At 37.4% G+C, this 144,179-nt stretch overlaps 8 protein-coding genes across 8 annotated transcripts; 3 read left to right on the top strand and 5 right to left on the bottom strand.

The window, feature by feature from the left end:
- Positions 1-31,355: 31,355 nt before the first annotated feature.
- LOC146165024 (uncharacterized) lies at positions 31,356-33,992 on the top strand. The gene is made up of 4 exons (XM_083381884.1): positions 31,356-31,484; positions 32,829-32,888; positions 33,527-33,688; positions 33,867-33,992. The coding sequence occupies exons 1-4, from the start codon at positions 31,440-31,442 to the stop codon at positions 33,897-33,899; spliced, it is 300 nt and encodes a 99-aa protein (XP_083238010.1). The 5' UTR covers positions 31,356-31,439; the 3' UTR covers positions 33,900-33,992.
- Positions 33,993-47,882: 13,890 nt separating this feature from the next.
- Positions 47,883-54,811, bottom strand: LOC146165023 (casein kinase I). Its single transcript, XM_083383208.1, has 3 exons — positions 51,925-54,811; positions 50,552-50,650; positions 47,883-49,317 (listed from the first exon to the last, which is right to left on the bottom strand). The coding sequence occupies exons 1-3, from the start codon at positions 52,660-52,662 to the stop codon at positions 49,114-49,116; spliced, it is 1,041 nt and encodes a 346-aa protein (XP_083239334.1). The 5' UTR covers positions 52,663-54,811; the 3' UTR covers positions 47,883-49,113.
- An 8,666-nt stretch (positions 54,812-63,477) lies between these two features.
- On the top strand, positions 63,478-81,380 carry LOC146165022 (solute carrier organic anion transporter family member 1C1-like). Its single transcript, XM_083380912.1, has 13 exons — positions 63,478-63,738; positions 64,605-64,759; positions 66,501-66,659; positions 67,182-67,372; positions 72,522-72,620; positions 73,643-73,791; positions 74,756-74,844; positions 75,496-75,662; positions 76,067-76,265; positions 77,286-77,451; positions 78,794-78,957; positions 80,139-80,298; positions 81,067-81,380. Exons 1-13 carry the CDS (start codon positions 63,664-63,666, stop codon positions 81,289-81,291), a joined length of 1,998 nt encoding a protein of 665 aa, XP_083237038.1. The 5' UTR covers positions 63,478-63,663; the 3' UTR covers positions 81,292-81,380.
- Positions 81,381-83,081: 1,701 nt separating this feature from the next.
- On the bottom strand, positions 83,082-92,087 carry LOC146165021 (uncharacterized). Its single transcript, XM_083382119.1, has 7 exons — positions 90,753-92,087; positions 89,966-90,224; positions 88,446-88,539; positions 87,675-87,799; positions 87,002-87,130; positions 85,474-85,663; positions 83,082-84,609 (listed from the first exon to the last, which is right to left on the bottom strand). Exons 1-7 carry the CDS (start codon positions 90,916-90,918, stop codon positions 83,803-83,805), a joined length of 1,770 nt encoding a protein of 589 aa, XP_083238245.1. The 5' UTR covers positions 90,919-92,087; the 3' UTR covers positions 83,082-83,802.
- A 1,817-nt stretch (positions 92,088-93,904) lies between these two features.
- LOC146165020 (nucleoporin NDC1-like) lies at positions 93,905-105,369 on the top strand. Its single transcript, XM_083382274.1, has 16 exons — positions 93,905-94,043; positions 94,111-94,231; positions 95,212-95,313; positions 95,985-96,165; positions 96,949-97,072; positions 97,137-97,288; positions 97,560-97,692; positions 98,087-98,179; positions 99,827-100,013; positions 100,665-100,745; positions 101,274-101,368; positions 102,281-102,394; positions 102,538-102,597; positions 103,533-103,640; positions 104,246-104,410; positions 104,989-105,369. The coding sequence occupies exons 1-16, from the start codon at positions 94,017-94,019 to the stop codon at positions 105,190-105,192; spliced, it is 1,947 nt and encodes a 648-aa protein (XP_083238400.1). The 5' UTR covers positions 93,905-94,016; the 3' UTR covers positions 105,193-105,369.
- Positions 105,370-106,098: 729 nt separating this feature from the next.
- Positions 106,099-113,546, bottom strand: LOC146165019 (uncharacterized). Its single transcript, XM_083380911.1, has 14 exons — positions 113,534-113,546; positions 113,234-113,381; positions 112,755-112,821; positions 112,249-112,394; positions 111,432-111,581; positions 110,961-111,144; positions 110,438-110,673; positions 109,825-109,979; positions 109,639-109,736; positions 109,236-109,429; positions 108,728-108,905; positions 108,220-108,365; positions 107,734-107,847; positions 106,099-107,162 (listed from the first exon to the last, which is right to left on the bottom strand). Exons 1-14 carry the CDS (start codon positions 113,544-113,546, stop codon positions 106,232-106,234), a joined length of 2,760 nt encoding a protein of 919 aa, XP_083237037.1. The 3' UTR covers positions 106,099-106,231.
- A 5,190-nt stretch (positions 113,547-118,736) lies between these two features.
- Positions 118,737-130,550, bottom strand: LOC146165018 (solute carrier organic anion transporter family member 3A1-like). Its single transcript, XM_083380909.1, has 12 exons — positions 130,402-130,550; positions 128,942-129,100; positions 127,684-127,871; positions 126,344-126,442; positions 125,636-125,784; positions 124,492-124,580; positions 123,895-124,061; positions 123,054-123,252; positions 122,253-122,388; positions 120,972-121,135; positions 120,088-120,247; positions 118,737-118,961 (listed from the first exon to the last, which is right to left on the bottom strand). The coding sequence occupies exons 1-12, from the start codon at positions 130,437-130,439 to the stop codon at positions 118,737-118,739; spliced, it is 1,773 nt and encodes a 590-aa protein (XP_083237035.1). The 5' UTR covers positions 130,440-130,550.
- A 10,084-nt stretch (positions 130,551-140,634) lies between these two features.
- LOC146165017 (uncharacterized) lies at positions 140,635-141,613 on the bottom strand. Its single transcript, XM_083380908.1, has one exon. It carries the CDS (start codon positions 141,595-141,597, stop codon positions 140,635-140,637), a length of 963 nt encoding a protein of 320 aa, XP_083237034.1. The 5' UTR covers positions 141,598-141,613.
- Between the last annotated feature and the right edge of the window lie 2,566 nt (positions 141,614-144,179).

Below are 144,179 nucleotides of genomic sequence, written 5' to 3'. Positions count from 1 at the left end.
TATTTGATGGGTATCTCGTTAGTTTTTTTTTGAACTCTGCATATTATTATTTTTTTGTGTGTATTGTTTAGCTGAAAATCTATTTTAATAATAATAACGTTTCAGTAAAATAACTACAATCTTTAGCAAAGAAAAAAATAATGAATAGTTAATTAGTATGTTTTTTCAAGATGTTTTTTCTAGCATTTGGTCTAGTAACTATGCCTGTTCAAAAACGGTAGCATTGCAAATCAAACTCCCCCTTTAAAATATCTTAAACAATCCTTTTTGCAAAGTTATAGCAACAGATTTTGACGATCTTGATTACATTTGTTTCGATTTATTTTCTTATTTTAATGTTTTCTTTTGTTTATATGCATTTTCCCTCATTCGAAATTTTCCCTCATTTTTAACATCATTCGAAGTGTGCAGAAGTGAAAACTTTTAATTTGACAAACAAGGAATATGCTTGCTTTTCTGTTTATAACTGCTGGACGTTTCAAGACAAATCTAGTAGCACATTTGCGAAATGAAAAACATTTTTACAATTATTTGAAATACAGGACAGGCTTATTTTTATTCTAGACGAAACGATGGGATCGCATTGCGTAATTCAAAAGAAAATGTTATGCACACATAGTATTAAACCTATGAATCTGCTGAGCTAGGCCACAAATCACGTCATGCCCTTCACCTTTTACGATTGATATACAGATGTCAGCAAAGCGAATTACCCATATGATGCTCCAACCACTACATTTTCTCAGTGACAGATGATTAGTTCACGTAATGTTTTCGAGCGCACCTGGTAATTTCATATAAATAGACTTGTAATGAAATCGTGGGTGAAACATACGTTTGTTAGGGAGAATTTACCAGTAGTGTATGACAAGTGTGGCTACTTAATTACTTTCCGAAACATTTAGCGCATTTGACTGACGAGACTTCAAACCTAAACACACCATAAAAGTTGTAGGGATTTTCATTATTTGTAATTCCCAGATCTCATAATTTTAGGATTTTATCAGCAAATATTCTTGAATTAAATGCTCAGTGTTGTAATGACAAAAGTCAATGACTTGACTTCAATGCACTTCACTCACTGTTTTTAAATGACTTGACTTGACGTAAGTCTTATTGAAAAAATGACTTGACTTGACTTAAGTCTTTTAGAAAAATGACTTGACTTGACGCAAGTATTACAAAAAAATGACATGGGTTAAAATTAGGTGTTTTTATTAAACGGTTTGTTGTAAAATTTTGTTATATATGTAAGAGTTTTTTAATTAAAACAATTTGTTTTGCTATATGTTGCGTTTTTGTTATTTTTTATTTAAGTTATTGCTCGTAATCGAGCAAGTTTATCAATGTTAGTAGTTTGAAGTTTAATTTTTATGACAAGCACTTGATAAAAATTGACTGGGACTTGAATTGACTAGGACTTAAGTTATTTTACAAATGACTTGTTTACAACACTGTGAATGTTATCCACCAAAATCGTGGTATAAAGTCCATTTTAACAAGTTAGCTATATTCTCGATTCACTCCGCCTGTTAGATATTCCGCTTCCCAGAAGTCAAGGTCGTAATTAGTTGTATACGACAGGAGGCTAAATCTATTTGATTAACCCCATAATTGTCGGTTGTCCGGTTGACTCAACACAGTTGCTTACCGGCCACATGAAACGAACGTTAATCCAGAAAGAGTAATAGGAAAGGCACGATCTCCGCCACCGACATGTGTGGCCGGACAAATGCACATCACAACCGGCAATTAGTAGCCTATGTACTGCAAAGGCAAAGATGCGATATCGCAAGTAGTCAACGGCAATCTCACTTAGAAGTATCCGTAAAGGGTGAAGTTATCCAACACGGTCATGAACAGCGTTCTAGTAAAGATAAATTACTGCTGGTACGACGTACCACCAAGATTCTTAACTTAGAGGTGCAGACATTTGATCATTAATTAGAGTTTTTTTTTTTGATAATCCATTTTGCATTTCGTTCAAAAACGTGATTTGTATAAAGTTTCTTCGCAAACAAATATCGAAAAAAGAATTAACCCACTCAAAAAAGTAAGATCTTTTTAGTTCAAAGTTATAAAAGTAGGACCAATTCAGGCAAAAGTAAGAACATATTAGTTGTTTCACACTATTGTTTTTCTCGTTTAGAAAGACACCATGTCACCCCAAAGTGGTTACGTACGTAACAAACAGTCTCCTTATAGGCATTTTTAAAACATAAACGGTACAGGTGAGGTACAAAATCAGCCTCATTAAAAAAATCTATTTAACGTTATGATAAACAAATTGAAAGAAAGTTATCAGAGTTGATGTGAGTCCGTTCGAAACGTTTACTTTATTTAAAAATCGGAAAAAAAGAAAAGAAAGTCAAGATTAAGATTATTGGGCTCTGAAATATGAAAAAAACAACTTTCTTATTTCAAGCCTTTCTTTTTTTCAAGCCTTTGCTTTTTTTTTAACACTTTTTTTTAACAGGAAAACAAATTTCATCATAGCGCATTCGCGGGTCTCCAAAGGGAGGCGGAAATCGGTGCTTCGTTGCTTGCTTCACAACTCCGGTCACAGACGTACACAAGCACACAAAGATGGACGCACCTCGATTTGTAATCTCCTATAACGGCCCGGTGTAATTGCCGCCCTTTGATATACACACAGCTAAAGAGAAGTTTAAAGCGACGGACTAAGACCTCGGCGAGCGGTTTCTGGCCAAATTGGATGTTGCCTGGCTTTAATGCGCTCAACCGCAAACGGTGGCTGACACTGCGAGGCGCTGACGTTCAGATTAAGCTGCCAAAGACATGCTTGTCGGAACAGAACGCGTCCATCGTCGGCCGATTAGCTCAGACGCAATGCAAAGAAGACTTTTTCGCGTTTCTGCAGGAAAGTTAATTTCTGTGTGAAGGGATTGGAAGGGGGCTTGGCTTGTTTCAGGGCATGTGGAGATAAAATCAAGCGTGTTTAATTTTTTTGACAACCCAATTTTGCACATGATTTATCAGCACTCGCGCCTTCTCCCAAAATATACGTTACCTGGTGGTAAATGCCATGTGCATTCATGCGGTTAAGAAGATCTGCATTATGCATTCAGGATCACAGTTTAAATATGCATAGATAAGAATACATAAACTGTTGCTTCCAAGCAGCTCCTCTGGTAATTGTAACTGTTAACCAACGTTTTGGAAACCTGTCCAAGTTGCCTTCTTCAGGGTGAATGACACCGAACGCCGTAATGCAATGTTTTGAAAAACAGGGCTTTTACAAATACTAAAAGAGCTGTTTTTTATAAATAGATAACAATGCATAATAGATGAGAGCAACTGTTTACACTCCAACAAAATGTTTCATATTTATTATTAGAGTAACGTTAGTTGTTTTATGATGCTAAATTTAACTTCTAGGATAACGGTTTACTTTTGGAATTCTAATTTTCCCAGAGTTAAGAGGTTGAGAAACTCTTACACGCCAAAATCCCATTGACCAGATGAGCAATCAGGCCTACCCTATATATTATCAAACATTTGGGTCGAGAGCCGGGAAAACGCTTTACTGCGGTAAGAATTCCATTTCACTGGCAGTGATTCTAAGGATTGTCGTCAGCAGGTTAAGTGGGCTACGCGCGAATCTACTCGACTGGTTAGTTTGCCTAACTCGAACCGAAGCAAAACAACACGAGAAACGCGTTAAAACGCCAGTTAGGATTTTCGCCGACAAAAACTCTGCTATAGCCAACTTCGGGGTTCTTTTGCAAAGCAAACAGCCCTTTACTTAGGGAAGACGGCGCTTTGAAGAGGCGACCTGCTGTTATTTCTAGCTGTTCCGTAGCGGACTGCTGCTGCGAAGAAAAACTAGGCTAAACTGCTGAAACCAAACACCAAGCAAGGGTCGGAGTTTGCAAAGCCTTCTTTGCCGCCAAGCGTGAAGTTTGACGAGGCATACGAGCAAACCTATATATAGATGAATATACGCACCTCCGAAGGAGCTTAAAATGTATACAGCACATGTCGCTCAAGTCAAAGGCTTCTCATCCAAAGTCCTTGCCCCCCTTGAATAGCCAAGGAGGCGGTTTATGTAAGGGGTACGGTCAGCTCGCCGCATAACTCTGTCGGAAAATTGTTACCCTCAATTTTCACTATATTAAGTTTATCCAGTTTTACTTAAACTTGTGTTTTACTTGGGATTATGACATTATAAACCTTCCTTGTGTTATCCGTGATATGTATTTCTGAACAATTTTAGTCCACTCTACCAGTAGAAACTAAGGATGTCTGATACTTTTTTTCCAATACTGATGCCCGATATTCTAGTCAAAAGTATGGGCGATCCTATCTTAAACCAAATGACGTCATTACTGTGCTCAAACAACAAAACAAATGAAATCAATTAAAGGCAAACTTCCTCAGGTTAGTAGGCCAACAATTGCTTTCGCGTTAAAGAAGTTTATTTATGTTCAGTCGTTAACCAATTTATTTTACATCACTTTTAAAGGTAGAATCACAAATCTTGGATGAAATTTCTATACTAATTTGGTATCAGAGGAGTACCGATACTAACACATGACATCGGGTATTGGACCCGACCTGATATTATCGGGCATCCCTAGCAATAATAATAACTATATGCAATAAAATTTATATGACTGTGATTTTTTCAATTATTTAAATACCATTGCTTTTAATATGAGTCGTCTGTCCATCAGTCTATTTATTTTTCACCTTTTCTAGTTATATGAAACACATTTTATGAAACACACAGAAACACATTAATCTCAGCTATAGCTACTTTATGGATGAGCGGGGGGCAAGTGTGTAAAGATTCTATCGTAAGGTGTCAAACACCATGGAAGGTTAAATACCACTGCCTATAAATCTACTGTACAGTACATATAATATACGCAGAATTCAAGGCGCTTTAAAGGTATACGGCGCCTGTCAATCAAAAATCGCTGCCGTGACGAGCCTCGTGTTCAAGCGAGGCGCTGTGACCTTTAAGAGTGACCTTGGGCCTTCCACTCCCGCGCAAAACACAAAAAGGCGCCAAGCCGAAAACGCGCGCGATCTAGATGGTTCCGCCTCAATGAGAACGCGACAAATCCATCAGCCCTCCTGTTTTTTCACTTTCACCCCTCCCCCATCGCTTTCACCCACAAAGTGGGTCCCTAGGGGTCGCAGGGAGTTCAAGATGCTTTTGCACCGAGCCCGCACCGCGACACGTAGTTTTGTTTGGGAGGCTTTCACATCCGCACACAAGTCAATAAACAGTCTTTTGAATCTTGGCCGGATAATCACTCTATGCAATCTGGCACAGTGGAATGTTGAAACCGACAGGCCTTCGTCGTACGTTTCGTAAAATGCAGTGCTGCTTTAACTGGGATTTTGCGCCATTTAAATATACTGTGTGTGCTTATTTGGCACCATCATTGCCTGTTTTTGTATTGCTTAGGCCCTGATTTTGTAAATGGACCTTTAGCCTAAAACAGTGGTTCACAACCGTTTTATTTCTAATGATCAAGGGAGCCGAGAGGTATTTTGAAATGTTTAGAATCTTATATATGCCTAATTGGTGTGCATTTTTCAAATCTTTGTGTATAGAATTAAAGTACTTAAATCAAATTACAATTTCCTAAATTACGTAGAGTTACGTATGTTGTTGCAGTTATGTTTGGTGTGACATTATTGTGAAACACTTAACGAAAGTTATAGTTGGGGTGCCGCAAATTTCTGCGGGGTGCCGCAGGCCATCGGATGCTCTTCGCGCAATAAAAATGAATTAGCAATGACATCTTTGCAACACAATCGTCCAATAACCTACTGTAAATTCTGTGTTCAATTTCAGTCTCGCATTTTTTAAGTTTTCATTTTTGTATATATAATTTTCATCTTTAAAATAAATGAAAAATTAAAATTGGAATATCGAAAGGAATCTATTTACTTTTACGAGAGAAGAAGTCCCGTACGACCAAGCTGAGATTTGTTTTCTTTTCCGGCCCTTATCTTTACGAGGTTGAGCAAAACGCGGTCCCGGGTTCTTTTCAGCACCCGCTTATCAGCAAAGGCAATTTGCACGCCGAACGGTTTCTGACGCGTGTCTGTCATCGCCTATGGAGGCTGCCCAAAAAAAGCGATTAGGGCTTCTCACTTTGCCCCCGCACTTCCTATACGTTCATACCTTCGCGTGCCAAAAATCACTTTGAAAGTGCGCCGGACTAAATCGAGCAGGAAAAAGCCTTGCCAAATTAAGCGTTACAGCTCATACCTCTAACTTAGTGTCGAAATTTCTGACTTGGTAAACCCCTTCCTTTTTAATAGAGTGAATATATTGATGCTGCCAGGCATTGATTTGATTTTATAGTTTAATTTATAGGCATAGACAACTCTAGAATGAATCGCAAATTTTTCCTGGAAGAACAATTTTAGAAATTCAGTGAGTGGTTTGCTACATTCAAAATTATCCAAAAAATTATCATGTTACCGGATCCTTATATTTTTTTCTTTTAATTTAAAAAAAAATGGGGGGATGGGGCAAAACCAAGCTTTCATTGTTAAATACTTGTGAACTTTAATTGCAATATTGTAGTAAAATTAAATTCAAAGAAGGCCTAAATATAAAGTGTTACATCCAATAACTATTCTTTTATTTAAAAACATTGGGTAACTTTAAGGGGTACTTGGAGGGAAAGCTTTAAACGACGGGGTTCGCTTCTAATTAAAAAAAGGCGGCAGAACAAAAAGCTATTCAAATCAAATCAGCACTCATATAATTTACTTACTGCACGCGATCTGTCATATAATTATTATGATTAAAACTTAATAAGAATCAGATAATTGGTGCCAGATAATTTATTTTTGGGTAAACACATAAAAAACGCAGACCCCGCATAAATCATTCAAGCGCTGTTTGCAATCTTTGAATATTACCTTCCAAACTTTGAAAACAAAAATCTTAACGTATCTGACGCGTATAGTGTCGGGCAGTGAAAAAAATATGTGTTGTATTCCCTATGGTTGTGCTTGGAGCATCACTGTTAGGGACCGATTGGAAATGGGCCTTGTCGTATTTCGAGTGGTCAACACTTGGAAAAGTAAACCGCGAGACAAGGAATTCAACAAATCCCCGAAAGCACCCACTTGCACCAATTTATATTCGTGTATGTACACAAGATGGGGTTGCTCGCTTAGCTGGAGTGGCCAGTGAAATGGCGACTTGGACATGTTAGTGCTTTCAAGTGCCGGTTGTTTCAGGGTTCGCAATGCTTGGATGGTTGAAACTTTAAGTGTCCCGCCCCCAAACCGAAAGTGCCCTCTCAAAGGTTGTTAAGATATTATCTATAAGCGTATTACGGCAATAAGCGCTGAAGTATATGTCGATGGTTTAAGGCTGGCAGGTTCTAGAGAAATAGCGGGAGTTTATTAATCGACATAAGTGGAAAGGAACATCAAAGCCTTATTTTGTTTATAGTAATAGTTTTGTTTAATTACTCAGAGTAAAAAAAAAATAACATCAATAATAAATCCGAGTAAAATTTTACCAAAAAAAGCCTTACGATATAGTTGCGGTCTCTCGATAAACCGACAAGAGTTCACTTTCGTCGTTAAGAAAATATATTTGATTTATAAATCGTGCAAATTGGACCGCATACCCCTTTTTGTTAATATTCTTCCTCCTTGAAAGTGTTTTAAATCTCATTTGTTTAGACATTAAAGTTTATCTTTTAAGAATAAGAAGCGACATCGAGGAATAAAATAGCACCAAAAGGTCAAAATCGTGAATTTTGTCATAACGGCTACAAATACCATAAAAATGACATTTTTAGGTACACTATATGCACGGATCTGTTGTGCATAGCTTAAAAAGTAATATTCTATCCAGAATTTTACATTGAATAATGACGTCTTTTGGATGAAAAATATCGGGTATCAGTTACGGAATCAAATACCCAGTACCGGACATCCCTATTCATTTTTAATTGGTTAAAAATCATAACAACCTAAATAGCCTAAATAGCTCAGAAAACTATAACATTCCGATTTGTGATGCTTGTTGCCAATCAATCGTCAATTATCGTTAGCTGCCGTGACAACAGAGAAAAATCCGCACCCATACATCACGCGATTGACAAGCAACGGTATAACCTTACTCGCAAAAAGGATGCCGCTACTCGACTTTGCCAAAGTTGGCTGGGCATGTCTTTCGGCACTTGTCGGACCGGATAAACATCAGTCGGCAAACATAGGGGACTACGCCAGGGGTGTCAGAGGGTGGGGGAATAACTAGCAGAAAACCTTGTAAAAAAGCTAATTTTATTATCAGTTTTTTTTCAAATCCTTAGTAAATTTAGGAATGTGTAAAATTGTTAATAATATGATTTTCTTTTTGAGGTTTATATAATTAAAATTAAACAAACACGGTAAATGTTTGATAAATAGGTATTGTGTATACAGCTAAGAATCTTAGAGGCGAAAACAGCTTTATTAAATATCTAAATTTTATCAATTTTTTTTTAAAGTGCATCAAGGACATCTATACAACGGAAAAAGGATTAAAACTAAAACATTAGTATTGAAGATTAAATACTTGAAGTTAGATGTATGTTAATCTGATTAAAATTAGGAAATACCTCCGTTTTTTTGTGGTAAACTTTCTTTTTAACCCTGACAGCCGAGGTTTAAGGTGTAGACAACCGTGGTGTACGTTCGTTTGTCAACGCGAAGCTTATTAGCGTTTGTACCCCGCGACTGGGGTAACGTGATACCCCCGAAGACCCCCACCCCCAAACATCCCTGGGCGCGCAAATCTCTGTTGTTCTAGCTTTACACAGTAATTGCTGGTGGAATTAACGCGTTCGAAAGAAGCTGTTATTGCATCTTTCTGGCAAAGATAAACGAATTTTTCGCAAAAAAATTCAAAATAATTTTTTTAACAAGGATTTTTTTAAACCCAGCAGCATTTAAAGTAGAGTGCGTAAAATGGTTTTATATAATTATTATGTTTCGTGTTTGTTCTCATACAAGAAAGCATAAGCTGTTTAAAAGGTACCTCAAAGACCTCAATACAAGTCCCACACACTTGTTTTGCATATTCAAAGTATATCAATGTGTTATGCTCAGTCTGGTTAAATTTCGATATAAATTAGGTCACTTGAAATAGAGTTTTGTTAAAAAAGTCTTGTCATGCAAAACTAATCACTTCGGCTGATTGAAATTTACCATTTACACCAAGAGGTTTTCACTTTAGAGAAAATCAATTGGATCTAATTAATACAGATATTGCGTACTGTACATGTTGGTTTAATAAATTAAGTCTCAACTCTATGTTGCCACCATGTGTGTAAATAATTTTAAAACAGTGTCCGCTGGAGTACTTCGCGGCGCAATTTTTTCCCTCTTTTGTACCGTTCCATTTCATGTTTTACATAAAAAACTTGCGACCAGTTTGTAAGTTTTTATACTGATAAACTTCTTGGAAAAATTGTATGCATGTTTTGATTTGTAAAACTTTCTCGAACTGGTTTCAAACCGAACTTAATCAAGCGTTAAAAAATCTATTTATTTTTATAATGAATGCTACATAGAATACTATTACTGTAACGCAAATTTATATCGTTTGCTTTGTTTAAATACACCTCGCCTCTGACCTTTTTAATTTCTGTTTGCTTTCCACTTTGATTTCACTTATGATCACTAATTGCTTTAATACCAAGGGAGTTATTTTGTTTTCGCAAGTGCTGAATCAAAAATCTCAGGCTGTCGACTTTTTGGTGTTTAGGGATACAGTCGGTTTCTAGGATCTAGCGTTCGCGCTAGCCGCATTGCTAAAGATTGAGCTTAGAGTTGGCCTTCGGGTAACACGGCTATTCTGTCAATAAAGATTATTATTAAAATTGAGTACGGCATTCGGTCAGTGACGATTGTTAGGCAGGAAACGTAATTTTTGACATAATTTTAGACTTTTGGGCAAATGGATTAACTTTAGTCATTTGGCCAAGACTTTGGTTAAAATAAATTATTTTCATTAGGCAATTATTTATAAAATTGGGCTATTTATCTTAATCTTGGCACATAAACAATTTGCTTGCTATATGTCGCGTTTGAGTTATGCTCATAATTACGAAGGAGTTTGCCAGTTTTAATAGTTTAAACTTTTAATTTTATGACAAGGGCTTGACTTGAAGTTGAGTTGCTCTAACTATGGCTTGACTTGATAACCGACGACTTGGACTGGGACTGGACTTGTTATTTATTCAAAAGACTTGACTGGGACTTCAGTCATTTTCAAATGACTATAAAACACTGGCACTACATCAGAAAGGCGTCTTACATTGTATGTAATACTATACTCATTTGAAGCAATCTAGCTATCACAATAAGTTTATCAGCTATCACAAAACACTCGGGATCTCAATTGAATTTACTAAAAAAGGAAAAGCGTCAGCAAGCAAGCCGGATTTTCACAGTGAACGCAAGAGTCGAAAAACGAAATCGAAAAGTGGTGGGAAATTCGCAAACCGGCAGTAAATTGCAAAAAATCAAATTGCTACAAATCAACGCCGATCTGAATATGACAATAATCAAATGAGGGCAGCAGTGCTATAAGAAATATCGCGACATGTGGCAACTTTAACATTTCGAAGCGATTTTTAGGAAATCGGGTTGAACTTGCAAATCAGTTGGCGACTGAAAAACCATGCAATTGAAATTGCACCGATAGAAAACTAAACAGAAGTACTACATAACGTTAAGCATACAGCAAAACTTGCATTAAAGCAGCAATTCTTAAACTAGGGTCCGTGGAGTAGTTTTAGGAGGTTTATAAAGGCCCAGTTAAAATTCGAATGTACTATTTGAAAATGTAATCCATTTTTGACATGATCTAAGTTTAATAGAGAAAAAAACGCTTTGTCGCCTTATCCTTGAATATATTTAGACTTTATTTTTTATTTTTTCAAGTCTACATGTTTTATGACCTGGTCTCTGAACAATTTCATGTCGAACATGAGATAAGAACACCTGCAACACAAGTTACTAAATTTGAAACAACTGGCAGAGGGTACTTGAAAAACAAAAAAATGGGAAAGAAATTTCGCTGCCAAAAGACATTTCTGAGACGGGAAAATTTGCTTAGCGGTGCGTATCGTCAAACTATAACCCTGAAACGCAAAAGCAGTAGCGAAAAAAATCGACAAAAGTCATCCCCAAATCAGCTTAATTAAACTCTTGTCAGCGTCGTTTGTTCGTTGTTCCTTGCGTACCTCAAGCCACTCTATTGTCTTTCTCATCTTGGGGCCGTTGTGAAAGGCCTCGATTTGGGGGGTCAACGGGTGGGGGCCGGGGTTGGCGGACCCGGTGGCTCCCAACCAGCTGTGGAGGGCGCCGTGGGCCAGCGAGGGGCGACAGGAACTGAGGTTGATGACGGTGGCGGCGGTGGCGCATTGGACGATCATTGGAGCTGGAAATAAAAATCGGTAATTTAAGGATTAGAAAAACGGAACAAGAAAAAAAAAAAAAAAAAAAAAAAAAAAAAAGATTCTTATCCTGGAGGATTTTAAAACAATCTGACAAGAAATGCGACTATTTTTCCAAATTACACACGATTGTGATATGGTTATGCACAAAAAATAGGGGATCGCATAGGTTTTCAAAAACTTGAAAGGGGGTCGCGAAAACAAAACGGTTGAGAACCACTGCCGTAGTGAGATATTTTTCGTTTAAATATTTGAAAATCGACTAAAAAAATATATTTGAAATAGACTTGGTAATGAACAAAAAACAAAACAAAATGTTCAACAGGGATGTCCGGTAGTAGGCATTTTATTCCGATAACCGATATTTTGGCAAAAGTATCGCCGATCCGATACCAAATGACGTCATTACTATAGTGAAATAGGCAAAATTTGTCGAAGTTAAACGTGCAAATGTCGTGTTTTTCGGGTTGCTGACAACAAATTGCTTTAGAGCTTGGAAACTCAGTTACTTTAATTTTTAACATTTTATTTTTTTTAAATTTAACATTTTGAAGTGGAAATGGGCCAGTTATATCGTAAATTATGGCTGCAATACTTGGATACCGATATTCTCTTAATATTATCGGACGACTACAGATTCTAAAACTTGGCATCGGGTATCGGCTTTGAACCGATATTATCGACAACCACAATGGCTAATATTAATATACAAAACAAGACTCAGCATAGCAAATATTTTTCAACTTTTTGATTGAAACTGGAATAAACCACGATAAAGATTAGCATGACGAAAGATTGCGGTAAAATTTAAACACGAATGTTTGAAAATAGCGGGACGCTCCATATTACGCCATAAACGCTTACTCTGTTTATACTATGGATGTCCGATAATATCGGATCGGAGCCGATACCCGATATCAAGTGGCAGTATCGGTACACGTCCGATACTAGGGTGGTATCGGTAGTTGTCCGATACTAGGGTGGTATCAGTGCAAATTCGATCCCAAACTAACATAGGAATTTCAGCCATGATTTGCAAAACCAATGCAGCGAGTCAAACTTATATCTATCGAAAATTATACTTGGGGGTGACTAAACTTCTTAACCTTGAAGCAAATTTGGCCAAATAACCTGGAAAAAAGAAGGCTTTGAATGTTTCAATTTACCTATTTTGCTTGTTGGAACATAGCAACGTTATTTGGTATCGTTTGCGACGATACCTTTTGTCCAAAATATCGGGTATCAGTATCGGAATAAAATATCAAGTATCGGAGATCCCAATATGCCGAGATCCTACCGTTGTGAAAGTTGTGCGTAAAGTTTGCGAGCAGAGCGCAGATCGTCTCGAAGTAGGACCTCGCTTCTGCGTGTGTGTTGTGGCTGGGATGCCACAGACGTTGCTTGGTGACCTTTGCCAGCAGCACCACAGTGAGGCACTTGAGCACAGCGATCATACAAGCGTCTGAAACTATACAGCGAGAAAAATCAAATGATGATGGTGCTGTAGATCCCCTTCAATATGAAGTTGCTTGTACTAATAGAATGTAGCAAGCGTTGGCGTCATGGTTGTTTCTCGACTCGCTCCTAGGGTAATCTTATCTTTAAGTAATTTACGAATTTTTTTGATGAAATGTAGATGATACAAAAAATTCCAATGGTCTGCACTAGCGGTGGTAACACATTGAGTTTGAATTTAACAAGTTCTAACATTTAAACTTTAAAATGTCCTATTATTTAAATTTAAGACATTTAAAACCAGTGGTTCTGAGCCTTTTGTTGCTAGCGGCACCCCTCAGAAATATTAAATAGATTGCGGCACTCCTACAAGATTTTACCGTAGGTAATTCACTTCAAGGTCACAATATAGAACTGGAACAACACACATCAACTCTACACAACGTAGGAAGTTGTAATTGGATTTATTCCACTCTAATCTTACACAAAAAGTTGTAAGCCTTAAGCAAAAATCAGATTCTTAAAGATTCTCACATACGGCACCCTTGGACATTAGAAATGGCAGCCCAGGGTGCCGCGGCACCCCGGGTAAGAACAACTCTGCCTTAAATGTTACTTTTATCAACCCACCTTCTTTGCTTTCTTCATCCTGTTTGAGCACTAGGTGTCGTGACCAGGAATTGAGCAGGGGCCACAGGTACTTGTCAATCAGCTGAAAAAATATGAATTACTAAAGATGACAAAAACACAAATCTTGAAGTGTAGCATATATTTAAAATTGTTTTCTATTTCTAATTCTTTTATATCAGGGGTTCATAAACTGGGGTCCATGGACCCTTTGGGGGTCTGTGAACTAGTTTTAGGGGGGCCATGAAGTGTTAGTGTATATTTAAAAAGTAATCTATTTTTTTTTAATTTCAAATAAAAATAAAACATTTTTGAGCTGAATGTATTTGGGCTCCATTTCACTTTCATTTATTTCCTACAGTGGCCACGTGAAGCAAATAAAAATGTTAGGGGTCCGGGGTAAAAAAAGAATAACAACCCCCGTTTGAACCCAGTTAGCATTATCTTAGCACGATTTATTTTGATTAATTTTGCCTGTTTGGTCATAGTAGTGACATAATTTGGTATTGGACAGGCGAGACTTGCCTAAAAATCAGAAACAAAACACAAAGTACCAGACATCCTCAATCCCAAGCCAAACCCACGAGTCACTCACCCTAGCCGAATTGACGATACCTTTTAATATGGATATCGGACTAGTTTCATGACTTAACCTTTTCTGGCCCCTAGCCTTAACCAAACCTTACATGCGATACGACCTTATATATTTCAATAAAATAGGCTCCGTTCGTTTCAAGGAGATTAAGGCTATAAGCGAAGGATTTATTTTTTATTAAAACTTTACCAATAAGTTTACCAACAAAAAACGTTTATCGAAGGGTGGTGGAAGTCACCTACCCTGACCGAAATCACTTTAACAGATTGGTGATACCTTGCTCATAATATCGATTCTGGAATAGTTTCTGATCCTAACCTCAACCAAATCCTTTTCTTATTTTCAATCCCAAACCAAACCTTTAACTCAAGAGTCACTCACCCTGGCCGAAATTTTGACCCCTAACGTCAATCAAACCCTTTTTCTGGCCCGTACACTAAACAAAACTCTCTTTTCTGACCCATAACCTCAACCAAATACATTTTCTGACTTCTAACCTTAACCAAACCTTAACCTTCGGGTCACTCACCCTGGCCGAAATCACTTTTATCGGCTCCCTGACGCAAAACATCTTCAGACAATGAAGCACGTCATCCTGTCGCTCCATGCTCAGCTCCAGAGTTCCACTCCCACTCCTCCGAGGAGCGAGCCGAGCGCTCTTCATCCTCTCAACGCAGGTTTGGAGGAGCGAGTCGACGAACTCTTCCTCGATTTTCACCTTTAAAGCTCCGAAGTGCTTGCGAACGAGATCTCGCGAGCTTTCGTCGGTCGCTAAAAGCTTGTAGACGTTGGGCCTCTGCAAAGGAGAAGAAGTGTTGTGAACAGGTTGGTTTAAAATGAATCGAGTACCAGTCAAGTCAATGGCAAAACTGGAGTCCGAGTCAAGTTTAGTATGGCAGAATTCTAGCGACCAGGCGACTGATGTCGACCAAAAAACAGCATCTGTGTAACAGTGTTCCCAAAGGTTGTACTTTAAAATGTCCCTTATGTACTATTTGGTAATGTCACACGCAATTTTTCTTAGCTAATTTACTCATTAATAGCCTTGTTTGTTGCCTAAACAAGGCAAAGCTGATACATTTCTAGGGCAAACGCAGCATTTAACTTTAGGGGCGCTAGTAAAAAACCGAAGAATTTTGCCAACAATGCTCGTCACCAGAAGGCTGGCAAGATTCTGCAAGCCTGATCAAGGTATTTACAAAATGACCCAAGTAAACTGCAAAATTATCCAATTCCAAGTCAGGTTATTTGCAAAATGACTCCAAACCAAACCAAGTAAAATGCCAAATTTCTTACTCTAATGACTACAATAACTCGAATCACAGTCAAGTGATTTTCAGTTCCAAATCAAGTGATTTTCAGTGTTATGAAACCGGTTATTTTACAATGTTTTAAGTTCCGGTCCGAGTCAAGAAATTTGCAAGATAACTCAAGACCCAGTCAAGTCCAAAAGCAAAACGCCTTAAGTCCCAGTGAAGCGATATGACAAATAAAGTCCAGGTCAAGTCAATTGCGAAACGATCTAAGTTCTAATTGTTTTGTTCAACTATTAACAGGGTCGCTTTTACGACAATTATTGCAATCTCTTTTACCTCTCTTTTTAGTAATAGGTTGCCGGATTCCCGCGGAAGTGTTTTTACGCCGAAGAGAACTGCAAAAAGAAATATATGGTAAAGCGTAAACAAACTGAGTGTTAGGCAAATTTAACACAAAAAGTGCCGCTAATTGACGCCAATTTTTTTCTTTCGTCGCGTCTTACACCTTTGACAAACCAAAAAATAAGCCCTAAATAGACACACATCTTTTTCCGTTTTTTTTAACGCAATAAGACGCGAATTATTACAGTTTCGTTTTATTCAAGGTTTTCGTTTTATTTTAAAGACCTTCCCTTTTGCGTAAATTTTGAAGTTTTATTATTCTTTACTTTGCACATCAATCATTAAAAACAAAACAATAAAAAAAAAGGAAATAAATTTTAATAATATAAATAAAAACAAATTATGGCCTATTAATTGTTTGGATGACTGGCTACAGACGTGTTTGTGAATCGTTAATAAGTTTGCAATTTGCGTAATTTAAGGTAAACATCTTTCCTAAACCCTAGTAAAACTCTTTGAGTAAAAACGAAAAAAAAAACACCCGCCAAAAACGACTTACACATTTTTCGGTTAAACACAAACAAACTTAAATGTTGGGTTAGAGCAGGGGTTCTTAAACTTTTTTTACCGCGGAACCCTAATTTTTTTTTGCTTTGCATGGACCCCGGTAGGCAACAAATGCTCCAAAATGACGTCATGATATGACGTCACAATACAAATTGACTTCATAACTCTGTTTATTTCGGTTCGAAAATGTGAAAGTTAAATGGAGTCTAACTCTACATTCAGTGCAAAACCTTTTAATTTTTAATTAAAGTGTTTTCTTTGAAAAATGAATTACTTAAGTATACACTAGTTCTTTAATTAGGCCTTCATGGACCCCCTAAAACTAGTTCACGGACCCCCAAGGGGTCCATGGACCCCAGTTTAAGAACCCCTGGGTTAGAGGGCGAGTTATCCATTAGCCAACGTTTAAGTTAGGCTGATACCATCTTACCCCCTACGTATTTTTGCTTGTTTTTAGAAAGGTCGCAAATAAAACAAACATGTAACCGACCCTTTAAAGTTGAAAAAAACATCTACCATAAAAATTTGGCAAAAAAATAACAAACAAACAAAAACAGTCTAGGATTAACCGAACCTGCAGTAATACGTGTCTAACTCCGCTGGCAAACCAAAAAGAAATCTAAACCAGTGATTCTCAAGCTTTTATGGCTTACGGCATCCCTTAAATAAATAGATTTGCGGCACCCCGACTGGAATTTTCGTTGAGTATATTACTGAAATGTCACTATAAATGGAACAGTGTAGAAAAATGTCAATTAATATAATAATGGTCTCTTATCGTACACAATTAGTTGTATCAAGAAGCTTACCAATTGAGATTGTTAAAAATTCTGAAACACCTATCGGCACACTTGAGCCTAAGAAATCGCACAGCCCGGTTGAGAACCACTGCCCTAAACAAATACTCACACATCTTTCCAGTGAGGGGATACCAGTGGTTGAGTGCCGACGGCCAGCAGCAGAACATTCGCATGCAGCAAAGCAGGCAGTCGTTGCTCTTGGCGATAAGTGCGTGTTGGCTGAAGGCAAGTAAATCGCTTGCAGAGCCGGTGTAGCGACAAAGACAGGCGAAGACCAAGGACAGAGCTTGGGTTCCGAAGCCCTGCAGCTGGCCGCTGTGCATTGAAGGGGAGAAGGCCTCGAAGGCCAGGCCGTCCTGGCCGAGTTTCGGGTTGGAGGGAAATTCTACGCAGTATCTGCGGAAAAATAGGCGAAATTTGAGCGAGGGATGGGTTTGAAATGCTGTCTTATTTGATTGGAACTGTGGGTAAGGTTCAAATTATTTTTTGTGCAACTTAAAAACATTAAAAAGATGAGCAAAAAGCTAAAAGAGCTAAAGACCGTACTACGCTGAAAGACCGTACTACGTGTTTTTTGCGAGAAAATAGGCGAAATTTGAGCAAGGAGGAGGTTTGAAACGCTGTCTTATTCGATTGAATGTGCGGTAAGATTCAATAATTTATTTTTGTACAACTTACGAACATTATTTAAAAAGAAGAGCTACATATAGCACGCAGCAAAAATACTGTACGTTTATCGAGTCAAACTGTCCATAAAACGAAATATTTTTTACAGCAGGCGCCGTCTAAAGTTAAACTACAAGCAAAATCTACACAAAATAGTAAAGATATTTTTAAAAAGCGGTCGGGTTGAAATAATTGGCTAAATTTAACGAGGTTTGGACAAAAATTTAACATTTATTACGAAAATTGGCTATAATAAACCAATTTTACTAATAAGTATTCAATTAAAGCACCTTTACATGCACAAAGCTATTTATGTGAAACATTTAAGCCTATAAGTAGAGACATTTGGCTAAATGACTTAAGTCAAGTCATTTTACCTAAAAAGACTCAAGTTAAGCCATGTAATTAAAAAGTGGTGACTTATGTGCATTTAAGTGCTTTGCTTAGGTCAATACAAGACTGATAAAATTCACACAAAATTATAAACTCCTCGCAAAAAAAACAAACAAAACTTAAACACCAGAAAATACCTGCACATCACTTTCAGAATAACGGGCAGAACCGATCTCTTCAAAAACCCACTACTCCCGTTGGAAGCACGCGCTTCGTCGACAAGGCAAAGAAGTCGCACGAAAAAGTGAACGTTCTTGTTCAAGATGGCGGCCAGGTCGGGGTCAGAGTTCACGTCTGCAGAGCGCTCTTCAAGGTGTTTCGCCAGTACTGCTATGAATTCGTTGGATCGTGTTGCTTTCAAGTAGGTTGCCATCCAGGATAGAACCTGCACTTAGAGGTAATGCTTGGTTCAACGTCGATAAAACGTTTAAAACTACCAACTTGTAAACTGTGGAAACCAATGATTTAATATAAGGTGTTTCTCAGCCAATTTTCGTGACGACCCAAATAATAAGCTGAATGGTAACACTAACAATGTAGTTTTGTCGCACCAATTTTATTTACTGAGCTATTAAATGGGAACAAAACATGATACAATAACATAAATAAATTTAGATCCAATTCTGATGTTTTTGCGCTAGAATTTTCTTTGGCATGGGAGAAATTTTGATCAGATCTAATCGTAATAAATCAAAATCTAATGACGACTCAATTTTAGGTCGCGACTCGCGGTCCATTGGTTGAGAAACTGAAATCGAATATTCTCGAACAAAATTTTATAAATATTAACCAAAAAGTGGGAGTATTGCGACTGCAGTAAAACATATCCCTGTTTTGCCACATTGAATCGATCTATAATCTTAAATCTGATAAATTAATTATTTGGCTTTCACATAGACAAAATTATATTTCGGCAAAATAGTTCTTTTGAAACCTGGAGTAAAACAATAATAAAGGGCCACTAAATTGTATGCGACCAATACTGGGAATCACTGCCGGAGACAATATGTTTTGACTAAATTGCAGATATCTTGCGAATACGGCAAATGACAACACTCATTTCACTGTAAAATCACTATGGTTATTTAAATATTGGTTAAGTACATCGTCAATTTATATCTTATACGTTTAATTTCACGAAGCATAATACAGAAAAAATATTAGATAAGGATATCTCTATGTTTGGTGTTTCTAAATTTGACTAAATCTATCTTGGTTCTTCGATAGCCCGATAGATTTATCTTATTCAAAATCTAAAAACAAGTGACAAAGTATTTTTATTATTGACGAGCTTTCGCATAACCGTCTATCATCACGTCAGTCACATTGGTTCTCAGTTCTTGAATAAATCTGTTACTGAACACTATACCGGATCGCCAAGCTTGGTGAGTACTAAAATTACTTTTGCCAATTTATTTGGCCGCTAGAAGAGCAGTTGCGTGTAACAAGGTCATTCGATAAAACTACGCGCTAAAGATGAAAACCAGCGACGTAACAAAAAGCAAATTATCGGTAAAAAAGCTGGTCCGCTCGTAAAACAAAAAGTTATGGCACCAATGTTCAATTTTGAGGATTTTTACTCATATAACGACGTAAATATTAATATCGATAACAGGTGTGGCCAAAGTGGCGCTTTGCGCGATAACAAAAAATGCATCATACATTTCAGAGATGTGCATGAAGGCAAGTAGGAAATGGCTAATCAATTTCAAGACAAAAGTACAACACGATTTAAGTAACTTCTAGTCAGACATGAAATTTACTGCGATAAATTTCTAAAGCAAGACAATATTTGTCAGGAAAAGTGGAAGACTTTCTTCAAAGTGGATTATTAAAAATGTTTTCTTTCTAGGTTTGAAAAGTTTACGAAAAGAGTTTCGTAGTTCAATTTTTCGGCTATTTAGTCAAACGTCTTTGTAATTTCTAAGCTAAAGTGGTTCTGAGCTATTCCTAAAACAAAACAAAAAGCACCCACCGTTTTCTCCTGAACCTCAGGTAAGCGCCCGTCGTCATTTTTCACGGCGTAACTCTGTATGCTGTCGAACACGGCCAAAAGTTCCGGCTCTGCGCTCAACTTGAGAACTTCCTTGAGGCAAACGACGTTGGTTTCAGCCCAGACCTGTGCGTTTTTGGGCTCTACATGCTTGGCAGGGCCGGATCTAAGCCTTAAGAGCTCGTCTTCGACTGAAATCTTCGAGATAACCGGGTTGTTGGTGACGATGGCATTGCGTTGTTTCGGAGCCCTTTTCTTTCGCTTCTGCAAAGGCAAAGGGGTAGGGTCAGGTTTTTGCTGCTGTTGCTGCTGCTGCGTAGGTTTAGTCTTGGGTGATTGGACCTGAACGTGCTTGAACACGAATTTGGACTTTGACTGGAGCAGCTTGAGCGGCGTCGCTTTTCGCTCGGATGATTTCGACACTACTGTGCTAAGTTCACTTACTTCCTCACTCCCGTTGGAGACAGTTGTTGCAGGAGCTGTGGATGTAGGCGTCGCTTGGACGCCGTCTTTCGCCTGTGGGTTTATAAGGGATGAAGAATCGATTGACTTATTCCGCGGAACCGCCCTGAAAGGCCCATTCACAACGTGGGATAACTGTTGCGTTTTTTGCGGGTCTTTCTCGCCCGCCGTTCCAATTTGCGCCATGTCTTCCTGGTCTTTGTTCATCGAAGTTTTGGGTGCGCTTGAAAGTAGGTTCGGATCCAGCGACTTCGCCAGTTTAACGACTGGCTTGACCGGCGGAACGTTTACCGCTCTTACTGGCGCTTCGCAGCTGAATCTCCTCGGGGTGTCTCTTAATGTTGAAGGCATCCTGTGGTGTGAAGACGATGGCTGCGGAGGCGGCGATAGTTTGCTGGTCGTCGTGTCGGCTTCTGCCAAAGTGGGCGATGCTTTTTCGGTGATTTGTTCGGGCGGCTCGGATTTAATGCGCTCCTTGTTGAAGCTGAAAGCTGTGCAGAGGTCGGCGCTGGGAGATATCGACGCCCTGCCTTCGCTGTCATCGTCAGAGGAAATGATAATCACAGCGTTGTCAATGTGACTATCATGGTCTTCAAGCCGTTTCTCAACAGCGGGTGTTGGAGTGTGCAGATTAAGCGGGGAAAGAGGCGCTGGAGTTAAATCGCTCAAGTCGTTTAGAATCTCTTCGAGCAGATCTGGGGTCCTTGACGAGCTGAAAACTTGATGGGGATCCGGTTCTTCGTCGCTGACTTGGTCTTCGGATGCGGGCGATGCAATAGTATCTGGGAGAAAGCTATAATCAGTCTGTTTAGGTCCCAATGAACATGGACTGGCTGAGCCAACCACGAAAGGCATAGAGCCCATTTTTCTAAGCGGAGGGTGATTTGGCTTCGGTTTCGTTTTAGCGACCTTTTTAGTAAGAGCCGGTTCCAGCTTTTTCGATATTTTCTCAATTGTCTGTGGAGGTTTATCAGTTGATTCTTTTTCCACCACGGTCGGCGCGTTGTTGTCGGAAAACTGCTCCGACTTAATAACTGCAAAGTGACTGTCCTCCATGTCGGCCTTGGCCTTTTTCGGGGCCGGCGACTTTGCGCTGTCTCGTTTTCTCTTGCGCTTCCTGGAGGCCTTTGCTTCTTTTTTACTCGCTTTGGCTTTGCGCTTGGCGGGGGCCTCAGATTCGCCGTTGCAAGCGGATCTTATGCGCACTTTGGCAGGATGTGCATCGGCGTGAACTTTGGCAGAAGGTTTATCTTTAGAAACATTGTTGGAAGGTTCGTATTGACTTCGGGTTGAAATCCTGACATGCGGTTTCACATCTTTAGGCGAAACCACTTCTTTGGTCGGATCTGAGGCTTTTCGAGGCAATGCATCACTTTGAGATTTCCGCTTTTTCGGAGTGGTGCAAATCGACTCTGCTTCGCTTAGCGAGTTGCTCATGAGGCGAGTTCGCATCCTTTTCGGAGTCGGATGCGGAGAGGACACAAGAGGAGACATCGGCTGGTGGAAGCTGCATCCTTCTCCGTCTTCATCGGAAGAAAACATGCTCAACATCTTGGGGATCGAATCCATCATCATTCCAGTTGGTTCCGATTCGTCAAGGTTTGGAATATCCGGCGTTGGCAGTTTCAAACTTTCAGCAGAGTTTGTGGATTGTTCGGGTGTCTTTGGGGATTTCTGAAAAACTGGTAAGCCCGTGTCGGTGGAAATTGCACTTTTTTCTGTCTTTTGCGAATTTAGGCTGATATCGGTAGAAAATAAACCTTCAGCGGTTTTATTCCGCTTTTGTGTAAACTTTCCGAGATCAACAATATCTAGAGTTTGTTTGGGTGCGTTCGTGGATTTTTGAAGATCTGACAGGTCTATGTCGGTAGAAATTGAACTCCTTTCAGTCTTTCGCGACGAGAGAATTCCATCGGTTGAAAACAAACCTTCAGCGGGATTTTTGTCTATGTTTCTGTTTAATTTTTTAACATCGACAGGAGCAAGTTCCGGGGCGGCCCCGATTTGACTCATTTCTTCCTCGCTGTTAGGTGGCGTTAGTGAGCGGGCGCGGTCGGCGATGGGCGAAACTCCATCTTCAATCGGGCTTTGGGTTATATTTCCAGGCTTACTTCCCGACATGTCAAACGGACTTTCGAGGTTTGTCGCCACTGTTCTGTGCGCAATAAACCTGCCGGTGCTAGAAGGCAACGAAGGACTCGAAAGGCTCGAATCCGGCGAAGTTTCCGAAATTGTTTCGCGTTGTTCGGTGCCCATACGCGGCGTGAAAAGATTGGTGAAGCTAACGTCGGCGTCAGATGTCATTTTCTCCTTGAAAGCGTCGCGCTGCGTAAAGAGACTCGCGAAGCTAAAATCGCCTTGGTTCGAGTCGCCTGTCGTGTTCGTTTTGTCTTTTCCGCTGCTTGGCGGGGTAAGGGAACTGGTAAGGCTGCTGTCCGTCGGATCGCGACATCCAGCGGCGGATGTGTTTGCTTCCGACTGGTCGCCAGGTGGCGTCGTTGGACCAACATCGTTAAAGTCGCCGTCGCCGGGCGAGAAAACACTTTGCTCTGCTGTATCAGGCTGTGGAATTAAGTTGTCGAGAACTAGCGGACTTTTGGGAGTTTTCAGAGAAGATTTTGGAATTGGAAGGGAAGATGTGGTGGTTGTCAGGGCAACGTTGTCGCGCTGTGACGTAAAACTCTTCTTTTTCACGCTGTAGGGCGTAGAAACGTAGTTGCCGACCACGGTCGATATGTGGATATTGGAAATGCTCGTATTCACCGCGTCCATTCGTTCAGAAGTCAGCAAACTTTCTGTTATCTTTGAAACATTTCCAGTGGTGTTTTTCGACACCGGAGATGAAGGTTTTGTAGCTGCGGTGCTCATCGTCTCACGTTTTGGGGCGCTCGTTTCAGATTCGGTTTCTGTGGACGATATTGGATCCTTGCCGGCGTTCGTGATCGCGTTTAGCTTTTCCTTCGCTACGCTGCTCAACTTTTCCTGAATCAAAATAACAGAAAAAGATTAAATTAAACTGTAACAACACGGCGGTTTAATCGGTATCACCGTTTTCCACACATTTAAAACTCTATTGTTTTCAAAAACTTTTTAAACTTAAAAATTCTACTGGTATGTATAAATTCGTTGCTTTAGCAGCGTGTGTTTTAAGGTTATAATTTCAATTTCAATTTAGGCAGGGGATAACTTAAAAAGTTCAAGGGGTTAATTTTTACAATTATATGCTATGCTATCTTAGATTGAATCGCGAAAAAGAGTAAAATTACTTATTGTTTTTGTTTTTATTTAAAAGATCTTGGGAGTTTTGTTATTTTATTAATTACTAATTTGTTTTAATTTTGAAAAGAGGGTAATTGAAAGCAAATAAATTCTCAGGGATAATGAAACTAATAAGCTTAATAAGTACGGTTTTACCAGGTAAAGATATAAACGTGGAATAACGAAGTTATGGTGATCTTTTTCATCTTTCGGTCGTAAACGCAAACTCTCACAAAACGCGTTAAACAACATAAGTATGAAAGAAAAGGAACTGAACGGTATGTAGGCTGGATCTAATTCTGTACATCAAAATCCTATCCCGAACTAAATCTTCGCACCTGGAAAAGTTTCAACAACCTTCTTGCAACCAAGGATTCGTGGCCGGCTAAGCTGTGTTTCTCGCAGAAGGTTTGTATGTGTTCAGAGGCATCAGAACTGGATCCTTTCAGCCGCTCAACCATTAACTTCATGTCTGCCATTTGCTCGGAGCTTGGACGCCGCTGAAATGTCCGGAAGGCTCTCTACAATAAAACGGCGCAGAGTTGTTGAAAATTAATGTTATTATCTAAAATGCGGGCAGTGTTTAGCAATACTCGCAATTTGATCTTTTAGAAAGGTTACATCAAAACAACACAAAGTAGTTGGGAATTAATATTTAGGATGAGTATTTGGTATAATGTTAATAATAAATACATTTAAACATGATAGTTGACAATGACAGAATATTAAATCACTACAACAAATTTGACAACAGCTTAACATTGATTTTGTGTCGGGAAAACAATATACTGACAATTTGGTTAATTAACTAGCAATTGCAATAAAATAGGTATACAACATATTTGTTTATTTATATATATATATATTTAAATAGTCCTGAAAAGCATTGAACCACTATTGATAGCCTGAAGTAAAGACTTTTGGAATTTCATAATGTTGGGCAATCGAAATCGCAATTTAATCTTAGGTAAAAAATATAAAATATTCATACACTTTATTAATCAATCACTTCCATTATTAATCAATCACTTTTTAACAAAATGAGTGATAAAAAATCCACATCAAAATCGAAATAACACGGGGGTCTTTTTTGGGACCTTCTTGTAGACCAGGGGTGTCCAACTCAAACATGCAGGCGTGCCAATTTTTATCTTATAACTTCTTCCCGTGCCAAAATTTCGTAACCGAACCAATTCTTTTTAATCATAAAAGCGCTTTTTTACCAAAAATCAGAACGTTAGTTTAAACTTGAAAAGAAAACTGTCTAGTAAAAATGCGCATCACTACATCAAAGTGTCTCTCGGTGAGCTAACTTTTGTTTCTTCACACCAAGATATATAATATTATGTGAATGCTAGCCTCCACACAGTATAATGTTACTATATCAAAAGTAATTGTTGGTTGTCGTGATTGCCGCGATTGTTTTATATTGTGAACAAACAATGGCAATTGGCTGTATAACAAACTTAGTATTGTCTGACAATTGGCTGAATAACAAATTGAGCTTTTTTTGGCAATTGGCTAAATAACAATTTTAGCATTTTTTGGGAAGAGCTTGCGTGCCATTTTTTTTTTAGGTCGCGTGCCACATTTGGCACGCGTGCCGCTTGTTGGACACCCCTGTTGTAGACCAACTATTTTCTGTTAAAAACTTGAGTAGACAAAATAATGCTAGCGAAGTTACCTTGGCTCTCATTAACCTTATGTTTGATTTCATTTGATTGGTGACGACTGGTTTTGGTGCTGACGCTTCCATGGGTATTTCGCTTTGTTCAGACGATGTCTGTTTTTCAAATAAATATAAAATTGCTTTGTAAACTTGACCTTTTTTTAATCAGAAAAAGGATGACTTCATTTTAAAATCTTTTTTTTTTTCAAAAACGTCAGAATAAGGTCATTTTTCCAAATATATATTAATTTTATTTTTTAGTAAAAGTCAAAAAAAAAAAAAAATTTGTAAAAACAAAAATACTTATCTTCTAAAACAAATGAAAAAATGCAGAATAAGGTCAATTGAGTTTAAAAAAATAACTGATTTTTACATAAAAGGTGAAAAAGGAAATAAGGTCTGTCGAAAAGTACACAAGTCATAAAATTCCATTACCTGTTCATCTTTCCCAGCTTGTCTGTTAGGGTTACCATCCAGTCTTTTTTGCTCATCTGGAAGCGAATCTATTGTAGCAGAACCAATATATTCAAGTTTATCAAAACATCTAACTTTAAAATTTAGAATCTTAAACACCACAAATTTCATTGTAAAACAACTTCAAGCCAGTTAAACCAGGAAATCAGTAAAATTAAATATCGATAAAGTCAAGTCAATTTTTTCAGATTACACCTGTCTTTTTTAATTGTATGTAAGCAAATTTTTAGGTAATAGAAAAAATAGTTACCATGAACACCATTTTGCAAAGATGGCATTTCAGATGTTTGCTGTTTTCTTTCCAGACTGGGTCTTCTGTCATTGGAAAACTCTCTCTTAGAAATTGATTCAACGACAGGTTTGGGTGACTTTTCCAGTTCTTTCGCCAACTTATGAGCCTGAAACAATAAACTTTATATTTACTATATATTCACAGCAAACGGTTTGCACACAGTTTAACAACATACGTTTTCATAATTTTAGCAACATAACAATTTATGAATATGCGGTGTCAAAATTTAACAATAAGGTACCGATGTCTTCATTAAATCATGAAAGGTATCAAAGATATTACTTCTTTCCTAAAGTTGCCTATTTCTAAGTACTTTATACATTTGAAATGTTTTGAACGAGTTCAAAAAGCAGCAGTACAATTATGATACATATTTTTTTATTCACAGCATGCAATACTTTTTAAAAAGTTGTTAAAAGTACTTTTCTTCTTTTTCTTCAGATGCCGAATGATTGACGGAAAATTTCAGAAAAATTAAAAAAAAAAACTTGAAATTTGAATTTAGATTTGCCTTTTTGAACAGACAGCATATTTTTAAGTCACTGATTTAAAAGTCGGGTAAAAAAAAATAAAAATTTGAATCTAGATTAGGCTTTTTTTCAACAGACGATATCTTTTCAAGTCATTAATTTGAAAGTTGGACAATTTATTTTAAACTTTCTTCAAATGCTGTCTGATTGACGAATCTTAGAAAATTTTGTACTTTAAACTTGCTTTTACCTGATTTCCAGATTTTTTTGGACTTTTCTTAATGCTTTCAACCGGATCAACTGGAGATTGAAGAAGTAAAAAAATAAACATTGTTATAATTGCAAAAATATTATGGGTAACAGTGTAATAAAAAGTAAAAAATACATCTTCTTACAATTCTTGTTGATTGGGTGGTGATAACTAGCACACCATAGCATGGTAAAACTTGTAAAACATTATTAACAGCTTGCTTAAATGAATGAATTGATAAAATGCGAAAAAATTTTAAAGTGAATAAGACTTGGTTCAGTCGGTACTCTGGTTTCTATTTACATATATAATGTATGTAAACTTACAGTAAAAATACGAAGGTCAAATGATAGCAGAAATTTATGCTTATACAACATACAACCGTTGTTTCTAATATTTAGATAAAAAATTTGATCTCCATACCGAATTCTTCGTCACTTGGATCGGTGACTTCCGATTTTCTGTGTTTCTTATGCAGGCGTTTTCTTCTCTCACTGGTGGGACTTTTAAACCCTGATTGGTTAGCATCAGTTGTAATGTCTGCTTCTGTTATAGCATCAGCCGACTGCATTGACATGTTGAAGTCCGAATCGGTGGGTTGGGAACCTAACAATAACAAAGTGTGAAAATCACGTTTAAAAATACACACAACGCTTAAAAATCATAATTCAGATTTATATCTTAGACCCGGGACAGGCCTACTTTGAATGGGGGCAACATGAGAATAAGTAAAATGTCTTGTAGGTAAAAATTGGAAATAAAGTATGAAATACACATACGGTAATATGAAGTCTGATTGTATATTATGAAGCGTGATTTAGTGTTTGTTCGCTTAATTTTTTTATGGAAAATGACTCACAAGCCAAGTTAAATTGTTTGCTGGGCAGCAATCAGGCGCATGTTATATTTTGCCTACATCTTCCTCAGACAGTATAGAAAGCCTGTGCTTTTTTATCTCGTCGTTATATTGCTATGCAATCATGGGGATGATGGGTAATCTTGGGGAAAGATATCATAGTTGTCAGACGAATGTGGTTCTTTATATTTTAAAGTTTTAAGCACCAGTTTTAAAAATTAACCTCTGCTAGAACGACGACGTCTCAGTTTTTCATGTACAACTTCATTTTTTCTTTTTAACGACAGAATTTCCCTCTCCAAAGATTTGTTGGTCTTTTTCAAAGTCTTGATTTCCTTTTCATATCTTATTTAAATAAAATTGTTAGTTACAAACAGGAATAATAGGATAACATAACAGTTTAGCTAAGTAAAAAATTGAAAAAACAGAGCAACTATTTACTGGGATCTTTCTGTTTCAAATTTCTCCTTCTCCAAATCTTTTGTTGTTTCTCCAACTTTCATTTCATGGATTTTGTCTTCGTACATTTGACAAGTCATCTAAACACCATTAAAATAAATAAACATCAACTTACATAACAAAACCTGATCCTCATATCCTTTATCTGTAAGTAAAGAAAGATGTACGTATACACATTGTTGTAATTTTATTAAAGAATATTTTCCTTGTTAGATGGTGTGACACAAGAACTCTTTTTTGAAACAGTGCTAGCATTTGAATAAAATACAGTACAGTGTAGGCTGAAAAACTTTAACCCTTTAACACTTTCTGAAATCCACTTACATCCATGCTTTTAAGCTTGTCATTGAGAGTTTCTATGGTAGATTCCAATTCAGTGATTTGTTTTGCCTGCATTTCTTCTTTACCATGATCATGTGTGGACAATATAGACTGCACAAATTAACAGATTTAATACATATTACATACTTTGTATTTAATTTATTGATGAACTTTTTAGATATTTATTTTAATGAAAAGTAATTGAAGTTTATTAAATTAGGTCCAATTGGTGAAATCTTTTTTAAAGAACACAGTCATAAAATGTTGCCTAAATTACACAGTTCATGAATGACTGAAACAAATTAAAATAACACTTCAAGCCATATCATTAGCACATAATAGTTCGACAGTAGTTAAGCTAAAAAACTTGGAAAGGCAATTTTATATAGGACCTCACAGTTCATGAATGACTGAAACAAATTAAAATAACACTTCGAGCCATATCATTAGCACATAATAGTTCGACAGTAGTTAAGCTAAAAAACAAAGAAAGGCAATTTTATATAGGACCTGTTTCAAACCTGCACACAAGATGGTTGTATTCTAGTTTCGAAATTCACAAACTAAAACAACATATGTACCTTTAGTTGAGATTGAATTATTTTGTTTTCATTTTCCTTATCCTTGCAGCGTTGTTCTAAAGTAATAATTTGTTGTCGAAAGTTCTCATTCTGCAGTTTAATGTCAGTGTACGAAGATATGAGGTTGCTAGGTAAATAAAAAATTGAACATTATTATAGATTTTTAACAAATTTTACATTTTAGGCAAAAAAAGCTGCAGGCTACAGGTGCTACAATGCACTTGGGCAGGTAATTTAGTATGTAATAGGCAGTGGTTGCCAATTAAATATCCTGAAGCTTCAACTGATTGACCAATGGGGTTAAAGAAATGATTGTAAATGTTTTTCATATACTATATAAAAACAATATATACTCTCATTCAACAACAGAATCCTAAAAAATTTTCTTCGCTTAGAAAAGGTTTATGTGCAGGCTGCAGGGTATGATAATCCACTGTGGAAAGTATAGCAGGTGCACCCAATAGTTTTATAAGCAGACCTAACCTACACTTAAAAAATGGACAATTACCTCCCCCCGTTTCTAACAGGTTATATTAGCGGGTGCACTTTTAATCTTTGGCGCTCGTCTAGAATTCTACAATAGTGTTGAAACAATTATTAAACCAATGCACAATATTTGGGTTAGGGTGTCGGCTAGTGTTTGAGTAAGGTTGGGTCAAGTATTATTACGTTTATTATTTAATAACAACCCAAAACCAAAAGCTAACTCGCACTTTAACCTAAATAATGTTTGTTGTAGTAAGATTCTAGAGCAGTGCTAATTATTTATAGCCATGCACCCGAGTAATCTTGTCGACATCTACCATAATGCAGACAGAAAATATGGTGGGACCTACACAAATTTCCATTATTTGTGTTTTTGCAATATACCGTAGTTGTATGTTTTAAGTGGTATGTAAAAATATCTAATTTTAATAAAGAACTATAACAAAAAATATGGCGCTGGTCTAGAATCCTACCACAACGAAACACCTTTTGGGTTAGGGTGCGGGTTAGCGTTTGGGTAAAGGTGGGTCAAGTATTATTATTAAATAAAGAATATAATAATACTTGACCCACCCACACCCAAACGCTAACCCGCAACCTAACTCAAATTTTGTGCGTTGATTTTAGAACTGTGGTAGGATTCTAGACCAGCGCCAAAAATATTACTAAGATATATTTTAAACTGGTTGTATGTATAAGGCGTTCTGTTGAATTGCCGTATTTTTAAAATGTTTCACAAAATATTAAACAATAAAACCTTAACTCATCTGAATAATCTACTTTTCTATATTCAAAAATATTTTACATTTATAAAACATTGATTCTTACTCTGTAAAGATTACTTTCTTCTTCAGCATGTCCAAATTCTTCTTGTAGCTCTTTTTGATTGCCTGCTATTAATTTGTTTCGGTTAAAAGGTTTTCTTTCATGAGAAAAAAACTTTGAGTTGAGATATATTAACCATGTATATAACTTACTGCATTGGGTTTTTCATTTGTTGGTGAAGAGTTGTTAACAGCATTGGAACTTGTTTGGGGTTGTTCGGAATTAAACAAATCCCCAAGAATATCCATTGCGCTCTCCATTTCAACTGTAGATTGATACGCAAGTGCGCTTTAAACAATTCCACATAACAGCATAATGCTATTAGCAGCAAAAGTTGCTAAACTTAATTTCATTGTGAACATGCCCTATGTGCACCTGCAATATTGATGAATTGATAACAAAACTAGAAAGATAATGCTTTGTGGTGAATCTCTAGCGTAAACAACGTACTCATGCAACCTGCTACAAGCTGTATTTACACAAAATTACATTAAAAAGTTTTCTGAAGGAACATGCCTTACTATCAGTGAAGTTTAACGACGTATCCAACGCTGCAAATATGTAGCGGCGGGAACTTCGTTTGTATTTCACGCCCCAAAAAACAATTCTTATATACTTCCAAAACAAGATATGTGAAGCACAAGAACAATAATGGAACACGTACTGTGTTATTCATAAAAATAGTACCACAGCAATAAATAAAAAACACTTGACAATTCTATATATTTACATTTGTGTATACCCCAAAATCTAAAATATGTATTTAACCTTTCGCTCATGGGATGAAAAAATAATGCAAAGGGCATTTCGCGAGGTGACAACGCTAAGGACCGCAACAGTAAAATTTTATTTTAAATCTTCTCATTAACGTCTCGACGTCAAAATGACCCTCGAAGAGCGCAACGCTATGTTGGGAGAAGACCCCGAGGTAACGAGCAATATTTTTGATCCCATGTCGCTGGATTGTTGAAATACTGAAAACGCAACACAAATGCCGGTTTGGCACATTTTCGAGTTTTCTCTCGTTACGTTGTAGATTTATAAATATAAATTGGGATTAATAAATAAAGCATTGGCAGTAATATATTTAGTATGATATTTTCTGCACAAAACTTTAACATTTGACCGGACAAGTTGTAATTTGATTTCACTTTTTGCCGAAATCTCGGGTGTTCACCTGCCACAGAATGCAGACTGGTGCCAGCAGGACTCTGTATCACCCAAAAACTTTGTGTTCATTAAAAGTTCTATAAACGTGGTACTAGAGGCATATTATGTTAATGTAATAGAAAATATGTGAATAAACATTAAGGAGGGGGCCTGATTAAAAACTTTGGATTTTTCGCGGGGGTAATTTTGCAGCTTGAAATTGTGCGGCAGTAATAACATTTCTGTGCAATGGTTTAGAACCCTACCACAGCGTTAGAAATTATTAAAGCAAAGCACAATATTTGGGTTAGTGTTTTGGTGAGGGTAGGTCAAGTATTATTATTTCATAATATTGCTTAACCTTCCTAAACACTAACTCGCACCCTAACCCAAAAAATGTTCATTGTGGAAAGATTCTAGACCAGCACCTATTTCCGCCCAGATTTGCGCGACTGGAATAAGGTTAGTTGTAAAATTTGCACTGCAAAAAATTAAGAACTATACTGAAATCGTTAGCGGGACAAAAGTTTTGTGTGTTTGCACGGCTGACCGCTTTTGACATAGCCTTACTTTCCAACCTGGGGAAGGGGGCGCCAATTTCATAGTTTGTCCCCACTTATCTATTGCTGCCTAATTCTTAAGAAGGAAAGTGTGGCAAGTGCACCTGTAAGTTTTTGTGTATTTTGCCAATTTTAGTAACTGAAATAATGTGGATATTCAGCAATCCACTGATAGGGGGGTGTCATATAATTCATTCACATGGTTGGAGCTTGTCGGACTGTGGTAGTTTTTTGTGGTCTTAAAACTAATACAGTCCGGGACTCGTCTGGAAAGTATGGCAGATCTGGCGGGTGCACGACCGGAAAAAAATCCGGTGACTGGGTGCAACTAAGGTCACAAGTGTACCTCGCTATTATAACATGTGGGAAAACCATATTTATCTTCTAGGAGTGCATGTTTAGTCTATTGAAAAAAAAATTGAATGCACTTGTCAGGCTTTGCATAGTGGAGTAGCGACCCAACTAATCAAATTTTGCGACGCCACACATAGGTCAAAATGTGAAAACACAGCCTTGAAATATAAAAGTAAAAATAAATATTTTTAAAATGGCTTTGCTTTTAGGAAGAAGAAGAAGAGGAAGATGATGACGACGATGATGATGAAGAAGAAGAAGACCTTGTGGTAATAATTAAGTTAAAAAACAAATAGCAACATCATTTCATCTATTTGGCTTTTTTGTCAACCCTGTGAATACCACATGTTATATAGTGATAGAGTGTCACCTAAAGTAGGGCTACGGAGAAGGCTCAAACTCTAGGTTAGGTTCCCGACTTGGGTGTGATAAGTCTGAAACTGGCCAAATAAGCGATTTTGATAGTCTTATATCTGGCTTCGCCTCTACATCTTGTACTGCACCCATTTACATAACTAAAAAAGATGGATGTTCAGAAATCCACGCATAGTTTTTTTTTATAATCTACCCACCCATATTACATGGTTGGAAAATAGTCCAGCATTTGTTATTCCAGCTTTACAGTTTGCGGCCTTATTAGTTTAGAAATGTGATACTGTGCATGTCCTATTCTAGTAGTCTTACTATACCCTCAATTTTGCACTGCAAGAAAATTAAGTTTTAACTTTGTTGATTCTGGAGTCATACTCTGCAGCCCATACCTCAATTCATCTATAAAATATTGTTGCTTTAAAGTTAAGGTCAATTAATGGTAACATTAATTTAAGGGGTTTTTTGGGAGATATGTAAGGCAGTACTCATCGACAATTTACTTTCAGTGATTAATTTTAGTCAAATGTATTTGTAGGACCCCCAGGACACTTTGAAAGAATCCTGTGGACAAAGTGCCGCCTGCAGTGGATATCGTCAAGAATTCGATGCTTGCACTGAGCGCGTTAACAGCAGAAGCCAAACAACAGAGCACTGCACGCAAGAGTTTTTCGATTTTCTTCACTGTCAAGACAAATGTGTAAGTGCATATATTATATATATCCAAACAGAAGAAAAAAATAGTTTACTTTTTAAATGTTATGTTTTGAACACATCAATTTGCAAGTGAAAAAATGATTTAACTGTTAAAAGTTGTGTATTAATGAAAAATCGATTATCTTGACTGTCATAAACTGAGTTTTATTTTTTACTTTCAGGTTTCACAAACTTTATTTAAGCATCTGAAGTGAGTGAGACGTTCGTTTGAGCCACCGGAAATAAATCTTTAAGTTGTGGGTTGACGTTGCCTTTAAATTGTAATAAATTATCATTCTTTCACTGGTTTGCAGTTTGTTACAGTGGTAGCTATAAATAAAAAACACCTAAAATATGAACAATATGTTGTTTAACCAATTTTGACCTACAGGACCCTGATAAAACTAAACGATTCAAGCCAGTTGAATATAACCATATCAATAATTCTTCAATATAATGACAAAATGTATTTATGATGGGTGTTATATTCCATTCACGTATACCAGTGGTTCTCAAGAATTTTTGCTCGCAATGTTTGAAAAAGTTTGCTAGGCTTGCAACGCACTACAGTTCATACAAGAAAGCCTGTTTACTTATTTGTTCGTTGAAAAAAGTAATAATCCATTAGTGGTTTATAATAAGCTGTATTACCATTTGACTCCCTTTGAACATTAAACATTACACCATGGTTTTGCGAACCACAGTAGGAGATCCTCTTGTGTACACCAATAATATCAATTTAAATTTTTAATTTTTTTTTTCTACAAAAATATCTTTTGGGTAATTAACTATAAATTTTAACTCAATTTGGCTCATGGCTTGTAGGTGAAACACCTTGATATTAACTATCAATTTATTTAAAAGGTGATTCAGATATTTGCCTGTCTGGATGTACAATTTTACATAACTATTAAATTCTGATTAGTTTACATTGCTATCTTAAAGGTGATACTGTGTCCAGGTTTTTTTTTAAGGTTTGGTTTGGTTGAACGCTAAGTAGTTTTAAGAGACCGCAAGTGTTTCATTTAAATACCAAAAGTTGCAAGTCCAAAATTTGGGAAACCGCTGGAGAAATTTGGGGGACTGTTTCGGTCCCCCAAAACACCTTAAAAAAAAGCACTGACTGTGTCACCAAAATAATGCATGAATCACACTCAATAAAATTGGCTATTTTTATTGGACATCACAGTGACAAAAATGCAAAATAAATAAAAACACATCACCATTCACCATGCATCGATCTTAGGCTTCGGATTTTTCATGGTACCTTTATTATTTTGTTTAGCAAACGATTCAACCACAACATTCATTGCCTCCTCTGAAACAGTTCCAGTCCTGTTTATCTCTTCAAAAATATTCTCCTTGTTAAGTGAAGGAGGGTTTTCTGTTATTTTTGTTGACTTCTCCTTTACTTTGTGATATTTTTTAGAGGAATTTTTTTTCTCACGTTTGTTTTTTCTAAAAGCCCTCATATGAGCCATTTGTTTTTCAGCGTACACAACAAATGTGAACATGCCGATGAGAAAAACTATTTTAAAATAATCAAAAAAGGTAAAATCCTGCCAGCGCATGTCTATGCCTTGCTGTCTATCAGAGTTCTGATCCGATTTGTAGCGATCTTTCGAGATGGTTGTGTAACGCCTCCGATTTAATTTCCACTCTGTGAAAGTGAAGTTAGTTTTTTCCAGCGAGGCCAAATATTCATCATATTCTATTCTTTGCTGTTTATTTCCCAACACTTCATAAGCGGTTTTGGCGGCAACAAATTCGTCTACGGCACCTTGACACTTATCCGGGTGGACTTTTTTAGATTTTTCATAGTAGGCCTTTTTAATCTCCTGGTGCGTTGCTTCTGGCGAGATTTGCAGCGTTTTGTAGAATGTGCTAAACGTCTTGTTCGCGATCAAAAGCACTTTGCGTTTACTTTTAAGAATAGTAAACCCATCTTGTGGCAATATACACATACACCTTAGCAATTGTCTCTTGTCGTAGGTGTTGTATTCAGCTTGCAAAAGCTTTGGAGAGCTCACATTGCTGAAATGTACCACTCGAAGTATTTTTGTGCCTTGAAAATTCATACTACATCTAAAAAACAACATTACACACACCATATTTAAAGTTGAAAAATATATAAAAATAGTTGTACGTAATATATAAGTAGGGCTCGGAGTCGGTTAAAAATAACCATAGTCGGACTCCGGTAAAATGCGCAATTTTGTTGAGTCCTGAGTCTGGCCCTGACTCTACAGCCTATGTATTCTGGCAATTTACACAATTAAAATAACGTGGATATTCAGCAATTCACTTATATTGTATAATTCATTCACTCACAATACATGGTTAGAAAATATTCATCATATACTATTCCGCCTCTATAATTTCCAGTTGGCGACAATATCAGTTTTAAAATTTGGTACTGTGCATGTCGGACTCAGGTAGTTTTTTATGGTCTTAATCGAGTCCGACTCCAGCAAAACAAACTGACTCCTCAAGTCCTGAGTGCCGATCCGACTCCGCAGCCCTGGATATAACTGTTCCAGAAACTTTAACAAAATCGGTTGAATATCTGATATGGCAGTTAGTCTGACAATCACTTTTAAAATTATATATATTATACGGAGTGGTAAACGTTAAAGCAATTGCAAACTAAAAGACAACCAACTTAGTCTGCAATGACCGTGTTTTAAATCAAGCTATGTAACAAAATACAGCTGAAACAAACTAGTCTTTGTCCTCATAGTCATATATATATATAAAGGATATTATTGGCGGATTGCTGAGACTACTTTGATTCAAACCGATATATTCTATACTACTAAATATTCAAGGGTGTTTTTGTTTTTTGACCTGATTTGATTTGGGGGCAGCTGACTCGATGTACCTAACGGTCTTTCGCTGCCTCCTGAGAGCTCAGAACCATAATTTTAGTAGCAGTGTGTTTGTATTGTTTTTCGTTCGATGTTCCGAATAAATACATTTATGATCTATCTATTGTCCTTTTTGTAATATCACTAAACCTAGGTTATATTTTTCAGCTAGCTCTGTCTACAAACGAAATTCATAAAATTTGGAGACGGTTAATAAAATAAACTGCATGTAAATGTCATTAACCAACTTACATATTTACATAACTACATCTCAGACTTGTTGACAAGTTCTGTAATCTATGTTTGGCTTACGCGGAAGTAAAAAAATGTTCCCACGGTACAAAATCAATGCACGCCATTTTGTGTCTGTTTTCAATTGGTCACTAGGGCACTAGGCCAAAATAATTAGATTCTTTTGCCAAACTAAATTTGGATTTTGTTACTAAAGCACTAGACCAAAATAAATTAGATTTTTACAATAATTACACGTTTTCATGAAATTAAAGTAACTATAGGGTGATTATTTAACTAAAAATAATTTTATTTAACAAAATTGTGAAACAGTTTGTCGCTTCTTCACGAGGAGGTCTTTGCACAACATTTTTATCGAATTGTTTAAGTAAATTTTAATTTTGTTGAGATAAATCTAGACTTAGGCCTAGCCAGTAGCCAGTCCACAATAATATTTCCGAATATCAAGCCTCTAATGGCAGTTTTGGCCGCTTTAGCAATATTTATTACCGCGTGCATTATGCAAATAATAAACTTTTAAATGGGAACATATTTTGGAGGCTATATCAGTGATGGTCAAATTGTTCCCGCGGAAATATGGAGATTCACAAATGTGCTGCGGAACGTTTTTTCTAATAACTATTGCAAACATGACAAACATTGATGTTTTTTGCCTTAATCGCGGCGACCCACGTACTTCGGCTAAGTATACCAGCTAAGCTTTGGCGACCTAATTATCTTCACTATACTTTTTCTTTGGCGACTCAATTATCTTCACTATACTATAACCGAACAAAACAGACGACAAATACCCTAAAAAGTTGAATTTAAATAGCAGGAGTCATGTCCTTATAGCCTACTAGTGGTACAACTTTCTAAAATATTTGAAAAATCTTGCTTGGAATCAATTTTAACAAATCTAACCACATCAATCTACTGCAGTCGGCGAACGAAACAAATCGGCCACATAATTTTGCGTCGCGGCCTAGGCCTAGGGGCTGATAAACACTGCATTCAATGAATGTACACCAGGGGTGTCCAACTCAAACATGCCGACGTGCCAATTTTTTATCTTATCCGTGCCAAAGTTTAGCAACTATTTTTTTTTTCTATTATTAAAAGCACTTTTACACAAAAAATACTATAGTATAGTGTTATATCAGAAGTAATTCAAGTAATTGTTTGTTTTCGTAATTGCTGGAATTGTTTTGTATTGTGAATAAACAATGAAATTTGGTTATATAACAAATTTAGCTTTTTTAACAATTGGCTGTAGTTTTTGGGGACGTGCGTGCCATTTTTTATTATGTCGCGTGCCTCATGTTGGACACCCTTGTACACTATCGATAAGATAATTCATCAAATTAAGTTTTTTACCTGCCTATTGGCTTGTCTTGTAGTAAGGGTTATAATCAAGACATACAATTGTTAAATATTAATCTAAAGAAAACACTTATTGATACAAGAAGTTTGATATTTAAGATGTTGACAAAGTGTGCCAAAAATTATTCTTTATTCTCTTATTCTCAATACGCTGCTTCAAAAAAGAATTGAAAACCACCTATATGTAAATTTGCTTTAAGTAATATTCTAGCTTTTCTGGGGAAAAGTTTGCGTGTGGTGAACTGCCACTTTGAAAGGACAATTTCATTTCTGAATGTGCCGCAAGCTAAAACGTTTGAAAACTTTGTGTGGTTTCTTGGACTATTCTAAGGCCGGCATTCTGAGAAGCAAAAGTTTGCGTGTTGCGCAATCGTGGTTTCGCGAAAAAAAAGAAGTCGACATTCAGCGACGTCAATCACGATGCAATGAAGGGTCACGTGACTTGCGTGGCCTGCTGGGATCTATTCTTGTCCGTTTGTGATGCAACAACTTGCCAGCTGGAAAATTGGCAGCCGCACGTAGCGGAACAAAGGATGTCGCATGAAATCGATAAAAAAAGGCATGCTTTTTGTTCGTGTATTTCGCCGCCGTTACATAATTGATTGTTGGGGTTGGGTTACATAACGCACCTGATATTTATAGTTGTTGTTATTTCAACTGGAATCACCTGCTTTTATTGTTTTCGCTTACGCTTGATTTCCATTGTGAACATCTATATTGGTAGTTTGAAAATTAGTTGGAGAATGAATATTCGTTTGACGATTTTAAAACTAGACGTTAAAGTTGAAAAAGTTCTATTTAGCGCGTAACTGCTTTGGTATAACTGATCAAATGGTGCAATAGATTTGATTTTTCATTTGTTGGGAAATATAAGAATGATATTGCGCAACACAGGGGTAGGCCTACACAAACAGTAGGCTACTTCACGAAGTGTCCCACCATGGTTCCGTTCTGTATCTAAACTCAATTGCGGCAATAAAATGCTTGCAAATATACTTTTATTACCATATCCTAATGTGCATTCAAATAATTGTCACGCCAAACTACACTGATGGATTTAATTTTCTGTTACAAACAAATGAGAAGGATGAAATATGAGTAAAGTCCATGGTTTTGCAAAGGCGTCGCAAGAAAAACGTTTGGGAAACACTGGCTTTACCAATGCATGTTGTTTCCAGGAAAGTCGATTCATGAAGTAATGGTCCTAAACAGTGTTTTTTTAAGGACCGAAACGGTCCCCCAAATTTCTCCAGCGGTTTCCCAAATTTTGGACTTGCAACATTTTGGTATTTAAATGAAACACTTGCGGTCTCTCAAAACTACTTAGCGGTCACCTAAACCAAACCTTAAAAAAAAACCTGGTCCTAAATATATTACGACTTCTTTATAGCATACATGTTTTGCTCAAACGTTGGGTTAAGTTCTGTAGTCTCTTGCGGGAATGACTCATCATTCCTCATGGGAGTAAAACAAAAGTATAAAGTATATAGTGTACTGAAGGAGTCCTTTGTTTTAACGTCTATACCACACAAAATAGGCATTTTGCGTCCACATGGGGCAATAAAAATTGGGAAGTTCGCATAGTGCCTCTAATTTGATGTTAAGGTATTTCGTCCAATTAATAATTTCAGTTGATTTCAAACATATTTTTAGACGCTTGAATAGGTGCAATATAGGCCTATATACTTGTAATTAAAGCCCTTTCTTAGCCACGCCAATTTATTTTTAAAGCAGGCTGCACCTGCTAGGCTACTGCAATATACTTTATTGGTATTTGCACCAATCAAAACGCACATGTTTGTGCGATAGCCAAATTATAGCCCGGGCTTTGTGATATTTCGACCCAGTCATTATGCTGTCTGCCTGTCTCGAATCGATCCAATTCTTCTTCCCTGAAATAGCCGTATGAGAATAGACCACTCACGAGTGTAGAAACTATTGCACAAGCAACAAAATTATTTAAAAACATAACATAAGACTCAGAAGTTGTTTTGTATTGAGCTTTTAGCTATTGTGCCATTCACTGTAGACTTCGGTATACTTGAGTTTTAAACTAACTTTATAATAGGCTACATCAATTACCCGACCATCTAAAGCAGAAAATGGAACGCCGGCCATTTAAACTGCAATTAATCAGGGAGTTTCCAATTTAAAAAATACGTGTTGCTATCCGATAATTGACATTGACATATTTTTTAATACCGATACCCGATAACTTGGACACAAATTATCGCGTTCTGATCTAATACCAAATGGCGTCATTACTATGCTGAAACAAGAAAAGTATTGAAAGTTGGGACGTTTAGAGGTATTTTTTCTGCATACTTTTCTATTTGAATGATAAGTTTATTCACAACCGGTCATAAACCTATACTTATAGTATTTGTAAATTCACGTATAAACATAGAATCACAGTGTTGAATCTCAAGCCATGGCTAATATGCTCAAACTTGATTTGGTATCGGTTCGGCAGTGATACAACCCTAGAATCAGACGATAATCCGATACAGTCACTTGGCATCGGGTATTACCTCCGATCCGATATTATCCCACACCCCTGTTCACTAACACAGGGGTGGGCGATTATTTTTGACAGCTGGCCGCATAAAAAACAAACAATGTCTTGGCGGGCCGTGTCAAAAAAAGGGGATCTCGAACTAACATAATTCAAAACGTGATTCCTTTTAAAAAAGAGTAGGAATATGTTATAGGGACTAGGGTGCTTTACACGAGGAATGTATTCAATAAAATAATCTACATAAAAAACAAATGTTCTTATTTTTGCCTAAAAAGTTTTATTAAAAATGAGCCGCGCCCGGATTGAATGGCTTGGCGGGCCGGATCTGGCCCGCGGGTTGTAGTTTGCCCGGGTCAGCAGTAACATATATTTTTACCCCAAGAACAGTTAGAGGTGCACTCGACCAAGAATCGCCAAAACAACTGTGCGACCAAGCTTTTACGGCCAAAGTTAAGTGGCCCTTAAATTTCAACGACGGGCAAGTCCTGTGGCCCTTTGTCTCCCAAACGTGAACACAAAGAGATACTCAGGTTTATATTGGCTTTGTCGAAAAAGAACTTTTCCAAGCGAAAGGACACTAGCGTATATTTTGCTTGCGTATAGAATTAAACTTCTTCGTTTTGTGAGGAGGGACGCTTTTTCCAGTGTGCAATTTTTGAAAGACTGCAACTTCAGTCAAGTGATTTGTAAGAATAATTACACAAAAAACAATGAATTTATTATCCAAGTAAAGTGCAAGTCCACAAGATTATCACGGTAAGTCAAGTCATTAGAATCAAAATCGCTTTTGTGTGCGTCACAAAAAATTTATCTAAATAAATCACCTAATTTTAATACAAATAATTTTCCAAAAAAACACCTGAAACAATTGTCAAGTCAGCCAATAACAATTAGGCCTACCTGAGTCATGACGGCACTTTCCATTCGCGACAATTAACAATTAAACACAACACTTTTTTTTGAAAGAAGACATTTTCAGTTTAAAACATTATCGTGTGTCGCCGTGATTCAGAAGTGTTACATGTTTAAATGTCTAACCAATTGCCATGATGTGGAACGTGGCTTTCTTTAAAGCTGTTCTTTCGTTGAAGGACTACCTTGATTGTTCAGTGTGATGCCAAACCATGTTTCAATCCAATTAACACTTTGCCAGAAATACCATTTTGATTAGGTTTTACATTAGGACGAAAGGGATTAGAATGCAGGCTTAGGTTACATGGGCTGGTGCTATTCACTCAGATTGGCTTACAAATTGAACTGTGATATATATATAAACTGTGCCTGATTTAGACGCCAAATAAAACTTGCAACCGAAAAATCATGCGTCTGTTATTTCTGTGACAAACAGTGCATGCAAATCTCCAGCCTTTAGGGGTTTCGGACTTTGGCGCACGTCAATTTATTGAAAAGAAAAATACTACAAAAAGCGGTATACTTAAAATTGATCATGCCCCTCGACAAAAAAACACACAGGGTAGAGAAGTTTTGTCCCTTCGTCAAAATTAACTCTATAGTCTATGGGCTGACACAATGATTTCAAAACAGGCGGTCGTCCTTGAACCCACGAGGGGCCACAGAGCAATTTTCTCGAGTCAACGAGCATAAAGCATTTTCAATATTGTTCGACTCAAATTTGTGTTTTGCGACTTCCGAAACGTGAGCAAGGGACACAAGTCCAACGAAGGCAGCGCCACTCATCCAAGTTGAATCTCAGGCTTATACAATAGGCAGTTGGTCTCTCTTACCATTTGTGTCAAAAATGCGGCAAATAATCGGTCTGAAGGTCACCTCTTTCAGGCGTGCCCTACAGTGACTTGTTCAAATCGCATCGTAAACGCTTGTAATCGACAAAAACACAAACAAGTACCCAAGCCGGTGTTCAACGTGAGCGTACAGGCTTGGCCCGTCGCGGTATTAACAACTGTCGAACACATCGATCGCAGACGGCCGCGCATAAGATTGAAACTACCCAAGGACGGCGCGCTGTAGGCTACAGTCGGTTTAAAAGAAGGTTGCCAGAGTGTGCACTCTGGTTATTGTGCGCCGCGTTCAGGCCAGTGTATTGTAAGGCCCGGCCGCCGTGTTATTACAAAGCAGCTCCGCCCCTAACACGCGATATCCAATGATTACAGGCAACGCAGAGCTTCTTCTGTCGCGGGTAGTGAGGTATGCGCGACCGCGATTTGACATAATCCGCGCGCCTTTCCGGCTCAAAGTCGACTTTTCCGAAGTCGACTCAAGTGATCTATCGACTGAAAGTTAATTCGAACGTCGGGAAAACCAGAGATTTGCCAGACCGAGCATTGGTTGGTTTCAAGTACAAACTGTAGGTTTTACCGCCTGACAGTCAACACAGGCCTCTGCAAATCCTGGATATCTTAATTATACATTTAGATAATGTGTCTAGGTTCAAAACAGCTTTAAAAAACGGCTTTACCCTCATATGTTCAAAACTTATGCTCAAGGGTTTAGTTGATTACAGTTGTTCATAAATACATGGCCGATCGCGCCTATACTTTCGTATTTGTGTCAAAGGTTAACGTTGAGTATTTGCAAAAATTGTAAATACTCAATCCGTAATCAAAACAGTTCCGCAATCTTACAGAGCCAAAAAACCCACAACTTAAATCGCATTGTTAGAAGCTCGCAACCCGCAAGTGCTATTTTTGTTTATTTTTTCTTTGTAATTATGAAATGAGTCTGAAACGCGCGTCAGTCGAGACGCGAAAACGCAACGACGTGTCATCGATCAGTCAGATAAAGCATCGTCGCTATTATTTTTAGCCTTGTAACAAACGCGCCGGCGCTTGGCTGTTGCTATGAGCTAATCGGGCGGGGTTAAACGCCCAATAAAGCGTCGGTCGTGCGTCAAGTGAAACCGGCTGCAGAAATCAGTACTGCTTTGCCAAGTACCAATCATGATTTAACTGTTTTTTAAACAGCTTCTCACCTTTTAGCAAGGCCTATATAGGCCATATAGGGCCCACCAAAACACAGGTGGCGACGAAACAGACCATTTTGTAAGCGGCTGATACCAGGTTTAACTTGTATTTGTGTACAAATTTACATAGTTTAAAGAGTGCACAAGCGTCTCGAAATCTGTCCTATTTCAAATTGTATTCACTGTTTTCTGGCGTTTCAAAGCTAAAAAAGCAACACAACACTTTGAACAATATGAAGTTCTTTTCAAAAGTAGCCCGGCTTTATTATGCATTTTTAATTTTTCTCTCGTTATTATGCATTTTTAATTTTTTCCTCTTAAAATACAAACAAAACAGGCTGAAGGATGGCAAAAAAGGTGACGGCTGTTTTTAAATTGCCCTAAAAAACGGCCCAGTGCTTGATTGCCCATGAGGGCACGGTAGACGCGTTTCTAGTGGGTCCTCGATTCCCGAGTTGGCATGGCGACTTGTTATGTTTCGCTTGTTCGACTGTAACCGCCATTTTGCGGCTCTCTAGAGCTAGGTTGAACCAACGTGCCTTGTTTACGTTGGAGCGTGGTTCAGACGGCACTCAAGGGTGTTTACAAACCGTTTCAAAACACACATGAAAATGGGATATTTTAAACGGTCACAGAACTTGAGATTTTTTGACTGGTTGGGAAGGGTGGGGTTGCATACAGACAGCACATTTTACGTTGAAATACAAAAAATATACGCCGCCCGCCAAAACAGTTGCTCCTTTTCTACATTTTTTGTTTTTCTAAAGGGACACAAAAACTTAAAAAAATTACAAACAGTTTTCAATGAAGCTACAATTTCTTTGGGAATTGTTCAGCAGGATGTTAAAGTTTAAAAGATGGCAGCAACCTTGTTATAAAGTTGTTCAATAGAGCACCGACTTTTTAAACCCTGTTCTGTACTTTGCATTGTTTTATTGTTTTGAACAAGGCCAAACCGCTGTCCACTTTATATGCAGCAGAATATTAGTTTGATGTCGCCAAAATCATGGCCCCCTTGTCTTGTACTACCGTAACAAACAAACCTACGAGAGTACACGCATCAAAACGCTGCCCACACATAAACAGCAAGGCAAATAGAACCAGTGTACTGGATGGTTTGTCGCGACACGTAAAGGGACGCCTTATGGAGCGGCGCTTGCCGAATGACCCCGGGCTCCGGTTACACGACAGACGACAGCGCGGCCAGTCAACGGGACAAAGCAAATTGCGGCGTTGCCTCGCGCATCCTTCTGGCATCGCGATCGCTCTGTCATGTCGCGATATAATTGCGATCGCGATCAGAGACCATTGTTTCAGCGAAATCCGATCGCTTTCCGGGAATGTTGCGCGAAACATACTGCGGGTTAATTTCCCTAGGTTTCGTTATGGATTCCACGCCGAAATGCTGTCGAATTCCAGTACATTACAAGTGCTGTGATGCCGTAAGTTAATGATTTAACATAGGTGGACTAAGTACTGCTTTTAAATGACTTGACTGGACTCAAGTTTTTAAGAATGTTGCGCGAAACATACTGCGGGTTATTTTCCCTAAGTTTCGTTATGAATTCTACGCCGAAATGCTGTCGAATTCCCGTACATTACAAGTGCTGTGATGCCTTAAGGTAATGACTTGACTTCAGTGGACTAACTAATAACTTTCAAACAACTTGACTTGACTCAAGTTTTCAGGGTACAATGGCTTGACCTGAGTTTAGGTTGCTGTACAAATGATTTGACTTGACTGGAGCTAATTGTGAAAATCAAATATTTTCTCTTTTTTTTAGTAAAACAGTGACTTGGTACAGTAATCTCTCGACTTGGAATTGGGTCAATTAAAAATTACTTGTTAAGGCAACATTGCAACACTTTATACATCATTTTGTCGGGTCACCTGGAGCTACAGCGTTTCCCAGTTTACGCGACGGTTTCTACAACAACAGGCTGTTTTTTTTGTTTTGCCTTTTTTTTTCCGACGCGCTCTTGTACCCAGTTCTCTAAAAACGGACGACCCTCTTGTTTTTAAGTCGCCATTCGAATCCGGTTAATCGTTAACATATCGTTACCTTATCTTTGGGTTCTCGGAACGTATGAGCTACTACTCTTAAGCCTAAGCGCGTTCACGGGCTTAACAACCGGTCGCCGGTCGTGTCTAAAAGTGGCAATTTTCGCTTTGGCTAGCAATTTCCTGATGACGTACGACCGTGGGATTTCCATGCATTGTGTTATATTGATTACGAAATGCCCTGCACCTATATTGAATTTTTCCGAGGGCTTTTCAATCTGGTTTGACGCTTTTCGGTTGTCTATTGGGACTGTTTGACTTTAAAAAATAAATTTTTGGTTGACGTTTTCATACAGCTTTTTGTTTTGCGCCCTTTGCCAAATAAAGGTATAGGTTACTACTTAAACAGCGGCAGCCTGTGATTTTTTTAACTTACACATAAACTTCGCGGACTGGAAACGAAATCAAGGTAAAGGGGATAAAAGTTGCCCAGTTTTAAGCGACTAATCGGCCAAATTAAAACCACAGATAATATTCTAGACGGCACATAAGCAGAATAAGGTAAGAGTTACAATCACTTTTACCAATGCAATTTAAAACCAGCCATTGTGGGTTTCTTCACAATGGCAGATGTGTGAAATATTCTATCAATCAAGCTGCTGCTGCTGTAGGCTCTGTCAAGAAAAGGTGCTGATTAAAGTCAACCGCAAACCTGCTGCTAAGAAGAGAAGCAGTCAAGGCTTGCCTAAAGGTCAAACAAGCCCGCCCAACGTCACAAAAATCGATCAGAAATTCAGGCCTAAGGTTGTGGTAATTTGAACACAGGCGGGCCTCGCTTTTAATTGCTTTCCGCTAAAAAGGAACAGGAAAAAGGGCAAGTTACGACTTTACCGATTTTAAGGCCAAGCTTTGTTGCTTTTGAAAGATTTCAGGTTCCCACGGTGAAAAACCGCGGTCTCATTGGATAGGCATACTTTTTGCGGTAAAACTTTTGCAATACAAAACGCAAAGTGGTTTCCAATCCGAACAGGGAGATTTTGCCGACCAAGTTTTGACCGCAAAAAGACGACAAACTACCCAATAATGGCAAGCGCTGCCAAAGCCACACAAATCCCAGCTGAACAGGAAGGTTTGGGAGTTGAAAGTCGAAAACCGCAGGCTGCAATCTAAACAAACCGATCAGCAACCTGCTGGTTTGTTACGTCACAAAGGCAGCACCTACGCCCACAGCCAGCCTTGGCATACAGCGCTTGTCTTTCTTTCTTGCGTGTCAGTTCAGTCATCATCCTGCCAACTACAAGAGCGACCCTAACTCATTTCCAAGGAGAGTCAATTACCGCGATAATGCGAGGCGCGGGCGGATTGTGACGTCACGTAATACGTGTCTCGTGGGCGAAGGCTGCTTCTCTTCGAAACTGCTGTTTATCGATTGGCGCAGGCCTTCAGGTTGTTGTCGCCGCTCGCTCGCTTTATTTTCTTGCGCATTTAAACAAGCTGCTGCTGCTGCTGCTGCTGTTGCTGTTGGCATCTGGCCTGGCAATTTAAAACTCGCCCGCATGATCGGACGCGTCGATCGAATACTGGACGTACCGCTGCTGCCTCTGTGGATTGGAATTAAGCCCTGGCGATTGGGTTTTTTCATCCGGCAGGCTGAGCAGTAATTGGAAAGATCGCCTCTCTCCTGCCAGATTAAAACCCGCCTTGGAAAGCCCGAATTAATGCAAAAACAGCAGTGGCGCTTTCAGTCTTGTGTAAGGTTCTATTTAAAGACTTCAAACAAGAAAAATGAACTACATGACGCAGTAGCCCAGTGTTCGACTTTCAATATTTTGCCAAGCGCCGATGAAACAAAATCAGCCAACGGCAACAATAAAACCACAGTTTGAACATAAAAAAGAGCCGAGGCATGAAATAAACCGCTGCCCAGCTTTTTTTACGTCACAAAAAACGCTTTTCCCTTTTTCGCCGCACTGCAGCGTAAAATAAACATTCGTTAAAGTTGGACAAAAAGAATGACGAGAAAAGCGGGAGGAAGCCGCAGTGATTTGACATTTTTACAGCTTGGCCAATATTTTTGTCTCGTTGTCCGCTCTGCTGAGCGACTGGGTGAGGTCAAATTACATGGTTTGTGTTACAATCGGCAAGTGATTAGCTAACAGGACAACAGCAGGTCTGCTTACAGTTAGCAGGCTACACACATTAACCCTACGTGGGAGTGATTGTGCCTGGCAAAACGGACAAGAAAATAATTAAATTCATTATAAACATGGATATTTTATAAGTAGAGTTAGTCACTTCGTAAGTCGCACTGGTTAAAGATAATCGTATCATTAAATACTTGGCCTTTGGTTAACTTACGATTTTGATAGGAAAAACTAAAACTACTCAGTTTACGTCGCGCTTTAAAATATCTACCAGTCGCTTTATTGTACAATGGTACGAGTCTGAGCACCGTGTAAAAAATGGCTATTTATAACAGCAGCCGACACGCGTGACGAGAGAACGGCCAGACAACCACAACGTTATATTGAATTTGAAAGAATTGTATTGGCGACAGCATCATAAAATATTACACGCCACGACGGTTGTCATTTGACCATGTGTCGAATAAAAACAAGCGAAAGAAGGTTTTCAGGGTGTCATATCTCGGGGCTACAAATGAGTGTGGGGCTAAGGGGCTAGAAAGGGGGGCTCGACTTGGTACTGGCAGGCACTTTCGCGCACACGGACGCACAGAGACACAGGTTTAGGAAAGTGCCCGTAAGTTCGACTTGTAAGTGTTATCCGTTGTCGCACAAGCACAGAAAAGCCGATTTTTTTCGATTCGGCCGCCAAGTTCAAAAACGTACAGCACCACACACCTTTTGTTAACCGGGGATATCACCAAGCATACAAGGGCCCCTAGTGCGGTGTGAAAAGTTCTCCAAGGGCCTCACTTTTGAGCGTGGCTTTAAGTGTTTGTGTGCGTGTCTTTCTGTACATAGAGAGAGCGAGCTGTGTGAGTGGCTGAAATAACTGTTTTTTTGCCTGATGTGAGCACGAGTCACAAATTTTTGCTGCTAAAAAGTCGTGACAGAAAGACAAACACTGCTGCTGTTGCGGCATCATCACACACGCACAATACAACTCACTCACTTACTTACAGGTACAAATTAGTACATCCATCGGTGAAATACAAAATTAGAGCAAGGGGTAGGGTTTTGATTCGTCGCGCGGCACACTTCAATTAATAGCAACGAAAAGTATAGAAAGAGCTTGTTAAACGGGGAAAATACGAACATGCAACAGTGAATGAATTTTTTAAGCCTTCGGTCCGCTTTTCAAACAGACAGATATAGAGCAGTAACCGAATGACCAAGAAAAAAAACTTCACACTACCACAATACACAAAGAAAAAAAATTGCCAGAGTCTGTGCTGTTAAGTTGTAAACTGTCCTACAGGCCACACTGAATCGGAAAAACGTTCCCCCTGAAATCCACCGGCCCCCTAATAGCCGGAGGGCTTGGGTCGGGATTTTTCCTGGTGCGATACCTGGTGGTGGTGGCCCTGCATCTGGGGGTTGTGTTTGGTGGGTCCGGTCGGGGTCACAGTGGATGAGGTTGCAGCAGCGGCGGCCTTTTGCTTCAACATCGTCCAGTCAAAGATGTAGTCGTACTGGTGGTTCAGGGTGCGGAACAGAATGCGGAAAAGCTAGAAGGCAAGGGGTATGTTATGCGTGGGTGTTTAACGGAGTGCAGGAGGCATTGAAACTACACGAGTGTATGTTGTTTTTAATTCTTAGAATACATTTGATCTCAACAGAGTGCAGTAGGCATTTTAATCGCATTTGAGTGTACATTGTTTTTAATTTTTACCATAAATTGGATCTCAAATTAATTTTCTGTAAAGATCCCCAAAAACTATTCATAATCAAAAACACTTTAAAGCATTTTATAACTTTGCAAGTTTTACAAGGACATTTTTCATCCATTTAAATAGTCATTTATTTCTAGATGAAAACAGGATGTACTGTATAGCCCCGAAAACATTGAAAATATCCACTATTGAAATTAAAGTTGCCCAACCTGCATCGCTAGAAGTCAGACATAAAATTCTCATAATACAGAGCCGTGTTTCCAAACTTTTTGTTGTTGTAACCCCCTTTCCAGTGTTTGGTAGCCTGCGCGACCCCCAAATTTGTCGTATTACATATAAATCATTACAATTATATATAATTTCGCAAAATATACGCATTTCTATACGGATTGTTTCAAAATTTGGCAGAAATTTCTGGATTTAAGCCATAAGCATGCCTGAGTCGCTAAATTTATGGTTTTTAAGGTTTATTTACTTCATCAACTTTTTTACACCAAAGGAGAAAAATGTATTATGTGTTTATGACGTAACTATAGCAAAACAGGGACAAGAAAATCCAAAAAAATATGAAATAATCAGTTTGTTTTTATAAAAGTGGAAAGCAAGTTATAAACAGTCTTTAACATACTGAAAATAGGTTCTTCTGGTACATATTTATTTGTTTGTCCAACGTTTTAGCTTACTATCCAGAAAGCCTTTATCAGTGAATGTAACCAACCACGCCCAACTCTGCGAAGTTAAATGACACAAAGAAAAGGGAGTCTTTAAATTTACTACTATTAGATGCTTTAATGAATTTGTAGGATGTTTTAATGTTATTTAATAACCCAAGGTTTTAGCTACAGATTTAAAGAAATCACAATAAAGCTAACTTTCATAATACATTCACAACAGCAAAACAGTCTTCTAGTCGATTGAAATGCAGACTGTCCATATATGCATGGAACCATTGCAGGCCAATCCCCTCTGGCCATTAATAATGAATGGCCAGTGGATAAAGCAACCGGTTACATGCACAAGAGACCCAAGGACAAGAGCCTGATGGCATCCACAAAAGCAGCTAACGAACCTGTCTAAGATACATGTAGTCGGGTGCCTCTTCAAAGCGAAGCCCACGGCAGTAGTTGAGGTACATTGCAAATTCTGCTGGAAAGCCCTTGCACAAGACCTAAAGCAAACAAAATTTATTTGCAGTTGTCCTTGTTTTACATTGCATAAAAGAGTATATATACATATATAATAATATATATAAATATTACACCTTCTACGATTGGCAAAATACTCTATGGCATTCAACAGTAAACTAACAAAATAGTAAAACAACATTAAAAAAATTCAACCGTTACCAAACTCCAAATAGAAAATTTTAGTTGTATATTTCCATGTTATTGCAAATAATCCCAAATCCCAAATTAGGGTCGGTTTGACAAGGCAACAATAGATTTTACCCCAATGTTTTAGTTATTTTGTTCAGCATGTTTTGTACATGCACTTGCACTTTTGTAAAACTATCCAATTATCCACACCACACTTAACAACTATTGACTTATTTTCATGTACAACAGATGTTTACAAGCAGCTATTTTTGGCACCTACATGTTGTATGGGACAAATTGTACACTAGTGACAGATAATGTCTCTTTGATAAAAAAATCACTGTGCTGTGACCTGCACAGCTTGTTCTAATGTACCAAACAAAAATGGGTATAACAGTGCACAAGTTGATTATGTTTTGAACAAAGTGCAATATTATTTAGGCTTTAAACATGTTTCAAATTTGTATAAACCAAGGGTAACCAACCAATTTTCATTAGATGGTGGGTAGGATATTAACACAAGTTGTACACGTTTTGCTGACACTTAAAAACCATTATATTTTTTCAGCAGTTTTCCCTTTATTTTTTACCATGTACGCAGGTGGCCAAAATGTTGCACCCAAGGATAAAGTGCCCAAAATATCAAACATAAATTGCACAAAAGGGGCCATTTAAACACACATATATATATATATTTATAACTTTAAGGTGATTTAAACATTAAGTATTGAATGTATTATATTTAATATCTCTGAAAATAATAATGTTCGAGTTCCAGCAGGCCCTAAAATTGTAAAAAATAACACTGTAAAAAAAATTATTTTCTTCTTTGCCTGCGCTATTCTGTAAAAAAATGTCCAACTAATTTGTACAAACATATAGTGCCCAAAATTTGCACAAAAATGTGCTTAGCTGGAACACTGTTCTACAGAATTATATTTAAAAATAGTATATGAACATTAAGCAAAGACTTTCAAAAGGATAGAAAACAGGTGTATGTATATGCAAGATTTCAAATAGTTATAGTTTATAAACGGTTGTCAAACTTAACAAAAATAATACACTTAAAAGTACATTTTCAAAAAAATTGTAGTAGTATTTCAATTAATAATTGTTTTTAACCTACCTCAACAGGGGTTGACATCTTTTTCTCGCTAATCCTTTCGTATTTCTGTTTTTTGGTGGCAGCCTTCAGGCCCTGCCACGGCAGTGACGTGCGGTTGAAGTACATCAGCACGTAGCCCAGCGACTCCATGTCATCCCTACGACTCTGCTCGATGCCCAGATGGGCATTAATGGATGCATACCTAGCTGTGCCGGTGAGATTTTTATCCTCTCTGTAGGGAATGTGCTGACGAGTGCGGCTGTCCCGGTACTTTTTAGCGAGACCAAAGTCAATAAGAAAGAGCTTGTTGCAATGGCGGCCGATGCCCATCAGAAAGTTATCAGGCTTAATGTCTCTGTGGATGAAATTTTTGTTGTGGACATACTCAATGCGGCTGATCATCTGATCAGCGAGCATCAGCACGGTCTTCATGGTGAAACGACGGGAGCAGAAGTTGAACAGATCCTCGAGACTGGGTCCGAGCAGGTCCATGACGAGCACGTTGTAATCGCGCTCCTGCCCGTACCACCTGATGTGAGGAATTCCGACGCCGGCTTGCAGGATTTTGTAAACTTTGCTTTCGTACAGCAGCTGTGGGTGCCTTGCCTTTTGCGATTCCAATTTCACGGCCACCTCTTCCCCGTTGGCAATGTTTATTCCGAGGTAAATGTCGCCAAATGATCCGCTACCGATCTTACGCACCAGGCGGTATTTTCCGCCAACGATAAATTCACTTTTTGAGCTATTGGAACTGGCCATATTGAGGCTTTAGGGGTTGTTACCAGTACTGAATCTAGCAGTTAAGAATGTTGTAACGAAACCTAACTGCTGGCTCCTAAAATGTGTTTTATTTCCTGCATTAGATAATGAAAATATTTAACTGTATTTTTAAGTTAAAGTAACATTAACTTTACATTAAAAACAGACTTTCTATTATTTACAAAATATGACAAATATATATTGAATTGATGATATTGCGATTACAGAAGGGTGGCCTAGCTTTACACAACATATTGCAACTTATTAATAACTAAATAAAAAACAAAAAATTTGAACTCTTAATTTTTACAAACTTTTGTGAATCCACCTTAAAATGCAAGACGATTAAATACGTAATAAGCATAAGGCTTGCACAAGAATAACAGCTGTGAATTTGCATAAATTAAAAGTTGGCAGACCTGCTGTTTTTGCATGCCATGCTATGAATAACCCCACCCACCCAAAACAATGCAAAGTCATGCAGGCAGGCAGACTATGTGGATATTTGTCATGTGACAGGTCGCCTGACAAGTGACAACACACCATTGTTTGAACTTTAGGTTTGTAAACAACAAATCTGGCATGGCAATAAACCCTTGTTGGTTTTGTTTTATAGACCGGATTTTCAAAGCACCAAAGCTTACAACCCTACAATAAAAAGTTGCGCCATCAGAAGTGAACATATGCTCACAAAAACATGCCAGGCATAGCTGCATCCAAAGCTTTTTAGGGCAGCATTCATTAATAATAAAATATGTTTTTGGGATTAGAGAACCATTCTTATTTTGCAATTAAACAGAAATTTTGAACGAAAAACAGTAAAAATTTTTTAAACATTATAGAATATTTTTTACAAGTCATTATAATTTGTGTGGTATACTAATCAATTTTATGACTCTTTTTAAACTGAGTGAGATTAAAATAGAATAAGGAAAATAGGACTTGGCAGTTTTACATTAATGCAGTGCCAAACAACAAAGATAAGCAACAGTCACTAAAATTATCTACTTAAAATGTTTTAATTTGATACACTTGAACTGTTCCCGAATTCCAATTATATCCACTTACACTGTTCCAATATCACGCACTTAAATTGTTTAAATTACATGGCTAAGATTGTAAGCTGGGCATTAGTGCTTAAAAGCCAGATAAGCCAATCAGCATGGCCAAGATTGCCACAGTCTGGCAGTCGGGTACATCACATATCTCATCAACAAAACGACCTTGTCCTCACCGTGTGTTGACAACATTAAGCTGTGAAGTTTTTTGTGAACATCCTCACCTAATGCCTAATGGATTTCTGTCAATCACTTTCTAATTTGTTTTATAGGTTTGCAACTTAAGGTAAACTCTTTACTTACTATTTGACTGGACATACAATAACTGAAAACATCTTTTGCATTGTAGAGTTTACGTTTTGTGGTTTGATTTTTTGTAACAATAATTGGGTTGACTGGCTCCAAGCGGACAATATTGCATAAACATTCAAATATAGATTAAACTGTGTAAAATCTAAAAATGTCATATTGTTGTTTTAGTGTTGATTTGGAAACCGATTTAGCGCATGATGTTGCTATAGGTAAGTAAGTGGGCTCCGAAGATCACATTCATTTTGTATAAATCTGTCTCCAAAAGGTGCAGACTGCTAAAAATACCTGTTCTTATGCCTTCTTGAACTCCACACAAAGTCACTACACGTAGTTGAAATTGCTCGTATAGTAAATTGAAAGTTAAATCTTAGTACACATGATAATATAACGCTGTGATTTAAGCCACTAGCATAAAGAATGAATGGCGCATAACAGAGACCGCTTTTGTGTTGGTCACAACGCAGTGGACACTGGGGTAATATAAGCGAATATTACTTGGACATCGTGCTACAGTTGTTTAGCTTTAATGCACACAGTTACAGCAAGGTAAAACAAACCATTAACTTCAGGCTATGGCTAAGGCTTAAAACAAATTACATCGAACATGGCCACTGTTCTGAAAAAATCCCAAACATACAAAATTTCACTTACATCAATTATATGGAAGAACTTTAGGACTACATAAAAAAGCTAAATGTTTTGAATTCTTCAAATAAAGTTGCATTAAAATCCCTAAACCCTGTCCCCATGAGAGCTTACATTGTTTTAATGTGGGCTTATCAATTGCAAGTGACCCCAGTAAGTTCACATAGTTCGGCAAGTTGAATGATGTCAGGGTGCATAATAATTATAGCTATGCTGTTGTATTATAAATTAAGCACAAGAAAGAATCAATATAACACTATAATCTGTGAACAACCAATGCTGTACAGATATAAAAGTGCTTTATATACAAATATTAAAAATCCAATTATACAACCAAGCACAGTATTTTTCATATTAATCAATAACCCTGTACAATATCCAGATTAACTAAAATTTATAATATAAAAGTTCTACTTTTCGTTCAATAAAGCTAAGTGTTATAAAAACAAATAGACTTTAATTTTGGTAATCCTTTTTAACATTATCTGCGCTTCCAGTCGACTTGAAGTTCAACAATGGACAAAAAGTCAGCTTTCATAACAAACTAACAATGTCTAATAAGTCTTAAAAGGATATAGCAAGCGATATTAAGTTAGTTATAGGCCACTAAATTTTCGTCCAACAAAAAAATGGAAACTAATGTTCCTTTTCATTCAGTCACTTTAATAATTAAAATGTTAGCTATCACAATAAAGACTATACAAAACAATTTAGTTTAGAAGAATATACAACAAAATAAGGTAGCCTAAAATTCTTAACTCAAAGTGAATTATATAACAATGATCACCATTTTAAAACTATCACTTGCTTCAGATTAGATATCTAAGGCCAAAACTTACTGAAAATATAGTATATGATTTCATTTCTAACAGAAACTCTGTTATATAGAATACAAATAGACATGTTTAAAAAAGGATAAAATTTGTCTAAATTTATCACAATAAATTTTATCACTATGATGTCATACATGTCATAAATTTGTCTTGGTAACAAGATGCCCATATATGTGGTTGTACATAAATTAATAATTTGCACAGTTGTCTACCCAAGGGAATATATATATAATATACATAATATTAGTGCTACATACAAATTTTAATCCTGTACTGTTTCAGAAAATAAAATAAAGTATTTTCCAGCCATTTAACAATATTTCCAGTATGCAATTCACAATTTTCCAATTAAAGTGTTTGGGTCATTGTAACAAGCTAACAAGCTATTCAAAATATTGGTTCAACAAAATTGTAACAAGCTATTCAAAATATTGGTTCAACAAAATAAGCAATTGTGTCAAATGAAAATTGGTCACAGAAAAAGTTGCTTAAACTGATAATAATAAAAATTTAGAATTTTTGGCGCTGATCTAAAATCCTGCCACATTTTTCGAACATTATTTGGGTTAGGGTACAACTTAGAGTTTGGGTTTGGGTGAGTATTATTATTATATTTGTGTTTTACTTGCAGTTTCAATATTGACAACTAGTTTTGTTACTGTAAAAAATGTGGTGGGATTCCAGGCGAACGGCCAATTTTCTATTTTTTACGCGTTACAGTCATGTAAAAATTAAAAAAAGTTTAGTGAATTATCAGTCAACGAAATGAACTCTTGTATATAACAATTGATGACAGCAAATGTTAGCTAGAAACTTAAAGTCAAGTTTTGTAAAAGGCAAATTAAAAAGAAAAAAGTTTGGTAAACAGCTATAGAATTGGTTTGCATCAACAAGTACTATCTTGTACTACGCTACAACAGGTTTAAAACAATTTATTTAAAAAAAAGAAGAAATTAACCCAAAAACATTTGTGTAATGGTATCGGTTAGTGTTTGGGTGAGTGTGGGTCAAATATTTAATAATATTGCTTAACCTGCCCAAACACTAACCGCACCCTAACCCAAATAATGTTCATTGTGGTAGGATTCTAGACCAGCAACATAGTTATTTCCCACCCGTTTAACGACTTTGAAATTTGAACTACTGTAAATGTAACCGGCTCTAGCAATAAATCGTATTGTAATTTTCCAGATCCGGTTATTACAGTAGTGCAAATTTTTTAAGTTCGGTAAACGGCGAGCCGGGCAAATAGCCTCTTCCAAGTGTATATATGAATAAGTTCAATGTATAAAAATAAAAATAAATGTAACTGGTTAGACCGTACAGTTTATACTAAAAGATTAGTTGCCTGATTCGAACACATCATTAGTATACATTCAGTTCAGTACTGAACAATCAACAGATGCATAACACATTAAATATTCAACTAATTGAGTAAGTGACTTAAGTGGTGATTTAAAGAAGATCCATTTTAGTAATTCCAGTGGTTCACGTCCTTGTACAACAAGATATATATATATTACTTCAAGATCAGAACGTGAAATTCCAAAACACTCTTCATACCAAGTGATGAATAAACACCATACCAGAAAGGGCGGTGGTCTGGAATCCTATCACTTTTTTACTAATATTATTAAATAACCATACTTGACCCACCCTCGCCCAAACACTGACTTACACCCTAACCAAAATATTGTGGGTTGCTTTAATAATTCAACGCTGTTGTAGGATTATAGACCAGCACCTGGTAAAGTCAGCTGAATATATTTTTTAAACCAAACCTTGTAACTTAAAACAAAATGATAAAGCTGACATAAATAATGATGCATATACACTTGAAAATAAGAAAATACGTTGCCTAGTGCCATAAACGTCCCTTTTACATAATACTTCATTACGCCAATATCCGTCAAATATACCAGAAAACCGTGACCAAATCAGTTGATATTGACTTACAATTGAAAATCCAATACCGGTTATCTTTAAAACGCACAGCAAAGAAACAGCCGCCCAAAGTTCACCAACAAAGCAGTAACGACATAACGAAACCTACAAGTCGATCGCAATACTTGCCCTTCCAGTTCTGTCTCTCGGCGACAGCGATTGAACAAAAAACTGTTGGATAACAGCCTAGGTTATGACGTCACAAAGTCATTTGTTTCCGGTATACCTGGGGCGTGACGTTGCTTTGTTGTGGATACTCGGAAAATATTTCGGGAAATACGAAATAAACGCCCTAATATGGCATTTTTTTAGAGGTAAAGATCTAATAAAGTTAAAAAACGTTCAAGATTAAAAAGTACAAACAAATATCCGCTAGTAAAACAAATTATTTGTACTTTTACTTGCGTTTAAAGAAGAAGCACAATCTATAGTTCTATACCAAGAGTATTTTGTTAGCTTTAAAAAACCTTTATTTAGGTTTAACGAAAATTATAAATTATAATTGCCAATTAATTTTCTAATGATGGGGAAGAAATATTCATCCGGCCATGAATTTTTAATCAAATGCGTCACCTAGCGGCAAATATAATATTATTATACAAAAAACAGATCACAAAACAGCGATTTAAAGTTAGATCTAACTCTTGCCATGCTCAAGGCCGGATTAGGGGTACTGTAGGCCCAAGGATGGATACTTGAGAAGAGCCTAATTTACTAGAGAAGGGCCTAATTACCATAAGTTCCATAAGCCTACAGCCCTAGACCCAATTAAAAAAAAAATCTAACTCCGTGGTTCTTAACCGCCGGTCCGCGGATCTGTGACGGTCGGAGTCAACTTTCTCGCCGGTCCGCCAAATATATTACAATTATCTCAATTGCAAAATGTTGAAGGCTAGACTTTATTGTACATCACAATGCTACAATTAAGTGTTGTGTCCAACTGTTTCAAAATAGGCTACACCACAACTCGTTAAGACCAGTTATATGTGAAAAATTCCATAGAACCACGTATAACACGTATAATATCAAAAATACAGCAGAAAATTTCTCATTAAATTGAAGTTTTACTTATTTGATTTAAAGTTGCATATTTTTGTCGTAATTACATTTTGAGTGGATTTTGATTTTTGAAGGTCCAATGATAATGCAACAATGGGCAACCTTGCCAAATCTAATTCGCAGAAATTGCCCAAAAACGGTGACATTAGACGCCACAACCCGCTTAAAACTAATCTTGCAGTGTTTTCTGCGTTTTAAGTCCCAGTTTGTATTCCTAGTGTGCCATGAAAGGTGACGCGATTTATATTGTCTATTAACCGGTTTTGACTCATACCAATTAAATTATTAGACCTTGACAACCTAGCGTGTAAGCAAGCTGACGCTAACTGCAATCAATGTGTCGAAATAATTTAAACCCCTGTTTAAGGGTTTCTCGAGTTGCCAAATTAATTTCTATTTCCATTGATCACTTGGCCAAAGTTCTGAGAAAAATCTTTTACAGGGATTAATGCAAATATTTCAAGAGCAAAGTAAAGGGAATTACTGTGCTTGAAGACAACAGCATCATACAAACAGACCACTCAATTATTAAATAGCCTACTTCTGTAAGTCAACATTTATCTACAAAATCATCAAATATTTTAGCCTAACCAACCATATTTTAAGGAAGCAAAACATGGAAACATTACCTTTATTTACTAGGTTAGTGACAAAATAGCCTACAGCGTAACCCATAAGAACAACACGAGTAGACCCTCATTGAATAACAATATTGCCTAATTTGTCCGTGATAGGCAAACCTGTGATGGGCCGGTACGTGGCCCGCGTGTCGATAGTTCGCCATCCACGTCCATTTGTGTTGGACACGAAAGTTGGGTATGGGGGGGGCCACAAGCATATCTTATTTAAGTTATTAGCCTTTGGCTGAAGCCTACAGTTTTAAAATTAATTTTTCTTTTTAACTTTAGACAACTTTCTCAATATGCATTTTTCGATTTCAAAAGCAAGGGGGATTACGAAGTGTTGAGGGCCAATGAAAGGGGTCACGACCCATGAAAGTGTTGACTGCACTGGCCTAATGTGTTGCAAATTGACGCTTTTTGTAATTCACCGTATTAGAATTATTCTATTTTAGGATTTTTCAAGTTGACCAATTAATTACTTAAAGCCGAATATTGCTCGGAAGTTCGCACAGAATATAACACCAAGAAAAAGCGTAACATAGTCGAGACCCTTTCGTCATATTTACATTGATACATGACATATACCTTGCACATAAGGACACAATTCACAAATGTTTTGCAGCACGCAAAGAGCAATTGCTTGGGTGAAAACATGGTGGTATACGGTTTCTGCAGCCTTTATGCAGAAAATACGTGCCGTACGTTCGATTGTACTTTACCATACGAATAAAGTGAATCATTTGTTATATTTGCGCCCAAGGACCAATTAATTAAATTGCGACGCTCTGGAGAAAGCTGGTCGTGAGGCCCTCACGTGGCGGAAACAACATTGCAAATGCGGTCAGAGAAACAAAATTGATTTTCTTAGATCTCTACGTTTTTAAAAAACCTTACAAAGATTTAATATTTACCTGACAGGGTTCTTTACTGATCACTGCTGGCCTTGCGGGCTCTGTCCTGGCATATTTTTCCTGGGTAGCACCGTTTTTTTGGCCAGTAAACTAAAATTATTACCTTACTGACACTAGGCCTACTAGTATTACTTATTACCTACACCAGAAACAAAAAGGCGAAAATGTTGACTTTCCGCCGATGCGCAGTTATAACTCGAGCCCTACCCCCAAGTGGCGGCACCATCTTCCTTTGGGAATGGTTGTCCTGAGGACTGGGCCTGAACCCATTACTGACACTTCAGGCACCCCCGGAAAAAAAAAAGAAAACTGCGGGTAGTCTCCTATCAGTTTTCCCCAGGTCTGTTTTGGGGAGGTAAATGTAGTATTTAACTTACTATTCGTACTGACATTAACACTACCACCATAACAAAAAGGTAAAATGTTAACCTTCTGTCGACGCGCAGTTTAACTTTGGCCCTATACCTCCAAGTGGCACCAACTTCTTGAACGGAGATCGGTTGTTTGAATGGGTCTGAACTTACTGACATTTCAGTTATTCCTGACCTACTTTTTGGACAATGGGTAAAATACTGCCACTACACATTATAAGCCTTACTTAACATTTTACTTTCTTTTTGTCAGTTAAAAAACAAAACGGTAAACCTCCGAAAACCTAACGATTGAGCAATCATGCATTTCCGCCCATCTTGGCAATACAGGGTTCGGCATCGCCCTTTTTTCAATAAAACAAATAAAAAGCAGAAGCTATTGTCAAACTGACATGACAGAGAGGTAATTGTGACACTGCAATTTGTCGAATTTCATGCTTGTCGTGAAAGCAACTGAAACGTTCATATACAGAATATGCATTCTGCGATGAAGACTTTTTTCTGTAGTCGTAATAGCGAACGACAACGGCACACATAACACAGCACAGCGGACTGATGCGCCATGTAAGGCTGCCAGGTGCGACGCGGGCAAAAAATATATATATGTAAAAGTAACATTTTTTACTTTCTCTTTCGACTTAGCTCGTTTATCCCATATTACTTAAAACATAGGAAAATATGAAGCCTTTGTAAAAAAAATTCAATCATTACAAGAGCAGTACTGATGCACCCGAAAACATTTCGCGCTCGCTTCACTCGCTGTAAGGTGCGTCGCCATGTTTTTAAAAGTAGCCTATAATGCGCCCGTATCCTAAAATAATAGTCTTGCAAATTTAAAACAAATAAACGCAGTTTGATTCGTACTTTGTGCGATTATCACTAACTATTTTTTAAAAAGTTTAATTTAATGCTCCATGCTCTTTGCAAATATCATGACTTTTTACTGTAAACTGGAAGTGCATTAGAGTGATTTGCAGACAGTTATGGTTGCCGTATTAAATCAACATTTTGCGGAAGTATCCGAGTAAACATGTCCCATTCAAATCATTTTTTAAAGAACTTAAGTACAAGTCAAGTTTTTGTTGCAAAAATAACAAGTCAAGTCCCAGTCCAGTCACTATGAGAGTATAAGTACCAACTGTCTTAAAAACGCTGGTTAGTGGCCACTGCCTCGAAGCACCCAATATTTGGAATTAAGTTCATAAAATATTTTGATTCTTTAATGATCTATTTAGGGACAATACATTAAGAGAGCGCCATGGTGTTTTTTTAAAGCAAACAGTCACCTACTTTTCGGCACATGTTGGGACTAGTTTAGATGAGATAATCCGAAATTACAGGCGGTGGTTTTAATGCGGCGGCCAAGAATGTGGTCGATAAATTTGATGATTAGTGATTATGTCTGCTGGATGGCGGTTCCTATTGATTGATGCAAAAGAAATATTTCCAAAACGCACCAAAGGACAGTCTCAGGGTATGTTATAATTAAATCGTTTTATAGCATTTGCAATCAGCTGTCTCTCTATTTGTCACTAAAATCACGATGAAAAGAAATAGATGGCTGATTTTTGTAACTACTTTAGAAAAATTGTCTACTACTAAGTACTGCAAATAGGACAATAAATCATAGGGAAAAAAGACAAACGTGCGCTGTTTTTAAATATGTAAGTTCAGTAGCTTACGCAGAAGCCAAAAAAATTAGCATTTCATCTATGAGAGTTTTAGTCCTCCTTTTTTGCACCATGTAGTACAAATCGCGGCAAAAAAATGAAGGTGCAGTTGCACTTGGAACGCTTTTAAACCTTGGGAAAAGTTTACAAAAGTGGAGATGGATTTTTTTGTTAAAAAAAGAGGAACTGGCGTCTTTTTAAATAGCCAACATTACACAAGTGGAAATAAATTCATATTTTGACTAGACGCTAACCAGTTAGGATTTGAGGAGCATATTTGGTTATAGAAATAAAAATAAAGGTCATAAACAACTAGGAAACACACATAATTGTTTGAGTAAACTATTTTAGTCATAATTGGACTATAATAAATATACTGTTGCTGCCAGGCCTTAAAGGCGAACTATACAAAAGCAGTGCATAAAATGTGGGTTGTAAAACTGAGTTGCAGTCATCTTCATTACATTAACTTGCCGATGGGCAGCGCCAAGCAGACTTGGACAACTAGATTTTATTCAGCTTTTTAAATTTAGATTAGGATTAAAATTAGAACATTTCAGTGTTTCTAAATTAAATTAGTATTAGAGTTAGGTTATTTTGAGTCTTCTCAAATTAAATTAGAATTAGAATTAGCGAATTGTCAAAAAAAAAAACGAATTTGAACTAGAATTACATTTAATTATTCACAATCAATTTCATTGAAATCGCGAATTATTCTAATAAGAATGTGAATGGTGAATAAGTGTGTGCTACGTATTATGCCTGTTAGTATATCATATGCTTTTCAGACTGTACAAATCACCTACAAGTCATTCCATCCAAAGAGTTTTTTTTTAATTCTTTGTTTTGACTGAGAGACTAAAAATACGGTTGGACAAAGTAGCATTTTTGGTAAAATCTGATTTAGATTACAACTAGAATAAAGGTCGTTTACACTACAGCTGCACTCAGCTGAGCAAAGCGTAATTTGCATTTAAATTCTATTGTGGCGAGCGTTTCACGCTTTGCTAAACTCAAACCCCGTGCAGCTAGCTTAAAGTTACGCTTTGCTAAACTCACGCTCCGTGAAGCTGAAAAAAAAATACGCTTTAGAGCGATTTTCACGCTTTGCTAAACTTAAGCCCAGTGCAGCAATAGAAAAACGTAACGTTTTGGAGCGATTTTTACGCCCAGTGCAGCTCACTGCAGCTGTAGTGAAAATAATTTCACGCCCAGTGCAGCTCAGCTCCGCTCAGTGCAGCTGTAGTGTAAACGGGCCTTTAGCCGCATTTTTAATTCATTGAATTAGAAAACTAGAATTAGCTACTTGTCCAAGTCGGCGCCAAGTCTTATTTTTGTCTCCCAAACCGCTACCCAACATTGAGAGGGAGTTGTGCGATCCGGGTTTTTAAAAAAGGCGCTAGTCGGCCAGAGAGTAACCGCAGCAACAGCGCGACTCTGTTTGCAGCGCGAGCAAACAAGACAGCAGCTCGATGTCCGTATAACAGCCGGCGACGAGCTGCGTTTGAGTCTCATTCGCCACCAGGAACTCTAACTCAAGAGAGCCGCTGGATCCCAGACATTGAAGTCGGCATTATGGCAAAGAAAAGCAACTGCTTCTATTCTCCGCGCACTTTCGCCACATGGCTGGGACTTATAGTTTTCGCTCAGGTAAGTTTTAAGTAAGTGAAACTTGTTATGCTTGTTAAAGGACTAAAATAGATAACTCTTGATGAAGCCTTTTTGGATAGTTAGCCGTTGGACAAACAAATATCTACCAGGATAACTTATTTTTAGTATATTATGCCTGGTAGCAATAGTATATTTATAGATAACTCATAGATATACGAGTATGCAACAAATCACGGATCTGTGCATTGCACGATGTATTCGTAATACTATAATAAAGCGTGCACCAAGGCTCGATTTTTTGATACACAAGGTCGTAAACGCTTTAGTCGATTAGTCAAGTTCAAGTTGCCTGCAGCAATCTGAAAACGGACAAGTCCAAAATGGCTACGAAGGCGTGTTTGTTACACAACAGAGACATGCTCTTTGGAAAGATCAAAGGAATAACTGTTCTTAGCAAAACAAAAAGTGTTGTGAAGAATGGCGTTTGACAAAAAAATGCCTGCTTTCCAGTCTGAAGTACGTTTGTGGCATGATGGTTTCTAATTCTACCAATACAATTTATCTTTTAATACAGCCTCGAGGTTAACAATTTTTTTACGTTTTGTCACAATTATTGGGGCACAACTTTGCAGTTTTGCAGTAAAATTTGGTACAGTGCGTTCAAATTTTGTACAAATTGTGACAAAAACTTGCTTGCATAACTACAAAGTAGTAATAAAGCAATTAGCCATGTAACAGTGTATTAAAGCTCTATTCTATGGCCTCGTTTTGCCACCTGCAGAAGTGTTGACTGACGTTAATTGGGGCAGGTTTGTGCAACGCGAAACGGAACCAGCGTTGTTTGTGGAGCAGCGCAAGAGTTCGTGTGAATTCCAATCTGACAGCAAAACAACGACTTGTTGCAGATTCTGGCAGGCGCTTACACCAAGAGCGTGCTCACCACAATCGAAAGGCGCTACCAGTTTTCCAGCACCGTGACCGCCATCATTGCCTCTGGCTCGCAAATCGGGAATCTCACGGTCATGATCTTTGTGAGCTATTTCGGCCAGAGATTTCACAGGTACGAAAAAATATTTATATTTGCTAAAATGGAATATCAACGCGCATTAAGTCTTTGACAAAAATATTCTTCCAGTACGTTGTATCTGCATAAAACAAACTTATACAATGTACAAACTTACTTCTAAAGCGCCTTGAACAAGTTGTTGACAGAATGTTAGATTCATATATCAGTACATGATTCCAAATTTAGTGTGCAGCCTAATTATAATAAACTTAACAGCGACTATATTCAATTTACCGTACATTGATTTATTATCCTATAGCACAGGGGTTCTTAAACTTTTTTTACCGCGGACCCCTAAAATTTTATTTCATCTCGCGTGGACCACTGTAGGCAATAAAAATTAAAAAAATGACGTCATAAATTGACGTCACAGTACAAATAGACTTCATAAATTTGCTGATTTTGGTCCAAAATTGTGAAAGTGAAGTGGAGTCTAAATACATTCAGTGCAAAACCGTTTTATTTTTAATTAAATTGATTTCTTAAAAAAATTGATTACTTTTTAAATAAACACTAATATTTCAATTAGACCTTCGTGGACCCCCTAAAACTAGTTCACGGACCCCCGAGGGGTCACCAGTTTATGAACCCCTGCTATAGCACGATAGCCGTTTCTATATACTGGCTGTACGGCATACGTATTGACTAGTCTAATAACATGACAAAAAAGAGGCCATGTCGCTAATACTTGGTTCAAAAGCTCAAAAAATCTAAGTTGAGCAATGGCATTGACTGCGGCGTTATGGATCCTGGGAAACATGGGCCTAAAGGCATTTAAATTGCACCAAATCTCATCGGCGGTAGTACATAAAATAACGGTGTAGTGGATAAGATAACCAAACACAGTTTTCTCAAGACGTTTTGCTTTATTTTGCTTTATTAGCTGCCGTTTAGCGGATAACTGTCAAGCCAGTGTTAAAATACGCATCGCTCTTGCTTTCTACATAAGTTCAGGTTAAACAAATTGAAAACTTCTAGTTTTCAAAAATTCTAGTAAGTTACATCTAGTAAGTTACACTTAGGATTATGTGTTTCTAAAACCTATACTTTGTTAACATATCTCTTCTGCGGGCTCATAAGTTTCATTTGTACACGTGCTTACTTTGGTAAGGCGACGCCTAAATAAGGCCACATTGCCAAAGTTTGTTAGTGTAACCCGAACAATACTTGTATGGTTTTACATTTCTATTTGCAACTTTGCTGTGTCAAGTCTCCCATTTCCTGCCTGGTCAAAATGCACGTGCACCTAAACCTAAAAATCCTATTGCTATGACTCGATTTTTTGACAGGTGTAGCCAACTTATGTTTGATTGCGATCGACAGAAATATTTGTTAGAGACTCGTGATCGACTGGTTCAGTAACAATGTCACAACAACACCTATTAAACATTTTGAGCGTTAATTGCATTCCAAGCCAGCGATGGAGGTTAATTAGGCTTGTCCAGACAACAATTGGTCATTTTAATGTTCCGCTTGTGTGCGACAGTTATACTGTAATGACGTAACACATATGCGACGCGATCGACCAGGTGATATGTGGCGATCGACGTGTTGGCTACCCCTGCAATAGATTGAATGTATACAAGAGCTACTAAAGTACAGCCATAAAAGTGGTAGTAATTGCTTGCCTGGTACACGTTGACAAGAGACGGTGTCACGTTGTTATAGGTAACGTCATAAATTAAAATCATCACAACAGACAGCACTGACTTACGACGTGCTTTTCTGCTCTCAGACCACGTTTAATCGCGTTCGGGTGCCTTATCATGATAGTCGGATACCTGGTCACAGCCTTGCCGCAATTTATCGGCGGCCGATACGAGTACGACGATATATCGGTCAACACGTCTACCAAGAGCGACGGCGAACAGCAGCACATAACCTGCCAAGAAAGGTGAAAATCAAAAGCACTATCCTATAAACTTGTTTAATTACAGAACGGTTGCTTACAAATCATGATAACGGGCGTATTTGGCAACTGATTTGTGTTGCTAACAAACAGTAAGAGAAACAACTGTTTTGGAGAAGTTTTGTGTTTAAATAGTAACTTAATATGCACAAGTCATGTATTTTCAAATATATCTATCTTCTAAAACTCGTCTCCTAAACAATTATTTGGAAAAGTGCTGTTTCGAAGTATGATGAAAATCTGTATTTTACACAAAAGTATTTTTTTTTTAGTTTTATTTTTTTTAATTTTTTAGTTTTTAACCAAATGTAAATTCAAAAAACGAACAAACTAAATTTCGAACCCTCCCAAATGTATAAAACTTCTATTTTCAAAAGGTTTCGTTGGGCTACAAACGGAGATAAATTACTGAGAAAACGTTTACAACGTAAGTACGCGCACCCAAATATTTCTCACCTGCTAAAAAAACGAACATTTCTCAATCGCTAAACGAAAAACTTTTTACAGAATCGACGGCAACTCTACAACTGAGTTGAGCTGCGGTGAGAAAAGCGACGCCGATTCTTCATTTAACCTGTACATCGCCGTTATTATCATCGGAATAATGTTGCTGGGAATCGGCAGTTCGCCCTGCCAGCCTCTGGGCCTATCGTACGTGGACGACCATGCCAATGAACACAACGCAGCCGTGTATATAGGTAAGTATACGGCTTATCTCTGTGGCAGGGGTTCTTAAACTTTTTTCAACGCGGACCCGTGGACCACGGTCGGCAAGAAAATTTCAGATATGACGTCATAAATAGACGTCACAATACAAATAAAGTTCATAAATCTGTTGATTTCGGTCCTTAAAATGTGAAAGTGAAATGGAGTCTAAATACAAGCGCAAAACCGTATTATTTTTATTTAAACTGATTAAACTGTGTTCTTTGAAAAATTGATTACTTTTTAAATATAAACTAATATTTCAATTAGGCATTAATGGATCCCTAAAACTAATTCACGGACCCCCTAGGGGTCCATGGACCCCAGTTTAAGAACCCCTACTCTTTGGGCTTACAGCAGTGGTTCTTAAACTTTTTTAGTCCCCCTAAAAAAATTTTTTGGGGGTTTTCGTGAACAAGGGCCGTTGGGGAATTTGCTTGTTTTACGACATAAATTGGAGTGTGAAATGTTTCCATTACTCAACGAATTGCGTGACTTGGCGAAATTACATATTAACAGGTGGACTATTGAGTCCAGGGGTTCTTAGACTATTTTACGCGAACACACAGTTACTTTTTTTTCGGTTTCGCGTGGATCGACTTTTTTTTCGGTTCGCGTGGATGGATTTAGAGATGACGTAATTGTTGACGTCATAAACAACTTTCTAATCGATTTGAAACTGAAATAAAGGCTAAATACATTTAAGTTTAAGAAGCCAAAGCGGTTTTTCAATTAAACTCTATCCTTTTCCAAAACTTGTTTTAATTTTTTTACATTGCCCACTAAGATTTCAAATAATTCCCTAAAACTATTGCACGTACCACCAATGTGCTCACAGGCCCCAGTTTAAGAACATCTGGCTTTAGAAACACTAAGTGAATATCTAAAGTTGTCAGTTTTGTCTGAGATAAATTAATTGTCTTTTGCACTTTGTTTTAATATTAATGTTTAGCCAACCAAAACTATCTTAACTACCCGAAAAATCGTTCTTATAATAATGTGTATATCGTGAGTAAAACGTACGTAGCCATGTACAGTATATAGGTGAGTAATGGCCAGCAATTATACACAGCAACTTAAATAAATCGTACTGGGGTGGACACTGCTTGGTCAGTTGCAGGGCTAAGACTGAATTAGTTTGAAGCTGATGCTGGTTTCTGCTATGATTGAATCCGAGTTCGTTTGTTAATAGTTCGAAGGTTGCGTGTTTTAACAGCTTAGCCACAGCAAGGTATTAAACGTATCTCTGTTTATTGAATAACATCAGAACGGCAATCAACTTACAGGAATGGCTTAAGGTATGGACCATGCACAGTAGGCTACTAGCAGTCCAGCAAAATTAAGTCTGTCCATTACATTATTTTAGTTTGGTGGGTTGTCCAGTTCAGTTCCAGTTACCATTCAACTGATTCAGTTAAGATCACGTCTCGTTAGGCTTTTGCACACATCGCTTGGCCATCGTTTAGCAGAGGCGTGTTAACGGAATGCAAATAACATCTTCGTGTTACTTTACGAGCAATGTTATTGGTGGCAGGTCTACGATTGAGCCGCATTGTTTACCATGAAAAAAGTAAGTTGTTATAAATATTAACTTTGCAAGTTTGATTTTATTAGTGTTACCTATAGTTGATCACAGTAATGCATTCATTTGGTATCGGATCAGACGCCTGGATTTTTGAATAAATATTGGACACATCGAAGTAAATACGAAGTGATGGACATCGTGAGTCTTTCGGACAAGGCGCAAAATGCCAATGTTCAGTTGGCCACCACAGCATAGCCTTGTATAATGTAGCAACTCGAACAAAAATGACCAACACAAACAATAGTAGTCGTAACTCATCGGCGACAATAATAATCTCCGACTGGTGGTAAATTACAATACAAACAATATTTCGTTGCCACAACGCCAACATTCATATATTAAACGCATATAACTGTGTACAGAGGTCAGTATACAGAGGCTAGCCAAACAAACAGGCAACCTGGACAAATAGGTTCACAAACCGGCTAACTTACGGCCCGCTACCTTTTTGAAGAGTAGGAGGAAAAAACTTTTTTTCCAGATTTAAAGTTAAGAATATTTTTTTTAATTTTGCTCCCGGGAACTTATGCATGCGTTTATGTAACGCACGTGTTATAGTAATAAGCCTCATTAGCATTTACCGGGGACTGCTTTTAAATTGTAAGAAATTGAGGAAATATGTCCTTTCTTTAAACTGAAAAATAAACATTCTTTACGAGGAATATATAATGACCGAAATAGCAATACAATACTATCATACACACTAATATACTATTGTATCGAGCCTATAGATTATTTTTTAGTAACTCCTGGTGAGGAGATTGCAGTTTGCGAAAACATTTTGCCAAACTTTGTTGACAGTCTGTATATTTTTTGAACTCGCGTAAAAGGTCAGTAAAAATATTATCAGCCTTTAAAGCACGAAACGTTTTTTCTTTCCCGAAGTTGCGTTCTTTGGGTTCTTTTGGGTATTTCTTTGGGTTTGTCTTGGGGTACATGCATTCACACGTTTAATTCAACATAAACTTTGATTACAAACCAACTTTAGAAATCAAGTGGTTGCGAATTGAATGTTTAAATTTGAAACTGAGATTGTGTTTTTCTTATTTTTAGAACTAAAATGATTTTTCTAGTTAAAAATAAAACATTTTGCAAGTCATTTTGAAATGACATAAGTCCCAGTCAAGTCAGTTGTAAAAAAAATCCAAATAAGTTTTTGCAAAAAATTGCAAAAGTCAAAGTCTGAGTAAGACTTAACTCAAGCTCGCACTGTTATCTTATGATTTGCTTTGGACAAATGTATAGCGATAATCTTTTAAAATTTAGTAGGTCACGCCGCAAAAGACCAATTGGTGTTTTTTAATTTTTGAAAAACATTTTTTCCAATGGATTGACCTTTGGTCCAGTCTTTGTCCTTTCCTTATCGTTAATGCATAACCTATTCAACAGTGTACCACACGCTTAGAAACAAGCAGTTAGCAATTCAGTGTGTATAAAGATCCACCTTGATTTGCGTCAAAGAGAGTCTCATGTGCTGACCAAACACCCGGAAGCGTGAAACAGGTGTTTCTTTGGCGCACTTGGCGTCACTCTATGTGTTGATCACCTTGTATAACAGCCAGAGACTTATGTAGGCCCTGATAAGCTTTTTTGCAAGTAACGCCGTTTGATCAAAGTTTTTCCATGACTCAACGAAATCCCTTGCGTGAATTGGCAAAATTGCGCATTGACAGGTGCATAGGCGTAGCCAGGGGGGGTCTGAGGGGCCATGCCCCCCCCCAAAATTTATAAAAATTTATTCTTAATAATTTGTTTTTTTACCATTTATGAGCAGTACCATAACATTCGATCACAAACATACAACACCTTTAATTGTCATGCATTGTTACGTCACAAACGATATAGTTAATATTACGTTTGTTATACATTAATGTAGTTTTACTACTTTTAGACAGTTTTTGCTCTTTTAATAGTTTTGGGTATTGCGTTTAACACTCAATCACTTGCTGCTCGAAAAGGTTTGCTAGCATTGTTTTTGTGTTCGTTACAGGAGTTAATACAATGACAAAAGCTAAACAAAAAAGTCCAAAATTTTTGCCCCCCCCCCAAATTTTCAGGTGAGCTATTTATTTAGTCCGGGGATTCCTATTCTTTTACCGCGGACCCACTGATAACTTTTGGGTTCACTGGACCCAGGTAGGCATGGTATTTTTAGAAATGATGTAAAAATTTTACGCCATAAACAGGCCAACAAATGTCAACCTGATATAAATTCTAAATACTTTTAAGCATAAGGCGCCAAAGATTTTTTTTAATTAAATTATTATTTTCTTAAAATTCAATCCATTTTTTAAGTTATACACGTAAATTGTGATTGCGCCTTCATTGACCTCATAAAACTAGTCCACGAACCCCCAAGTGGTCTACGGCCCCAGTTTAATAACACGTTATTTAGAGCCCATGTAAAAATCACCATAGTTTAGCCTTTTACCCTTACTTCACAAGGTTAAAAGTTCAGCTCAGTCCTACACAATGAACAGACAGTGGTGTTAAAAAGCAGAGTATTTAAATGGGTCTCATAAACAACCTTTAAGTGGATTTATTTTTAGGGCTAATGCGCCATGTTTTAGTTATGCGAATACTCCCTGATGAACGCAACATTCACAAATTGAATTTTAATATTTGTCTCAAAAACTAAACGCTGTAGGCACATGATATTAACAACTTCGCTTTAATTGAGGTGTTTCGAGTTTCTTGCTGTCTGATACCTTATCAATTATCATATTTACCGACTGTTGCCCCGCCAAACGTATCCATAAGGTTAATGGACTAATGTTACCTCTCGTTGTATGTGGAGCCCAGGGAAAATTTAAAATAAGGACTTGCATAGACCTAAAACATCACGGATACAAAATGGACTGGCTATTTATTTTTGTTATATGATATTAAAAATGATTTAGCTATCACATTGAATGTCAATACTTGTTATGTCCTATAGTAGGCCATTCTGATATTTTAAAATGCTAAACTGCTTTGACACCTTTTTACTGCAATAGGGTATATTTTATGAGCCACACACGGTGCAATTAAGTTATACTTTTATGGATCTCTAAATCTAACCATAGAAAAAAGACATTTATTGCGCCGATGTAAACCGACATCAACTCATATTAACGTCCAAAAGTTATCCCTGTGGCATTGGCAGCTCTTGGTGCTTTTCTGTGTAGCACGGAGGGACAACTACCGTCTGGAAAACCTTACAAAACATAACTTACTAAAATGTTTAAGTGTGAAATAAATTTTCCATGTGTCATCTTGCGTCACCAGTATACAGGTTCATTCGCTCTGGTTTTATTCATTGCAAGTAAAACAAACATGATTGGGTACAATAAAGAGTATATAATTCGTTCAAAATCGGGTTTGTTAGGAGTATTCACAACTTTAAAATATTCAAACATAGCTTATGGCACGCAGTGAAATACGCGCATACTGACAGTCTGACACGCAATCAAACACGTTAATTGTCGACACTGACACCTGTTTATTAACAGGCACAAAATTATTAGGTCCAAGTGAAACCTTTTGAAAACACTAACTGTATTTTCTTTATTCCACAGGCATCATCAACTCGATTGCTCTGGTTGGTCCAGTGGCAGGATTTCTACTCGGGTCATTTGTCCTCAAGATGTGGGTTGATTCTGGATGGGTCGACACGTGTAAGTATAACGTTTTAAGCGAAATCTAATACATAACTTAGTCTACTCTAGTGCATTGGTTTCCCAACCGTGGTGCCGCTTTTAACGGTCAAGTGTGAATTTTTGCTCTATTGGTAAGCTTATTGATGCAATTCTTATGTGCGATTGACGTGCAACAAATCAAAAAATAAATGTTTTTACTGCTTTCTGTACAGCTGATGTGAAAAGGTTTCAGGTTAGTTCATTGTAACACTATACAGTTCCCACTTGGTTAAAAAGAACGCAGACTATATTATTTTTACGAAGGGCGCCGTAAGCCGAACAGGGTGGGGTGCTCTTTCCTACTACCGGGAATCTTTTGGTAAGATCTAGAGCAGCAATCAATAAGGGCCGATATTGATTTTAGCTTGATCAAGGGTATTAGCCGTGAGAAATTGCCTCTGTTGAAAATCTCACAAACTTGACCGTTTCTATGTTAGAAATCTTCTGCAGACTATAAATGTAAATCTATAATAACCTTGGTTGTAGACTAGATGCAATATTTGTGGTTTAGCGGTCACCACAACGAAAATATTGCCGTTTTATTGATAACGGTTTAGAGGTATCCATTCACATTAACTGATGAAGATACAAGTGCGTACCGAAACGTCTTTAACAAGATGATGTCGATTTACTCGACCTTTTTTGCTTTGACATTCATTATTAGGCTACATTGCAGATACATATACATACCCACGACCTACGTCCTATACATATAGGGTTTATTATTACAATCTTGTATTGCATCTCTAAGATATTATGTTAATACGATACGACTGACGTATCACTGTAGCTGAAATGCTTGGGAACTAGAATCACTATATATACCCCTATATGTCTTTAATTTAAATGGGACCACTGGAATTTATAGTACAGCGACTGTGACCAATATTAAAACCCATTATTGACCGGGCGCTATCAAATTTAGGGTTTAAAATTTACAAGGCAATGTTGCCAGCTCGAAAGCAATGGTACACGCAGAAACGTTTGTGTGTGTGTTTTAGCGACGATAAACGTCACGCCTAAGGACCCCGCCTGGGTGGGGGCCTGGTGGATCGGGTTCATTGTAGCGGCCACCGTCCTTCTGTTCGCGAGCATTCCTGTCTGGTTTTACCCGAGGGAAATGGAAAAAGAAAAGGAACGGGAAAACAAGGCAGGTATCTTGCATGCGGCTAGTCGACTTATACGTTCCCCGTAGATCAGGGGTTTGTAACCAGGGGTACGTGTACCCCTTGGTGGTACGAAGCACCAAAGCAGGGGGTACGGCATACAGAGTAAAATTATGCGCTATTTAGGCATATCTGTACAACATAAACCTATTTAGGCATATTTGTAAATAATGCGTAACGTACTAAAAGCAACATAAAAAAGTACTAAAAGCAACATAAAAAAAACATTAGTAAATTGTTGTTTTTTCTGTGTGTTGTAAATATTGTTGAACTTACAAGACTGTATTTAATGCATGCATTCAACACGGAAGTTGTAAATACATTGAGTTTAATTCTGTTTATTACAATTTAATTTACTTTCGTCGGCCATTGTAGAAAAGTGGGTACGAGAAAATTTCATGAAAACTCCAAAGGGTACGAGCGCTAAAAAGGTTAAGAAACACTGCCCTAGATAAAGTCAGCCCAAAGTTTTAGCTTCCTGTTGGTGGTTAGATGTAGCTTTGAAATACAATACACGGATTTTCTTAGAAATTTCAATAAAATAAATAAAGGCATATTATTCGATAAAATCGACATTTCGTTGTTTACAAACGTTTCGGCAATACCGCATGCCATCATCAGTGTAAAAATTCAATTGAAGATAAAAGCGATAAAACAAAAAGGAGAACGACAAAAAATCCCTATTACTGTTGTCCTTTTTTTCTTTTACGGTTTAATTCCACAAGCGAAAACCTATGTGAGCCACGGCGATAAAAATTGAAAACAAATTTTTATGTGCCGTACCTTCATTGTTTCTTACCACAAACGCACCAGAAAAAGCATCCATATATTAAAATTGAAAAAGGTGGCTAATTTCCTTGTTGTACACACAGTTTCAGAATTGTATGAATTGTGTAAAACGATCAAATTAATCTTACAAATAACCGACAACTTGACTTGTTACTATAGAAAAAATCTTCCACCCAATCAAAGAAAAAAATTGCCCCACTGAATGCAAGAACTAGCAGCAAGCAAAACGCTGTCACGAAAGAACTAAGGTAGGAATTTTGTATATCTTGCATAGATAGACTATAGAGGTATATAAATGTGTCTGTGTTTATATCATGAAAATGCAGTGAATGGCGATTGACGTTACTTTGCACGGCTCTTCTAAACGCGATAGCAATACTGCTGTATTTACAAAAGATCGATTGAATAGTGAGAAAAATCTTGTCAAAAAGATGGACGATCAAATAATGCTCGTACCGCACGTTCATCACGGTATGTTTTAATTTTCTCTCCACTTTTATCTTTTTTTGAGCAATATTCTTTTGTAACTGACCCCTACGCTATGAGGTAGCATTTAGAAAATACAGGGAGTCCAACCCGATTACATGAGGCTTGTCAGGTATAAAAAGACTTAAGCCAAGTCATTTTACCGAAACGACTGAAGCCAAGTCAAATAAAAACATTTGAAAACAGTGACTTAAGTTCACTTAGGTTGAGTCATCAAGTCATTACAATATTAATCTTTAGGTTGATGCGAAAAGCGACTGAGAATTAAAACACTTTCCCCAAACAAACGCATTGTATTATCACATCGGCGTGCTCCACGAAATTGTATAACACTATATATAGTTACTCGTGTGACACCATATCGTTACCAAGGTGAGTTTCAAAAAACCTTTAGTCGCATATTTGCATTGCAGCGGTATGCTGGCCGCTCTCAAGAAGCTGGCGGGCAACCGACGCTACACTTTCGTGATCGCCGCGTGGATCTTCGAGTGGTTTAAGATCTCGTCCGTCTCTTCGTTCACCATCAAATACCTCGAGGTCGGTTTTGGCAAATCGGCAGCGGTCGGAAGCTTCCTCATCGGTAAGATTTTGCAGCATTGTACCAGATCGCAAGTTAAGTCACCTAATATCAGCCCAATTCAAGTTTATTTGCGAGAAAATAAAAGTCAAGTCCCGGTCCTCAGTTGCCCAATGCAAGTCCAGTCTAGTAATTATGAGAGCAAGTGAACTCCAAGTCATGTCAACTTAAAAATGTAACGTTAAACTATTAAATTTCGTAAACACGTCCGATTTTTGAGCACAACTTAATAAAAATAAGAAAAAACCAATTTGCAGCGGACAATTCTCTTTACGTGCAAAATTTAAGATAAATAACCCAATTTTTTGAAAAAATATTTAATGAAACACTTCATTTCAACTTTGACGCAAAGTTCAGATCAATTAATTTTTCCAAAATACTTAAGTCAGGTCTCTCTTACCATACAGGAACGGTCAACCTTCCTTTTCTTGTGCTGGGCACGATTCTGGGCAGTCTTGCAATCAAGCGCTTTAAAATGAACCAGTCGGGCATGGTCAAGCTAATTCTCAGCACATACGTCATCTCCCTGATAGTCTACATCGCCTTCATGTTGGTTGGTTGCGACACGATTGACGTGGCAGGCATCACGGTGCCCTATCCGGACAGGTTGGCCACACTTAACAGTTAAAGATTTATTACTGGACGTCAGGCGTGGACAACTAGATTTATTTTACCTTTTTAAACTTAGACTAGAATTACAATAAGATAGTTTTAGTTTTTATAAATTAGATTAGGGTTTGAATTACCGAATTCTCGAAAAATAGAAAATAATTTTGACTAGAATTACATTCATTTAATTCACAATCAATCTAGTTAAAATTGTAATTTATTCTTGTAAGAATCTGGATGACAAATATTCGCGTGACAATATTGGTAAGCTAATTCTTAGCGTATATAAAGTCTATGGTGTTCAGGCTATCGTTCAACAAGTTTTCTGGATATCGTTTGACCGCTGTCCGTAATTCGACCGATAAGTTATCGTAAGACTTTACTGTGGTCTACGGCGCTCGTATATTTTCCTTTTTTAAGTTCATCGAACTTTTACTTCTAGCTCGAACTAAGTTTAGGATCGTCTACAAATAAATGACCAAAATCGCACCTTAATTAGGGGGTGTAAAGTTGTAAACCAGTATTTTAAAGAATTTGCTTGATCTGATTGCTTTTGATTGGTGACTTACAGGCTTGAGCGTAACAAATTACCGTTTTAAAATTACTTTAGCGTAGTTTGGTTTGTTCTAATGACAGAGACTTGTTTTTGCGTAGTTGTAAATTCAAACTCTATTTCCATTTTTTGGAGTATTAGTTTAAATTTAATATTACTGTTATTTATCAATAAAAAAAAATAATTTTATTAATTAAATAAATAGTTCAAAAAAGAGTAGTAATTCTCACTAAGTTTATACAGCGCAATTGTAGCTAAATCGCAAATTTAAAAAAATAATAGAAGTTTTTAATCAACCTAAATCTTTTATTTAATCCAACTCTGGAATACACCAAATCAGAAAAATGTTGCATCCATTGCTGCACCTTACAGCTCTATATTTACATATTACTTGTTCAGTGTCGAACACCAACAGGGTGAGATTGGCTTACTCACTGCTTTAACCACATAATCGTTATTTACAGCGACCCTTCCGACATGGATGGTCACGCGAGCGAGGCGTGTAACGACAAGTGCAACTGCGATGAGAACATGTACACCCCTGTGTGCGGCGCCGACGGCATATCGTACGTGTCTCCCTGCTATGCCGGATGCACGGGCTTCGAGCAAGACGAGAACGGCATTATCAGGGTAAGTTTGCCGAACGATGTTGAAATTCTTCCAACGGAGTTTTAGCTTTGGTATTAGAGGTTGCGAGATTGTCTTTTTATGACTAATGCTCCTCTTTGAATAAATAAATTTAATATCAGGGCTGACATATAGCCGCAAGATGTTTTACTCTGAAACTGGTAACTAAGAATTAATTAACGAAAAACATTCGGATTATTGCGGATACTAATATCCGTAAACATTTAGATATGCATAGACGAGAACGGCATTATAAGGGTAAGTTTATCCAGCGACAAATTTTGAAATTCTTCTAACAGTTTTAGTTTTGAATTTGAAGTTACAAGATCATCGTCTGTCTATATGACAAATCTTTTGAACTAAATAAATACATTTATTATCATGGCTGGTATATAGCCAGGTAAGTAATGTATACTTTTTATCCAAGGCAAAACAAAAGTTCTAAAAGGCTTTTTTACCCCTGACAAGGTTAGCAAAATCCTTGTTTCAAACAATCGGTTTTCCCTGTCAAGCTAAAGACCTGTTATGAAATGCAGGCCTGCTATAGATATTCTAATCATTGACAAGTGGCCTATGCGTCGTGGCCCGATCTGATAATTACATTACTGGTCGAACGACCTAATTGTCCAATTTGGTCGTATATAATGTGGACAGTCTGTACCTAATCACCAACACGTCGAGTGTGCCACCTTGCTTTTTTTGTAAATAAAGGGAATTTTCGTTCTTAAAAAAAATGCTTCATGAAAAAAATGACTTAGTAAAAAATATTTTTTTTCTCAGCAACACATTTTTAACGGAACGCCATTCCGGCTTCCTTCCTCCACTGCAAAAAACCTTTGGCCCACATCAAATTCGTATCACAAAATGTACATAGAATCAGGGCTGCGGAGTCGATTAAAAATAACGCGAGTCCGACTCCCGAGTCCCGAGTCCGACTCCGGTCAAATATGCGATTTCTTCGAGTCCCGAATCCGGCCCTAACTCCTCATCCTGCATTCTGCAATTAACGTAACTAAATAACGTGGATGTTCAGCAATCCACTTACAGGGATGTCTTATAATTCATTCACTCACACAACACAGGTAAACAATATTCCACCATATGCTATCGCACCTTTACAATTCCAGTTGGCGGCCATATCAGTTTTAACATTTGGTACTGCGCATGCGCATGTCGGACTGTGGACTCGGGTAGTTTTACGTAGTCTTACTCGAGTCCAGAGTCCCGAGTCCGACTTCAGCAAAAAAAAATCGACTCCTCGAGTCCCGAGTCCGACTCCGCAGTCCTGCATACAATTCCAGAGAACAAAATCCAGAAATCTACGATCGCGTTTCGTTCGTTGTAGAACTACACATCGTGCTCGTGCACAGGAGCCAGCAGCGTGGTTTCAGTTGGAAGATGCATGGCGAGCAAGTGCGAACCAACAGCTTGGGTCGTGATCATATTGAAGACGATCACCAACTTCGTCAGCGGGGTCGCCGCCACGCCAACATTCGTCCTGCTGATAAGGTGAGTGTTGTAAACGAACAAAGTTTAATATAATGTTTGACAAGATTAAAATAAATAGATTTCAAAATAGAAAATTTGATGTGCTGCTTGTTTTTCTCCCCTATTCTGTGTTTTCTTTTCATTTCAATTTCGTGGTTTTACCTCCATTGTATTTTACACTTAATAATTGCACTGATAAGTTTTAAATTGCTTCAAAGTAGAAGGGAAATATGCAACCTTAAGTAAACTTTCTGTTTTTTATATTTCTCTGGAATCTGGTTTAGAAATTTTAGAATAGAAATAACTTGGCTTTTATGTAGGCCTACAGCCCTACATTGTAGACACCATCAAACAAGTAGTACATCAGCAGTTAGTATCCTAGTTTCACGTCCCGTGTTAGTGATGTCCGATACTTGCTATTTTATGTCGATGTCGATATCCATCTAATGGGCAAAAAGTACCTCGATCCGATCTGATGCCAATGGACGTCATTACTATGCTCGTAATAAAAAATGCAGTATAGGGCACAATTCGCTTTATCTTTACGAAGTTGAGTTACCATGAGTTTTAACCTACTACGTTTTGATAAATATGCCTTTCTATAGGTAAAAAATACTGCGTAGAATCGCAATCTTGGCTGAAATAATTTTCCTATATTGCTGTCCGATCGGCACTAAGGAAACTCTAGTACAGCGGTTCTTAACCCATGGGTAATTACCCACATGTGGGTAATTTCAGGATAGCAGGTGGGTAATCAACTGAACCAGAATATTTAGAATTATGGTTGTAACAAACAATGTCACAGCTGTAAGTGGTAAAGTTAATTTATTACTTACACCTTTTTTATGTTTTGAGTTCTTTTAAAACAACCAAACAAGCATCAGTTTTGGAATTGTTTTGTCATAGTGATAACTTTTTGATATCTTTAGTACGGTAAAATAGCAAAATAAATAAATAGATAATATTTTGGGTAGTGAGACTTTGATCTGGACAGAAATGGGTAATAGGGGGAAAAGGTTAAGAACCCCTGCTCTAGTATCAGACGAGTAACAATTCTACTATACGTAACATCGGCATCGGCTCCGATCCGATATTATCGAACATTCCAATTCGGTGTCAATGTATATAGGTTTATATAGTTGATCAAACTTGCTTTCTCAAACGTTACATCCAGATATTACTTTTTTAAACATCCCACTCAGGAGTTTGAAGCCTGAAGAGAAATCGTTCGGCATCGGAATCGCCTTCTTCATATGTCGTCTTCTCGGTTGGATTCCAGCGCCAATCATTGTTGGTTTCGGAATCGACCAAGCTTGTCTGTTCTGGACAAGGTCGGAGTGTAGTGACCGAGCTTACTGTAGGGTAAGTATATGTATTTGCATATCGCAGGTTAAGCGCCGTGTGGCTCTACGTTTACTGAAGATTAGTGTAACCAATTGAAAGGGATTATGGACTCGCTCACCCCCGGCAGAAAATATTGCACCAATATAGGCCTTTTCACCTTAAAAATTTCAGTTACGGCCTTGTGATGCGTTTTCAATTTACAACTGCTCATGCGTACGCCGTCTCACTCGAGTCCCGAGCCCGACTTCGACTCAACAGTCCTGCTTTTGCATCACACAGAGTTTTAGAGAGACAAGATAATCAACTTATGCTAGTACCAACGATACCACTGCCAGCTTTATAACAGTGACGTTTGCTGATACCACCAGTTTTTTTTGAAACCCTAATCTTAAAATCCTGTTGCAACATATATCTTAACCCAGGATTCCCTGGTAAAACTTGTTAGGCCTTCGTGGACCTCAGTTTATGAAACTCTTCTTTAACCCATTACTGTATTCGACCTGTTTTACCTAAAGCTGTAATTTCAAGCTTATTTTGTAACCACGAATCGTTCCGAAATTGCTGTCATAACAGAAACGTTTACTGTTAAAACAGGACCAGGCTACCACCAGCTATTTTTTGAACATCGTATTTTAACAGCTATACAACATGAAGCAATATAGCTGTAATTTCAAGCTTATTTTGTAACCACGAATCGTTCCGAAATTGCTGTCATAACAGAAACGTTTACTGTTAAAACAGGACCAGGCTACCACCAGCTATTTTTTGAACATCGTATTTTAACAGCTATACAACACGAAGCAATACCGTCTGATCTTCGCCGGGATTCTTACGGTCGTGAAAGTCGGATCCACCACCGTGATGTGTTTCATGCTGCGTCACGTCAAGATGTTGGAGAAGATGGATTCGGAAGAGGAGGATGACATCGTGACAAAAGAACCGGAACACCAGAGGTTAACCACCGAAGATAAGGACAAATCCTCAGATATGGATAAAGAGACGGTTATTTAAACACACTTTGCTTTTTAACATTGATTTTTTTGCGTTGTTTTATACCTTTCTTCTGAAACGATCCGTGCCAACAATTGCCCTTATTTACTTCTTTTAATCTCGTAATTTCCTAATTAAATAAAAAGTTAGAAAAGAAACGAAAGAAGGGTGTTTTTGGCAGAACGATAGACGGTGGTTTAAGTTATCCAGAACGATCCGCAACTGGGGTTTTGGTAAAATAATTTTGCACGCCGTTAAATAATATATTTTACTATGTTTCAACTATATATAGTCATATCTTTGAATATATTTAAGCTAAGGTTTCAGTTGCATATTTGTACACAGCATCGAACGAGAACCACAAGTGTTTAAGGTTAATTCTTTTAAACGTCCCGTTCTAGAGTTACTTTGCGACGTGATCTCTGACTAAAAGTCAGAGTTTTCAAATGACTTGACTTAAGTCTTTTCACCAAAATGACTTGACTTGACTTCAGTATTTTGGACAAATAAGTTGACTTGTACTAAAAACATTTTGCCAAATTACTTGAGATTAAATTAAGAGTTTTTATTGAAACCTATCTTAAGTTTTGCACAGTAAACACTTTTAGTGCTGTATTTTGCGTTTGTGTTATTTTTTAGTTAAATTGTTGCTTATAATAAGTCGGACGAGTTTACCAATTTTAATAGTTTAACAGGTTACTTTTATGTAAATGACATGACTTAAAATTGACTTGCTCTCATAATGACTTGACTGCTACTTGACTTTGGCAACCGATGACTTCGATTGGGAATTCACTTGGTATTTTTCAAATGACTTAAACAAGTCATTTCAAAATTACTTGTTTACAACACTGCGTGTCGGTAAGAAAAACTTTCATCCTGTTGTTTCCGATCAGTTTCATCCCTGGTTCGAAGTAAACACAAATTCAAAGAAAAACTTTATTTGTACGATGAAATTCACCTAATGGAATACACCTTGGCAATTACGTAATGAGGAGTTGGTTAAGGAATCTGGTCTGTAAGAGAAATACACTCTTAAATAACGACGAAAAATATACTGTACATATTCTTGGCAGCCACTATTGTTAACTTATGCTTCCAGATACGCCGATGCACTAGTATGTACATGAGCAACCTATATCTAGCAAGCCAATTTTAAACTGGACGCAATGATTAACTTTTTCTAATTTTTTCAGGATTTTTTAATATTACAAACAAAAAATTAAATTAGCGAACATTATTACACATCATATCACAAAAAATGTTTTTTAGCTGATCTAAATACAATGCCAAACTAAAGTAATATCGAACACCAACAAGGAATATGATCCGAATAGGTAATATAAAAATCATCTATGGTCGTCGATATTTTAAGCCATGTATTTGAAAAACTTAGGTGGCTTATTTTCATGGCCGAAGTGTTCAGTGCATAGGTTAAGTGACAGCCACAAGGGGTCAAAAAAGTGCTAACTGGGGCACTTTTTTCAGCGATGACCTCACATTGTTACGTCAGAAAGTGCTATCTAAACGTGTCGTCCTGTGCCGGATTAAGACCATGAGAGGCCATAGGTTATTCCATTTGTGAGGCCCCTCCCTATTTTTGAGCTCAGAACTTCTCTCCAAACAATATCATATGTCATTCCTTAATGCTAAAAATATAAGTGCATTAAACTCCTCGCTCTTTTCATTTTCCACTAAGAATAAATATTTAGTTTTAAAAAAATGTAAGGCAGTTTTGCTTTTAATTTTAATTTATTTGACCAAACAACCGTTACAATAATTCATAAGAAATAGTTACAGCCATCAAATAGAGTAAGACTAAGCTACAAATTTTTTTTTCTAGCTTTTGTCAAAGCAAAATCATGTAAAAGTTCGTCAAAATTTATCTGTTTAAGTTTGTCACTCTCAATGCACAGAATGCTCAGTGCGGACAACCTTTCTTGAGACATTGTCGATCTCAGTTTATTGTTGATGCTTTTGAGCCTTGAGAAAGATCTCTCTCTTTGCAGAGAAATCTACGGGCGGTACTTTACATAGAAGATTCCAGCAGACTGCGCGTAGTAATGACTGTTTACAACGTGGTTAACATAGAATTACAAACTTGAAACCGAATTTCAAGGCCCCTGGACGTTGAGGCTTCAGCCTGCCTATAGCCTATTGGTAACTCCGGCCCTGGTGACGTCATACAAAGTAACCATATCAACACCACACAGTTTTTTTCCTAGATTGGACAGGTGTTACCTTCACGGGGCTATGGCTACGTGCCCCAGACCCCTTATCCGCCCTGGTTGATCAATCAATCATTTCTAAGATATGGTTGAAGGTTGTAAGTTCAAACCTTACCACCGTTTAAGTATTTCTAACTTTACCTTGCATGCACGAAAATTCTCAATAAAATCGACTGGCTTAGGTTAACCTAGTTCAGTCTCTCGGCTTATTATGCAACGTTTCCTTTATCGTTGTTCGTACCGGTAAGCGCGAATTCTGATCCCAGTTGTACACAAACTTTTATTTGCTTCTATGAAAACTGCACTAACGCCCCGCACTGGCCACGTGTCCGGCCTGGGGCGCCTTGACGCCGAGATAGCGCCCCTTGTTCTCAAACAGAACCGGGGGCTCGTAGTCCATGTTGAACTCGACCGTGCTGTGAGGATTTGACTCGCTCGAATCAACTGATCCCGTTTCAACGTTCGCTTCGGCCTGGAGGGCAGCTTTGCGTGATTCCATCTCGCTCAGAGCCTTGGCGATTACGTCAAGCTCCTCTTTGTGACGTAGGCGAGTCGCTCGCTCGGCTACCTCGGTCTTCCGGAGGCGATCGGCCAGGTCGCCAATGTCAAAGAAGAAGTCTTTAGAAGGAACAACGTCGGAGGTAAATGAGTCAAAGAGAAGAGGCTTGGAGCACTTTTCGGATGCAAGGCCTTGAGTCGGAACTAAGTCCTGGATGTTGGCTATCCTTCGAGTGAGAGGAATTCTGAACTGAGACATCCGCTCCTCTTTCGTCTTCTCACTGACAGGAGGAGAAATATCATCCCTAATCTTCTTTTCTGTTCCCGGGACGAGTTTGACTCGGTGTCGTCTCTCAGGATCACGCTTCCTGTACTCAACTCGCCTCAACTCGTCGTCTGAATCGTTCTCGGAAGAGCTCTGGAGAGCACGCAGCTCCTCCGAGTCCGATTCCTCGTCCTCTTTTTGTGCTCCTTCCTCCAGGATCGACTCCGAAGCCTCCGGGATCGTTTCGAAGGCGACGGATGAGGATCCGGTTCCCGGAGGTTTTGAGAAGGATCGGGAACGGACGTCGCGACGCTTCCTCACGGAAACCGAAATCTCGGGTTGAAATTCCTGCGACGAAGAGATAGAGTTTTAACTTGCAACTAAAATCTGTTAATACCCCTTCTTATATAATTGACACTAAACTATTTATTTATATCGTTAACTTTTTATTAAAACATTTCCCTTTCAGAGTGCCCGACTATAAAACATCGCGGACCTTTCATCAACAATAAATTTTTTCATTGATTTTCTGTGCGTTCCCAAACAACAGTCATATGGACGTTTTTCACAGAAACAGTGTCTTATAGTAAGGAATTTAGTTTTTGGTGGCTTAATAAAAAATACATAGAGAGTTACAATTTGTCTCCCTAACAAATCCCGTTAAGCCTATTGACGTATCCGGATTTCGGTACATTAGAGCACCGAACAGCTTGCCCTCTCTAACGCCATTTATTGACAGCTAACCACTATTTGTATTGAATGACAGCTGGTCCCTACCTATCCCAATTGATTGACAGCTTCCCTTCCCTATCCATATGGCTTGACAGCAGAGCCTTCCTAGACGTATTGATTGACAGCTGACCCCTATTTGTATTGAATGACAGCTGGTCCCTACCTATCCCAATTAATTGACAGCTTCCCTTCCCTATCCATATGGCTTGAAAGCAGAGCCTTCCTAGACGTATTGATTGACAGCTGACCCCTACTTGCATTGATTGACAGCTGGTCTCTACCTAGCCCCACTGATTAATATCTGGTCCCCACTAACCCTATTTATTGACAGCTCACCCTTCTTTCAAGAGTATTAAAATTAACATAGGATTAAAATTTAAACCTAACATTAGTTGCATGATTTCCACAAGCGACTATCCACTTTTTACAAAACTTTGCGCAACATTCAACAGGGGTCGTTCGTAAACGTATATTTATCACCTGCTGTGTCGTCTCCCGACTTGTCCTGACCTCCCCCGGAGCTGTTCTGCTTCTCAGTGGTAGCGACACGCGGTCCAGTATCTCTCCGTCGTAAACCTTCCGCTGCACTTGCCGCATCGACAGGTGTGGCGCCCTCTCGTGGATCAGAGCTAACTTGTAAACGTCGCTCGGAGTCGCTGGGCTCGTGTCACTGCGAACACAAAAAATAGTACTATAAAATTAATTACAGTCTTTGGCTTGTTGAATGGTGGCTGATTTTGCCCTATTTATTTTTTTGAATAGGGTAACTGGCTTCCTATGGAGTCTTACCTGATTCAATAGAATCCTGTCTTTTTCCCCTCGGGAGACCTGTTTTTGGGCAGTGCTATTGTAAAAGGCTTTTAATTCATTTTGTAAATTATTGAGTGGTGACTGATTTTGCCGTACTTAGTTATGCTTAAATAACGCTCTACAATTGTGTTCTTTAACACACCCCTTAATACCACTAGCCCCTTATCCTTATAATATCCAGATTTGCTTTAATATTGTCACCCACGGAGTGCAGACCTTTATTAAGTATAGGGATGTCCGATGAAACATTTTATTACCACACTTGATATTTAGGTCAGAAAGCTTTATGATGCGATACCACATGACATTATTACTAGAAGAATTTAAAATATTCAAAGCATTTTATTTAGTTTTCCAGGGCAACACTTTGTAATAATTTACATTTGAAGAAAGAAATCACTGCGTTAGATTGCAAATCGTGGTCGAAATTATCCTATAAATTTAGTATCGGAATGGCACCGTTACCCTCTAGTATCGGACGAGTTCCGACTTCCATTTGGTATCGGACTATCCTGATTATGTAATATATAGCGTGCTCTAGGCCAGGGGTCGGCAACCTTTTTTACACTGCGGACCGGTTTAAAGCTGAAATTTTGTCGCGGACCGGCCTTAAAAAAACAACAACAACAAATGCTCAGTAAAGGAAATTTATTATAACTTTTTTCAATAAACTAATTAAAATGCATACGTTGTTTTTAAAAACTTTCCTGCCTGAACATAAAAAAATAATTAAGTCGGTTGAGCATAAAAAAACATGATATTTTTGGCTTTTCATATACTAATCAACCATGGATGATATTTGAACGAAAGTTAATGTGATTTAGATATAAAAATACCTTTAATAGTTTTTGACTTTTCCTAGCCTTTTTCCGGTTTTTACGTACGGTTTGGCTTTAAATCAAAACTTTAAGTAGGCTACGGACCGGTAACGAACACCTCGCGGACCAGCATCGGTCCGCGGACCGGCGGTTGCCGACCACTGCTCTAGGACTCATCTTCAAAGGCCTTATATTTAACGTCATATCCTTGTTTAAATTTTTAACTTAAAAAAAATCTTGAAAAACAAACCAAGTGTGAGGCGGCACCATGAAAGCTTAAGTCACCAACATCGTTAAAATCTAACGTAATACTTTACTATATAGCCTTGCTATTTGAGGGCAGAAAGTTAGTATGTTTTAGGCTTATCACAAAGTCTCACATGCAGTGTCGTTGATGCGCACGCTGTGAGCGAGTTCTGATGCAATCCGGGCAGGATTCGGGCCCGAGAATTTCACAATGCTTCCGCGCCATCAACGTGTTTGGGTTGGTGAGAATCCGACTTAAAGACCTGAAAAAACACAAAACTCATAGTATAATCATGAAAGCTTATCGAAATCGTGTATGACGTAACAGTACATGAGAGCGTTTATGAATATCTTAATTTTGTACAAAAAAATGGATGTTCATTTGAACCCTTAGAAGCATTTTTTTATACTTGTTTATTTTTATAATACATAGGAGCGTCTATATATTCCTGTCTTAAAAGGCACTCGCAACCTCAGAAAAAAAAAACTAAAAAACGGAGCCCTTCTGAATAACTTGCCCTAAATAAACACCGCGTAAACCTTATAGACATAATTGTGTTTAAATAGCCTATCGAATTAAAAGACCAATATAAGATTTAGGGAACTCGGTCATTAAGACTATTCGACTCGTATAGATCAATCGACTAATTTATGATCCTACTTTGAAGAGGCCATTAATGCTGCTGGTCAAGTCACTATCGTTTGAAAATGTAACTTTGAAAGTAGCCTTTCTCGATTATAACACGTGCAATATGAGAAATAATTTGGAATTTATTAGGTCTTTAACACAAAGTTAAGACGTTTCACCTTCCTTCGATCTGAATATCAGGAAACTCGGAACATCGAATGCATCTGTCGACCATCGAGTCGGGATGAATGTACATCGTCTGCGTCGAAGGGTCGTTTGTCGTTGCCCAATCGCCACCGGGAAGCTATAATATTGATTCACAAATGGATTAAACGTCATTATCTCTTAGCTCGAAGTTCAAACAGTGAGGTTAGAAGGTAAACGATGGAAAAAATGCGACGAAAATAATAAATGATGACCTGATCTATAGACTTCGGTTTTTGGTGCACGATGTATAAAATTAACATACGTAAATGCATTTATGGTAAAAAAATATTTGACTTTTTAGAATTCCAGGGAAAAGGTATTTGCCTGTGTTAACCAAGTAAATGCTAATTTTTTTCGCGCCTTGTTCTAGCATGTCTTAGCCCATATGGATAAAATCGTTTTTGCCTAAGATTTTGTGCGTCTCATCTCACCCTCGAAAATGGGAGTTTGAGCAACATGAACGATATAATGGCATTTGTCGCTTTGCGCAAATTGGTAATATCTTTGTATGTTGCTTTTGTATTGAAACTAACACCTATCCAACCTAAAACTTTAACAAAACAAACCCACTGTTTGGTATTCTTAAGGTTGCTTTTGATGACGTAAATTTGTGACGTCATGTCACAAAATTCTCATGCCCCCAATAAACAAAAATCCTAGATCCGCGCCTATTTTGCACTGTGCACTATACTCAAATACTTGTTCACACCATTTTTAAATATAAGTCTGAGACCGTAACTTACCACAATAGATGCTGAGCTTGATTTTCTGGACATGCCTCTGGATCTTCTGCTTCCAGCCGACGATGCAGTTGTTTGGGTGGCTGCTGCCGCTTTTCTAGGAAAATAAATGTCAGGTTGGGCTACAAACAAAACAAAAAACATTGTTGAATAATGTTGAATTCCGTGGAAAATACTACAAAACGATATAAGGCTATAATTCTATCAATCGAAATCCTTGCTTTGCACAGCCGGACCATAGTAAATGAAAATATGTCCTTTCTCATTTCCATATAGCGATATTTGTACGACCCAAGCACTTCATGGCATTGAACAAGGAATTTGATTGAGACGTTTCAGTCAAGACCAACCACCTTGAAATTGCGATGTGTGCGGCTTTATATCGATAACGAACTTGTTACTACGCATGCGCACGTCGGAATCGGGACTCGGTAGTTTTATGTATTCTTGCTAGAGTCCCGATTCCGCAGCCCTGATTTTGACCACTATACTTACAGGCCAGTGTTGCTGTGAGAAATTTAGAGGAGCACCGTTGTATTTTACATGAAAGTTAAACACGGCCTTCCAATTTGTTCAGTATGTGACCTGCAATTTATTAAAACCCGCAACTCAATAGGCTTACCAGTTTAAAACATAACATTCTTTGTTGTCTGCTTTGGCACGTATTTGTTAAAGTAAGGTGCATTTTATAAGGTGGTTGTTTTTTATTAAGTTTGCCATTAGCATATCAAGCAGAAATAACAACAGTTTTATAGTTTCAACGAATCTGTCGAACAATGATGCAAGCAGGGCAGGATAGAAAAAACAACTAGCCTGCAGTGAGGTTCGAACTCACGACCCCCGGTCAACCCTGCTTACATCATTGATTGACAGATTCGGTGAGTCTGCAATGGCTTTCGGCGTACTAATGATACGTAAGCCGTAATCGTGGTCAGAAAGCAGCTTCAAAAATGCTAGATCACAGTTGTAAACACACATATGTGTGAGCATGTGTTCATTGAATTTCATAGATGTAAAACTTAAAATTATACGCACTTATTCGCGACACCTTAAACCAGGGCTGCGGAGTTGGAGTCGGACTCGGGACTCGAGTAAGACCGCGTAAAACTACCCGAGTCCCGAGTCCGACGTGCGCATGCGCAGTATCAAATTTTAAAATTGTTAAGGCGGCAAAATGTAAGTTGTAAAAGTGTAATAGCAAATGGTGAAATATTTTTAAACCATGTAATGTAGGTGGATCAATTATGACACCAATACGAGTGGATTGCTGAAAATCCACCTTAATTTAGTTGCGTAAATGGGTAAAATACAGGCTGTAGAGTCGGAGCTGGACTCGGGACTCGACCAAATCTTACATTTGGCCGGAGTCGGATTCGGGACTCGGACTCGGGTGTATTTTTTTGGCCGGAGTCGGACTCGGGTTATTTTTAACCGACTACGCAGCCCTGCCTTAAACTCGTTAAGCGACCCCCAGATTGGGAAGCCCTGCAATAAAACACCTCAAATACTAATCTAGAGCTAACCTTGATTCTTGCTTTCTATGGACCCGGGCCGCGATCTGCTTGGCCAGCCTGGGCGTGGGCAGGTCGCTTCGGATGGACATGGCCGGGGAGGCCGGTTGCCGTGACAACCGGTCTAGGTCCAGGAACTTGTCCGGTTTCACTTTTCGGAAACCCCCCTGCTGTAGCATGAGTAGCGAAGTGCCGAATGAATGTTGGATCACGTCGGACGTAGGCGACTGCGCTAAAGCGATAACATCTTCTGGAGATAGCTGTAGGCCACCTGGAAAATAGAGGAATTTTTTGTTGTGATATTGGTACGATTAGGTAGGCCCATGTCACCTGGCAACAAAAATGTATATAAAACATTATTGATTATTTAAAATGGCAAACTGAATTTGTAAAATATGAAAATATATTCTCGCCCCTACACGAAAAAGACCACAATGACTCCAATTGGGACCAAATGTTCTTTACTATTTAACGAACTTATTTCAAACTACTTAATGACTGACTTACGGAATGCCACTTTGTAACAAAATCAGTTATTTTTCAAAATTACATGAATCCGCGGCACACTTTGGAAATCTCTCCAGGCACGCGGCATATAGCTTAAAAATCCCTTCTCTTTATTGTAACGATGACGTTCACAGTATTAGCACTAATGTTGCCTCTATATGCTTATCTTTTTTGAAGGGTGGCGTACGTCAAAATGTGGCAAACCACTGGTCTACACCTTTGCAATTTGATAACAAAATTATTGGATCATATAGATTGCAAGAAAATAGAATAAAACATGTCGAAAACTCACGTCTACTGCTGCGTCGCGACTTGGCTAGAAGTCGTGCCGGCGATGTTTCCGGTCTTCGTCCAAGCCTACTAAAAGTTCGGTCGGCCGTGAACTGGTAACTGAACTCCGAGCCGAGGCTGAACGGCTTGTGTTTGCCAGCGCGGGCGTTCAAGGCAGAAGTAACCATGGTTGAAGCGATTGAAATTGACACAGTTTAAGGGTGTGGTTCTCAGCTATCAACCTGTTCGATAGAGTCTGGCCAAAGTAAACATTGTCGATTTCAATGGATCGTTTCGTGTTTGTCGAATTGCGGGTTGTTTAAGTTGAACAGTAAGCGACGGGTTATTGTTGTTACGACAGTTCAATGCAACCTCTCGACAAAGGGTTTTACTTGGAGCGAAACACAGTGGCCAAACTCGTATTTACATTTATCCCGCTGAACCAAGAAATACCGATTGACTGATTATAATGTTCACCTTAAGGTGTTGATGTTCTGACAGTTTCAATGTAAAATTTGAAGGCAACAATTCGCCGTTATTATATTTTCGGTTTCTACGCGATAAATGTTGATCTTGTTTCAGTTTTAAGGAATAGTATCGTTCAAAGTAGAGGTTTAAATATTTGCTGGCCTTATCATTTAGCGGCTGCTGCGCACTATCGTACGCGTACTTGACCATAAATTAAAAACCGCTGGGAATTAGGGTTCAGTTTTTTCGTTAAGGCTACAATGGTATATATTTACCATTAAAATAATGTGTAACTATACTGAACAACTAATAGACTCCAGCCAGAATGTTAACGCAAACAACTGTATACACGACTACACGCAGTCGACAGACTGTTTCAGCATATACTGCATCATGACAAAGTTTGCTGTTTAAGTTATAATCTTTCTAACCTACAAGAATCAGTTTTTTTCAATTTTGAAGGGGGTGGGTGAAGTAAGAAAGCCAATCTATTGAATTCCTAAACTATATAAGATTCCGATGCGCGTTGTAACGAAAATTGGTACCTCGTAACCGCCAATGTAACATAAATTACCACTATTCGGGCGCTATAAGTCTATATTTGGAGCATAATAATGGCTGGTGGATTTAGTTAGACGTAGTAAACAATCAAAGGCCATATAAAATAGATAATATATTTAACGTTTCGAATATCAAAATAAGTAAAGCGATATGTTCAAAATGCTACATTTTCCTATATTGTAGGCTTTGATATTCTTACTACCTATAAGTCTATACCAATTTGTAAACTGCGTAATCTGTCTGAAATAACTTAACACATAATGGCTTTCCACGGTAAATTTTTGCTCTGCTTTGCCCGCAATACACAACACCAACGCTCTTTACTATTCCGCAGTGGCGGGACCCGGCGTGTTATATACCTGCAGTGTTTTGAAATGGCATAGATCAGGTCGCTATGGCTAGGCACAGATAACTTGGAGGCCTTTCTAGGTATCGGGTATCAACTGAGACCCGCGCGCGGTATAGCAATGAAAACAGGATCTGGCGTTGTCCCAGCAAGACGGACAAAGGCAATACGCAACCAGTCAACAGCTATTATCGCACACGCGTAAACAAACCAAGGCAGGGTCGGTGGATTGGATTTAACACTTATCAAAGCGCTTATGTGTCTCGTCGTGTTTTTCTTAATATAGATTAAGCCCGCCACCTCTTATCGTGGTGTCTTGCACGATTTTATTCTCTGTAAATAGCTTATCCCGATGGCGTTCTATCCACTTTCGCATACTAGATTTGGAATATTTTCACAGTTTTTATTGTATTTTTGACGCATTTTTGTTCAAGTTTATGTTTAGACAAAAATGCCATTGAGTTTGAAAAAACCGAAAGAAAAACAAGCACCGTTATCAACGATATCCGATAATATCATGTCGGGCCGATACCCGATGCCCAGTAGTAGTATCGGTAGCGATCAAACGCAGCGGTTAATGTTTTTTTTTTTTTGGGGGGGGGGAGGGGGAGGATTTAGTGGGTCGTTAAAGGGTCAAGTGTATCCTTGCGATTGACGCACCACACAAACGTAAAGCTACAGCAATGCGATTCTTAAGTCAATATAAAAATAAAACGTTGAACAATTAAAAATCTGATTATAAGCAACCCAACTACGCCAACAGCAAGCTAAATATTTTACACGCAAAAAATAAGAATCGCCTATAAGCCATTTTGTAAATAAAGGTTATAAAAACCCTTTATTACAAGCCAAATCATTTGGCTCAATGACTTAATTTCAAGTCAAGTTTTTCATAAAAAAACTTAGACCAAGTCAATTTACAACTTTAGGCCAAAACCGAAACGACTAAGTCAGTAATTTTAACACAGTGACTTAAGTCAACTTTTTGCCTTGAGTCAATACAACATCGGAGGTATTAATCTTACATTTTTGTACGTGTTACGCTGCAGACTAGGTGGGTTATAAAGCCGGCTAATCTGTAAAATCTTTCACCACTTACTTTTATCTTTACCATTAAAATATTTCACCATTAAATTTAAGCTATGCAGATATAAACTTAAAACACAGTCGACCAGCCTTATCTGCAGTGCACTGTGCACATTTTTCATTTGGGAGTTTCCCTATTTTACAGTCGATTTGCCGAGTTGTCACAAAAAACACTAAATATTAAACTTATTAAAGATTATAAAATCGGCCAAGTTTTGCCCTGAATATCGGTTATCCCCAAAAGTTACTTTAATAGAATAATTTAAAATACAAATTCATAATCATAATACATCAAAACAAAAATATTTTTTATACTACTGGCAAGTAGGCTAGGCCTACTACTTTTAGTGACGAATAAAGCATCATGGTTTGTTTATTGTGATATCAAGTTTATTTCATTGAAGCCGAGCCATTTATAGAGGTAAATGTTTTATAAGTTTAATGGTGAAAATTACGGCCCAAATAGACGTTAAAAGCGACATGCTTTATTTTCAAACGTTTCGGCAATTTCTAATGCCATCATCAGTGAATGCCGAAAATTGCCGAAAACGTTTGAAAATAAAGCATGTCGCTTTTAACGTCTATTTGGGCCGTTATTTTCACCATTAAACTTATGAACAGATCAGTATATAGTGTTCTAAATGTTTTAATTTTTTAACAAGTGCTGTCTAGAAACTTTAGCGCGGCGATGTGCATGAGTGGTTATAAGGCACTGAGGAGCAACGCGGTATTTTCCAGAAGTTTGAGAGTTCGTTTCGTTGTATTTACCTTGTCTAAGAGGATTATAAAATGACTTTAACCAACCGGAAAAGCAAATAAAACGACATGCCGGAACATTGGTTCGTGAAAAAGGTTCGGTGCAACAATGTGACAACCGAAGCACTACTTCACACTTTTAATGCGTTTTATTTCGTTGCAGGAACTCCCGCGAAGGGAATTCGCTGCTTCCTTGGAAAGTTTCCAAAACGGTCTTATTTGCGTTTCAGCATTTCTGTTTCTTTGGACTTTTAATCCGCTGAATCACTATCTGAACTTTTACGGTACAGTGGTAATAAATTGTTACATCTAAGTCACTGAAACCTTATTTATTTTCAACAATTTGGAAAGGAATTTTCTCATAAGTGTTGTATACCAGGTGTAACTAGTGTTTTTTTAACATGCTAACATTTTTAGTTCTTCCGTTCTTTATTAGATTTATTTATTCATAGACTATTGGGCATTTGTGGGTGCAGAACAACAATAGTGTAATTTTACAATCGCCCTCAACACACAAAAAACTATATGTAGCTGCCTCAATATTATTTGTTTATAATGTAAAGTGCATATTTTAGTCTAAAATGCTTGCGCATATGCCTATTGGGAATACAAATAACTTATCAAAAATTACAAAAAGTTCTGGACACACTTGACAATATCTTGAGGCATAATTGTGCGCCGCGGCACACCGTTTGATAATTACTGCTTTAGTCAGACTTGCGGCCAAGCTAACCTTGGTAGTTTAACCGCATCCCCAGTCACAGTATGTTGCACTTCTCGGGGCTCTTTTTCTTATGTACGTGAAAAGTAATGCAAAAAACAAAATAATACTGCATACCACAACGCATATTGTTTGGGTTAGCGTTTGGGTGAGGGTGGGTCAAGTAATATTATGTTTATTATTAATAATAACTTGACCCACCCTCAACCAAACGCTAACCCCAAACAATATGCGTTGAGGTATGCGGCATTTGAAGAAAGTTTTTTTTTTATTAATTTTCATGTACATAAGTAAAAGAGCGCCCACTTCTTAGCTCTCTATGTTGTATATATGTAGAGTAATGCCCAATTTTAATTGTTTCTGAAATCTTACTGATTGGTTAGTAATCCATTCCATAGGATTCATAATATTGTTTTGCAATATTTATAGATATTTTCCTACATTTTTTTTAGAAATTTCATTTTTCAAGGCTGGAATGTTTTTTCCAGTTTATTAAAATAAATACAAAATGTTGCATTTGACTTTTGTTTTCTATTTTTTTAGATTATTTCTGGACCCTTTTCTCTTTGTATACTTGGGAACTTTTCTTCGGATTGGGATGCATTGGCGTAGTGTATAGTAAACTGTTTGTCCATCATTATGCAGGTAACATACAATTAGAAACCGTACTAATTTAACTAATTTAGGTTTGCTGTCTTTTAATACTTACTGTAAACCGAGTGTGAAAGTCTTTATTCTCTCTTCAAATAATTAGATGTTATAACAGAAATATGATAAATTATTAGTAGAAGCTTTACACCAATGATATAAAATCTGTGGCATACACAATATTATTAAAAATACACTTTGTTTAGTTACTTACAAGTGAAGGTGAATATAAAGTTTTTTTTTTTTTAATTTTGCAAACAATTGTACAGTATAAGCAAAATTTTATAAATTGTTCAAACAGGCTTTACACCAATATTGTTAAACTTACATCAGGCAACCATAGGTGCCACACTTTTAAAATTTCGTGGTGTTATTTTCTAACCAGTGCAAAGTTGATTATTAATTACAAAATGTGAGCTCTTACATAGCAGCTTTTGCGCTGTTGCATGCTATGACTGAAACAAACCATTTCGCCTTTGACAACTTTCTTACAGCGCCTTTAGGCTAAAAGAGGCTAAGTTAAAACTGTGATACAGGAATTAATTTTGCACATTGATTGATACTGGTCAAACTCCATGGCGTCTAAACACGCTCTGCACACCCACGTTCGGCGCCTATGCATGCAACTTGTGATACAATGTCAGTATAATAAATGTTGGTTTATTTAGTCACTCCAAAGTTTGCAACTTCCTATTTTGACATGATCAACCACATGTGCAAACCAAGGCAGCTTCTTCAAGTTTTCTTACACGGCTCGTTGGCTGTTCTGATTTGCATAATTGCCTCAGTGTTTGTACCAAGTCAGTACTCATCCCCGGTTATGGATTGCCCAAAGCAGCCTGGTTTCAGGTAAATTTAGAATTTTGAAAAAGTTTCAAGTTGAAATAATTAATCCATTTTCTAATAGACCAGTGGTTCTCAACCGTTTCTGCTTGCGACACCCTACAGAAATTATAAATAGTTTGTGGCACTCTTGGTCGTATTTTTGTCAAGTGGTTGTCACCATAAAAGGAAATTGAAACAGCACATTAACTGAGCAACAAGGTTAAATAAAAACTCAGAAAAGATTACCAATAGAGCAAAAATTTATCAAAAGAATTTGAAATATCTTTTGGCACCCTTGAGCGCTAAAAATGACAAAAAATAGATTGTTGCAGCACCAGGTTGAGAACCACTGTAATAGACACTATTTTTGCTTGATGTATTGCCCGACAGTGATATTTACTAAAAAAACTAATATAATTTTATATAATTTGACAAATAAAAGTAGATACATTTGGTACTTCATCTGAACTTATTTCTCAGTTGCAGATTGTTTTTTTAATTTTAGCAATCTATAAGTCCAAAACTATTTTTTCGGATAAGTTTGATGGTTAATTCCAAAGTCTTTTAGGGAAAATCATACTATTATGGGTTCAGTTTGATTTGCATATTTGGTATGGGAGCGGCTGACTTTGATGACCTAACGGTCTTTCGCTGCTCCCTAGGAACCTGCTTCCCAAACAATAAACTATCTATCTATCTATGCCTAAAGGCTTTTATTATTGATATTTAGAGTTAAAAAAATTTTAAACCCTTGTTTGTTATTCAAGTTTTGCAAAAAACTACTACAGCTTACGACAATATTTCCAGGTGTCTTAATGAACATTGGATGCTGCTTATTGGCTTTGGAAAGTTTGTTGGAATTTTGAATTTTGTCACTAATGAACTGAACCAGTTTTACACTTTACAAATAAACCCTTTATTCAGTTTACTGGTTAGTAGTTGCTTGCAATTCAATACCAAAGTGGCATATGTATAAAAACCATCCATGTTTTTAGCCAGAGAGGATCACAAAGTCTAACAATAGCTGTGTTCCTATAAAGCTCATTCAGAAATGTTCAAGGCTTCTTTATTATTATCTAATAACCTACTATTTTCTGGGTTTTCTTCCTAATGAGATTTTTGCCAGATTGATTGGTCTTCAAACCTGGTAGGTTAAAGAGTGCTTAAAGTTGGTAAAAATGTGTGTTTTTTAAAAAGTATTTTTTCGGTGTTACTTCTGTTGTTTCTCTAATAACTTTTTTTACACCAGGCTGTAAAAAGTTCTGATACTTGTACTTTTAAACTTCGCTAAAATGCATGCATACTATTGCAATAATTAATTTTTTTGCAATTTTTTAAAACGGTTTAAACAATATTTCCTTGTAGCAAACAAGGCAAATAGCATTGTAAACTCTTGCAACTTTTGATTTATTTTCCAGTCAAAACCCCATCATTAGTGTCTTTAACCTTCTGGAGCTTCCATATATCATTTGGAGCCTGCTTCTGGTTGGCATGTTAATAGTGCTGCTGCACGACAACTGTTGGAATATCTTCAATTACAAAATACCCAAGGTAAAATTAAAAAAATCTTTTCTGGTGCCCAACTTTAGACCACTTAAATGTTAAACGCTGAAGAAGAAAAAAAATATATGTTTTAAAATTTAGACACTGAATAATAAATGTGCTTTGTAAATAAATGTGTTTGTGCTTGCATTGGAGTTATTTCTTTTATAATGCTGTTAATTGGGTTTGGTATGTTATAAAATTTTGCATGAAGTAGTTTTTACTAAATTCAGTCTGTTTTTTCTGAAATTAGCTATTTGGTAATCTATTTGTTTAATAGATTTCGGTTAAATGTTCCTGAAAAGAGGTTAAGGTTAAATTAATAAATGTGTTTTAATTTCACAATAGGTCCTGTCACTCCTGTGGTCATATTCACCTTAAAACTTATATTTTTTAATCCTAGCATTATAGATTTATGGAAATCTCTAATTTTCCTGAAGATGCTGGTATGTTGTATACAGCTAACTTGGGAAAGTGCAATCCAGAGCTTGTTCAGGTGACTCATTTGTTTGTAAATCATTATTATAAAGACCCTATTTAAATATGTTATAAGGGTTCAGATTTGTTTAACCTGAATTTGTTAATACCTTACTGTTTCTTGTTTTGCACAGACCCATTGAGATACCGTGAAAAAAGGAAATTAGTTTTACAAATTGTTTACTCACTTCACCATCTTTGTGTTGTTACTTTTAACGTTAATAAGGTTTTATTTAGAATAACGTGAGTTCTAATGTTAAATGCTCTGTTTAGCCTATCCCTGTCTATTAATCGTAATATGCCCTACTTGAAGCAGTTGCGTAGACTGTAATACAGGTCTAGGTTGTTAAAAACTTTATACTATACCAAAAGCCAATAAGTACAATACAACGCTTTCACTGCACAATAAACTCTTTAGCAATTCGGTCTTGTTTTTTAAAACATTGTTGGGTCTTAGTGCTTCTTTTTTGACTAACATCATCTGTTATCCAGTCAAATAATGTACGGCAATGAATACAAGTGGCTATTAATATAACAAATCTCGCTGAATATTGGCCTAAAGTTGACCTTAAGTAACCCTATAGCGCATTTTGTTGACGGCCAGCACGTTGTACAATGTAATATTACTTTTGCAACTTAACACATTTAGGGAAATTGCAAACTACGCACCTGGCATTACACTTTAGTCGCTCGCCCAATAACGCTTGATTGACACTTAAATATTGGACGAAGGTTATTGCGAGACGCGTAATTGGTCGCCCGAAAAAATGCTGACACTGCACTACATCGCTACATTTAAAGCAAGCACTATTATTAAATGTGTCGCCACAGCAACAGGCCTTTATCGAAACTTGCCACTCGCGTATGTACATTTAGACGCAACCATCGGCGGTAAAACATTAAATTATATCGGTTGCAATTACCCGAAATAAACGACAGATTTGGATTCGATATTCTACTTTGAACATCCCTAGTACCAAGCAAGACTTCTCCAAAAATTAGGAACATTATGAAATAAATTCGAACACATGGATTTTATTAATTAAATTTTAGCTCGTTTTTTTTTAAATCTCATGTTTTGTTCACTTACAAAATGTTATGTGAAGAAACCCAAGTTGTGCTGTTGTACTTAGGTTTAGTATTTTGGTCGCCAATAAAAAAGTTGAGAAACACTGCCCAAGCATAGGAGTTATTATTCTAATAGTATCTGCCAGATGTTAAAAGAGTATGCCGCAAAGCGCAGAAAACTTCTGCATTTACCTACTTAAAATAGAAAAAATATACGGGGGAATAGCCTCTGCGCGCTTTGTAATCAGGTGTTTGACCCGATGATGTACATTGCTGAGCGGGATCAACTGTAAAACCCTTGCTCTACGGTATTTTACAGTGTAAATAGTGCCTTTAGACTGCAAAGATTTCCTCAAAACACTGATGGACTTGGTTTTTAAATGTGCTTTTTTGCGTGTAGTTAAAATAGCCTAAAAATTTAAGGATAGCCTGGTGTCCAGGTTGTGAAAAAAGATCCTTTGTCGGGTGATCTACATTGCCTACCCATAGGTTGCAGAACCCTCTTTAAAAATCTACATCAACACAAACCCTATATTTAGATGTAGGACAATGTTTAACTTACTGTGGCTTTAACAAAATGCTCTTTATTCTTTTTCAGCATCTAGCATTTCAGTTCCTGTGCTTCATCTCTTGTCATTGTGGCTCGACACGAAAACAGTTGTTTTCATTGGAGCGTGAAGGGGTGACCAATCGCTGCCTAATGTGGAACATCGTTGCAGATGAGACCTTGGCTCGAATCACTCAACTCACTAGCAACTTATCGGATCACTGTCTCAAAAATGCTGGTATTTTAAAACTGGGGTTGGGTAATTTAGAAAAAAAAATAACCTGGCTGAACTATAGGCGAAACATATTGTACTTGTTGTCAACCTAGTGTATTGGCCTTATTTAATTTAAATGAGCCCTTTTGCTAGTAGAATTTAGGCAAATTGTAAAAAGAATTATGTACAATTTCTGACTATGGCGGCAAATGTTCCGAATTTTTGGCAAAATGTATTAATTTTGGTTATTGCAATTGAAATGATAAAATACCAAGTATTGAAAATCCCAACTTCACTGTAATGCAGTGGTCGGCAAACTGTTTTGTTGCGGCCCAAAATATTCTTTCCAGAGCAATTCAAGGCCTATTTTACGTAAATCCACTACAAAAACAGGGGAGACCAGGCCCAGGGATTTTGTTAGGGCTTGGGGCACGCAAGTTTTTAAAATGACGTCACAAACTTATGCCACACACACTTTTTTAGAACAACAAATGTACGGCTATCAGTCACGCGGCCTACAACTGCATGACAAAACTAAATTGATAATAAATAATTCGCAGTCCTCTAAACATGGTTAAAAGGCCCACAATTTGCCGATCACTGCTGTATTGTATGTTTTGAGAAGAATTGCACAATGGACATCTTGTAAAATGTACTAAATCATTTTTTTGACAGGTTACTTTGAAAACAATCTTCGCCGTCAATCGCAGAGGTCGTCTAAGTCTTCTTCTTCCTCTCAATCTAGCGTGCTTTCTGGTAAGAATAACAGCGATTTTTTTACTTATTATGCCTGTAGAAACTAAAAAAAAAAACATTAAATATTGAACCTTAAAGCCAGTTGTTGTCAACCGGAACCGGGTGCCATTTTTAATGCTCAAGGGTTCCAAGAGCATTTGAGAATCTTTAAGAATCTGATTTTTGCTCAACTCTTATAACTTTTTGTAAGATTTGAGTGAAATAAATCCAATTAAAACTTCGTACGTTATGTAGAGTTGTTGTGTGTTTCTTCCAAGTCCGTTTATTGTTTGTTATTTTAGTGAATTACCTACGGAAAAATCTTGTACGGGTGCCGCATTATTCCTGAAAGGTGCCACTATCGATAAAAGGCTGAGAAGTACTGCCTTGAACAGACCTTCCTCGTGTTTATTGTGCTTTAACACTTTATACTCGAAAGAGAAGAACCGCAAAAAAACGGAATAACTTTCATATGCTCAAAGCGGCCCTGTCAAAGTCTTGCGCCCAGTTTCGGAGCCACTGGGTTAACCCATTAAATTATTTTTTCAGATGGTCAGTCACCTTTTCTTTCCGTTTCCACGCTTAGACGTCGTCCCATTCGGTCGGATGCCACAGATGGAAGCAACAATATGTCCTACTTCGATGTAAGTGGAAAATAGTCGAAAAAGCGATTTAAGCAGTTAAATGACTGAAATATCAAAGTACAGCCGAAGCATTTATGAAGGTTTATCAAACCATTTGTCGTCTAGTTCTTCATTACCAGGCCTACTCTTAAAGTTAGACCGAGCGGAATCATTTAGCTTTATAATCATTCCTGACCAGAAAGAAGTTCTATAATAAAATAAAAATCCAAGAACAACTATATTGCTGCGTTTTTAAAGTCTCTGCCTGGACTTTTTAACTTAGCTTTCCTATAATTTATTTAATTAGTCTCCATGGACATTGCTAAGTTAGTGTTCCCACAAAGTATTTGAATCTTTGAATTTAATAACCTATTAAAAATTCTTTGAGACAGCCTATGTTTTCAAAAAACGTCTTAATGAGCAGCTTACGTTATGTGTAGGAAGATGACTTAGCCTTTTTGTGTTTGTTGACCATGGAATGTATACTGTTTTGTTTAAATTATATTCAAAATACCTTAAGTGATCCAGTTTTCGAGTCTTTTCCAATGTCTTCGAATTTATTTTATGATTATGTTTGGCAACTGTGTGCTTTTATTAGGGTAACACTAATTTACGGAATGATGAATGGTCGGAATGGTCGGAACGCTCACTGTATTATTATTAAATATAATAACACTTGACCCACCTTCACCCAAACGCTAACCCCCACCCTAACTCAAATATTGTGCGTTGGTTTAATAATTATTTTAACGGGGTAACACTTAAATTAGTGAGTGTTCCGACCATTCATTATTCCGTAAATTAGTATTACTCTTTTATTAGGTTGGCCAGACAGGGCATAAGTATTAAGTATTTATTCCTGTTTCAACAGTGTTTGTGTATATACGGTTTTTGAAGTCTGACGACGTTATCAACATGTTGATATTTTTTCAGGTTTCAGCACTTGATGCTACAACAATTGGTGCCAACACACCCAACTCCACTTTTAGGCACGGCTCAACCATAACAGTGCCTACCCCGAAATTGTGGACGCGCCAATTACAAAAGGTGTGCTAAACCCTAAATGGGATTATTTTCGTTTTAAAGAGTAGTAAAATAGGCGGAACATCGAGTCACCAATGTAGTTTAATTAACTTGCTTTATCCCTGCTTTTTCCTATCTTGTTTTGTTAAAGTTGTTTTTTACTCCAGGGCCTTGGGTATAATTCACCAATGGTTAATTCTCTCGGCGGTGCCTCAATGAATATGGAGGTAAGTAATTTAGTTTGTCACGTAAAATCATAAAAATACTTGTTAAAGCAGTTGGGTTTATGCAGACGTCGACGGAAGCCTTTTGTGTTTTTAAAAATGACTGTTGAAATTTAACACTAAAAAACAATAAAAAAATGATTCAAAGTTGCAAATTTATCACCGAAACAATGGCAAAAAAACTACATTACTGTAAAATAAATTAATTGATTTTACCGAATTGAATCGCACTGGTAATCACAATACTTCTCAGCTAAACATCTCTTATTTCGTTTCATGGGGTGATTCCAACTCAATATTTTTTAGGATACTTTTTTGCAGATCTTTGTAAATGGTCGTATTTGTGTAATTCTAAATAAGGTTATCAGGTGGCAGTCCAGACTTGGACAACTAGATTTATTTTAGCTTTTTAAGATTAGATTAGAATTAAAATTAGAGCATTTGAGTTTTTCTAAATTAGATTAGAATTAGAATTAGATCATTTTGAGTTTTCTCAAATTAGAGTAGAATTAGAATTAGCGAATTCCTAAAAAATCAAATTTCAACTGGAATTTGAACTAGAATCACATTTATTTTTTACGACCAATTTAATTTAATCGCAATTTCTTCTTATAAGAACGTGAATGGTAAAAATGTGTGTGTTATACGTTTTATACTTTTTAGACTGTAAAAATTACACACAAGTCGTTCCAACCAAAGAGTTTTGATTGAAATTCTGTTTTTGAACTGAGAGACTAAAAATGCCGTTGGACAAAGTAGCATATTTTGGTAAAATCCAAATTAGATTAGAATTAGAATTAGAGCGCACAAGCAATTCACTAATTAGATTAGAATTAGAATTAGCTGCATTTTGCTCTAATTCATTGAATTAGGAAACTAGATTTATCTAGTTGTCCAAGTCTGGGTGGCACTATATAAAGACAATTTGTATTCTTTAGTCTTCACAGACTAAACCTCAGGACTTCAGAAGTCAGGTCAACCAAGTGATGGAAAAGATCGTCTCGCGTTTAAAACACGTCGGAGCGATTTCGTTCTTCTTTAAAACGGTAATTAAGTCTAGTACAAGCCACCCTGTGAATAAAATATAACCGGTGTAATTTTTGTAAAACTTTTGTGTGAATCGAAACAGTGATTCGTTTTTTTTTTCGGTGATTTGGTCAAAATTTGCTGTTTATTTTACTGATTTTTTTGTTAGTTTACTTGAACTTTTTTTTAATTTTTGATACCGGTACCCTATTTTTATTGCTTCTGAGACAGGTTTTTGTAATGCTTAAAAGAAGGTAGATCCCATATTAAGTAAATCCTAAATTAGAAATGCTGATTTTTATTTTCTTAAGTTTTTTTTTTATTTCTTTATTTTTTCTTAAGTTTTTGTTTTCTTAAGCTTACAAAAACAAAAAATCAGTCAAGAGAATAAGGTCGCCAAAATTTTACCGTTATACTTATGTTTAATATTTGGTTCTACGCGAAAAAAGAACGTTGACAAGCACACCCTTACTCAACCTTTGCTCAACATTATTGTATTGACGCTGCAGTTTTTGCCATTGCTGCATCACCCTTGTACTGGTCCGGAATGTAATACTTCACTACGATCCTCTATTACCGGACATCCCCAGACCTGAATCCCAGTAAATTTGCTTTGTTCACTTAGATGCCGGATAGAGCGACGGCCAACTTGCTGTCCAACCATCTGATTTGCAAGTGGTCGATTCGTTGTGTGTCGTTCATAGTTAAAGCCTCTTACACCGAAGACGACTACGGTGTTGTTCAGAGAAGATTGCACGAGGTCTTGGCTGCGCTAATCGATATGGACAGCGTAAGTTGTTTTCAGTATTTTTCGCTTTGTTCCTGTGGAAAGTTTATGAAGTTGCGCGGTTTTAAGGTGTTCAGTACTTTCCGTTTGACTGGACTTTAAAACAAGGTTGCGAAGTCGGTTAAAAATAACCTTAGTTCAACTACCACCGAAAAAATAGTTCATGTCCGAATAGGGTGAATAAACCACAATTTACTCAAACAGTGGTCATATATATTAATTATCCGCCGGCAACACTTAGTTCGAAAGTATATTCAACTGCATGCTATTCCACCTCTACAATTTATTAATTGTTTCTAGTTTATCTTTGTGTTTCTACTATATTAAATTGGCAAGTACTAAGTGTGGCTAATAGTTAAAGATAATTAATAAAAATTAGTAATTTTTTTAATTTGCAATGGAGTAGATAAGAGAAACAAAACTGCTTTAATTGTTGTTTTCACGCAAGGCTTTTTTTTATTCTGGTTTATGTCGGCAATATTTATCTATTTACGAAAATGTTGGTAAAAGTTGCCCGGCTTTTTGCCGGGGACATGCCTTGTCAATCAAACACATTTAAAGTACGATTTATTGAACTTAAGATTCTTGAAAAGTACAACAAACTACCGATGACCTCGTCCTCGGAGGCGGTGCTTTCCCAGTTGCGAGAACTTAAAAGTCTTAAAGCCGAAACCAAGAGCGCCCTCTACCGGATAACCGACACTTTTTCGAATCATCTAGAAGGCATTCAAATCGGATCAGATCATCGCCGAAAATTAAGGGCATTTGTTGAGCATCGAGAATAAAATCTACTTTGGCAGCAAGTTTTTTTTTTGTTTAGTAAAAAAGTGCTTTCATTCCATTCGTTTTTTTTCAGCTGATTTCTTGTACGCCACTGCCCCTTTTTCATGTGAAATTGTGCCGGTCCTATATATGCGCGTGGTGAAATTTCGTTCTTTGTTTAATACATTTCTGCAAAGATTCCCGAAAAGACATTTATACCTGAATTGCACATTCAATTTCAAGATATTCAAGCTTATTGTAGAATTTTTGATTTCTTTGAAAAAAGATATATCGATACATATTAATATATGGAAGGTTTTAACAAGTTTTCATTATATAAACATTTTAACAGTTGTCAATTACACGGCAGTTACAATGTAAAGTTACACCTTGTTGTTAGTAACGTTGGTCACAACGTTCAAACTGATGCTAGACCGCAATTGCTATTAACATTGGACAACTGACGTATGCTTACGTATTTCACATTCTTAACGTAGTTCAGAAGTTTTTTATTCGAACACTGCAACGGAGTATTACAAAAATTGACAACTCACGAAAGTCAATATGACCAAATATAACGCACTACTTTACATTGAACTATAGTTAGAAAAGTACAGTATTTTGCATATAAGGATTGCGAAAAAAAAATTGGACTCGAGAATGAACTACCAAAGCCCACATATCGCCAACACCAGGGGTTCCTAAACAAATCGATAGACCACTTGGGGATTAGTTTTAGGGGGTCAATGTAAGCCTACTAAAATCTTTAAAAAACTTCACAATAAAAGGATTTAGTTGAGAAAACAACGCTTAGGTGCCTTCACCTTAAATGTATTTGGACTTTATTTCGGTATCACTTTTGTACTGTAAACGACATGTTTCTTAAGTCTACTTGTTATGTGACGTTAATTTATGACGTTATTCCTAAGAATTCCAAGTTAAACTTGGTCCACGAGGGTCTATGTTAATAAAAGTTTAAGAACCCCTGGTCCTCACGATGTTTCCTAGTTTAGATATGGGCTATACGATATGTCTTCTGCACTTTGCTGTCAACGGTAAACGTTATTCTTCACCCAACGTACTGTCTCGGCTTTGCAAACTGTTCCTTTTCAGGCGTTCTTCGTCTTTCCTCCATTTCTCAATTGCTTTCATGAGGCTGTCGCTGTAGGCGGACATGCGCTCGCTTTTTCGCTTGGAATGTTTCGGCGTTGGAACGCTGAACTTTTGCGTTGTGTCTGGATTGCGCTTAGAGTCCTTAATAGGAAAGTGCTTGTTAATCATTTCACGATTCTTAGTGGATTGCATATGAAAGAATTTCTTCGGCGCACTGGCAGCGGCTTTCATTGGAGTTCTCGGTGCTGCCTTAGCAGTTTTTTCAACCTGCTGTTTGGCAGAGGTTGCCTTTTCGGATGGGATGATTTCCGGCAGTGGTACGTAGTCGGTGTCCTCGTTATTGTCTGCGTGGATGTCAACCACGATACTGTACTGCTTCATGCTGGACTGAGACGCCACATTGGTCCGCTCCAAAGTCTTAGCCTTCTTATCCCAAGCCAGCTGAGTGCTGCTCATGCCTTCGTTGGCTTCCAAATAAAAGGAATTTACCCCGCTTCGTCGCTTTTCTTCGGGTATCGCTGAAAAGCGCTTAAACTCTTCTGCAGTCATTCGATTCCAGCGTTGGTTGAGTGACGAAGGCAGCTCCTTACCGATCGTCATCTGAAACTCGTAATACGACTGTACCTTGTCGCCTGCCTCTAGGTTCAAACCGGATACTGAGCCTGCCGCGTGTCTACAGGTATTTCTCGAAGTCTTGCAGATTGCGCAAACATTAGGGCCTCCACTGTGGTCAGATTGCACCGACTTGAGGCTGGCAGTTTTGGTCATTTGGGGCTGCGCTGTGTTACGGTAACCCCAGCCCCGTGGTAAGCTACTGGTGAAACCGGCCGTTGTAAAATGACCACTTCTCAAGGGATCAATTGACCCTGTGGAATATTTCCTGCAAAAAACACAAAATTCCGCGTCCAACAAATAAGTTATTTTAATACTTGGGTGTTAATTAGGTCTAGTTTTATTTGTGTTTCAGTACGCTACACATCTACGATAATGTTTTTTGGGGGGTAATAATTTTAACCCATGACCTTGGTAAAGAATGCCCAATACTTCGTACCGTACTTTAATTCTATACCCAATGTTTTGGGAAAAATATACCACTATCGAACCCAAAACTAAATGACGTCTTTAATTTCAGCAAATAAATAAAATTGGTCAAATTGAAAACTTCTGAAGAGTGAATTAGTTACGCTTCTTCATTTGGCCAAATTTTGCTTTAGCGTTAGGAAGTCTATATCTGTCTTCGATTTTAATGTGGTATTTTCTCACGTTTATCTTTTAAAGTAAAAAACTTTGCGTTGAATGACAAACATAGCTGTAATACACAAATAAATTTGGCATCGCAGAGCGACCGATACCACCAAAAAATCGGTCCACTACCCATCCGATATGATCGGACAGCAACAACCAAAATATTAACTTAAATAAATGTGGCTAATTGTAACAATCAAACAAACCTCTTCGTTCTTATCATTGTGCTATTGACCGAACTCGAACCTGAACTTGGTCTATGAAGTGTGTAATTGGATTGCAAGCTCATGTGGCTGTTGCTCCCATAACGTTGAGGATAACTGAAATTTGTAAGTCGAGTTTAAATTGAAGATATTTTTTTCAAATGATTGAATATTTCATCTGTGCGTAAGTTAATTTGCATATAAATATAACTAATCATTTGTTTGGTCTTTGCGTTTTGTTGATTTACCAAACAAAAGTTAAGCGATTTAAGCAAGTCACCTTTGTGGAAGATTACTTTACTCCGGACTTTTAATCTTGACAGAAAAGTGATTTACTGAACAGTGAACAATGTAAAAGCATATCTTCCTAAAATTTATCAGGCAAAAGAGTTTAGGTTTTACAAGTTTGCCCAGACATTTAACCTTACTATTTTTTCCACCAGATATTTCTACTTACTATTTTTTGTTTCGACTAGGCATTTTACTTACTATTTTTTCCTGTGTGTCGGAGTTCCTAAAATGCTGCTTACACTCTTTTTGAACTTTTCTTTTGGAGTGAGGGAAGCAGAACGCGAGGAGGATATTTTGTGCTGCTGCCACCTGTTGTTAGCCACTCTGTACACTATATCACGTGCCTGGAGTAAGAAACAACATGTTTTTTTAATTTATTTGCAAAAATATTTGGTTCAAATTTAATTGTCAAAATTAACCATATGTCAGATGCCAGTAAATTTTACAAAACAGTTTCAACATTTATTTATATGGGCCAAAAATTTATTTTCGGAACATATCTTGCTTTAATTTATTTTAGTTAATTATTCTTTCTACTGTAATGTCATTTAATTGACCAAAACAAACTCAATATTCACAAACGAGTTCTTTCCTATTTTACATTGATGTTCTAATTAGTAATTACTTAAGCTACAATCAAATTTATTTTTTAGAGATAAACTCACTCTTTAAAATCAGTGATCTCACTTAATTTATTGACTATTACCTCTTTGTTCACTGCTGTATAAAGAATAAAGATGAATACTCCTTGCAGGCCATTAAGGGTCACATGAATGTACTGAAACACAATGTTTGCTGTGGGATCGTGGATGTTGACAAGGAACCCTAGCAGCCACGGCACACCGAGAATGGGAAACAGAACCAGTATGCCTTTTGTGGTGTTCCTATAAAAACAAACTAAGGTAATCAGGTGGCACTGTATAAAGAAAAATTGTATTAAAATCTTGAGAAGCTTTCACAGAACCAAGCTTCATTAGGTAAAGTAGAAAAACAAAGTTGATCATCAATTTTTGTTTCATTAAGGCATATCTGTTTGAAATGCTATTTGTTTTCCTTCACTGTTTTATAAAATTTAGTCACTGCCTTTTAAACTAATGTTTTAATATTTAAATGGCAAACCTAATACATACTCTCGAAACTAGAGCAGAAATTTAAAACTGCTTTTTCACCACCTAATTAACGAAATGTTGGAACAATTACTAATGTTGTCCTACCAAAGATGCTTGAACTTTTGACTCTTGTGATTTGATGGTTTCATGGCATCAGTTTTGAGACTAAGGCGTAGGACAAACGAGACTGTGTGAGTCAGGATAAAGAGATTCACCGCAAAAATTGCAATCAGTGGTCCAGTCGCTGCCCAAATCATGTTGCTTTGTATGCTCAGCCAACAGTATTCGTATGTTAAGTTCTGCAAAAAAGATCACTCTGAGATTTTACAATTAGATATATGCAAATTATTACAACAACTTGATACATACAAATTGTGCTCTTATGCAGAATTTCAAATGTTTATAAATATTCTTATATTAATATGTCTTGTTTCAGAATGTTTTTTTTTTCATTTATGTATATCAATTTTCAGTATAACTAAAATTAAAGCAACTTTGTATTACTTACAGTTCCATATGGTACAATATTAACTTTGTCATCTATTGAAGGACACTCAAGTGGCACATAGACTTTTTGGACATACGTTCCTCCTGATAAACCAATGGCTGAACAAGATGACAAGGTATTAGAGTATGCTTTTTGCTGAATCTTCACAGCATTACAGTAAATCTTTTATTTAAAACAACTTCATACCTGATGAGATAAGGACAATTACTCCGGGTATTCCCCATCCGGCCACATATTTCATCCATCCAAGCTTTGTAAACTTCAGGCTCTTAACAATCACATTGTACAAAACGATGCCTTCTATAAGCATCCACATTCCACTTGCCAGCATGAAGTAGTGGCTGAAAATACAAATTTTAAACCACTTTAAAACACCAAGTCTATTTTTTTCTTATTTAATGCGAAATAGTGAAAAACAAATTATATAAGTTGCACATCAAGCCTGGGTGGCAATTTTTGTTTGAAGAGTGAATTAAAAGTTTATTATTTACTTGCTTGCATATTTTCTGTTTCGCGTGAATACTGATGACAATTTAGGTGAAATATTTTTATGTGTTACATATTAGCAAATGGATTTTATTTTTTTCAGTTATGTATTTAATTTGATCTTAACCTACTAAAAGATGTTTTTACTTTTTTTATGCTTTCTACCAATTCCTAAATAAAAATCAAAGGATTTTTTTATAAATAGTTGCCGTATTGTCAGATATTTATTAAACATATTTAACTAAGCATTATTTGTTAGGATTTTGTAATTTTTGTTCTGTTTAAAATGACTTAAGACCATTATTTAATTCACCTGACAAGAGTGACTGACGCACAGAGACCATCAACGTTATGAGCCACTCCACTGACAAGTCTGAATATGTGCAGTGCTCCTAAGGCGGCCACAAAATTTGTATGAACTTTTGTTCTTTCCTTTGCCTTGGCACTATTACTGGTTACCGTCTTTGACCGCCGCAGAACCAAAATCAAACTAAAAAATGTGATGACCAGGCACACAAAAGAAAGTCCTTCCATCACATACTCCAGTATCTTAGATAAAAATTAAAATATAGTGAACAACATGACTATTTAAAGTCTCATTATAACATTTTTTTAATACCTTCTCTAGATAATTTAACACTGAAGTTTATATGAAAAATTTGAAATAAACTATTTGAATTTACCATTATTAATTATTTCAATAAGTACTATTCTGTTTTGTCTGTTAACTTCAACAGTTTTAGTTGGTAATAACTTAAATTAACATACAATATTTTTTTGCATATGATTAAACAAAGCCATTTCATTTTCAATTTTTTATTTATTTAATGAAGTACCATTATAGTTTGTTTGTGAACTTTTGGTGTTGTAAAATTTGAAACGCTAACAGCAAACTCGATAGAGAATTTGGTTGTGTGATTGCAGAAGCATTTCATGGATCCAGTGTCTGGCGAAACACTTCCATAACACCCATACGACGACCAATGTTCTGCAGTTTCATTGAGATAAACACAGGATGCACTGAAATTAATACCATAAAAATTATGTAAGAAACAATTATTTTTTGAGTTTCTTTTAGGAGTGTTGAAATGTTAAATAAAATTTACCTAATATTTAATACAAAGGTTTTCATTTAAATTTTTCTAAAAAATTACAAAACTATTCTCTTTGTTCAACGAAGTGTATTAGAAATGTTAAGTATAAGAGTGGTTTTAATTGTCATAAAATCAGTAATAAGCTATAAAACAAAACTTGCTTGGCAAAGCTGCATTTAAATTAAAAATACAAAACACAGAAACAGCTCTTACTCTTTTTGTGCTTTGGTTGTTTTGTTCATTCCATTTAATGAAAAAGAAAGGGATAATGAAACGTCATCTCCAACATGGTCATATGCATTCACAGAAACCACAGACACATTTGGAGTCACATTGGGACACATTGGTTGAACATCCTGGTCTCTATAACATTTAAAAGTTTTAAAATGAATTCCATACAGCATTTTAAACTTAAAAAAAAGTTGGTTTTAATTTAGATATTCCATTTTTTAATTTTTAAACGTGCAGGTGACAAGTGACAAGTGACAATTCATGAAAGTGACTAATTCATGAATATATATTTTTCAAATTCAAGGTTAACCAAGTAGAATTTTACTAACAAAACCAACGTTAATTGATTATATGTAATTAGTAAAATGTAAAGAAGAATAATGTTTCTAACAATTAATGCTTTTGTTTTGGGGGGCAATTTTAACTTTTATTTTTTTTGAGGTGACAATATTTTGTTAAGTAAAAATAATCTGAGAATTTTAATAAATAATATATTGGTAATATTTTTTTCACAAACACTGAAATGACAACAAAATTGAATTTTACTAAACTGTTTGTTTTTTTTACTAAAGTATATTTTGCATTTCAATTTTATTCATTTTGCACTGATATCAAACACACGCTTTTTACCTTGGTATTTTTTTCTTATTTTATTTGTTTTCTAAAACTAGGGATAATATAGTTTTTAGACACATTGTTAAATGTTTTAGTGTTAATACGTTTACATTTTTCCTGATAGTATGTTTCAGGTCAGTTATTTAAACAATTTTGACAGGTTCACATACAGCCAATTTCTTACCCTTTGAGGATTTTCGCAAGAGTCAAATATTCTATGAAAATCAGAAATGAAATGTTTTTGTTCTTGATGTTGTAATGGCCTGGGTCAATGTCTATCACAGTTCCACTTCCAAATTTGACTGTATCCAAAAAGGTATTTGGTAGTTTCTACAAATATAATTAAAGTATACATTCTTAAATATTGTATATATATCTGAATATGAATATAAAACCCTGAAAAAGAAGATATTTCCTATTCAAATTTTGAACATTTTTTTAATTATTAAAACGCTTAACTTTACAGTTGTATAAAACTTTATCAAAAACAAAAATAACATTTTGAATAAACACCAATGTTAATGACCCTCATTTGTTGTAAAAAAATTTACAGTTATCTATTTTTAGAATTTTATAGTTGATACAACGTCAAATATTATGAAGTTTATGTTTTGCAAAAAAATATTAAAAAAATTGATATATATGTATTTTTTTTATTTTAACGTACCCTGATGACAGCATAAAACACACCCTTCTTTTTAAAATTCCAGTTTGTTCCATACCCCCTCTGTGCCTCAACCCGAAGATGGTTTTCCAACTAAAAAATGTCAAAACAAAAAAAGTGTTTTTTCTAATTCGGATAAAAATCAGGGTTCGCAAGTTTTAAATTTTTTTTCTTAATTTTAATAAATTTATTTTAATCTTTAAATAATAGCGCACCATCACTTTAATGTGCTACAGGATAAGTTTTTTTTCAGTATTCGATTTTTAAGTGTATGTATTGAAAAATGTTGAAAAATTATTGTAATGATGTCGGCTTTTTTTCTTAGGTATCTAAGTAACTTGACTGCCCATAAAACCTTAGCGTTAGTTAGAAGTTGCACCACTAATACCCAAAGATAAACTTAGAACCAACTCTTTTCATAAGTTGACCTTGGAAGTTCGAAAAACGCATTTTGTGGAGGCAATCTAAAGTGATTCCACATTTCGATAATAACTTGTATTTTTACTGTTTTATATCAAGAATAGTACTTACGAGATTAGCGATGTGCACGGCTTTTGCCTTGGTCACTTGATTTTTGCCGACAACTTTCAGCAAATCTAGTTCCCTGTCCAGGCTGGCGCTCAGTTGAACGGCGTCCGGCGGCAAAATTTCCACTGGGTCGGGTCGAGGATCACGTGTTGTCGGATGATTAACTGCTGCTGGTGGAAAATACCACAAGGCACGGGCACGTTAATTGTCGCCTCGTTATGTTTGGGTCTTCGATATTCGCACAATCGCTTTCATTCATAAATAGCGCAATGGATACTATGCGATCGCATTCTGTTACGTTATATGGTTTTTAATAACAGCCCTTTTCATCTGTTTTTTAAACGCGAATTTCAATTTCAGGTTTAGAACGAATATTAAGGATAGTTTTAAGTTTGCTTCCCAATGTTAGGAGTACTAATGCACTCTGTCGCATGCCAACGTTGCCATTTCTTGTTTAATTTGGGCCCTAAAAAATTTTCTAGACTTTTCTCACTAAACACAAGGCCATTTTTTATACCGCTTACACTTAAAATATTGTGTAACAGGATATTTAGAACTTAAAAAGTTCGGGTTGAAACAGTACAAAAAAAAACAAAGGCTTTTCTGTAAATGTTTATTTAATTCGATTTTTGACGAATTACAACTGCACCAAGATAAGTATTTTCAAGGAAAATTACCAATGTGTGACTTAGTTCGCGTTAAAACAAAGCTATTTCAAAAATAGAAGACAAATCATATGTTTGAAACATATTCCCTTCTTTAAGCATGCGCGAACGCTAGACATTGATTCAGTCATAGTGAATCGGTCTTTAAATATTTATTTTTACTCACGTTGCCGACTGGTGGACTGGAAGCAGTTGTGGAAGCTTAGGGGGGTCACCATATAACAGCAACCCCGAGAGTGGCAATGATCTTTGGTAATAGCCGTCCCACATTCTCTCGTGATCTTGCAAGCTTCGAACAATTGTGGAATGCACATTATGTGTTTCTTATTGCCGGAATTTTAAATGTCTTTTAAGCGCTCGAAATGGTCTCATAGCCTACTTTAAATTAGGGCTGCGGAGGCAGAGTCGGACTCGGGATTCGAGTAAGACCGCGTAAAACTACCCGAGTTCCGATCTTGACATGCGCATGCGCAGTATCAAATTTTAAAACTGATATGACCGCCAACTGGAAATTGCACAGGTGGAAATAGCATATGGTGGAATATTTTCCAACCATGCATTGTGAGTAAATGAATTATACAACACCTTTATAAGAGGATTCCTCAATATCCACGTTATCTTAGTTACATAAATTGGCGGAATACAGGCTGTACAGTCAGGGGCGGACTCGGGTTTATTTTTTTAACCGGAGTCGGACTGGGGTTATTTTTAACCGACTTCGCATCCCTGCTTTAAATAATAATCATTTGTGCAACGATGGGTGATTTCCAGTGCTGTAATGACTTAAGTCAATGACTTGACTTAAGCTACTCTTTGAATTGACTTGTCTTAGGTATTTTGATCAACATAACTTGACTTGATTTAAGTCGTTCGGACACATGACTTGGCTTAAACTGAAGTTTATTCATAAAGGTTTTTTTCAACTGGGGGATTTATCTTTTTTTTTCATGTAAAACAATTTGATTGCTGTGCGTTGCGTTTATGATATATTTTGCTTGAGTTATTGCTTATATTTAGATGGGTGAGACTTGACTTGGACTTTAGGACATTTTGCGAATGACTTGACTGGTACCTAGGTCATTTGAATGACACTGTTGTTTTTACATGCTTTGATGCAATGGTGGTTCACGCAGTAACCTTTAAAAACCCGATTACTTCCTTTATTTGTGCTAATAAGAGCCGGTTACCTATCAACTCGTTCGAGACATACATTAGAACGGTATTTAAGAATAAGACGTACTGGACTTTTGTTTGCCACAGTGAAAGCCATAGTTTGCTTTACTTAAGTAGGATCATTCTTTTCGTTGTTCATCTGGCTTGGTACTATGTTCACGCCGGCCAATTATCGATACTAAAAACTTCATGTCATATGACCGTAAGCATTTTGGCTTTTTGTAGAAAACATGAAGATATTAAAAAGAAAATGCTAAGCGGTTTCTTATATATGTTACAATAAACGAAAGATATCTCTGGCGCCCATCAGGATAAAACGGCACCCAAGGGTAGCGTTACACCGCTCTCGGGACCATTAACCCTAACCACAAAGTGTATTTCCATTTTTTCTAAGATTTGTCCTTATTTCCAAGGTCTACGCCTCATTTCAAAGGAATGTGGCTTGCGACCATTTTTGGTGGACTTTTACCAAAGCAACAATTATAAATTAAAATATATACACATATATATTATCCCCAATTTTACAGAATTGTTTGCTGTGAAAATCCTCTTTTTGCAGACATCCTTATATTGTGTGGTACAGCGATATTAAACCTATTTGGCTTCTTAACTGATTTATGATTACTGGCAACAAGTTTTTAAAACAATTTAAAGCAAAAAAGCACAATTATAATTACTCACATGCTGCGCTTGCTTCGTCCGAAAACAATAACAAAGCGAGAAGAAAAAGCGATCCAGAATGATCGAAGAAGAACTTGTTGAGTTTCATGCCAAAATCCTGTCTTGTGTTTATGATAAATCCACGGCCATATCCTGTTTTCGTCGCTAAATCCATGATGCTGTGCGACTTTCTTCAGCAAAAAGTAACTTGAAAAAAACTCGGCAAAATTTTCGGAGTTTCAAGCCTGAATCCATCGCCAAACCTTCCCAGTCAGTGAGGCATCTGGCAAGAGAGAAAAACCCGGTTTGGTATAGGCAAATAAAAAAGTAAATGTCACTCGCGACAATCGGAGAGCGCGCGTTTCTTTTTCTTGATCTTTTTCAGCACAGCTATGGGCCCGCTCTGTCGCTCTGGCAGGATGCAGCATCATAAGATTAATCACCGGCACTGTCACGATGCGCATTAGCGTCGTTAAAAGTCTGCCTTTCTGCCTTGCGACTGACAGCACTGACAGCAGAGCAGTGGTGGCCTTTATTTGGCAAAATTTAAATCGGTACCATGTTTATGTCGGTGTACACCCCTCCTGATAAAAATTTTGGCGCGCTAGTGGCGTATACCGAGGTGATTTTTAAATTTGTCGATTTTTTAGTTTTTTTTAAATGTTGTGAGTAAAATGACTTGATTTTTAAATGACTGTGATTTTTCGCTTGTTGATGAAAATCGTTCCCACGTTTTTGTCACAGTACTAGGCATACTCTCCTTAGTGGACATTTTGATGGGACAAAAGAGGTGATTTCTATTTTTGGGCTGGGGGAGGGTGAAATGACTTCTGCATATTAAACCGCTGTGGCTTGATGTTTGTAGAAAACCTTGCCTTATTTGGAATCATGGCCAAATATGCTTTGCAACTTTGAAATTGTCTGATTGCACCCTTTTCCTTGTTTATCCGACCTACGCCTACAGTTATATTTCCGGTTAAAAACGGAAAACTTTCCTTTTTTAGCCTGTTATGTTTAATTAGTGAAATAAAAAAATTTGCGCTGCCTAAGCCAAAACCGTACTACCTCCGGCCTTATAAAACCCATTCACTTTTCCGGTCGTAAAACTCGCCTAGTCCGTGACTATAGGCGTAAACATCGGCAATTTATTTCCGGCTATTTACCAATTATCCACAAATCAGACGTGATTAGTCAAAAACGTGCGGAATAACATTAACACATGTCGGGTGAAGGGACTGATTTCGCTTAACCAAGAAATATTGACAGCTTTCCGGTCTCAAATGACTTTGGAAATAAAAGGAAATAAAAAAATAAATGGCCGCGACCGCTTGGACAAGGTTACTAGGTTTATCAAGGCATTTTAAATCGTTTATTGTCATTTTTTGTTTAATAATTATTTTATAATGTTGGCATACTTAAAAACGAACCATGATTTTATGAACTAAATATTTTGAGATTTTAACCCCAAGCTTTAAAAACACTATATTCTAACTAAATGACTATCAGTCTTGTGGGTTAAAATCCATTGGCACAAAAACGGTGATTTTAAGACATAATAGTGTAATTGTAAGGAATAACAGTTTTCTGTAAGACGGTTTTGTAGGATGTTTTAGTGAATATTCAAGGGGCAATACGTAGGCCTACAAGCCACCTTCGTGCTGTCCACCACAGACAATGCGTATGTAAAATTAGTTAACAGCAGACCAGACCGCTGTGCGACAGTAGGCCCCTATACACTTCTGAAATCAGCATAGGCTAATCGCTTCGTGCCTTTTGTTAGCCGCTGGACAAGAACTCCCGTTTAAAATTACAGCCGTGCTGGTATTTCGTGCGCTGGAGACCATAGCTCGTGTAGTTGTCTGCCTTTTCACAACGTCGCTATTAATAGTTTTTTTTAAATATCTTTAATAACGCCCTGTTCAGGCACAATTACGCCTGAACCAGAGCAGCTATTCCAGCCCTAAATTGTTTCCACGTAATCGTAAAACGGCGTGCGTTATACAAATTCCACTCCTCTTAAACTTGTGACATAATGACACGTGTTCGAAAGCTAGGACATGACCTTCAGTTCCGTTGAGCGTCTTTTTAAAGGTTGTTTTCTGACTACTGAGAGCTATAGCCTTTCCAAGATTATCACGCAAGCCAATAAAGCGTTTCATACGTGCCATGCAAATTTGCCCGTTTAATAAAGGCTTGACACGCAATGAACTATGTGTTCAAGCTTTTAAAAATAGGTATGAGATATTTTACTTCCAAATTTTAGTCTGTTTGCAAACTGGAGAAAGTTTATCGCTTTCCCGACTGTTCAGCAGAAATTTAATAACAATCTGACGCATATGGTTAATTAGAAATACTGCATTAGTTATAAGGGTGGTTTGAACGGAAGTATGTGAACCCTTCTGGACTAGTTTCAGGAGGTCCAACCGGTCCATGGCCTACCTAACATTATAGTTTATAATTTGAAATATTAAATGAATTTTTTAAACTAATTGTTTGATTGAAAACAACACTTTGGGTTCCCTTTCGTGTTTAACACAAATTTTAAACTGAAAACAGCAGATTTCTCAAGTTTTTTGACTAAAGAAGTCGCTTTAATACAACAGTTTTGAAAACTTGATGCTGATCGTGTTCCACGCAAACCAAAAATGTTTAAGTGGTCCGCATTAAAAAGTTTATGAACCCCTGGTTTAGTTGGTAATTAGCGTTGATGGTGTGCGAGACTGTGAGTAAATGTGCTATAAAAGTCTGGGTTTCAATCGTAGTCAAATCATAACAAGTCGGATCCACTAAATTCTTAATTTGTAAAATTCTAATTTTACTATTTTTGTCAATCGCTGATCTTGGGCACAAGTCCAATTTTGGAGACATTTTTTTAATTACGAAAAATTACGCGCAGCATAAGAATCGTTGGCACTAGTGATTTTGAAAAGAGGTAAACAAAAAAAACGAAATGCAAAATAATGTTGCAAAAAACGCAACGCATCAAACAACTGTGGCTTTGTTCGCATTTGAAGAATCCTCCTTTTCTTTGGAGGTTAATCCCTGATGCTCAGACACGTTTGTTTTTGCCCTTTCCTCTTCTTCCAATTCCGTTTTCTCCAGCTTCTTTACGTAGCGCAGCATGCACGAGATCACGACAGTGGATCCGATCTTTATGAACGTAAGGATCCCGGCGAATATAAGACGGTATTGCTTCATGTTGTAAAGCTGCGAGAATACGAGGTTCAAAACATAACTGTTGGTAGTCTGGCGCTATTTTATCAGCAAACGTCACTGTTATAAAGCCGACAGTGGTATCCTTGGTACTCGCGTAAGGTGATTATCGGATCTCGCTAAAAATCTGTGTGATGCAAAAGCAGGACTGGAGCCGGCGGAATAGGGGCTCGACGGAGTCGGTGTATTTCGCTGGAGTAGAACTCTGGATTCGGGTACAACTATATACATACGTAAACCTATACCTACTCTAAGTCATATCTAGTCTCCTTCAAGTAAACTCAGAAAGCCATTTTGCGCCAATTTTGTATCTCGTCAGACACCTGTATTGAAACACTTTACAGTTAGGTCTTATGCAAGTTCAGGCGGTATTGCTTCATGTTGTATAGCTGCGAGAATACGAGGTTCAAAAAATAACCGGTGGTGGTCTGGTGTTATTTTATCAGAAAACGTTTCTGTTATAAAGCTGACAGCGATTTCGGAACAAATCGTGGATTCAATTAAGCTTGAAATTTCAGCTTTAAGTAAAATAGATCGGATATCGTCGGTACAAGTAAGGTTAACTGATTGCTGATTATATGTCGGACTTGCAGGCGGTACCGGTACTGCTTTATGTTGTACAGCTGTGGAAATGTGACGGTTAAGCTTAGCTGAAGCAGACTGCTTCTTATTTTAACGGACATCACTTCTTTGGTGTTGTAACACTAGAATTAGTTTTGATAAAAATATATATTTGCTTTGTACATCAGCCGGTGGTCCAAAATTAAATATGCAACACTGCTGTTAATTAATCCAAACTAAGCTGCGCAGCTCTCAAAGCATATAACTCATGCTTATTTGGATCCAAAAAAAGTAATTGTTATACCTTAAGCAGAAGCGGTTTAAAATACTTGCGCGAAACGTTTTCTGCGCCAGTATCGAGTTAGCCGTTGGTTTTGTTGTGACTTTAGACCCTTGGGCTGTTTTTTTTTCAAAATCTTTGCAAGGGGGGCACAAAGTACTGCGACCCGTGGAAGTGGGCTCTTTGTCTGAGAACCATTGATTTACACTAATCGTCAGTAAACGCATGGCCAGTCGCCACAAAGCGCTACCACTGCAATATGCGAATTTGTATACTTACCCTGCAGTAGGCTCGGTCACTACACTCCGACCTGGTCCAGAACAGACAAGCATGGTCGATTCCGAAACCAACAATGATCGGCGCCGGAATCCAACCGAGAAGGCGACATATGAAAAAGGCGATTCCGATACCGAACGATTTCTCTTCCGGCTTCAAACTCCTAAGTGGAAAATGCGAATAAGTGATTATGAGACGACCCGGGGAAATGCAATGTTAACGCATATTGACCTGGTCTAATTAATTGTCACAGTGTCAATATGAGACAACGGGTAGAAGTTTTTAGGTTGTATCCTATATACGAGTATTATTAGATAATGGCTAGAAAATTAAATATTCAGATTGTGGGATATGATTAATATCAGAACAGATGGAAAGTTAACTTTTCAGGTTGTACAGGAGTAGGTCTACTATTCCTAATACATGCTGAGTTCTAAACAAGTCAGTTTGAAATGAACGAAGTCCATTCAAGTCATAATTAGAGCAAGTCGACTTAAAATCATGTCATAAAAAGTTAAACTAATAGAATTTTTAAACTCTCTTGATTATGAACAATATACCTGAACTGCAAAATAGAAAAAACGCAACATATATACATCAAGAAGTTTGTTTTACGTGCAAGAATTTGAATAAATAGCTCAATTTTTATAAACAAATTCTTAAAGATAACACTATGGTACATTTCAACCCAAGTCATTTGTCTAAAAGTCCGAAAGACTTGAGTCCAGTCATTTTGCCCAAATGACTTAAGACAAGTCATTTGAAAACAGTGACTCAAGTCAAGTCATTGACTTACGTCATTACAACACTGCCAACATTACAAAAGGTTTCTAAAATTGGCTTAGACAAACTTTCAAGGGAGATTGATCGACGTATTTTTACTCTACCTCATAACTAAGACGAATGTTGGCGTGGCGGCGACCCCACTGACGAAGTTGGAGACCGTCTTCAATATGATCACGACCCAAGCTGTTGGTTCGCACTTGCTCGCCATGCATCTTCCAACTGAAACCACGCTGCTGGCTCCTGTGCACGCGCACGACGTGTAGTTCTAAAAACAACAAAACAAAAATACTCACACAACAGCGGTTCCCAAACTTTTCTAAAAATTATGCATGGCGAACCCTTTGCAATTATTTTGATATTTCGCGGCCCTTTAAAATTTCAAGGGTAAGTTGACCCATTTAAAATAATACGGACGATTCGCTGATAGCAGGTATTACAGCATAATAGAGGCTTTATGATGTCACAAGAAACATCAACAAACACGCTATATTATCGAATAATAAAGCATAAATAAAGACTAGGCCTAATAATGATGACAGATAATGTAAAAAACATAGACTATAAATTCACTAATGCCTAATGTTTAAAAAACAAAGAATAATTCTCATTGCTCCTTGGAATTATTCAAGATTTTAGTTGTATATTTTACCAGGATTTTGGTTATATATTTGTGCCCAACGTCGAACGATAAGCTCATGTTTTCCAGGGTTACTTTTTTAGACTTCCTGTTATGACGTAACATTGCAACGTCATCTCTGACAATTTTCATGCGTTCCACGAAGAAAATTATTCTACTTCTGCTTTGGCCGTTGTCTATTCAAATAAACAGAGGCAGGCCTATATTAGAAAAATAAGGGTCTTTGGCGCTGGTGGCTTTAATCGGGCAAACTACGCCAAAAAGATTTTTACGCAAAAATTTCTACCTTTTAAATATTGTTTGTTTTCACTTGTTAATAATTAATTTTTATTAACCTAAAAGCGTTATTCACACTTAGGTTATTTCCAACGTTTGCTTATTTAAAAATGAGGATTATACATACAAAGACGTCAAACTCGCAACCTCTAATACCAAAACTCCGTTGTAAGAATTTTAACATTTTGTCGCTCGGCAAACTTCCCTTATAATGCCGTTCTCGTCTATGCATATCTAAATGTTTGCGTAATATTAGTATCCGCAATAATCTGAATGTTTTTCGTTAATTAATTCTTAGTTACCAGTTTCAGAGTAAAAAATCTTGCGGCTATATAGCCTACCAGCCCTGATAATAAATTTATTTAGCTAAAGAGGATTAGTCACAAAAAGACTTCACTCTCGCAACCTCTAATACCGAGCTAAAACTCCGTTGGAAGATTTTCATCATTTTGTCGCTCGACAAACTTACCCTGATAATGCCGTTTTCGTCTTGCTCGAAGCCCGTGCATCCGGCATAGCAGGGAGACACGTACGATATGCCGTCGGCGCCGCACACAGGGGTATACATGTTCTCATCGCAGTTGCACTTGTCGTTACAAGCCTCGCTCGCGTGACCATCCATGTCGGAAGGGTCACTGTAAATAACGATCATGTGGTTAAAGCAGTGAGTAAACTAATCCCACCTTGTTCGTGGGTGACACTGAACAAGTAATATGTAAATATGGAGCTTTTAAGTCGAACTGGTAAACCGTTAGTGAACATGTGCACTGTCTGTGACCCAATGGTAAAAGTTAACCGGAACGGTTCGCTTTCGAAACGTTCTATCAGTGAAAGAAATAGAAAAAACTTCGTGACACCGAAAGTTTTCATGCATTGCTGTATAGAATATTTGCAATTTCTTCCCGTTGTCTACACGTATAGACCAAAGCTGAATTTCCTTGTTAAATGTCGGTATAAAAACTATCACACTTACAAAAGTGTCTGGCATTTTGTCGTCAAGCAAAAAGCACTAAAATGCCTAGAGTTATCAATATTGATGTGCTGAGTTTTAGTCCAAAAGGCCTAAAATTGCGCCATACAGATAGAGTAGGCTACAATATATAGGTTAATTTGAAAATACCTTTTCGCTGAAATTCTCCTAAAAGATAACAAAAAAACGGGTAATTGTGTAAGACTGGTCACTCGAACCGATAAGTGAAAACATTCCATTTTAAAACCACTACACAAATATCAAAAGAAAAGCCCTGGGTTTTATGAAACCAGAACCCACCTTCCCGGATAGGGTACTGTGATGCCTGCCACGTCAATCGTATCGCATCCGACTAACATGAAAGCGACGTAGCATGCCAGTGTCACGAAGTATGTGCTGAGAATCAGCTTGGCCATCCCCACTTGACCTAACTTGAAGCGCTTGATTGCAAGGCTGCCAAGAATCGTGCCCAGCACAAGGAATGGTAGGTTGACCGTTCCTGCACAAGGGAAGCGAAAGTTTATTAAAAAATGGTTGCTTTACTAAAACAATAGCTTGAGAAGCGAACCGCTTCGAACACAAATTAGCTAGCAAGGTTTAAAACTTTTTTTCGCCGTATAAAAATCACATCATCAGTTTATCTGTACAAGTAAATAAATAATAAAAATATTAAAATAATAAAACGTAAAATAAATAAATAAGATACATCAAAGACTGACAGAGACAAGTAACTCGATTCTTATTCTTTTTACTTTGGTGGCCAAAGTTAAACGATTTGTCATTTACAGTCTTGTATTGACTTGGGACATAAACTTGGCTTAAGCGCAGTTAAGTAGACTTGGCTTTACCCAAGGTCATTTGACAAATGACTTGACTTGAACTTAAGTCATTTTGTCAAATAAATTCAGTTTAGGTTTTTCTATTAAATGAATGAGCAGCGTAAGACCATTTAAGTCATCAAAATCAGCTGCTCCCTGAGATATTTTGTACCTATATGCGTTTCGTATAATAGGCCTACACATCATTTTTTCACCAACCTCTAAGACCGTATCGTTCGAACAGAAATGTTTAACTGTCAGTCACCAAACGAGTAACAGGAAATTGAACCAAAACCACCCCTTGGATAATTTCAAATTCCTACCAATGAGAAAGCTTCCGACCGCCGCCGATTTCCCAAAACCGACTTCGAGGTATTTGATCATAAAAGAGGCGACTGCAGAAATCGTGAACCACTCGGAAATCCAGGCGGCGATCATGAACGTGTAGCGTCGGTTGAGCGCCAGTTTCTTGATGGCGTCCAGCATACCGCTGTGTAACAAAACAAAAAACAGGCGTTTCTTACAGAAGCTTCTGATACATATATTATAGCTGTTGGTTGAATCACCAACAAGGAATATCATGCGAGGCATACGAAGTGGTGTTGTGATGAGCTGCAGTATATGCTGCCAGAGTGCAGTTGTTACATCGTCAGCTCGATATTTCTAAATAATTTTTGCCTGACATAAAACTATATAAAATGCCGATAGTTCATTAAATTTTTCCGAAAAACTTTTAGCACTCTTTTATTAGTCTTTTAAACTAACCAACCCCTGTTTTACAGTTTGGATAATTGTTACTACAAACACGATACTAGTTTTCAAAGAGCCGCACATCAAATATGTTAAAATATATATTCCCAATGTGCGTAATAATTCTCTTCCGAAACAGCCTACTAGTTTTAACAACAAAATATTTGTACCTTAATTCTTTAGTAACAGCGTTTTGCTTGTTGCTAGTTTTCATGATCAGTGGGGAAGCTTTTTTCCTTGATTGGGTTGATGCTTTTCTCTGTGGGAAAAAAGAAGATAATGTTTAAGACTTTTCCACACACAACACTAGGGTATGTGTCTCAAAACCACTTTTTAAACTCTGAGTTTATTTAAAAACAGCAGTGTTATAAACAAGTCAATTTGAAATGACTTCAGACCCAGTCAATGATTTGAAAAACAACTTTTGTCCAAGTCAAATGTTTGCAAAAATACCAAGTTAAGTCCCAGTCAAGTCATTATTAGCGCAAGTCAACTTCAAGTCAAGCATTTTTATAAAATAACAAGTCAAGTCCCAGTCCCAGTCCAAGTCATCAGTTTCCCAATTCCCAGTCAAGTTATTATTAGGGAAACTCAACTTCAAGTCAAGTATTTTTGTAAAATAACAAGTCAAGACCAAGTCATCAGTATCCCCAGTCCTAGTCAAGTCATTATTAGAGCAAGTGAACTTCCGGTCAAGTTTTTTTTGTAATATAACAAGTCGAGTGCCAGCCCAAATCATCAGTTGCCTAAGTCAAGACATTATTAGGTTTTTTTAAGTCAAGTCCTTATTATGCAAATGAAACATTGAACTAAAACTCGTCCGATTATGAGCAATACCTCGACTAAAAAATAACAAAACGCGACATATAGCTAAGTAAATTGTTTAATGTGCAAACGTTAGGAACAATAATCCAATTTTACCAAAAAAGTTTAATAAAACCATCATTTTTTGACAGAATGACTTAGTTATACTGGAGAAGTCTTTTGTCCAAAAGACTTAAGTCAAGTCAAGTCGTTACAACTGGATTTAATCAATTTATTAAACACCTAAACATGTTGAAAAATAGCATTTAGGGTGTGGCACCAAACGCACGATGCTTGGATTAGACATGGAACACATATAGGGATACTTGAGTGTTCGTTTTTTAAATTATACAGGTAGCAGAAAATACAGGTGTTTAATTTTTCGTTCAATATTTACATTTTGCCGTTACTTTTCGGTTGTATTCTGCGAAAAACATTGAGTAGGTCATTTTAAAAACTTTGGCATGACAAAAGCCACACATCGAGTACAAAATATATATGGATACTTGCCTTGTTTTCCGGCTCCTTCTCTTTTTCCATTTCCTTAGGGTAAAACCAGACAGGAATGCTCGCTACAACAAGAACACCGGCTGCTACTAGGAAGCCGATCCACCAAGCTCCAACCCAGGCTGGGTCCTTTGGCGTGACGTTTAATGTGGCTAGTAATGAAATACGTGCTTATGGCGTTGCTCGAGGTTGGCAAAATAGTCTTACAAAATGCACATCTTTTTAAAAGCGTTCTAATGTCAATTATTATAGGGTTTTACATAAAAATAAACAATTTTTCGATTCTTTTAATTTGAAAAATTATAATTTGCTTTATGTTCATGGTTGACTGATTTAACACAGAGTTAGGTGTTCATCCTTTTGCAAAGTTATTACGAGAAATTAAAGGCTTGATACAATGGGAGATAAAATGAATGTTGTTTGCAATATAATTAAGCTAATTTAAAGCATTAACATAAAAATATATATTGGTTATCAGCATCGGTCCAAAACAGTTATATCAGTCGATTTCTCTAGTTTACATTTATCGCCTTGTGAAGCTATACAAAGTGTTCAGTTCTGGTGTATTTATGGATAAAACTTTCTCCACAACCGTCTTTTTAAATTAATAGCGCGTTCACACTTTGCTGAGTTCTATAATATGTGATGGATTTAATACTAGAATATTTACTGAAGCATGTGTGAATGGCGATAAACTTAAAGGATACTTACACGTGTCGACCCATCCAGAATCAACCCACATCTTGAGGACAAATGACCCGAGTAGGAATCCTGCCACTGGACCAACCAGAGCAATCGAGTTGATGATGCCTGTGAAATAAAAACCAGTTCTCTGCATCAAAATTTTAAGCGAATAAAAGGAAAACCATGTAAGGACATACGTACTACTAAATACCACATTTTCTAAGCAATATTTCCGTACAATGCAGTTAGTGTTTCCTATCGTTAGGGGCAAATGGCGGCGCTGGTCTAGAATCTTACTACAACGCACATTATTTGGGTTAGGGTGGTTTAAGTATTATTATTAAGTAATAACTATAAACTCGCACCCTAACCCAAAAATTGTGCGTTAATTTAATAACTGTCGTAGGATTCTAGACCAGCACCCAAATGGCATGTATATGTGTGTCCTAAAAGGGCCTGGAATTTTCCAGAGGCTATTGATTGGCCATAAACACGGTTTCACCGTGTCATGAAAATGATTCTGTTAAGTCATGTAAAAAGGCGCGACAGTATTCCTCAGTGAAACCTTATCAGTTCTACACAAGTATCAGGTTGTTTGACAAGGTCATCAACACATAGTGACGCCTAATCGTCGTAGAAACACCTGTTCACGTTTCCGGGTGATCAACAAGCAATGCAGGGTCTGTGATGCAAATCGCTTTTTGCTTTCACTGAGCGAAAACCGTTACACGCATTTGTGGTTAATAAGACAGTGCTAAGGTTAAGAATTAACTGAAATGAAATTGCGGTATGTGTTTTTGAGCAAATCTTGATCTTTCTCGCGGTACATTTTAAAGTTAAAAAAAACGCTCACTCGCCAGCATACTTGCTCGTCATGTTAATTGAAGCATTTAAAGCGTGTCGACATTAACAAACTTTGTTTTGGTTACCTTTGTGAAGTTTCGGGGAAAAAACGTGTAGTAGAGCGCGTTTTTTAATAGTTAAACCTACAGTACCCGAATGGGCGTCTGCGCAGGCCTGGACGCGGAAGTAGACGCTACACAGCAGTTCTAGTAAAGTTAAAAGGCAACAGCACTTTATCGGGTTTATAAGTCACCGGGCGCAACATTCCGTAGTGTATTGATAGCTTCAGGACTACAATAGATTAAAAAAAATCGGGTGTAGCTTGTTTATGTAGTTAAAGTTCCAGCCCTGCTCATTAATACGCACTGCCCAAATGTACTTGTTTTACGACGCCAATTTATGTCGTAAAACTAGAAAATTCTACGCCGACCTTTGTCCACGAAAACAGAAAAAAAATTTCAGGGGGTTAAAAGAAAGTTTGGCAACTACTGCTTTAAACGCATAGAGATAAGCCCTATACTTACCTATATACACGGCTGCGTTGTGTTCATTGGCATGGTCGTCCACGTACGAAAGGCCCAAAGGTTGGCTGGGCGAACTGCCGATTCCGTACAGCATAGTCCCAAATATGATGACGGCGATGTAGAGGGTAAACGAAGAATCGGAGCTGTGTTTTTCACCGCAGTTCTGCTCCGTTGTCGTGTCATTAATCCTGAGAAAACAAGCGTTTTTAGATAAGTTTTCTGTCATTGTTTGGCATTGAAGTCGTGTTTATCTGTTTGAGGCATAAATAAGGTTAAAACTTACGAGGTGATTGGAAAGTCAAGTGTTTTACAAAATCAATACCCTCTTCGGCATATTGCCTATCGCAGGGTCTCCTAAATTTTTGTTTAAAGTGGACCCTAAAAAATATTTTTGTTCGCGTGGGCCATGGTCGGCATGAAATTTTTATAGATGACGTCATAAAACAAGTAGCTCTAAGAAACCTGCTGTTTTCGGTCCGAAAAAATGTGAACTTGAAACGGAGTTTCAATACATCCAAAGAAGAAGGCGCCCAATGTTTTTTTTAAATAAATTTTCTAAAAGAAAGTATATTTGGGTACACTATGCACGGATTTATAATGCAGCTTCATAATGAATTGCAAAGCCAAAAGGCCGAGTATAGATAAATATCATCTTGATTCAGACGTTTCGATACGAGCTTATATCATCTTCAGTTAATGTTCGTCTTAATCGACATGCTGTTGATCAACTCGACCTTTTTGGCTTTTTTTTTCATTATCAATCTACATTACAGATTCGTGCATAGTGTACCCAAATATACTTTCTGATATAAAATTCATTCCTTTTTTCGATATTAAAGTAATATTTCAATCGAGCCTTCATGGACCCACCAAAATTAGTCCACTTGCCCCCAATCGGTCCACAGACTCAATTTTAAGAACCCCTGGCCAATATCGTAACGTTTCAGATTGATAAAAATTAATCGAAGTGGACCCATTCATGAATATACATGCCAAAAAGCATCAAAGCCACAAAAAATAAGCAAAGGCCCACTCGGCAAACAATGAAGGTATAGTTACGGTTAAGCAAGCGTTAATGACTTAAAAATAATTATTTCGCTTTAACCCCAATCATTTTGTTCTTGTCTTTAAAACAATAGGATAACAAATTTTGGGCCTCGTGCATAATATGTTTTTTGAACCGCTCAACTATAAACTTTAAACCTGTTGTATTTTATTTCACCTTTGGTAAAGTTTTAGGGTAATGTTTTAGTTTTACCTTGTTTGGCAGGTTATTTGCTGCTGTTCTCCGTCATTCATTGTCGAGGTATTAACCGATATATCGTCGTACTTGTATCGGCCGCCGATAAATTGCGGCAAGGCAGACACCAAATATCCGATAATCATTATGATGCACCCACAGGCGATTAAGCGTGGTCTGAAAAATAAAACATATCACGCATTCAAGACCTGTCGTGACTTTAAATATTTCGATAAAACCTTGAATTTAACGATTGCTTTTTTATTAATTAGGTCACAAAATGGCTATTACCCAAACCAACCTGATTGGGTTTATTATTTTTGAAGAGTTTTATTATCGATCTTCAATCATAAAACATATGCTTCGCTATTTAATTTTTACTCCAGTCCAGTGATTCTCAGTTATGTGTTTGTTGTTTTGCAGAAAGTGTCCTTCGAATACTATGGATATTTGCTGTGCCAAAACTTAAAATGTTGCACCAGTGGTTATGGAAAGTTTTCTAAGGTAATGTCAGTCTTGCAAGAGTGTAAAAAGCGAAATAATAACAATGCAGACAAACTGAACGTTTGCAAATTGGCACGCTCAACTATGTTTTTAAACTCCAAAAGGTTAAGTCGCTATATAGTACGCTGTAAACTCAACCTTTCAACGAAATTTAAAATCGAAGAAACCCTGTTCATCTCTCCCTGGCATTGCAACCGTGTTAAAATGATATGCGTGGTTCTCTCGTACGGTGTTATGGTAAAATAAAAACAAACACTGTCGAAAATATATATAGATTGTTTTAAAGGACTTCTTAAGAACAATTATACTTGAAACCTTGATAATAAACTTCATGATAAACCGTGATCTTTAAAAGGTCGAAAATACAGTTTTAGTTGAGGATGTATGATTCAACATTGGCGATGCTTAAATAATGCATACAACGTAAATCCACGGGGATTAAGGAATGTAAACCGAACGAAATAGACAGCAGAGTGCAGATACATTAATAGTTCAAACGCCAAACTACAAAGCATCTTGGGTAAGAAAGTATTCCGTTACTGAATATCTTAACAAACGCATTAACCCTAACACATTATTGTTTTAGCTGGTCATTTTAGTAGGTCTACCTGTGAAATCGCTGGCCAAAGAAGCTCAGAAATATGATTACCATGAGCTACTTAACAAGTAAGGCTGTACGTTCTCGTTAATTACTTTTACGATTACGAAAACGTAGCCTACTAATAAAAAGATTTTTGTCGAAGATTATGCGCTTTGGTGTTCTAGTTCACCACTCAGCAGAGAAGTGCTTGTACCAGAGAAACTACTGACCTGCGTATATTTCAAACACTCCATCATGCCCATAAGTTACTTAAGAAGCACTGTTCTTCAATATATTAGGACTTTTATGCGGATAAGAAACGTATTAGAAGCTTTTTGTCGAAAGCCTTTGCGCACCGATGTTTTAGTTAAGCAGTGAAGTGTTTATAGCCTACCTGTGAAATCGCTGGCCGAAATAGCTCACAAAGATCATGACCGTGAGGTTTCCGATTTGCGCGCCAGTGGAAATGATGGCTGATACAGTGCTGGAAAACTGGTAGCGCCTTTCGATTGTGGTGAGCACGCTCTTTGTGTAAGCACCTGCCAGAATCTGTAACAAACAACGTTTTGCTCCGCGTTCTTCAACGAAAGAAACCTTTTCTCTGTTAAAACAAGGGCTTTGTTTCGCTTTGACTGAACGGGGCCTAGTTTGTACAGCAAGACCTGATCTGCAGATACTGTTATGAGGCCTAGAGATTAATTTGGTGTACAGCAAGTGCTCAAGTACAAATGTGTAAAATTGATTACCGCCCTGTGGTCGATCCAACATTTTTAGCAGCGTACGAGTTTTTGACAAAAAATTGCAGTGCTTCACGTCTGTAGCTTAATATGTTCTTTGCCTTTTTGTTGGTAAAATAACCAAGCTTGAGATGCTCAGAAAAATGTAAGAATCCAAAAAAGCACAATCAAAGTTATTAACATAATACAGTAGGATGGTTAAACTGCCACCTGTTTAGAGGTTTTGAAACAAGCATAGTGGTCAACTTTTTTAGGCGCTTATTCTTAAACGATTAACAGTTCCTAATTTAATTTTCATGCCGTTTTTAAAGGTAATTTTTTTATCATGATAAAATATTTAGTGCTCCGATTTGCGTACAACAAATTATCTACCTTAAAACTGGTTTCATTCATTTACCACTTAATGAATACAATAGGTCGTGTTAACTGCCACCTGTTTAGAGTTTTTAAACAAGCACGATTGTCAATTTATTTAGGCGTTTATTGTTAAACGATTAACAGTTCCTAATTCACTTTTCATGCCGTTATTGAAGGTTAGTTTTTCATCTGAACAAAATGATAGTGCTGCGACATGCGTAGAACAAAAAAATTATAGACCTTACAACCTGTTTCAGTCAAATAGCACTTACCTGGGAGAAAACGATAAGTCCCAGCCATGTGGCGAAAGTGCGCGGAGAATAGAAGCAGCTGCTTTTCTTTGCCATAATAACGACTTCTAGGTCGAAGATCCAGCGGCTCTATTGAGTTCCTGGTCGCGAATGAGACTCGAACGCGGATCGTCGTCGGCTGTTATACGGACATCGAGCTGCTGTCTTGTTTGCTCGCGCTGCAAACAAGAGTAGCGCCACCCTTGTCGTGTTTGTGGCTAATTTCTGGTTTACCAGCGTCTTTCTCTCCAAACCGCTACCGCACAGCTCTTTTCTGAAGGTGGACAGCCGCTTGGAAGATAAAACACACAACTTTTTAAACGCAGGACAGTAATATGAACTACCAATGATAAACACAGCTTTGAGACTCAGCGAAAAACAGGGGTTCGAAGTAGTGACGAAGCCTGTGTGAGTGTGTGTGCTGACGACTGGTGAACATCAGTTTTACAAGCCGAATTTTACGCTCTGCCAGTCCGAATTTCGCACGGGGAAGCTAAGTCACTTGTTTTCGCAGCTGTGAAACACGTCAAAACACGTTTGACCATGCCATCGCTTAGGGACAGCCATTTCGCAAAACGCCAAGTTCCTGTTTGCAGACCTTTGGCGCGTGTGAGAAAGTTTTTAGGAGGACCACGTTTGAATTTATTAGCTGGTAAATTTTGGTATAGTGACAGGTGCGCATACTCTTAACCGGGATTTAAACATATAATTTTTAATATACCATTCAAAAGCTTGTGTACATTACGAAACGTTTCGTACGAGGACTGATTTGAATGTAGAATTTGCCGGTTAATTTTTTTAATTGGTGAATTAAACAATTGGTTAAAAAATATGGGTCCTTAATTCATTATATTGAGGAAGCAAATAAAGAACTCGAGGTTAATAAATAAAAAAGGGCCGTAGTTTTCAAGTCCGGTTTCTTTCGTTTCAACCGTTACTCCAAAATAGTGTCAGTTGTGGGAATGCTCCAAAATTCACGCAACATTTTTCTTTATCGTTTGAAAAGAGAATGGAATATTAAAAGTCCCTTAAAACATGGATTTTTGCGCTTGTGTAATACTCCTGTGTAGGGTTGGTTCGGAAATTCATAATCTTTAGTGTCCGGATAACGGATATTTCCGGATATTTGTACTTAACCGGTACGACATGCCATAGAAATGAATAAATCACACATTTTGATTTTTTACTCCCAGCAAATCGTATCAATTGTTGAATCTTCTAAACGCGTAAACTGCTTAACAGTAGGTTAGTCATCCCTAAAAACACTGTAAGTTAACTGTGAGATCTTAGGAGACACAAGTATTCGACAGAAAGCGATACTTCCAAACTGCATAGGGGAAGTGTGGTTTCTATAAACTGTTGCCACTGTACATGGAGGGGCTTTGGGAAAACATTCACCTGAAAGAACTCTGGCTAAAACGGTGTAAAAACGAACTGATATCGTTAATTAAGCTATCCGGTTAACTGGTAAAATTATACATACGGATATCAGATAGCAAAAAAACCTCGGTTAATCCGTAAACCGCTATGGAATAGTAAAGCTCTATTCATGTTGTACATTACGTAAATTTCCCTGTTTACATTTCGTAAACTGTAAAGTGTCGTCTGAGGACTGATTTAATGGTTTCAGTCAGTGCTGTTCAACCTTTTTTGGTTTGGTGAACCCTTAAAGTTGTTGTAACGAAAACAAATGAACCCTATTTTATTTACTTAAAATGCAAACTGAGGTAAGAAGCAGTATGAAAAATCAATATGCATATTAATATCATTATGTCAATTAAACCGAGTGGATCTGTCGAAGTTTTACACACTGTCGGTGAGAGTTCGATTTTGGCTGCAGGCTACTTGCAAATAGGCCATACTACTATTGCATGTCATAAAACAGCATTCAAACAAACGAGAAAATACCAAAGAGACTATTTAATGACAGTTTTATCACTAAAATGTGAAGTATTATTGGTTCATTAAAAGTTTGTGGTGCACCCTTGTATACCTTTTCGTACTGGTGCACCCCATCCACATTTTGGTGTACCCTAGGGTGTACCGTGCACACCAGTTGAAAAGCACTGCTATAAGTAGCTGTTTTTAGTTGGTAAATCCCAAATTGGTTTAAAAAAATGATAAGTCGTTCATTTTTAGGAAAGAGAAAAAAATGAAAATCCAGGTTAAAGTTTTAACTTGTATTCGGTTAAAAAGTTCAGTTTGTATAAAATTAATTATATCCCAGCTCCACGTTTTTCAAGCCACTATCAATAAATATACCCAGTAAAAGGTCTTGATTTGCAAGCTTATAGCAGTAGTAAACAAAAACATTACACTTAGAATAAAAACATAGGTGACAACATATTTTGAAAATTTCTAATAAATTTCTAAACGATGACAATGAAGCAAACACAAATATAAGCAGGTACGCCGGAGCGATTTCAGGGCAAGGTGAGCGACTTTTTTGGTAAGGGCAGCATAGACCGCAAGCGAGCGTAGCGAGCCGAAATATTTGGGGGTCCTGGGGTACTCCCCCGGAAAAAAATTTGCGGCCACGCCCTCTAGATTGGCTTAAAATGGTACCAAAGATGTTTTAACAAATGCCAACCATGTCATTTTACGATTTTTTTTTGCATTTTACCGTATTTAACGTTGTGGAAGCATTTATCATTTTTCATGAAAAGGGCACTTTTGCCCTTCCCCCCCTTGCCCCCCTTAGCAAGGGTGAGGAGTGGCGCTTGCCCCGCGCCCCCCTCTCCGGCGTCCCTGAATATAAGCGTCCGCCCATCGCAAGTCATCGCTGAGCGTAACCATGTTTTGACCCGTTTCATATACAAAAAAGACCGCTCAGCACCAACGGTTGTTGAAGGTAATGCCATGATAAATTCAAATGAGGTCCTAACGCTTGGGTAATCTTTAGCGCTTAAAAAACAACTGACCGAGTTTTAACGCAATTGGCCTACTCATATACCCTGGATCTGCATCTGCACTTGTCTGAGATCCTTGTAAGGACACTATAACTTTGAATTATGATCTCGAAAGTAATTTTATGTTCAATCTTTAAAGTAAAGGTATTTTAAGATACAATTTAAAAACTTAAAACATCACTATTGGGAAATTTAATGAACACATGTACACACATATGTGTGTTAACAAAGATTACGACTTACGTATTAACTGGGAAAATTGATAAATTGGTACTATAGTAATACATTACCTCCTGTCAGTTTTAACGTAACCTTTGAAATAAATAAATGTTTCTGCTTGGCGAACTCAATTGTCAAATACAATTCCACCCCAGTCCTCCACATACATATGCACCCAGTCACCCATCGTGGCGTAGGGCAGAATTTTCACAACAAAATGATTTGCAAAAAATTATTTCTTTTTGTTGTTATTTTGCGCAGAATTTAAACTAGTATACTACACTCAATGTACATTTTCCGCTGGTGAATTGGTACCTATATATGTGAACTTTTTGAGGCACATATCGCTAGTTCACATTGCGCGCATATTGTACACCTTCAAGTGCGCACCGAACCGCAGTGTTGTGATCAAGTCATTTCAAAATGACTTAAGTCCCAGTCAAGTAATTTGTTAAAGGACTTAAGTCTAAGTCAAGTCATGCGTTTAAAAAGTTAATTCAAAGTCAAGGCATTTGCCCAAAAGACTTTAGTCAAGTCAAGTGATTACAACACTTTTCAACCTGCACATATCGCTAGTTCACGTTGCGCGCGACTGCACGTTTTAGTATTGAGTCCTGTTGTGTTTTGAAGCGTATAACAATGCTCACCAAGCAGAACAGAAACGCTATCTCTTAGTGCACTCTCAGTGCCACGAATGTCAGTTGCGTGTGATGAACAAACATACTTGAACCGGGAAAGTTCGTTGATTTAGGCGAAAGTCAACAAAAACGCGACTTACTCCAGACGCAAGTGCTCGACTTCAGTCAAAAACTGCTGTTTGGTTGTTAGAACAAACTGCTAGAACCATATTTCAGAGTAGAGTTAATAAAGTGTTTTTCGTAATACTTACATAGTAAATGTTTGTTTTTTATTGGTTCTTTCAGCAGATCGTTGATAGTAGTAGGCCTAGTTAAACTTAGAAAGGAAACTATTTCTACGCGTTTAGCCCAGGGTTCATAACACTACGACCCGCGGGTCAAATTCGAAACGCCTGTTTAGTTCTTATATTTCTTTAAACTTAATATTCGGTTATTAACACTTCATTTGCTAAAATGTTTGTTGAATGCAAAACTAAGTTAAATAGGGTATATTACAGAATCTACAGAATATTTTTGTAAATTGTATAAGTTGTAGCGTAGCTATGTCAGACTCTGAAGAAAGCGAGGATTGTATCAACATTTACGAAATCAAAACGCGACAACTCGCCAAGGAGCTCAAATCGCACTGCTACCTTAACGGAAAGGAACGCGACGCAACTAAATCGGCCGAAGTGATCCATAAACTTGGTCAGGCCTATCGAGAAATCGCCGACGAAGTGACAGACGAACGCGAAAAGAAAATTTCTCTCATTCGCAGCGCCGTCTTGTTCAACGCAGCTGTTGTAAGGAAACCGAACAACATTGCTGAAGTTCAGAGAGATCTAGATGAGCTGTGTACGCACGTTCTTCGGCTTGCTGGGTGCGAGGCGACACTCGGCGATATGCGGCAACTCGTTGAGAATTGCATGAATAAAATGCAGGATCACAGACACTGGGTGATAACCACTGCTTTGGAGGCATTGTCAAGATCACAAAGCGACCAAAGGCGAATTGATCTAACCGAGAAACTGCAAAATATCATTGCCGAGGTTTATACGTCGCTCATGTCCAACATTTGCCAGCAATGTATCGACTGGAAAGGAGCAGCTCCTTGCAAATTTGCACTGGTTGGAATGGGATCACTGGCTAGAAGGGAAATCACCCCCTATTCTGATTTCGAGCACATCTATTTATTAGAAGAAGGCATACAGTTCCGTCAAGATTACCACGAAATCCTGGAATACTTTAGATGGTTGGCCATCATATTTCAAGTCGTGATTGTAAACTTTGGTGAGACGATCATTCCGAGCGTTTGTTTGCCCTTTCTCAATGAACCCCAAAACGGTGATTGGTTCTTTGATGCTTACACACCACGTGGTATTTCGTTTGACGGAATGATGCCACATGCGAGCAAATTTCCACTCGGCCGGTCAGCTACACCACAAAAACGCTGGGAAACAGAGCTAATTAAACCGGTTTCTCAAATGCTTAAATATTTGGACAGTAATGAAGATCTTAAGAACGGATATCACTTGGGAGATATTTTGACTAAAATATGTTTTGTGTTTGGTGATCAATCGACCTACGAGCAAATGAAACAGAAAACAACCTCGGTTAAAGTCGAACATCCTAAAAAGTTGTTTGATCAAATCGCGGAAGATATTACCAACTTTAACGTAACAAAGTGCCTAAACGAAATAGGCACGACCAATACATCCATAAACATAAAGCGAGTAATATTTAGAAGCACAACTTTATTCATTGCAGCACTTGGCAGGTTGGAAAATTGCGTGGCTACATCATCTTTCGGTGTACTGAGAGAATTGAGGACAAAAACTCGCAGGTTATCCCAGAAACAATTCGAGAATTTCTCATTCGCATTAGCCTTCTCCTGTGAAATTAGATTGCGGATTTACTCGAAATACTCCAGCCAGTACGACTACGTAGACGCCAGAAACGACAAACTGTTTTTTTCCGATTTTTTGCTTGGAGTTTTTGGGCCAACTGTTGTAACTACATTTTTTGCAAATACTACCAAGCTTCAAGTATCCCTTTTTGGTGCAATCGACCGACGTGATATTGTTCGATGTCACATTGTCATGAGTCTGTTCTCGTTGCGTTTATACGACAAGGCCATACGGGTCGCCAAATACCTGCAAACTCATAATAAGCTCGATATTGAAACCTGGATTGCAATTCGACATACGCAAAGTCGTTGTTTAGTGAAACTAGAAAAGTTCAACGAAGCTGCGGAGGGTTTTGTATCTATATTAGGCAAAATAGATGATGGCCATTATTCCCGACCTGTGGTTCTCTATCTCTTAAGTGGTTGTTACAGTGACCTTGGAATGACTGAGAAGGCAGTAGAATGTTTGGAAAGCGCTTCCCATTGTAAAATTTGGCCCTCAATCAAGCACGCAATCCAAGATGATTTGTTTGTTTGTTATCTGAAGCAGGGCAGATTTGAACACGCCAAAACAGTGTGTTCCACCAAAAATTCGCCTAACAAGGAAATCCTTAAAAGTCTTTGCGAATATTATTGTAAGGTCGGTGATTTCGACAAATGCTACACGAATGGAAAGAAGCTTATACGCGTATGTAAGAAAGCTGCCTTTGACGAATTTTCAGACCATGTCACTGCAAGAGAATTGGTGAGAATTTCTGGTTTTTTTATACAATTGGGCAACTTCATGACAGCTAAAGAATGGCTAGACAAGGCCGAACGAATTGTTAGAAGCGAACTGTACTTTCAATGCAATGACGATATTCATATTCCAACGGAATGCAAAAGGCAAAGAGCTGACATAGCGGTGCTCGAAAAAAACTTTTCGCTCGCTTACGACTTTTATCGCGAAGCTTTTAATCTCTATCCAGAAACCAAATCATTCCGGGAGTACAAAATGTATGCCCTGGCTCAGTGCTACATCGCTAAGGCAATGCACCTACACAGTGAACGAAATCTTGTATCAGCGCTAAAGTTGTTTAAGCTATCGGTTTCCACATTGGATTCGTTATCACAGACCAACAAAAACATTCTGCAAGGAACGTCATCGAAGATAAACGCCGCTGTTTGTCTGAACAGCCTCTCAAGGTTTCAGGAAGCAAACGATCTGCTCAGACCGACACTAGACACTCTGCTGGATTTGGAAAAGTGTGATAAACAACTTAGCAACTGTTTTGCTCAGCTTATCCTTTGCAGTCCTTGTTTGGGCAACCATTTGCAGACAGTCGAGTATTTTGAACGTGGAAAGGAAGGAATTCAATTGCATACAGATGAGTATCCCACATGTTTATTCTGCGTTGCGTCGTCTCTTAAAGTTCTTGGCCGACTGGAAGAGGCGGTTATCTACTTTCAGCAGTCGATAACTGCCTGCACACAGTCTGAACACTTGGTATATTCTGCTTTTATAATCGCCTTCTGTCACAAATTTATCGGTGAATGTTATTTCGACCTGAAGCAATATAATCAGGCAAAACAAAGCACCATAAAAGCAAGAAGTTTGCTTAGATCAATAGATGATCCTTTGGCAAGAAAGGCCTTAAAAGAATGCGAATTGCTTGCAAACTTTCCCCAGAGAAGTGGTTTTCAGACATTATATATCATCCTCAATATTAACATGACGAAACACTAGGCTTTCATTGATAAATACCGATACAACTCTAATATCGGACGACTACCGATACTATTATTTTGTATCGGGTATTTTCTCCGATCCAAAATCTTTGGGTATCCTAATTGTGAACAACCTGATTTCCCTTTCTTCGTTTTCTTTTTGTTTTAAATGCGATAACGCTGCATCAAAATGTATAGGTTTAGTGCCTGGTCAGTGTGACGTTTGTAAATTAACTATTACCCATTTAATTTGTGTTTTTTTAATTTTTTGATTCTTTACTTTTCTGTTTTCTTAAACTGCCTGAAATTTGTAGCGTAAGTACTGATAACCGCAAGTACGCTCGCGTATGGTTTGGAGTTTTTTGTGTTGCATTTAAGTTGACTTTTGGATTGGTTTATTGATTGTGTATACTTAAACCTTGCAAATTGCCCCGTTTATTCCTCTCAATTATTTACCGTCAAAGAGTGTGCTAATGACTTAAGTCAATGACTTGATTAAAATACACCTAAGCCTTTGTTTTGAAATTACTTGTCTTGACTTAAGTCGTTTTAGTAAAATGGGTGGACTTGGACTTTAGTCATTAGGTCAAATTACTTCGGTTGAAGTTAAGTGTTTTTATTGAACTTTTTATTATAAAACGTATCTTTTGAGAAAGACTATGCTTGCACTTGAGTACTTTCACAAAATACTTGACTGAAACTTAAGTCATTTCACAATGAATTTGTTTACAAATCTGCAGACAACCTTATAATCTTAGCTGGATGTGTGTAATCAAATATTAAAACGGAAATAATATGGTTAGTTGGATATAAACAACATAGACAAAAGTACTACAAAGTTAAGGAATAAAGCAAGCAAAAACAGTTTTCTTATCAAAAACAGTTTTCTTGTTTTTATCTGCTTAAATGGTAAACAGCATTCTGCGGTCTGGAATCTAAAATTCGTTTAACAAGAGAGAAAACTTATACGAGAGGCATGGTAGTACTTTTATTAATATAGTTTTTACGACTAGATTACGCGGTAATAAAATGACACAGCAAGGAAACAACACCACTAACCCGATTGTTATTACAGATGTCAGTTCCTTTTAAGGACTGAAGTAATGTTTTTACATATGTAACTACAATACACCAATACGTCGCCAATACAAACGCTGTAATGATATAAAAAGCCAAACAAAATAAACACTGCTACGAAGCCCGAGCGATCATTTTGACTGTTTTTTTTTCAATTTTGTTACGAACTGAACATTCCGTCTTCACTGTGTTTCCAAATAAAGTTTTTAAGATCATTATAAGGTTTAAACCGTTAGACTACTAACTGACTGTGTAAAAACAGAAACACATATTACCGAAATTTTACAAATTCAATCTCAAGTCAAGAAAAGTGCTTCGGGGTTAGGACATTGAACAGGTAACAGGACGACTCCACGAATCTTAAGGCTTAGCTAAACCTTTATGTTTCACTTTGATTGTTATGATATGAAGAAACAAGATCAACGACTGACTGTGTTAAAACAAAAACACATTTTTGAAATTTCAAACATTCAATCACAATAGTTTCGGTAAAAATACAAGTCTTTACAAAGAAAAATACTTTGGATAAAGGTCGTCGGATAGGGCTAGGTCAGTGGTTCTCAAACTTTTTTTCTCGTGACGGAAAAGTTTGTAGAACGTGCAACGCAAGCCGCGATTCAAATTTTAAAAATTTTATATTTATTTAATATTTTGTTTGTATCAAAAAATCTAGTTTACAAGCTGCGGTTCTTCGTTACATTTCACATGCCCATGTCTCTGGCTAATGATATTGGCAAGCATTGTATCACTTTAATTGAGTTTGGGATAGAATTGGATTATACCCTATCTATGAGTCTGACCGCCGCAGTCAAACATCCAGTTCGCGTTTCGCAAGTGAAGTCTCAGCCGTTGCCGAATTGCGCGAATGAGAGCTGACGTTTTGCTGGGCGCGGCCGCTGCCCATCCCACGACACGCCCACGTCAGGATTGACTGCCAGTCGTCAAAGGACAGCAGAACGCTGAGCAGGTTAACGGAGAGATTCACGTCATAAACGGTGGAGGAAACTTGCCGAAGCGTGCTCTCAGGAAGAGCAAAGACGAAGATGAGCATCGTGATAACATCCGAAGCCACCGAGAGTCCTGCGAAGATCGAGGAGCGCTTGAGGATCGCTAGTATTCTCTTGCTGCTGCTCCCGTGCACGTGGCTCTGTAGAGGATACAGGAAGAGGAATAGAAGAAGACCTTGACCGAGCAGGATCATGCCGTTGCACATGTAAAGCGGCCATGTGGTGAACTGTTCCTTTGGTTTGGAAACGCACCCGCGCAGTGAGCGATCGTAGTTTTGCGGTAGAGTGAAGGCAATGCCTGTCGCCGTCATGCCGACCAAGATCACCACTAGGGTGGCCCAGTTGATAATTTGCAGCCATTTTTTGTCCAGGCCGATCATTTCCGGGTGCTGGTAGAGCGAGCGCTGCCTCAGCCAGAGAAATATGTAAATGCTGATGATGGTAATAGAGTATCCAAGTATAGAGGCGTCCATTGCAATTTCGCAAGGCTGAGACGTTGAGTCGAGATATCCAACGTTGAAAGCGAATTGATCCGAAATCAGTCTAATGTAGTAGAGGAAAAATGGCACCACAGCGGCCGTGTACAAACCGCCTGCGTTCACCATGTTTGAGCCGTGACCCTTTCGCCATTTTCCCGTGCGAATTCCGTGCGCTATGAGACTGATTCCGACCCAGGTGGTTGCAATGAAGAAGAAAACGTTGAAGGTTTCGGCGACGATCCATTCGACTTGATGAAAACGCACAACTGCTGGTTCAGCACCCATTTTCTGTTTTATGTACTTATGCTACTACAAAACAAAAACAACAAGAAATTTTATCTTTATCTATGCAGGGTAATGTAGTGCTCTCAACCGGGTGTACTGTATACCCAAAATTTTACCTAATCTGTACTGCGTTCATCTGTTTTTGACTTTTTTGTCAATTTTATATTAACTAGGTTTTTTCAAATTTGAGTTTTAGTGTTTACCCAAGTGTGTACTAAATTAAAGCCATGAGTATACAAGTAAACAACTGACAAAAGACATACAGATTATAGGTCAGAAAGTGCATATCACAACCGTGACAGTATGTTTTTCATCTGTCCTGGCCTATACGGAATTATTTTAAAACTTTAAAGCACGGTATCCCAGCCTATGTGAAACTGCTCTGTTTTTAGTGACTAGATTTTTTTCGAAATGCTACTTGTAGAAGGGATACCAAGTTATTATTAATTGGGTAAAATTGGGTAAAGAGCACTGGGTAAAATTATGATTTTGGCCTCTTAGATGTAATTTGCAGGTTAATTATACGAAAAACGGTTGTCAACCAAATCTCGTAACACTCTTAATTCTACGTACTTGTTTTACGTATAGTCGCATTACAACATTGCTAGTCGTAAATTTATACATTATAAAATCCAGTTTTCCAAATACAACGAAAATAGGCAATGAATTGAAAAAGATTACACTATAAACAAGATGAAAAAGATTAACACTAAACTTGCAACGAGTCTGAATACATTAATAACTTTATCTAAATGCAAAGATTCTATTATCTACATGCGCTGCTCGAATACCATGTCACACTTGTGCGCAAAGTCGCAAGTAAGGCGATCTGAAAATATGCTGCTGTTTTTATTTAGACGTGGCCAAGTTTCGGTCCCAGACGATTTTGAAATTGTCGGATGAGTTGTCTGCTGGAATGGCTTGCGACACTGCTCACGTTATATGACTAAACTAAGTCTTGCAGACTGTGCGTATGTGTTACTATTTTACACTTAGTTTCGCAAGGAAACTCGTCATTAGATACAACACGTTGGTCACGTCATTTATTCAGTCTGATTTAAAAACATGAATGCGATGTAGGCTACATCAAATTGATATTTTGTTCTAAAAACGATACTTTAATTGCGCAGAAAACGCCTCTCTTTATATTTGACTGTTTAAGGCAGGGGTCGGCAATCTTTTTCTAGTCGCGGGCCAAAACCAAACTCAGAAAGGTCTTAGCGGGCCGCACAAAATGGTAACTAAGAAGGGCCTCGGATCTTTTTTTGCACTTAAAAACGTGTTTAATTACATTCAAGGAGGCAGCAATGTTTTATTACACTGCCCATAATAAAAAAATAAAAGATGGTAAAAAATACTTGTTTAATATTTTTGAATACGTTTTCCGTTTGACCGCGACGCACTTGGCAGCCTTCCACGCCGCAATGGTAAAGAAGCACTGATATAGTTCAAAGGACAGCATCAAAACGTAAACAGACTGGACGTAGAAAGAACGCGAAATATTTTTCGCACTTACGTATAGCTAAAATAGTAAAAAAGTATTTGAAATGGACCGAGGGGCTAGATCACAGATGTTATTAAACACATATGTTTGTGTGTGTCTTTCATATTTGAAATGGACTTGTGTCTAGTTTGTTAAAGAGGCGCCGGCTGGATGAATTACATTGGCGGGCCGTAGGTTGCCGACCCCTAATGTAAGGTTTAATATGGGTCATAAAATATGCAAGAAAAAACAATCTTGTCTTTGTTATTGTGTATTATGACGTGGTATTCAAATGACACGACTGTAAAACATATTCTCATATCGTTTATTTAACACAAAAGAACATCATTTGAATGGGCCAAACGCACATTCGGGGTGGACCAATGATTTTCGTTTTGGGAGAGTATAATTTATTTTAAAACCCGGCAACAATACGAAATTTTGGTTAAAAAACACCTGCTGATCGCGAGCTAACTCTTGCTCAATTACGCAGCTAAAATCCGTCTAATCAAGCGACACGCGACAAAAATGCTCATATTTGGTTTAAAATTATCTTTTGGGTGTTGAGGAGGGTATTTTCTGCCTTTTTCTTCACAAATTAACCTTCTGCTGTAATTTGTTTCATTATTTTCAATCTGTTTACGGGCCCAATACCGCAAAATGTATTATTGGCGTCAAGTGCAAATTACCAAAGTGCTACCGGTTTAGTCATTTCAGTCCAGAAGTTTCGATGGCCTTATTCAGCTATTTGCGTCGATGCTAAATAGTGACGTCACACACGTTTATCCGCAAACCAGGAAGTGTCAACTAAACGAAATTGCAAAAAAGGCGGTAAGGATTGCTCATTACCTGCTGGAAAACGTGCGATGGATCATCGGGTAGTTCACTTCAGTTAGCAATTTTCAATTTTGATTTCCTTGCCACATCTATTTTAGAGAGAAATTTTACAGCGATATGCCTTTTCTACCATTTTAACCAGTTTATGAGGATGTTGCGGGCGCCACATTCAACTTCGACATTCAACAACACTTGTTACAAAATATGTAGCCATGTTATATAAACATAATATCATAGTAATTTCTAACAGTGTTGTAAACAA

The sequence above is a fragment of the Ascidiella aspersa genome, chromosome 2, assembly GCF_963924565.1.
Source record: "Ascidiella aspersa chromosome 2, kaAscAspe10.2, whole genome shotgun sequence".
Classification (NCBI taxonomy): Eukaryota; Metazoa; Chordata; class Ascidiacea; order Phlebobranchia; family Ascidiidae; genus Ascidiella; species Ascidiella aspersa.
This window is presented reverse-complemented; position numbering and strand designations above follow the sequence as displayed.

What these genes read in the sequence shown, in the direction of transcription:
- LOC146165024 (XM_083381884.1), top strand. Translation starts at nt 31,440, where the DNA reads ATGACCCTCGAAGAGCGCAACGCTATGTTGGGAGAAGACCCCGAG. An exon ending in TGTTGGGAGAAGACCCCGAG is followed by an intron (nt 31,485 to 32,828) that starts GTAACGAGCAAT and finishes CTTTGCTTTTAG; the next exon opens with GAAGAAGAAGAAGAGGAAGA. An exon ending in TTCACTGTCAAGACAAATGT is followed by an intron (nt 33,689 to 33,866) that starts GTAAGTGCATAT and finishes TTTTACTTTCAG; the next exon opens with GTTTCACAAACTTTATTTAA.
- LOC146165023 (XM_083383208.1), bottom strand. Translation starts at nt 52,662, where the DNA reads ATGGCCAGTTCCAATAGCTCAAAAAGTGAATTTATCGTTGGCGGAAAA. An exon ending in AGATGTCAACCCCTGTTGAG is followed by an intron (nt 50,651 to 51,924) that starts GTAGGTTAAAAA and finishes TGTTTGCTTTAG; the next exon opens with GTCTTGTGCAAGGGCTTTCC. An exon ending in ACTACATGTATCTTAGACAG is followed by an intron (nt 49,318 to 50,551) that starts GTTCGTTAGCTG and finishes CTTGCCTTCTAG; the next exon opens with CTTTTCCGCATTCTGTTCCG.
- LOC146165022 (XM_083380912.1), top strand. Translation starts at nt 63,664, where the DNA reads ATGGCAAAGAAAAGCAACTGCTTCTATTCTCCGCGCACTTTCGCCACA. An exon ending in CACATAACCTGCCAAGAAAG is followed by an intron (nt 66,660 to 67,181) that starts GTGAAAATCAAA and finishes AACTTTTTACAG; the next exon opens with AATCGACGGCAACTCTACAA. An exon ending in CAACGCAGCCGTGTATATAG is followed by an intron (nt 67,373 to 72,521) that starts GTAAGTATACGG and finishes TTTATTCCACAG; the next exon opens with GCATCATCAACTCGATTGCT.
- LOC146165021 (XM_083382119.1), bottom strand. Translation starts at nt 90,918, where the DNA reads ATGGTTACTTCTGCCTTGAACGCCCGCGCTGGCAAACACAAGCCGTTC. An exon ending in GTCGCGACGCAGCAGTAGAC is followed by an intron (nt 90,225 to 90,752) that starts GTGAGTTTTCGA and finishes TCTATTTTCCAG; the next exon opens with GTGGCCTACAGCTATCTCCA. An exon ending in CATAGAAAGCAAGAATCAAG is followed by an intron (nt 88,540 to 89,965) that starts GTTAGCTCTAGA and finishes TTATTTTCCTAG; the next exon opens with AAAAGCGGCAGCAGCCACCC.
- LOC146165020 (XM_083382274.1), top strand. Translation starts at nt 94,017, where the DNA reads ATGCCGGAACATTGGTTCGTGAAAAAG. An exon ending in GGACGCGCCAATTACAAAAG is followed by an intron (nt 102,395 to 102,537) that starts GTGTGCTAAACC and finishes TTTTTACTCCAG; the next exon opens with GGCCTTGGGTATAATTCACC. An exon ending in TTTCGTTCTTCTTTAAAACG is followed by an intron (nt 103,641 to 104,245) that starts GTAATTAAGTCT and finishes TTGTTCACTTAG; the next exon opens with ATGCCGGATAGAGCGACGGC.
- LOC146165019 (XM_083380911.1), bottom strand. An exon ending in ACAACCAAAGCACAAAAAGA is followed by an intron (nt 111,145 to 111,431) that starts GTAAGAGCTGTT and finishes TATTAATTTCAG; the next exon opens with TGCATCCTGTGTTTATCTCA. An exon ending in CAAAAGTTCAAGCATCTTTG is followed by an intron (nt 108,906 to 109,235) that starts GTAGGACAACAT and finishes TTGTTTTTATAG; the next exon opens with GAACACCACAAAAGGCATAC.
- LOC146165018 (XM_083380909.1), bottom strand. Translation starts at nt 130,439, where the DNA reads ATGATCTTTGTGAGCTATTTCGGCCAGCGATTTCACAG. An exon ending in CAACGCAGCCGTGTATATAG is followed by an intron (nt 126,443 to 127,683) that starts GTAAGTATAGGG and finishes TTTATTTCACAG; the next exon opens with GCATCATCAACTCGATTGCT. An exon ending in ACAGTACCCTATCCGGGAAG is followed by an intron (nt 122,389 to 123,053) that starts GTGGGTTCTGGT and finishes TGGTCACGCGAG; the next exon opens with CGAGGCTTGTAACGACAAGT.
- LOC146165017 (XM_083380908.1), bottom strand. Translation starts at nt 141,597, where the DNA reads ATGGGTGCTGAACCAGCAGTTGTGCGTTTTCATCAAGTCGAATGGATC.